General features: G+C 43.1%; 3 protein-coding genes across 7 annotated transcripts; 2 read left to right on the top strand and 1 right to left on the bottom strand.

Moving 5' to 3' along the window:
• Nucleotides 1-9,861: 9,861 nt before the first annotated feature.
• On the bottom strand, nt 9,862-24,394 carry ATP5F1A (ATP synthase F1 subunit alpha). Its single transcript, XM_070938966.1, has 12 exons — nt 24,236-24,394; nt 21,778-21,856; nt 19,719-19,888; nt 18,253-18,426; nt 18,002-18,168; nt 17,359-17,507; nt 16,806-16,957; nt 16,489-16,713; nt 14,031-14,138; nt 12,463-12,607; nt 10,373-10,523; nt 9,862-10,175 (listed from the first exon to the last, which is right to left on the bottom strand). The coding sequence occupies exons 1-12, from the start codon at nt 24,293-24,295 to the stop codon at nt 10,094-10,096; spliced, it is 1,662 nt and encodes a 553-aa protein (XP_070795067.1). The 5' UTR covers nt 24,296-24,394; the 3' UTR covers nt 9,862-10,093.
• Nucleotides 24,395-33,919: 9,525 nt separating this feature from the next.
• On the top strand, nt 33,920-49,563 carry HAUS1 (HAUS augmin like complex subunit 1). Its single transcript, XM_070936003.1, has 9 exons — nt 33,920-33,981; nt 35,836-36,010; nt 37,526-37,661; nt 38,817-38,951; nt 39,648-39,771; nt 44,368-44,433; nt 45,821-45,892; nt 47,070-47,117; nt 49,296-49,563. The coding sequence occupies exons 1-9, from the start codon at nt 33,961-33,963 to the stop codon at nt 49,377-49,379; spliced, it is 861 nt and encodes a 286-aa protein (XP_070792104.1). The 5' UTR covers nt 33,920-33,960; the 3' UTR covers nt 49,380-49,563.
• Nucleotides 49,564-52,061: 2,498 nt separating this feature from the next.
• ARK2N (arkadia (RNF111) N-terminal like PKA signaling regulator 2N) lies at nt 52,062-118,409 on the top strand. 5 transcript variants are annotated; one of them, XM_070938961.1, is made up of 8 exons: nt 52,062-52,311; nt 73,288-73,371; nt 78,086-78,900; nt 81,916-81,969; nt 106,193-106,375; nt 109,003-109,129; nt 111,390-111,521; nt 116,096-118,409. In XM_070938961.1, exons 3-8 carry the CDS (start codon nt 78,177-78,179, stop codon nt 116,280-116,282), a joined length of 1,407 nt encoding a protein of 468 aa, XP_070795062.1. In that variant the 5' UTR covers nt 52,062-52,311; nt 73,288-73,371; nt 78,086-78,176; the 3' UTR covers nt 116,283-118,409. The 5 variants fall into 5 exon arrangements, with proteins under 5 accessions (XP_070795062.1, XP_070795063.1, XP_070795064.1 ...); XM_070938962.1 differs by lacking the exon at nt 81,916-81,969; XM_070938963.1 differs by lacking the exon at nt 111,390-111,521 and having other exon boundaries at nt 116,096-118,408.
• The last annotated feature ends 25,450 nt before the right edge of the window (nt 118,410-143,859 follow it).

Here is a 143,859-nt window from a genome sequence, read left to right as displayed (position 1 = left end):
CGGGCAGGTAGTCCTCGACTTATGACCGCAATTGAGCCCAGAATTTCTGTGGCTGAGCGAGACAGTTCTTAAGTGAGTTTTGCCTTATTTCAAGTCCTTTTTTGCCACCGTTGTTCGGAGAATCACTTGTCAAGTTAGTAACATGGGCATTAAGTGAATCTGGCTTCCCCATGGCTTGTCGGAAGGTCGCAAGAGGTGATGACATGACCCCAGGACACTGTAACCGTCGTAAATATGAGTCAGTGGCTAAGCATCTGAATTTCGATCACGTGACCACCGGGATGCTGCATCCATTGTATGAAAAACGGTCATAAGTCAATACAGGTAGTCCTCGACTAATGACCACAATGGTATAGGTTTTCCTGCTTCAGCAAGGGGTTCGACTAGAAGATCTCCAAGGTCCATTCCATTATTCTGTTATTCTAGGATAACACACTATGGACAAAATTCTGCCCTGCAGTAGTGGCCAAAATTGTGGAAACCTTTTGGGAAAAGTGTATTTTTGAGGTATGATGGCTAATAACACCGCTTTTCTTTGGAGTTTGAAGATAATCCTATTCCACTGCTGGAATGGCCTGGGAATAGCTGAGACCTTACCCCAATTGAAAATCTATGGAGCCAAGTAAAGAAACCTGTTAGTCAGAAGCGACCCAGCAATCAAACCCAGTTAATAGAAGCCATCATTCAATCTTGGTTTCACATGATAACAGCTGCAGAACTCAAAGACTTGGTTCACTCCATGGGAAGACATTGTAAGGCCGTCATTCATGCTAAAGGTTACCCAACTAAGTATTAACTAACATGGGGATCATTTTTATATATCTCGTTTTTTCTATGGTGAGAATTTTTGTATATCTCGTTTTTTCTAGGTGTTTCACTTTTCTTCTTTATACTGTAACTGCTATTCTAATAGCAAACCCTTCATAAAAGTGATTGCATTACATTCCTGATTCAATTATCTTTCCATTGATATATAATTTTATGGTACTGCTCCCCCCCAAAAAAGTGGTGTTATTAGCTAGGTTTAGAAAATACACTTTTCCCAAAAAGGTTTCCACAATTTTGGCCGCTGCTGTAGAATGTGTGATGTTTGCTGCTCCTAACACAGAAGCCATAAACTGAGAAAAGGAGGCAGTGCAATTGTAATTAAACACACAAACACACCATATCCGTGTGGCTGCAATAGGCAGGCACGTCTGCATTGTACTTTGTAAGATCTGGAAAAGGGCAGGTCACAATTAGCCAACCGCACTCATTAGCATAGAATGGAAACTCTACCTGTCCTTCCTGTAACAAGGATTAGCAGCGTTACTAAAAATACAGCTGAACAACGCGGAAGGTCACCCAGGAGAATTTTGGTTCCATGTTAAAGAGTCATGAGGAAAAGCTCCCTCGTGCCTCTGGTTGCTGAGCATGGAAAACAGAATATTAGAATGTTCTGAATAGGAAAACAAAGGGAGCTTGGAGAAGAGTCGGCAAGCAGAGGAATACAATCAAGACAGAGGTGAATTTCAGCAGGTTCTGACCAGTTCTGGAGAACCGGTAGCGGAAATTTTGAGTAGTTCGGAGAACCGGTAGTAAAAATTCTGACTGGCCCTGTCCCCATCTATTCTCTGCCTCCCGAGTCCCAGCTGATTAGGAGGAAATTGGGATATTGCAGTAACCTTCCCCTGGAGTGGGGAGGGAATGGAGATTTTACAGTATCCTTCCCCTTGAGTGGGGAGGGAATGGAGATTTTACAGTATCCTTCCCCTGCCATGCCCACCAAGCCACACCCACCAAGCCATGCCACGCCCTCCAAGCCACACCCACAGAACCGGTAGTAAAAAATTTTGAAATCCATCACTGAATCAAGATCAAGGGAGGTATTAATACCACTCTATAAAACAGGGGTCAGCAACCTTAAACACTCAAAAGAGTCATTTGGACCTCTTTCCCACAGAAAAGAAAACACCGGGAGCCACAAAACCCTTCCTGGGCCTGACTATTTCTTGAGCGGCTACAAAACTAGCATATGTAGTTGAATTAAACATTCTGTTTTCTTCTGAAACTTTTCTTTTCTTGGATTTATCCATGGTTGGCCTACTGGGGATCGAAAAGCTCAATAAATCATGTCCCGGGGGGGGGGGGTGTCGCACATTGGCGGTTGTGACGCCTATTTTGAGCAACGGAGCCACAGAAGAGGGATGAAAGAGCCACATGCGGCTCCAGAGCCACAGGTTGCTGACCCCTGCTATAAAGCCTTAGTAAGATCACATCTAGAATATTGTATTCAGTTGAGACTCTAGAAAGAGTGCAGAGAAGAGCAACCAGGATGATTAGGGCAGGGGTGAAATGCTCCCGGTTCGGACCGGATCGCCCGATCCGGTAGCGATGGAGGCGGGTGGTTCGGAAAACCGGTAGCAAAAATCCCTGCCCACCCCCATTGCCCAGCTGAGCCGCGCAATCATCAGAGGCTTTTTTAAAATTATTTTTAAAAGTATTTTTTTCTAAAACCTCTTTGGCTGAAAAAATGCTTTTAAAAGTAAAAAAAAAAAAGCCTCTGATGATCCCGCAGCTCAGCTGGGATCGTCAGAGGCTTCAAAAAAAAAAAAAAGAAAGAAAGAAAGAAAGCCTCTGCCGATCAGGCAAGTCAGCTGGGATCGTCAGAGGCTTTTAAAAAAAAGAAAGCTTCTGCCAATCAGGCAACTCAACTGGGATCATCAGAGGCTTTTAAAAGCATTTTTAAATGCCGAAGAGGTTGTAGAAAAAATGGTTTTAAAAGTAAAAAAAAAAAAAAAAGTTGGCCACGCTCACTCAGTCATATTACCCCACACACACACCAAGCCATGCCCACAGAACCAGTAGTTACAAATTTTACATTTCACCACTGGATTAGGGGACTGGAGGCTAAAAAGATACGATGAACGGTTGCCGGAACCATCCAGGTCATGGTTGTCCCATAGGTGCTTTTTTTCAAGAGATAAACTGGACTTTCTGGTTTTTCTTTGAAGACGTTTCACTTCGCATCGAAGAAGCTTCTTCAGCTCTCACAGTTAAATTATCCCGGGTGTTTGCAAGAGGTGGAAAAATTAAGTCAAGATCATGGGCACCATGAGGCAATGGGCGTTCCACCCGTTTTTAATTTCTTTTTTTAATGTCCTTCAAGGACCTTCTGTGGTTCAGGAAGGACTGGATCTTGGGTTACCATCTGACTTCTAATGATCTTCTAGCAGTGTTTCTCAGCCTCAGGAATGAAGATTTGTGGACTTCAACTCCCAGAATTCCCCAGCCAGCTGGGAAAGAAGGCTGGGGAATTCTGGGAATTGAAGTCCACCCATCTCAAAGTTATTGAGAAATCTTCATTGAAAGCCTCCATTCTAAGCAGGAACTCTCCAAAGAACTAGGAAAGGTAACACTTAAAAATTTACCTTGAAATATATGATTTATATAGGGTGTCTAAAGCACCCTGTTATTAAGACAAGCTGCCTGCAATTACTGCAGGTTCGGAATCTCGCCAGGCTCAAGGCTGACTCAGCCTTCCATCCTTTCTAAGGTAGGTAAATTGAGGACCCAGTTTGTGGGGGCAATAAGCTGACTGTATAAATATACAAAAAGTATGAAGGCTATTGCTGAGCACATTGTAAGCCGCCCTGAGTCTCCGGAGAAGGGCGGCATATAAATCAATTTTTTTTTAAAAAAATGATCCACTTAATACCATGTTTCCCCGAAAATAAGCCCTCCCCAGAAAATAAGCCCTCCCCAAAAATATTCAAACATATGCGCAGCCTGTCTCCGCCATTTCCTCTGGTTAGGGTTAGGGAGACAGAGCTGGAAATCAGGTAAGATGACAAGAGGAGCCCCGTCTAGCTCCACGCACCCCAAAATAATAAGACCTCCCCGAAAATAAGGCCAAGCGCTTATTTCGGGGTTCAAAAAAATCATAAAACAGGGTCTTATTTTCGGGGAAACACGGTAATCATCCTATCTGTAGGGATGGTTAGCTGGGTCAGAATTAGCCTTTCGTTTTAACCTTTGTGGACCACAGGTAGTCCTTGACTTACAACAGTTCATTTAGTGAGAACCAGCACTGAAAAAAGGATCTTAGGATCATTTTTCACACTGAACAATCACGGCAGCATCGCTATGCCAACGTGATCAAAATTCAGATGCTTGGCAACTGACCCACATTTATGACGGTTGCAGTGTCCTGGGGTCATTTTTGCGGCTTTCTGATGAGCAAAATCAATGGGTAAACCAGATTAATTTAACAACTGGGTTACTAACAGCAATTTACTTAACAAATATGGCATGAAATGTCATAAAATGGGGCAAAACTCATGGTCGTAAGTCGAGGACAACCTTTATGTTGTAGAAATCTCTTGCTGGGGAAAAAGTAGGAGATGGATGAAGCTGAACCCCCATTTCAGAGGTGGTTATGTGCTTGCTTTAAATCATAATCTTGAACTCTGGCTTCAATTTCTTCCCCCTTAAATATTTCTCAAGGTTGACTCAGCCTTCCATCCTTCCGAGGTAGGTAAAATAAGGACCCGGATTGTGGAGGCAATAAAGTGACCTTGTATAAAAAAGAACACCGCTTAGGGAGGGCCGAAAGCCCTACTAAGCAGGTATATACAAAAGTATGAAGGCTATTGCTTAATGCATTGTAAGCCGCCCTGAGTCTCCGGAGAAGGGCGGCATATAAATCGAACCAATAAATAAATAATAAATAATTTCTCAATTTGAGATTCATTTGCTTTCCTCTTACCAAGGTTTTCGGCCTGTCGTGTATCTGCCGTTGCAGATTTCTTCCTGTAAAGGATATTTGGGGTGTTGTTTCACTAGAACTCAAGCCTATCACCTGCTTTGCACAGGTTGTGGGTGTCCTAGACAAGCCCAGACAGAGACGCATGGCTCAAAATTAAATTCTTCATCCAAGACCAATTGTAGCTGTTCCTTACCTCCTTCGGTAAAGCTGTTTCCTTTGAGAACGTCCTTCCCGTGACAGAAAATGTATTCCAGAGTAACTCCATGCTTCCTTTGCTGTCTTCTCTCCCTCCTGCAGTTGAGACGTTGCGGTGGGACATCAGCAACGGGTGTGTGCTTGGGCTCAAGGTGATTTATCCACCGGTAAAATACGACAGCCACCTCCAACGTTGTCTATGGAGCAAGATCGGAGATAGGGAAAACCCAAACACACTCCCTGCTTATAATTTCCTGCAACCTCTTTGATAATCCAAAAAAAAAAAACCTTCGTCACAGAGAAATAGGAAGGAGAGGCACATCCCAACCGAAACTGTTGGCAATCGTACAAACGGGAGGGACATTTAAAAGGGGCATTCCCCAGCCCATGATATGCTCAATGGAGAAAATGCCATGTGCAGGTGTGATGACAACGTCATGGAAATGCATCCTGTGTATAAAAAAAATGGGGGTTTTGACGGCGTGGCTCTGGCCACCATCTTGGATATTCCGACTCTTCCCTCGCTCATATTATCGGGAAAAAATAGAAAGAAGGAGTGCTGGCAATGGTGAAATCTAAAATTTGTTACTACTGGTTCTGTGGGCGTGGCTTGGTGGGGAGGGGTAATGTGACTGGGTGGGCGTGGCCAACTTTTTTTAAAAAAAGTTTTAAAAGCATTTTTTCTACAACCTCCTCGGCCGAAGAGGTTGTAAAAAAATGCTTTTAAAAGCCTCTGATGATCCCAGCTGAGCCGCGCGATCATCAGAGCCTTTTTTTTTTTACTTTTAAAAGCATTTTTTCAGCCGAAGAGGTTGTTGAAAAAAGGCTTTTAAAAGCCTCTGACGATCCCAGCTGAGCCGCACGATCATCAGAGCCTTTTTTTTTTTTTACTTTTAAAAGCATTTTTTCGGCTGAAGAGGTTGTAGAAAAAATGCTTTTAAAAATAATAAAAAAACAGCCTCTGATGATCGCGCGGCTCAGCTGGGCATGGGGGGGGGCAGGGATTTTTGCTACCGGTTCTCCGAACCATCTGCCTGCATCGCTACTGGATCGGGCGAACTGCTCCGAAACGGGAGCATTTCACCCCGAGTGCTGGGTATAATGGTTGGAGCTCCTGTGTGAACCAAGGTGTCTGTTTTTATCTTGGTTGGTTTTTCTTCTTCTTTTTTATTTGATTTATATGCCGCCCTTCTCCGGAGACTCAGGGCGGCTTACAATGCGTTAAGCAATAGCCTTCATACTTTTTTATATTTATACAAAGTCAGCTTATTGCCCCCACAAACTGGGTCCTCAATTTACCTACCTTAGAAAGGATGGAAGGCTGAGTCGACCTTGAGCTTGGCGGGATTCGATCTTACTTTAATTGCAGACAGCTGGTGTTAAATTACAGAGCTCTATCTGTTGAGCTATCCAGGCTCAACAGGTTATGTGTTTGTGTGGGTTTTCAGCACCAATGAATGACCGTGGCTTAGCGGATGCTGTTTAATAGTATTGAAGATATCATTGCAGGATGTAAATTGTTCCAAATCAAGCTATCTTTTGCACTTATGACCGGTTGCAGCATCCCCCGTGGGTGAACTTGATCAAAATTCAGATGCTTGGCAACTGACTCGTATTTATGACGGTTGCCATGTCCCGGGGTCATGTCATCCCCTTTTGCAACCTTCTGACAAAGCACCGTCAATGGGGGAGCCAGATTCACTTTTGTTGTGGTCCGCCAGCAACCTGCGGAGCTGGCAGCAGAGTCGGACAGCGATGAGGCTGAGGAAGAACATGGGCCAGTCCTGGAGGCTGGGGAAGGCCCAGATGAGGGCTCTGCGTTGGAGGCAGAGATGGGGCCAGTGATGCGTGGACTTCGAAGCCTCTAGAGGCTGACAGCAGAGAGGCAGAGGAACAGGAGAAGCCTGTTCCTAGTGCACGCATGAGAAGAGCTGCCAGAAGGCAGGAGCAGCTAAAGCAGAGAGGACGACTCAGGAGTAAGGCCAAGAGATGATTGGTCCCTCCCATAAGGCTTAAAAGACCAGCAGTGGCTCTTGGCCTCTTTGCCAGAAAACAACCGTTGAGAGATTTGCTTCATGTTTGGGTGTATTTCTTTCTTGTCAGCATCTTCTGTTCCTGAACTGTTGCCAAGAAAAGCCTTTGGCAGTTTGCCTAATTATCCCAAGGTCAGAGATAAACTGAAGAATGGGGTTTTGAGAACTTTGCTTTCATTTAATTAGGACTACGCTGAGAATGAGTTAATTCTCAGCTGTTTTAATAAAATCTGTTTGTTTTTTGGAACTGTTTTGTATTTAATACTAACTACGTGGGCCTGGGTCACAACAACTTTGCAACCGTGTCACTAACTTAACAACTGCAGTGATTGACTTAACAACTGTGGCAAGTAGGTCGTAAAATGGGGCAAATTTCACTTAAAAACTGTCTCGTTTAGCAAGAGAAATTTTGGGCTCAATCGTGGATGTGACTGAAGGGCTACCTGTATCCGTAGCCAACCTACCACCATTTTACCACATGCCCAAAACATGGGATATATTTCTTTTCCTTCTTCTGTATAGTGATTTTGATTGCTTATTTACCGTGTTTCCCCGAAAATAAGACAGGGTGTTATATTAATTTTTGCTCCAAAAGACGCATTACAGCTTATTTTCTGGTTAAGTCTTATTTTGGAAGAAATACGGTACTAAGTGCACCCATCTGGCTGACAATCTTAACTGGGGTTTATTTTGGGAGTAGGGCTTATATTACAAGCAGCCTGAAAAATCATGCTAGGACTTATTTTCTGGCTGGGTCCTATTTTCGGGGAAACAGGGTAGTATGCTATGACTATCACTAAATGTTATATCTTATGATTCTTGATGAATGTATTTTTTATGTACACTGAGAGCTTACACACCAAAGCCAAATTCCTTGTGTGTTCAATCACACTTGGCCAATAAAGAATTCTAATTCTTCTACCTGGCTCCTTAAAAAGACAGCTGCACGTTTTGCCCAAATTGTACTAACTATGTGATAAAACCATGGAAAGATCTCTTTTTTTTTCAAAGAAACTTTATTAAGTTTAAAAACATAAATATATTAACATTTCCATTAATATCAGATGTGTAGTGGTTTTAACTATATACAAAGTATATTTCTGGTGTCATTTAAATTACTTTTTACTTTTATTTAACACACCTTTTTCTCTTCCTTTCATTTTATCATTCATCCATTCATACCACCTTCCCCACACGGTATAGTATTCTGAATTCTCATCATCGTTTATTTCATGGGTTAGTTTGGTCATCTCTGCGCACTCCAGTATTTTCCTAGTTATAAGCTCTTCTGGTGGCTGGATTTTCTCTTTCCAATATTGTGCGTAAGCCAATCTGGCAGCTGTAATTATGTGTATCATTAAATGAATCCTTTCCTTTCCATATGTCTTCTTTACTATTCCCAGGAGAAATATTTCCGGTGTTAATTCAATATCTTCCCCAATTATTTTTTGTAACCATCTCCTGATCTTACTCCAATATCCTTTCGCTTCCGGGCATGTCCACCACATGTGAAAGAAGGTGCCTTGACCATGGCCACATTTCCAACAATTGGGGTGTATATTGGGATATATTTTTGCTAGCCTAGCCGGGGCTAAATACCATCTGTGGAGCATCTTACCATGGAAAGATCTCTTACATAACTGAGCACGTAGCTGCCAAGGAAGGAAGGAAGCATGGGGAAAACTCACTTGCCAGCACATGGAACGTATCTCTCAATGCCTTTCAGGATGAGTCAATGACAAGATATTTTTTCCCCACTGCTGACTCTATTCACCTTTTGCGATTTCATGTGTCATGTGGTCATTTCTGAAGCACATGGGCTTTTGCTCATCAATGGACCCTATTGGAGATGATTTGAGTGGGAAGCTGTCCTGAATAAGTTGCTGTCAAGCAGGCCTAAATTTGCATCTGAAGTAAGACAGGATGAAGACTTCAGATCCTTAAACTCACGGCCTTCATTCTCACCAGGAGCTGAGTTATAGGTAGCTCTTGACTTACAATGTAGGAAGTTAGCACCCACCCTTCTCCTAGAAGAATGAAATATTAAAAAGGCAGAATATTATACCTCCCTGGATGAGAAAGGGAGAAACATGTTTTTTAGGTAGGAAGCAGACTAACTCTTAATAGCCCCTACATTCTCAATAACCCACAGCAGATGTCAGCACTTAAGCGATAAAGAGATGGCTAGGTCTATTCATAAGCAAATGCCCTCACCCAAGATCCAACAAAGGTAGGATTAGCCCTCTACCCATTCCAGTCCTGTAATCATTTTTGTTACTTCTTCTCTGCACTCTTTCTAGAGCAGGGCTGTTAAAACTCCAGGCCGGATGTGTCACATACCGGCCACACCCACGCCCGGTGTAATGAAGTGGGAAAAAGTCCTGCTATGTTACGTGATGCCAGGAGTGGGTTCTACTTACCTTTACTACCAGTTCGCAACGGGGCCACACGTGCGCGCTTGCTTCGCTCACACGTGCGTGTGCTCTTCTGTGTTCTGATGACGTTGGGGTCAGTGGGCGGAGCCTCCCGCCTATTTTACTACCGGTTCTATAGAACCGGTGTGAACCGGGGGCAACCCACCCCTCTGTGATGCCATGACGATGTGAGTTTGACGGCCCTGTTCCAGAGTCTCAACATCTGTTGTATATTGTGGCAACCAAAGCTGGATGCAATATTAGCCTTACCAGTGCAGTATAAAATGGTACTAACACTTCACATGATCTTGATTCTATCCCTCTGTTAATGCAGCCTAAGACTGCATTTCCCCCCCCCCCCGCCCAAAGAAAGCTACAAAGTTTTCTCCAGTACCCATACAAAACATAAAGAAAAATATTTTCACACATTTAAGTACTACAATACTCTAAAAAAAAAAAAATCAGAGCAGAGTTTCTATGGTTTGTAAGATTTTATTTGCCATGTGGTTTGTACACAATCCTGCCAGCGGTCAACTAGATCCCATCACGGTGAGGACGATGTCCTCGAGGGCTATAAATTCTCAGTGAGACCTGTACACTCAACTCACACACATATTTTTTTTGAAGTCTCTGGAAAAATAGAACTCGAGCAATACCAGCAGTCAGCGACAGAGGTATCCTGGTGCACAGAACTTCCTAAAAGTTTATGCTTCAAATGTAGACAGAAAATCTATGACAATTTCCTTCAACTTGGCTTCCGTTTGCTCAGAGATCTTCCCTTCGGTCCTGTCAAAGTAAAAGAAGAAATGAATTTCAACTCTCACCAAAACAAACTGGAATAGAGGCCTTGTTCAGCCCGTTTCCACTCCCACCATATTCTGCAACACTGAAGTCTTGCAATTGTCAAAATCGTAAATAACTGACGCAAACATCTTAAATTCTCACTCCCTTGTTAACCTTTTAGGGATCCATGTGGTCCTTACCTGATTGTGGTGAGCAGTGGCTGGTGGCTGCTTATAACATGAGCAAGGAAAGCCTGTTCAAACTTGGTGATCTTGCTAGGTTCCAACTTGTCCAGATGACCTCTGACCCCAGCATAGATAACAGCAACTTGTTCCTCAATGGCCATGGGAACTAAGAGAGAGGACATCAAAGTCCAGAGCAGCTCACTTGACCACAAAGCACAAAACTACATCTTTAAATGTGATTGGACGTAAAAGGTGATACATTGTAAGGCGCAAATAACCAGGAATATTTGTTGAATTCAAAGCACAGAGTTTATTGCTACCTATACCCAAGAATCTAGTCAATTAAGAGTCAAAGCTAAATTGGCATTAGGTAAGGGTCAATGTAATTCATAGGGGGGCTGGATTTCGGTCTCTTGTGGCAATGCAATAAGGGCCTGGTGGCTCAGCAGACTAATAGCATTGTGATTAACACCAGCTGTCTGCAATTACTGTAAGTTCGAATCTCACCAGGCTCAAGGTTGACTCAGCCTTCCATCCTTTCTAAGGTAGGTAAATTGAGGACCCAGTTTGTTGGGGGCAATAAGATGACTTTGTATAAATATACAAAAGTATGAAGGCTATTGCTTAACGCATTGTAAGCCGCCCTGAGTCTCCGGAGAAGGGCGGCATATAAATCAAATTAAAAAAAAAAAAAAGCAATGATTCCAAATTGATGACACGTTTAACTCTGCCTTCCAGCTCAGGCTGCTCTTCTCCTACGCACATAATGCTCACAAAAGTGATCAAGAGAATATCTTACTCTTCACTGACCTCAGTTTCTATGACTGATCCCTTTTGTCACACAGGTAACCAGAAACTGGCTTACATATTGTAGCCAGGCTGTGTCTTATTTATAATTGCACAGACCCACAATGATTTGGGGTCAGGCAACATACTAAGCCTGACATAATGGTAGAGAATGGCACAGAAAGGATAAGGATTGCATACGGGTAGTCTTTGACATAACGGAGCCCAACATTGCCATTGATAAGTGAAACAGTTACCGTATTTTTTGGAATATAAAACACACTGGAGTATAAGATGCACCTTAGTTTTTGGGGAGGAAAATAAGAAAAAAGCTGATTGGCAGGTGGATTGGCCTCCCGGAATACCCCCAATCAGCTGTTCCCAGAGGTGAATTTTAGCACCAGATTCCTTGGTTGTGAGCTCTGTGCCTTGCTTTTTTTTTGCTTTTTTATCTGCCTCTGAAAGCTTCCAAAACTGAGCTTTAGAAAAAAAGCCTCTGAAGCTCTGTTTGAGGGCTTCTTTTCTGAAGCTTTGTTTCTGATGCTTTTTTCAGCCTCTGAAACCTCCGTTTGAGGAGCTGGGTGGGGCTACATTCAGAGTATAAGACGCACTCAGATTTTCACCCTCTTTTTTGGGGGGAAAAGGCTCATCTTATACTCCAAGAAATACGGTAAATGACGTTTGCTCCATTTTATGACCTCTTTCCTTAGTTGCTAATAATTACTGCAGTTGTAAAGTTAATGACACAGTTGTTAAGTACATCTGGCTTCCCCCTTGACTTTGCTATAAGAAGAGGTCACAAAAAGTGTTCACATGGCCTTGGGACACTTCAACTACCATAAATACATGCCAGTTGCCGAGCGACCAAATTCTGGTCACGTGACCATGGGGAGGCTGCAACGGTTGCAGCAATAGCACTTAGAGTTATATACCGCTTCACAGTGCTTTTACAGCCCTCTCTAAGTGGTTTACAGAGTCAGCCTATTGCCCTCAACAATCTGGGTCCTCAGAAGGATGGAAGGCTGAGTCAACCTCGAGCCTGGTGAGATTTGAACTGCCAAATTGCAGTCAGCAGAAGTAGCCTGCAGTACTGCATTCTAACCACTGCACCACTGTGGCTCATAAAATTCTGTTTTTTTCAGTCAATAAGCTGACTGAACGGTCAATAAGCAAATGGTTCTAAGTTGAGGACTACCTGTAATCAGAGAAATGTCCTGGACATGTTTGTACACTTTCTGTTCTTAAGCATAAAAAAAAAAAAAGGAAATAATACTAGAATTCTGAACAGCAACTAGACACGGGTACCAAAGGGCTCTTACCGTATTGTCCTTGTTTAAGCAGCTCAGTCAAACGGACACCACGGTTGAGCAGCTGCTGAGTGGCAGCATCCAGATCGGATCCAAACTGAGCAAAAGCAGCAACTTCACGGTACTGGGCTAACTCGAGCTTCATGGTTCCGGCCACCTACACAATGGGATGATGCGCTTAGAGAGTTTCAGACCGAATTTTGCACGTGTGATCAGTTTTTAATAGCTGCGACTACCGTGTCTCCCCGAAAATATGACCTAATCAGAAAGTAAATCCTACCTTGATTTTTACGTGTGCGCCCAAATATACCTTATTTTTTGGACTATAAGACACACCTGTCTATAAGACACACCTAAATTTAAAAGAGGAAAACAACAAAAAAAAAAGTTTTTGGCTTCCCATTTTTGGGCCCTTTTCCTGCCTTTTTGGGGCCTGTTTTGGAGGCTTTTTCAACCTATTTTGAAGGCTTCTTTTAGTCCGTTTTTGGGGCTTTTTGGGCCCATTTTTGAGGTTTCTTCAGCCCGTTTTCGAGGCTTTTTTTGGCCTGTTTTGGGGGCCTTTTTTTGGCCCATTTTTCCAGAAAACGGGCTGCAACAAGCCTCGAAAATGGGCCGAAAAAAGGTCCGAAAACGGGACATGCGGAGGCCAAAAAACGGCCAGTGGGTGGGTGAGGCTTTGGCAATATTCAGTCTATAAGACGCACAGACATTTTCACCCCCTTTTGGGAGACAAAAAAGTGTGTCTTATAGTCCGAAAAATACAGCAAGCCCTACCCCCAAAATAAGCCCTAATTAAGACCCCGCCCACAACAGGGTGCACAGGTAAAAATTAAGCTAGGGTGGGGATGGAGGGGTGGGTGGAGCTGCCGTACTACTTACCTTCCGATAGTTGCATCCAGGCCTCGCAAACCTCGGCCCATTTCTTTTGCTGCAGCCAGCAAGGCTTTCCTGAAGACCTCTAGCCGATAACAGCTCTGGATCAATCTGGAGCTGTTATCTGCTGCAGAGGCCTTCAGGAAAGCCTTGCCGGATGAAGTTCCTGAAGACTTAACGAAAAAGAGACCGAGGGCGATGCGCACAAATGAGGTGAGTCCATGCTAGACATCCCCCACCCCCCGAAAATAAGACCTGGTGCCTTTTTTGGTGGCAAAAAATATAAGACAGGGTCTTATTCTCGGGGAAACATGGTACTCCTGAATTGCTAGCTGATTTAAGCTCCCATTCAGCCTTTCCTAACTTAAAAGCCTGTCCCTCTCGTTCTGGAATGATTACAAAAACATCCACCTTGCTCAAATTATTTTTCTGATCTGCCTAGAAGCGTCTTATACTTTTATGAAAGCAGCTGCTGTGATAAGGGGCATCGCTTGAAGTTTGTCAGAATGTGGATTGTTCTCTTCCTTTTGCTTAACTGTCTTTTATTGAGGAACCTTACCTGAAGTATAAATGGCTGACCCAAAATTATGCTTCACACCACAATTTTTATACTGCTCCAGTCATAAGTCCCTGTTTGGAATGCATGTGTTAGGTCCCAAACACATTAAGTGGTTGATGCCAGTTTTCTATGGTAGTTTTATACATACCTGCTTCATGGCTCTTGTCTGGGCAGCAGAACCAACACGAGACACAGACAAACCCACGTTAATGGCTGGACGGATACCTTTGTAAAACAGTTCTGTTTCCAGGAAGATCTGCCAGAAAAGAGGTTTGTTTATTAGTTCCCACCTTCTATGATTTTTATACAGCTGACGATGACAAACGTATCTAATACTTGGTCCTCCTATTCTCCCCACAACAACCCTCCGAGGCAGGTTGGGCCGAGAAGTGACTGGCCCAAAGTCACCCAATCAGCTTTCACACCTAAGCTGAGACTAGAACTCACCGTCTCCTGGGGAGTGGCCCAAAATCGCCCAGCTGGCTTTCATGCCTGAGGTGGGACTAAAACTTTAGTCTCCCAGTTGAACCAATTATAAGCAAACTGACCCATTTATTTAGCAATAGCAATAGCAATAGACTTATATACCGCTTCACGGTGCTTTCCAGCCCTCTAAGCTGTTTAAAGAGTCAGCCTATTGCCCCCAACAATTTGGGTCCTCATTTTACCCACCTCGGAAGGATGGAAGGCTGAGTCAACCTTGAGCCTGGTGAGATTCGATCTGCCAAACTGCTGGCAGCCGGTGATCATCAGAAGTAGCCTGCAGTACTGCACTCTAACCACTGTGCCACCACGGCTCTTTTAATCAGGTGTATCACATGTAACTCCTTAGTTTATGGAATGTAGACAACTGTTTAGCTTATCAAATGATCTCTAGATTAGAGCTCCAAACCTTGTACAAAACAAAGGGAGGATCCATGCAATAAAACTGGTCTTTGGATGCTGTTATGGCAGTGAACAAAGACTAGAATAACTGGACAAGAGTGTCTTTACCATTACATGGGATGCTGTATGCAGCCCTAAGCTAATCTGTATTTTCCCTACATGGGAAAGATCTGATTGATCCAAGCTATGATGCAATTACGGATTGCAACAATGATGGGCTTAGGTTGGTTTGAGATGCAAGTATACAAACCGAACTATCATTTTGGTTAACAATCATGGTGTTTCCTTAATGGCTGCCTCAAAAAGGGTAGTAAAATTGAGTCAATCTTCAGAGTGACCCGCTGAGCATCACAACTCACAACTGTAATGGGCAGGTTCCATTACGGTCATAAGATGAGAACTATCTGTGTACAAGAGTGTATGTTGATAGGATGGAAGAAGGTCAGCTGGTAAGGGCAGAAAAATGTGGAGTGGGGTTGCTTTTGATATGAACGAGATTTAACTATATTTTCTCTTTTTGAAAAACTAACTCTTTTAATTTAGGCCTTGCATCATACCAATTCTACTCCAAAAGAGAAGTAGAGCAGGTTTTCAAAATAACAACAGTGGACCCCAATCGCTCTTCTTACAGGTAAGCCTTGGTTTGCAAACATTTGTTTAGTTGCCATTTGAAGTTATAATGGCACAAAAAACTGATTTATAACTGTTTTTCATACTTATGACCATTGCAGCATCCTGGGGCCATATGACCTTGCCAAGCGAAGTCAATGGGGAAGCTGGATTCGCTTAACACCTTAATTCACTTAGCAACTGTGGCGAGAAAGGTTGTAAAATGGGGCCCAAACTCAGTAACTGTCTTGCTTAGCAACAGAAATTTTGGGCTCAATGGTGGTCATAAGTCAAAGACTAGCTGTATAAACTGGATTTAGCTATATTTCCTCTTTAAAAAAAAATAATGCTTTTAATTTCTTTGATTTACTATTTCTTACTCCCTTACTGTTGGCTTTGCATAACACTCTCTAGCCCTAAAGAGAAGTAGCGCAGGTGTTATGCCCCTGTCGGAGCCTGAATCTGTGCAGAAAGACGAAGGGGTGGCTTTGTTGGCTTGAGAGGAAAATGGGGAGGAGCAGGCCCAGTCAGGCCAGGGCCTTTCAGGATTGGAACAGCTTGTAGGCAAGAAGGGGGGCAGAATGACCAAGAGGCTAAGCAGTGAACATGAGAGACAAAGCTCAGGCGATGAGCAAGGACCACTCCCTCCTGATCCTCGAACACGGAGAGTGGAGAGAAGGCGAGAATAGTGTAGACTGATCCAACTACTCGGGAGGAGAGCACCTCTTCACAAGGCACACCTGGGGACTGAGACTTAAGGAGTTGCTGTGGGGAGGGACATTTGTCATGAATGAACACTAAATTCCTGGAGCATTGAGTGCCGACGTTTAAACTTTCCTGGATTCCTTGCATTCTTTCTGGATTTTTTGCTTTGCAGCCATGGTGCTCACAGCATTGCCTGGCCTATTTGCAGCCAGAGGCCCACTTTGCTCTGGGACTTGCCAGAAACGTGGGAGTTTGGGGAAATTTGGAACAATAAAGGGACGGTTTGAACTGCCAGCTGCCTGTGTTACCTCTGTGCTGTGCCCTGGGTAATCATAGCAGGTTTTAAAAATAACACCTCTGGGGCCAATCACCCATCTTAGAGGTTCCTGTTCCCCTTGGGATCCTACCTGCCCATCGGTGATGGAGATCACGTTCGTTGGAATGTAGGCTGACACATCACCAGCTTGAGTCTCAATGACTGGGAGAGCAGTTAGGGATCCCCCTCCAAATGCATCATTCATTTTGGCTGCTCTTTCCAGAAGACGAGAGTGCAGGTAGAAAACGTCGCCCGGGTACGCCTCGCGGCCAGGGGGACGCCGCAGCAAGAGAGACATCTGACGGTAGGCAACCGCCTGTTGATCAAGAGAGCACAGATGCTGTGTCTGTCTCAAGAGAGATCTGGCTCCCCGTCCCCTAAATTCAGAGGCCAGCCCGAGGTTCAAACCTGCTTAGATAAGTCGTCATAGATGATCAAGGCGTGTTTGCCGTTGTCTCTGAAATATTCGCCCATGGAACAGCCAGAATAAGGAGCCAAGTACTGGAGAGGGGCGGCATCGGAGGCTGTGGCAGAAACCACGATAGTGTACTTCATGGCATCTGAAACAGGGAGATGACCAAGGTCAATGAAGATGAAAGCAGCTTAGCCAGGAGAGAAATGCCTACATTTCCCCCCACTTTCTACATTTGATTCCTCCTAAGTCCTTGGGGTTAGCCAGTCTTTCGAACAACCGGTTTGGTGAACCAGATTAAAATTAACATCTGGTTGGCCCAAAGCGGTCTGAACCAGCTGGGTCAGAGGTTGGACACACCTGTCTTATGACAATCCAACCTGATAAAAAGTGAACTTTCTTTATAGAGATGTTTGAAGAGTAATGCCAAAGGCAGGTCAATATAGATATCTTTTATATTTAAGAAAAACTCAGGACATCAAGCATAAGGCTGCTCTGGACTATGCATTTTGGCAAGCACAAAGCTTTGGGTGAAAGGAATGCCAGTACCTGCATCAGTCAGCCTCTTCACCAGCTGAGCAACGGTTGATCTCTTCTGACCAATGGCAACGTAGATACAGTAGAGTTTCTTCTTCTCATCAGTTCCATCATTAAATCTTTTCTGGTTAATTATGGTATCAATAGCAATTGCAGTTTTGCTGCAAATTGAATACGTAACCGTCAATATCCTATTGCCCCCCAAATTAACTCAGAGGTCGACAAATTCGGTGTTGAGAAAAACTGGAAAAGTGAATAATCCCAGAGATTTTCCTATTGGTAATTTTGCATTAACAAGAGCCTCGGTTAAGAGTGCAGTACTGCAGGCTACTTCTGCTGACTACCGGCTGCCTGTAATTTGGCAGTTCAAATCTCACCAGGCTCAAGGCTGACTCAGCCTTCCATCCTTCCGAGGTCGGTAAAATGAGGACCCAGATTGTTGGGGGCAATAGGCTGACTCTGTAAACCGCTTAGAGAGGGCTGTAAAGCACTGTGAAGCGGTAAATAAATCTAAGTGCTATTGCTATTACTCTGTGGAGGTTTTTGAATCCAATGCCCTCAGGTGTATCCCCATGTAAAGATGATTCCAAAAGCTAAGAATTCATGGTTAGCCAGGATCACTTGGGGCAAGGAGAGGATCTCCCTTATTTCTTACCCTGTCTGCCTGTCTCCAATGATCAACTCCCGCTGCCCACGGCCAATGGGTACCAGGCTGTCTACTGCTTTGATCCCGGTTTGCATGGGCTCTCGGACAGAGATCCTGGGGATGATTCCAGGAGCCTTCAAGCCAACCCTCCTGCGGATTTTGGAAGTGATGGGACCCTGTAAAGGCAAAAGAATCATGCAGTCAGATTAACTCCTCACCAACAGCCCCACACGTAACAGCGGTCTGCTTTCCACACCTACCTTTCCATCGATGGGATTCCCCAGAGCATCGACCACACGCCCCAGCAGCTCCTCTCCAACGGGCACATCCACAATGGCCCCCGTTCTCTTCACAATGTCTCCTTCCTTAATCAATCTGTCGTTACCAAAGACTACCACACCAACATTGTCAGGCTCCAAGTTCAGAGACATACCCTAAGAAAAGAGAAAACCCATTTAGGGGTTTCCACTTGGGAAAACCCATATAATAGAGATGCGACAGGACATTCCCGACAAGCATAATTCATACAAATAACTACATAATAGGTGGTCTCCGACTTACGACCATAACTGAGCCCACGAATTTGGGTGCAAGTCATGAAACTTATAAAGCAAGTCACCATGTGACGGTGCCTTATTTTATGACTCTTTGTGGTGGTTGTTAAGCAAAACATTGTTCACTTCAGGGAATCCCCCACCCCCCCGAAAGTAGAGGTAACTGCAATTTCCAAAAATATAATCATAAATTGCAGTCATGTGACCATGGGACACTGAAAATGGCCATAATGGACAGCCATGTATGCTACAACTTCAAATCCAGGTCATAAGATTTTTTTTCAGGATCTGTTCTTACTTATAAGGGTCACTAAGCACCGATAAAGGAGAATATTTGTAGCTCAAGGTTGAAATGAGGGGTCCTTAATGCTCTGAGCTTGGTTGGTTTCTTGCAGGCGTTTTATTACTCCTAAACTCGGTAATATCATCAGTGCACTAAGCAACTGGCCATAAGTTAAGGACTACCTACATATTGTAAAATATAAGAGCACTGCCATGAGGATATAGTTCCGCAAATACTGTATTTTTCTGAGTATAAGACACACCTTCCCCGCCCTAAAAGGAGGTGAAAATTTAGGTGTGTCTTATACACCAAATGTAGCCCCGCCCATTCACTGGCCCCCACCCTTTGGCCTCTGCTTGGCAGCAGTTACCTCCTTGCAAACAAACAGCAAGAAAAAAACAGCTCCTTTCAGCTTCAGCACAGCCTAATTAGCACAAGTTAATTCGATCGGCCTCCCAACTCTCAGCTGATTTGCTCTGTTTTGTGCAGGGCTCTGCTGCTTGCTGCAAGGAGGTAAATTGCTGGAGCAGATTTTTTTTTCCTTGTGCTAATCAAGCTATGCTGAAAACGAACATGAAATTAAAGCAGGCTGTTTGCTGTAATGAGGCAAAATTGCTCAGAGGCAGATTTCTTTTTCTTCTTTTTCCTCACCAAAAAAGGTAGGTGTGTCTTATACTCCGAAAAATATGGTATATTCTGTATATATTGTCAAATGAAAATATGAATGGTTAGCAATCAGAGGTAACAGCTAACACCACCTGATTGATGTGTTGCTTTAAATGGCATTTCATACCCTGCAATATCCTTTCACATAGTAATACAATGGGCAGAGAAAAACCAAATCATGACAATTAAATTTTATTATGCAAATATGGATATGAAGACTGACCTTCAACCCAGACGAGAATTCCACCATTTCTTCTGCTTGAACATTTTTCAAGCCGTACACACGGGCGATGCCGTCACCGATGGAAAGCACGCGTCCAGTTTCCTGGAGCTCAGCAGATGTGTCGGCCCCCAGGATACGTTCCTCAAGAATAGAAGATACTTCGGCAGTGCCTGAAAGAACACAGATCGATATTGAGGCGGTCTTTTTAGATAGCCCTGGTTTAAATCTCATGTTCTGTCAGTCGAGCAACAGACAGTTCCATCCAACAAAGAAAACAAAATCAAAGACAGAAGCTGGAAAAGTTTCTATTGCAGACAAATTTGGAAGTTTCAGAGTGTGCCATGTTTGCTTTCAAGCAATTGTTCTAAAAAAAAAAAAAAATCAAAAATCGGAGAACTGGAGATTTTGTGGCTCTCAGTCCATGACATCAAATTATACAGCTTCAATACAGGTGCAGATTATGCACCTATATTAAAGCTACATATATCTACTAAAATGAATACGCTAATTGAGATAATTCTTGTTTACACACACACAAAATTCCAATTCGGTATTTTCAAGACATCCAAGTTCTCTGTACAAGATACCCAAATATACAATAAAAGTGAATGTAGGCAAACTGAATAGGGCAGTGGTCGGCAAACCATGGCTCGCGAGCCACATGCGGCTCTTTGGCCCCTTGAGTGTGGCTCTTCCACACTCGTGATGCCCTGGCCGGCTGTGGCTGAGCCGGGAGCATGCGCACGCGCAGGGAGACCCTCCTCAAGCGAGTGCCAAAGCTCAGGAAAGGTGTGCGCAGGGTGGGCAGCGGCTTGCTTAAGGAGGGTCTCACCAAGTGTGCGCATGCTCCCGGCTCAGCCACAGCCGGCCAGGGCATCACGAGAGTGGGAGGAGGAGAGTGCAGGAGAGAAGCTGCCCTGTACCAACCTTCGCGCCACATTTGCACGTAAGGCAGCCTTTGCTTCCTGCCACTTCAGGCTGGAGTTCGCACCCTCCGCACTCAGCCAAAGAGCTGCTGGGGTGGGGGATGAAACAGCAAGGCGATGGCCAGAGCATTAGTGCAGGAAAGAAGCCCCATCCTGTTAAGACCCTCCTAATCGAGCAGCTGCTCACCCCGCGGGTGCCTTTGCTTGCTTTGGTGCTCGTTTGGGGAGGGTCTCCCCGCCCATGCACACGCTCCTGGCTCAGCCACAGCTGTCCAGGACATCACAAGAGGAGGGGGAGGAGGAGGACGGTCACCCAAAGGGAGGGGGAGAGACACAGAGAGAGAGAAATGGGGGGAGAGAGAGACATAGAGACACATACAGAGTGATACACAGAGGGGTGAGAGAGGGGAAGAGAGGGAGAGATACAGAGGGAGAGACATGGGGGGAGAGAGGGGGAGACAGGAAGAGGGGGAGAGAGACAGAATGGTTTTGTGGTTGGGTAGGCGTGGCTGGTGGGTGTCATGTGACTGGGTGAATGAGTGACATCGAGTTGGCCATGCCCACCCAGGTTTTGTGGCTCTGGTGTTTTTTTCCCTGTGGGAAACAGGTCCAAGTGGCTCTTTGAGTGTTCAAGTTTGCCGACCCCTGGAATAGGGTATTTAAGATAATAAAATAGTTTTATCTCTTAATTCTACAAAGCTCACAAGTATCAGCAGTACTCAGGATGCATTACAGTATTTTTGCCTTGGTCAGCTTTAAGAACTGAAATAGTTCTATTCAAACCAGAAATTCAAATAAAGCACAGTTAGTTAAATTCCAGCAAACTATGGGATGGTGAACAACTAAGTAGTGAACACAGCATGGCAAATTCTGCTTTGCTTTGTTCATTTAAAAAATAATTTCACTTCACTCTTGCTGGGACTTGAATCCAAGTAGCACCTATAGTCTGCAACATGTCAAGGAAAGTCACTTGGTTGAATCGGGCAGCTACAGAAATCGAATGCATAAATGAATGAATGAATGAATGACTGGCAAAATGTCAAATAATTTAAAAGCTGTAAGAGAAACACATTTAATTTAGAGATAAAGCCAGGAGTATTTTATTATCAAAAGTGAGATTGCACACTGTTTACCAGTTTTCTGTAGAGTTGTTTTGGAGCCATGGAGGTTCCTTGTTGCTACAAATGATGCGCCCAAAACATTCCGTGACACCTAAGACAAAGAAAAACCACAAGGTCTCCTATCTGAAATTTAAATCTTATTTTTCTTGCAAAATTTTGAGTTAAAAGTCATCATTTATTACCAGAGCTCTTTACTGCAAGATATTATGTATGTACAAAATTGCATAGTAAGCACTGGATACTGTTTACTTAGGCATCAGCAACTAGCAATTCAGAAAATCAACCTGAATATTACTGCAAAAAAAATTGGATAAGGGAGCTCTGTAGGATACACACAAATATCACTCTCCAGCTCTTTAAAGCAGCTGTGTGTTTTATGAGGCTCATCTGCCTGCCCTCTGCCATGGATACCAGGGGGGGGAAAATGAGGCGATTTTAAATGAGTGGCATTCAGTTAGTTTCTCTCCAAAGCCCTTTTCAGGAACGAGAAGAGATGGAAGATGTATGATTTATTTTTTAAAAGCATTTAAGAGTTATCTGTTTCTGCACAAGCTTGGGATCAAAGCTTTAAGGTAAATTATTTCAAACCGCTGCTCACTCATAATCCTCATCCAGCGAAAGCTTATTCATAGCCCACATTCTCTGTATTAATCCTCAGGAAAAATCTTAGTAATGTCCAAACAGGAATCTTTAGCTGTGTCTAAAATCTAAAGTGTACCTGTGTTGTTTTTGCAGTGCTAGGCCACAGAAGGTTTCATTTAAAGTGCATTCCAAACATCTGCTGCCACTTTTAACAATTTCAGAAATAGTGTCTTTTTAGAGATGAGTCATCAATTCAATATACTATGTATTGGACTAGATCAGTGGTTGTCAACATGTGATCAGTGGATCCCTGAGAGGCCACAATGCCACCACATAAGGGGATCTGCAAAGGCTTGATGCAGTCTAGTGCTTTAAATCTTGAATTAAGTCTTGGTGGTCCATGACCACAAAAGGTACTTAAAGAGGGTATCTGGTGAAGAAATGGTTGAGAACCACTGAACTAGACAATACTGCAATAGATTCACTTAACAACCATGTTGCTAACTCTGCAATGCAATTGCAATGATTCACTTAAGTCCGGCAAGAAAGGGGAATGGGGCAAATCTCACTTAACAACAGAAATGTTGGGCTCTATTGTGGTCCTAAATTGAGGACTACTGTAAAACCCTACAAGAACTGACTCAATTGTAGCAGCAAAGTCATCGTTGCAGATGCTGCATTAGTCAAAACTGTACAAAAGGGTGCACCGAGTTGTTTTTTTTTAAAAAAAGGCTTATGTATAATTCTCTTCAATAAAGATTTAAGCCAAGGCTCCCCCACTTCCAGATTTTGAAACAAAAGGAGCAAATGCTAAGTAAGGCCTGCAAAACTGGCCTTTCAGGGCAGACAGCAAGAGAACAAGCCTGCAGTGCGGAAATGTCCCCAGAGTGCAAGCAAAAATAAAATCCTTTATTTTATTAGAAAATGTGGGTTACAGATAATCCATAGATATAGGTAGTCCTCGACTTACAATAGCTCATTTAGTGATGTTCAAAGTCACAACGGCACTGAAAAAAGGGATTTACGACCATTTTTCACGCCAATGACCTTTGCAGCATCCCCATGGTCACTTGATCCAAATTCAGATGGTTGTCACCTATTTCCTATTTATGATGGTCGCCGTGGGGGGGTATCACGTGATCCCCATTTGCGACCTTCTGACAAAGCCAAGTCAATGAGGAAACTGGATTCACTTAACAACCCTGTTGTACTAACATATGCAATGAATCAATTAACAACCGTGGAGAAGGAAAGTCGTAAAATGGGGAAGGGGGGGCAAACCTCACTTAACAAAATGTTTCAACTTGAGCAACATATCAATCTTGGGCTCCGCCGTGGTCGTAACTCGAGGACTACCTGTAATGAATGGCAGAGGCGGCAGCAGCAGGTTCTCTTGAGAGAAAAACCTCCTCAAGGTCATCCGGGCCTCCATCGAAGCAGCCGGGAACACATCACCCATCATCCACGCCCAGATATTAAAAGCCTGCCAGCCCCCCACCCCCACCGAAGATGACCTTCCTCTGACACGCCGCGTCTCCAACGCCGCAGTCCGCCCGACCCCACCGCATTAGAGGCACCGGGCTTTCAACGGTCCCGTCAAGCGGCTTTAGCCCTTCCCTTCCCCGGGAGGCGGCTGCAGAGAGGAGCCTGGAAGAGGGATGACCTTGCCGGGGTCACCGCCAGGCCGACCTAAAGGCCTCGGGCGGTGCAGCCGGGAGGCCGAAAAGCGGCGAAAACCCGCAGGAAAGGCCCGGAAGGGAAGGCCCTGAGAGGCTCCTGAGAGCAAAGGAGGCGGCCGCCGCCGAGTCAATGTCACCGCCAGGCCGGAGCCCAAGATGGCGGCGTCTTCTGCCGCATCAAGACCGGCCCTTCCCGTCCCACCGCTCACCAAGCCGGCCTGGCGGGGCAAGGCCCGGGCGAGCGCAGCGACTACGCGCACGGACAGCATGGTCGAGGCGAGCCGGGCGGAGGAAGAGACGACGCGCCTTCTGGGCTCTCGCTGCAACCCGCGGCTGCCTCAGGTTCGCGCTGAGGGAGGGAGGGAGAAAGCAAAATGGCCGCCGCTCCGCCCCTTTCGACGTAGGGGCGGGTATCGCCCCCAGGTCACGCCCCCCTCGAAGGTTACCGCGGTGACGACCCGGAAGCGCTTCTTTTCACCCGCCTCACGCGTCCTCTGACCTCGGGCTTCAAACGCCCGCGACGTGGTCTTCCCGTAAGAAGTTTACTTTCCGCTTTTTTGTTGTTGTTGTTGTTTCGAAGAGAGAGAAGGACGGGTTTTTAAAAAAAAAAAATTCGCTTTTTTAAAAAAATATAGAATAACGTTCCTTTTAAAAGGGCGCGAGCCGGCGAAGCGGAAAATTCGCGCGCACGCAAAGGGCGGTCATTGGGAGGGGGCGTGGCCCGAAGTACGTAAGGGCGGAGGGGCGTGGCCCGCGTCGTGGCCCCGCCCCTGACGCTAGGAAATAGACGGGAAGGAGCACGTGGCCCGCTCCTGTCAACCGGACCGCTCTGCTTTGAGCTGCAAGCCTGCGAAGAAGAGTGCCTCTGAGCATGCGCAGAGAGCGGCTTCTTCATCCTCTTTTCTCCAAAAATGAACTCTCTTATCCTTCAACTAAGTGTTGTATTTTTTTATTCTTGATGAATTTATTTTATTTTTTCTTCATGTACACAGAGAGCATATGCACCAAAGACAAATTCCTTGTGTGTCCAATCGCACTTGGCCAATAAAGAATTGAATTCTATTCTGTTCTGTTCTGTTCCGTTCCATATTTTCTATTCCATTCCATTCCTTCTGTTCTGTTCTGTTCTGTTCCGTTCCATTCTATTCCATATTTTCTATTCCATTCCATTCCATTCCATTCCATTCCATTCCATTCCATTCCATTCCATTCCATTCCATTCTATTCCATATTTTCTATTCCATTCCATTCCTTCTGTTCTGTTCTGTTCTGTTCCGTTCCATTCTATTCCATATTTTCTATTCCATTCCATTCCATTCCATTCCATTCCATTCCATTCCATTCCATTCCATTCTATTCCATATTTTCTATTCCATTCCATTCATTCTGTTCTGTTCTGTTCCGTTCCGTTCCATTCCATTCCATTTCATTCCATTCCATTCTATTCCATATTTTCCATTCCATTCCATTCCATTCCATTCCATTCTATTCCATATTTTCTATTCCATTCCATTCATTCTATTCTATTCTGTTCCGTTCTGTTCCGTTCCGTTCCATTCCATTCCATATTTTCTATTCCATTCCATTCCATTCCCTCTATTCTATTCTATTCTATTCTATTCTATTCTATTCTATTCTATTCCATTCCATTCCATTCCATTCCATTCCATTCCATTCCATTCCATATTTTCTATTCCATTCCATTCATTCTGTTCTGTTCCGTTCCGTTCCGTTCCGTTCTGTTCCATATTTTCTATTCCATTCCATTCGATTCCATTCCCTCTATTCTATTCTATTCTATTCTATTCCATTCCATTCCATTTCATTCCATTCCATATTTTCTATTCCATTCCATTCATTCTGTTCTGTTCTGTTCTGTTCTGTTCCGTTCTATTCCATATTTTCTATTCCATTCCATTCCATTCCCTCTATTCTATTCTATTCTATTCCATTCTATTCCATTCCATTCCATTCCATTCTATTTCTGACAGCATATGCACCAAAGACAAATTCCTTGTGTATCCAATCGCACTTGGCCAATAAAGAATTCTATTTTATTCTATTCTATCTGGGTTCAGTTCCAAGCTGGGAGAAAAGACACTGGAAACATGGAGGCTGATTGAAAGAATGGTTTAATGTGGAAGCAGAACCAGCAAGCACATGAGTGATTCTGGGCAGCTGACCCAGCTGGTTTGATGGAGCACATGGATTTTTTACACAGTTTGTTCTATAGCGTTTTGTGATTTAGAGGCTTCTTTTTTGTGTGTATTTTGTTATTTGATTTCAATTCCTTTGCCTCGCAGAAGGCCGGCAATGAGTTGAGTTTTTTAAAATCATGTTTAATAAATGTAATTAATCCTAGTGGCTGGCTTCCTTGGAGGGGGTTAATCTTGTCTTGAATGTGGATTACCAAATCTGCATTTTTAAAAGTTTGGCCCCTTAGTTTCTACTTGGGGGCAGAGAGTTGAGTCTCTGAGGTTCTGTCTTTTAGAAACATGTTTCTCCTTTAGGGAAAATGGAAAGTTCTGCCTTTTTAATATGTCCTAAAACAGTTCATTCTTCTAAGGGGGGGGGGAGGTTGTAGGAAGTTAGCACCCTTAGCACCCACCCCTCTCCTAGGAAAATGAGATATTTTAGGAAATATTAAACAGGGCAGAATATTTCCCCTAAAAGGGAGGCAGAAACTCAGCCCCCCTCCCCCCACCTTTGTCAATGGGCCATTAAGGCCTGGGCCAGTCTATTCTACATAACAAAGATCTACCTCCTTCAGGCAGAGCCATAGTAGGAATTGCCCAAAGCCCCTTTCATGACATCATCACCCAGCAAGACTCAACCAAGTCCAGGACATAGACAACCTACAAAGTTACCCCTGCATGACCCCATGGGAGTGTGACAACCAATCAGACTACAAGCTCAAATTCAAAAGCCCAACAGAGGCACTCTCGGCATCCCCTCCCTTTCCCCACCACAACCTCAAACCATGTGATCCTGTCCACCATTAAAAACCATCTTTCCAAGCAGTCTCCATGTTTCCAGTGTCTTTCTTCCCACTTGGAACTGAATCCAGATGAACATTTCTTCCATCAGGTGGGTGCTGACTTTCTACACTATGCTGTAATGCTTTTATTTAAATTCCAGTCTGGATATCCCTGTGGGTCTGCTGGCAACCTTTTGGAGGGCTTATCTGTAAGAATGTCACACTTCCGCACAGCATGAGCACCTCCCGACCCTCAGCTGTTTCAGGCTGCAGGGATTGCCATTGCCTATTGCCACACAGACCTTTGCTGTTTGCTGCAAGGAGGCAAATTGCTGGGAGGCAGATTTTTTTTTCTTGTGCTAATCAGGCTGTGATGAAAATGAAACTAAAGTAGGCTGTTTACTGCAAGGAGGCAAATTGCTGGGAGGCAGTTTTTTTTCTTGTGCTAATCAGGCTGTGATGAAAATGAAACTAAAGTAGGCTGTTTGCTGCAAGGAGGCAAATTGCTGGGAGGCAGAGGCAGATTTTTTTTTCTTGTTTTCCTCCCCAAATAAGGTAGATTTGTCTTATAGTCCGGAACGTCTTATATTCTGAAAATTACAGTAATAGTGTTACCTATTTTTGATATAGGGATAGATTTGTATTGGGTGCTTCACTTATTTATTTTTTTTAATTTTGTGTTTTTGTAGACTCCAAGTCTTGGAACAGCCAAAAATGAGTGCAGCCAAAAAAGCAAAAACAGATAGTGGAAGTTCATTCCAAGAGGCCTGGACAGAGTCATTTGGAGTGATTGAACACTATGGGAAAGCGTTATGTATTCTGTGTCATGAAAGTGTTATCAAGTGTCACACATCAAGTGTCAAATGGCACTTCGACACCTACCACAAAAGTGTTGCTAAACTTGATGAAACGGAAAGAACAAATCTGACAGCTGCCAGTTTTCACATGTCACTGTGCGTAGCAAAACATGGTAAGTCCCTTTCTGATGGGGATATTATCAAAGCGGCCATGTTGTCTGGGAGTAATTCCCTTTTTCATGATTTCCCAAACAAGGACAAAATTATTCGACGCATCTTTGAGGTGCCACTTAGCAGAAATACTATTAAAGATCGAGTCCTGCGCATGGCAAGTGACGTTAGCCAGCAGCTCACCACTGACTTACAAAAGGCAGCCTGTTACTCCATGTGCCTGGATGAAAGCACAGATATAAATAATCACGCACGACTAGCAGTAATTGTGCGTTATGCTCTTGGTGACATCATGAGAGAAGAGCTGGTGAAACTGGTGTCCTTGCCTGAAAGAACACGAGGAATAGATATCTACAATGCTGTGATGGAGGCTTTTTCGTCACAGGACATAAGACCAGAAAAAGTGGTTTCAGTTACTAGTAATGGGGCACCTTCTATGGTGGAGGCAACATCTGGTTTCATACAGTTCTTTGTTAAAAAAACAAAACATCAAGTCATTCCGTTCCATTGCATTATACATCAAGAAGCTTTTTGTGCCAAGGAAAGCAGCAAAAAATTTGACGATGTCCTCAAAGATGTCACAAAAATGGTGAATTACATTATGGCTCATGCTCTGAATTTTCCACAGTTTCAAGCACTTCTTGAGGAAGTTCAGGCACAGAATAATTGTTTACATATGAACAATAATGTCCGGTGGCTGAGCAGAGGACGAGTCCTGGAGAGATTTGTAGCCTGCTTGGATGAAATTAGGCTGTTTATGAATGAAAAAGGGCAGGAATATTCACAGCTCACTGATATGGCCTGGCTTACCAACCTCATGTTTTTTACAGATTTTACACTACACTTCAATGTACTAAACAAACAACTGCAAGGTGTAGGAAAAATAGCAGAAAGGATGTTTTGTGATATCAAAACGTTTGAGAGAAAACTGCAGGTTTTTGAAAGAGACCTTGAAAGTGGGCAGCTGAAATATTTTCCAAATCTAAAAAGGCATTTAGAAAAGTCTACAACATTTGCAGACAATCCTACAAGCCGTCAGGAAATCTACAAGGAGTTTTCTAGCATTGTAGCAGCTGCAAAGGTGAATTTTAGTAACAGGTTTTCACAGTTCCGTAAGATGGAGACAACCCTGTGTTTTCTTACTTCCCCGGAAAAAGCCAAATTTGAAGAACTTGATCTTTCCTGCTTACAGTGGTTAGATTTAGGAAATCTAGAAATGGAGCTAGTGGAATTTCAAGAAAGCTCCCTGTGGAAAAATAAATTCTGTGACCTGCGTGAAACACTTGAGAAGATAGAAGGGATGACAAAGGACAGCACAGTTAGTTCTGAAAATGAAATCCTTAAAGTGTGGAATTATCTGCCAAATAAGTTTAAGTCACTGAAAGCACTTGGGATCGCTTTCCTTACTTTGTTTGGATCATCTTATGCTTGTGAGCAGTTGTTTTCAGCTTTGAATGATATCAATTCTGACACCGGAAACAGACTAACAGATGACCTGAGGGCTGCATGCGTTGCTCTCAAACTTACAAAGTATGCGCCAAGGTTAGACAAATTATCAGCATGCGTACGGCAGCAAAAATCACAGTAATTGTTCAAAAGCGTGCCAAATGCAAACTGTTACCTTCCAATAAAAAGTTGTTTGTATCATTGAAAGCTCCGTCGTTGTGTTTTTTGAGCAAGACAAAAGATGTTAATCACGTACGAGTTGTTTTTTTCTAAACGAAAACCTCGGTATTCAGGTTAAGTTGCCGTGTTGGCACTTTGTGATAAATATTTATTTTTATTTTTTTTATTTTATATCAAATTTATATCCCACCCTTCTCCCTGAGGACTCAGGGTGGTGCACAGCCAAATAAAAACATAAACTACAAACATTAAAATACTATTAAAAAGATATATATAAATTTGGCCCCGTAATTAAAAAACAATGACAAACCAATTAAAAACATTTAAAAGTGTTAAGCCAGCCCGGCTTGCTGAAAAAAGAAAGTTTTAAGGGCACGGCGGAAGATACCGATGTCTTGGATTCTCCTTATCTCTGGGGGCAGTTGGTTCCAGAGGGTAGGTGCCCCCACAGAGAAGGCCCTCCTCCTGGGGGTCACCAGCCTACATTGTTTGGCTGATGGCACCCCGAGGAGGCCCTCTTTGTGGGAGCACACAGGTCGATGGGAGGCCGTCGGTAGCAGCAGGCGGTCTCAAAGATATCTAGGTCCTATGCCATGGAGCGCTTTAAAGGTGATAATCAACACCTTGAAGGGCACCCGGAAGACCACCGGGAGCCAGTGCAGCTCACGCAGGAGAGGTGTTGTATGGGAGCGCCATGCAGCTCCCGTAACTACCCACGCAGCCACATTCTGGACCAGTTGGAGCCTCTGGGTGCCCCTCAAGGGGAGCCCCATGTAGTGAGCGTTGCAGTAGTCCAGGCGAGAGGTGACGAGGGCATGAGTGACTGTGCGCAGGGAATCCCAATCAAGAAAGGGCCGCAACTGGCGTATCAGGTGAACCTGACAAAAGGTCCCCCTGGCTACAGCCGTCAGATGTTCCTCCAAGGACAGCTGCGTATCCAGAAGGACTCCCAGATTGCGAGCCCTCTCCGAGGGGGCCAAAAACTTGCTCCCATTAGTCAGAGATGGAGTCATCTGACTATATTGGGATGCCGGGAACCACAGCCACTCAGTCTTGGAAGGGTTGAGTTTGAGCCGGTTTCTCCCCATCCAGATCCGCACAGCCTCCAGGCACCGGGACATTACTTCAAGAGCATCGTTGGGATGGTCAGGGGTGGAGATGTACAGCTGGGTGTCATCAGCGTACTGGTGGTACTTCACCCCAAAGCCACGGATGATCTCAAATAAGTGGGTTTTGGGTTGCAGTTTGGGCACTCGGCCTCTAAATGGTTCAGAAATGGTGTAGGGTCTCCTGCTTGGATGGGGGGTTAGACTAGACCAAGGATCTGCAACCTTAAAACACTCAAAGAGCCATTTGGACCCGTTTCCCACAGAAAGGAAAACACCGGGAGCCACAAAACCTGGGTGGGCGTGGCCAATTCTACATCACTCACTTCCACCAGTCACATGACCCACCTAGCCACGCCTACCCAGTCAGTCATTAGGGCAGAGAACCAGTTGTTAAAAAAACACCAGGAACCACAAAATCCTTTTGACATATCTCTCTCTCTGCCCTGGCTGCTTCTCCATCCCCCGCTGTCAACCTTACTTTCTCAGGCCAGGCAAGGAGTGACTGCGAGAGGGAGCGGAGAGGCCAGCCAGGATTCAACAGGATCACCCGACAGGGAGCCACAGCAGAGGGCCCAAAGAGCCGCATGTGGCTCTGGAGCCGCAGGTTGCTGACACCCAGACTAGACAACCTAACAAGGTCCCTTCCAACTCTTACTAATCTTAAAAATCTATTAAACTGTTCTCACTGACAGACAAGAAATTTCTTCTTTATTCTAGGTTGGATCTCTCTTTAATGATCTTCCACCAGTTGCTTTTTAATCCTGCCTTCAGATGCTTGTTACCTTTTTATCTGTGAGAGCCCCTCAATTATTGGAAGACTGTTATAACGTCACCCTTTGTCCTACTCTTTGTTAGACTAGACCAGGGGTGGGCAAATGTGGCTCTTTTACAACCTGTGGACTTCAACTCCCAGAATTCCTGAGACAGCCAAGCAGCATTCATGTTTGATGGGTGGTTTTCAGATTCAGCAAAATCAGGTGTGCACATGCTGGTAATAAACCATGATTTACAAGCAGTGTTACCTCCTAGCAATGGCTGTGTGAATCATAATTCAATTGGTTTGACCTGGTTTCCACGTTACAGTAACGTGATACAATACACTGACCGAACCATCAATGAACCTTCTGTGTTAATTTCTACAAGAACCCCAAAATCTAACTATGGCTAATTTCTGATTTGGCATCTGGTTATTCAATCCATAACCTCCTCTTACCGGTGTAGGAAGTTAGCACCTACCCCTCTCCTAGAAGAATGAAATATTCCAATATTCCTCTAATGGAGGCATATTAAAAAGGCAGAATATTATATATCCCTGGATGAGAAATGGGGTTACATGTTTTTTAGGCAGGAAGCAGACTCACTCTTAATAGCCCCCACACTCTCAAAAGCCCACAGCAGATGTCAGCACTTAAGAGATAAAGAGATAGCTAGGTCTATTCATAAGCAAATGCCCTCACTCAAGATCCAACAAAGTAGTCCTCAGCCATAATAATAGGAATTGCCCCAAACCCTCTTCCTTACATCATCACCCAGCAAGGTTCAACCAGGCCTGGGACTCAAAAGACAACCTACAAAGTTACCCCTGCATGGCCGCATGGGAGTCTGACAACCAATCAGAATACAAGCTCAAATTCAAAGCCCAACAGAGGGTATAAATCTCTCTCACCCATGTGCTTTTTCACCCAGGACCTCAAAACCATGTGGTCCTGTCCACCATTAAACCATCTTTTCAAGCAGTCTCTGTGTTTCCAGTGTGTTTCTTCCCACTTGGAACTGAACCACTTGGAATGGATTTCTAGAGGGAAAAATTGCAGACTACAGAAACCAGGAGCCACCACTCAGGTGACCCTGAGGACACAGATAAACCTCCAAGGGCTTCAATGACCCTCTAAAGGATGCAAATGACCAGCTGTCTGCAAGGAGTATAAATCCTTCTATTCCCCACCATCCTGTCAAAGCTGAAGAAACTTCTTGGATGAGAAGTGAAACGTCTTCAAAGAAAAACCAAGAAAGTCCACTTGTCTAAGGACCTTAGGGGAAAGCACTCAGTGTAGATGCAAAGCATCATCATCATCATCATGCCAATAAAAGGGTGAGTAAAGATAATAAGGATAAATAATAATAAATTTAACTCAAGGGCAGTGGGAGGCATCCACCTGGCTCAAACGTGTTTTAAAGCAGTTATCCCACTCAGTTTTAATGTGAATGATGTAGGAATAGTACAGGGTCAGCTATATGAACACTGAAGGACTCTCTTTATTCACATTATTATAAGAAAGAAATGTGCTTGTTTAGAGATTACACTAAATCAGCTAAATTCCATTCTTGGTAATATATATCTTCTGAGGGGCCTAGTTGTCAAGAATGCAAAGACATCCATATGAAACAAAAGTTACTTATTATCCAAAGCAGCCATGAATCTACACATCAGCAATCACAATTGAGGAAGGTTGTTTAGCTAAAATAATCTTATGAACTAGAAAACAATGTAGGAATTTAGAAAGTATCAATTATCATGTAACAAATGTATGTTAATCATATATGGAAAACTGCTGTGCTCACAAAATCCTTTGTCTTGGATATGTATAAAAGCAATTGAATCAGAGCTCTTCTTGGTTCAGAATTGCAGATACAAATCTGATTCTGAAACTGCGCAATAAACTGTCTCTGGCTGACCAGGAATGTTGTTTGGTCTCATCATTCCATAACATTTCTACTATATAGTAAGACAATATTAGATAGATAGATGGGATCAGGACAAAGATTAAAAGGATACAGACAGTCCTCGTTTAGTGACCATTCAGAGTTATGACCGACATCCCTCCAAAGGGTATTTATATGACCTGGTTCTGGAGTTCTGACAGCAACTGGAGGTTTTCAAGAAGAGATTAGACAACCATTTAACTGGGATGGTATCCGATCTCCTGCCTTGGGAAGAGGGATGGACTAGAAGACCTCCAAGGTCCCTTCCAGCCCTTTGATTCTATGATACTAAGGTTATTTTATTTATTTACTTCCCCCCTCCCCCTTCTACCTTCTATTCCGAATCAGACCTTTGAACCTAAAAGGACAAAAAGAAGACACGCCCTTTCTTTTTCCTTGCAAGGGGTTATTTGAGGCTATTGCAAGGGGAAAAGCAGCACCGACCGCCGGCCTACAATTCCCAGGAGCCCCTTCTTTCCGATGACGTCATTGGCCAGCGACCGAGAAAGGGGAAGCGGGAAGTTTGCACCGCAGGGCGAAGCGAAAGCAGAATGGAGGAAAAGGTATCGAAGGTGAGCGAGGCTGAGACCATTCGGGGATATTATTATTATTATTATTCTTTTTTTTTTTAAGAAAGAATAAAAAATTACAAGGATCGGAAAGATTTTCCTGAAAAGACACGTTTCCCTGTGCTCTGTGTTTCCTGGTTTGGGCTAATTCTTTCCAACTATTTGATTCTGCAGCTCCAGTATAACAATATTTAGCAAATAATATCCTGCCAGGCTCAAAGCTTTTGTATACGATTTGTGAGCTTCTAGAAAAAAGATTGATATTTGTTAGAGGAGCAATTTCCATGTTCTCTTCTTCCTTATTACGGCTGGGTGACTTTGGGCTAATCAACCAGGAGACAGTGAGTTCTGGTCCTGCTTATGTATGAAAACTAACTAGGTGACTGTGGGCCAATCACTAGGAGACAGTGAATTTTAGTCCTGCTTATGTATGAAAACCAGCTGGGTGACTTTGGGCCAATCAACCAGGAGACAGTGAGTTCTAGTCCTGTTTATGTATGAAAACTAATTGGGTGACTGTGGGCCAATCACCAGGAGACAGTGAGTTCTAGTCCTGCTTATGTATGAAAACTAATTGGGTGACTTTGGGCCAATCACCAGGAGACAGTAAGTTCTAGTCCTGCTTATGTATGAAAACCAGCTGGGTAACTTTGGGCCAGTCAACCAGGAGACAGTGAGTTCTAGTCCTGTTTATGTATGAAAACTAATTGGGTGACTGTGGGCCAATCACCAGGAGACAGTGAGTTCTAGTCCTGCTTATGTATGAAAACTAATTGGGTGACTTTGGGCCAATCACCAGGAGACAGTAAGTTCTAGTCCTGCTTATGTATGAAAACCAGCTGGGTGACTTTGGGCCAATCAACCAGGAGACAGTGAGTTCTAGTCCTGTTTATGTATGAAAACTAATTGGGTGACTGTGGGCCAATCACCAGGAGACAGTGAGTTCTAGTCCTGCTTATGTATGAAAACTAATTGGGTGACTTTGGGCCAATCACCAGGAGACAGTAAGTTCTAGTCCTGCTTATGTATGAAAACCAGCTGGGTAACTTTGGGCCAGTCAACCAGGAGACAGTGAGTTCTAGTCCTGTTTATGTATGAAAACTAATTGGGTGACTGTGGGCCAATCACCAGGAGACAGTGAGTTCTAGTCCTGCTTATGTATGAAAACTAATTGGGTGACTTTGGGCCAATCACCAGGAGACAGTAAGTTCTAGTCCTGCTTATGTATGAAAACCAGCTGGGTAACTTTGGGCCAGTCAACCAGGAGACAGTGAGTTCTAGTCCTGTTTATGTATGAAAACTAATTGGGTGACTTTGGGCCAATCAACCAGGAGACAGTGAGTTCTAGTCCTGTTTATGTATGAAAACTAATTGGGTGACTTTGGGCCAATCACCAGGAGACAGTGAGTTCTAGTCCTGCTTATGCATGAAAACCAACTGGGTGACTTTGGGCCAATCAACCAGGAGACAGTGAGTTCTAGTCCCACCTTAGGCATGAAAGCCGGCTAGGTGACTGTGGGTCAATCACCAGGAGACTGTGAGTTCTAATCCCATTTTAGACATGAAAACCAGCTGGGTGACTTTAGGTCAGTTACTTTCTATCTGCTCAATCCACCCTCACAAAGTTGTTATTGTGGGGGAAAAGAGAAGTAAGAGGGAATATTATGTATGTTTGGCACCTTGAATTGTTTATAAAAAAATAAATAAAGGCGGGATATAAATAAATACATTAATAAAAATTCTAAGTTTCCATGACACTGAAATATTACAGTTACGCCTACTCACCTTTTGAAATGTGTTTGTATCCCGGAAGCAAAATGGAGGAGAAAAACCGTCATTCTTTTCTTTCTGTAACAGGTCACTTCATGGTTGAAGGATGTTTTTGGGGAGCAGCCGATTCCTCTTTTCGAAGTGAACACACGGACAGTGGATATTTTGTATGAGCTGGCCGAATGCAATGAGTCCAGAGATGGGGACGTCCACTTATTAATTGAAGATATGAAGCAGAAAGCCTTGGAGTATGAGTCAGATGGTGAGATTAATTTATTCCCTGCCTTTATTGTTTTGATAAGTAGCAATATTTATTGAAAGGGAGGACGTGCCTAACATTCCTTCCGCATCCTATTTCCCCCACAACAACTTTCCTGTGAGGTAGTTATCTAGCCAGCTTTCATGCCTAAGGTGGGACTAGAAGTCACAGTCGCCTGGTTTCTAGCCTAGTGCTTTAACTACAGGTAGTCCTTGACTTACAACCATTCATTCAATGACCGTTCGAAGTTACAACCACAGTGAGAAAAAAAAGTGACATGACCATTTTTCACACTTACGACCATTTGCAGCATCCCCATGGTCACATGATCAAAATTTGAGTGCCTGGCAACTGACTCATTTTTATGACAGCTACAATGTCCCGGGGTCATTTGATCACTTTTTGCGACCTTCTTGGGCCATATCTGTCATCGGACGTTGGCGATCATGTTGGCGATCCTATTTTTATCAACAGCTGCACGAAAAAGTGCTGCTGAGTTTTGTCCAAACCAGTCCCTTAGATTTTGAAGCCATGATGTTCTTCTTCTGCCTGGACCTCGTTTGCCTTCAATCTTTCCTTGGAGGATTAAGTGAAAGATGGCGTATTTGCGACCTGCTGACAAGCAAAATCAATGGGCAAGCCAGATTCACTTAACCATGTTACTAACTTAACAACTGCAATGATTCACTTAACAACTGTGGCAAGAAAGGTCATAAAATGGGGCAGAAAATTCACATAACCACTGTCTTGCTTAGCCACAGAAATTTTGGGCTCCATTACAGTTGTGGCCAAAATTGTGGGAAACCTTTTGGGGAAAGTGTATTTTCTAAAACTAGCTAACAACATCACTTTTTTTTTGGAGTAATACCATAAAATTATATATCAATGGAAAGATAATTGAATCAAGAATGTAATGCAGTAACTTTTATGAAGGATTTGCTGTTAGAATAGCAGTTATAATACAAAGAAGAAAAGTGAAACGTGTAGAAAAAACGAGATATACAAAAATGATCCCCATGTCAGTTAATATTTAGTTGGGTAACCTTTAACATGAATGATGGCCTTACAACGTCTTCCCATGGAGTGAACTAAGTCTTTTAGTTCTGCAGCTGTTATCATGTGAAACCAAGATTGAATGATTGCTTCTATTAACTGGGTTTTATTGCTGGGTTGCTTCTGACTAACAAGTTTGTTTAGTCGGCTCCATAGATTTTCAATGGGGTTAAGATCTGGGCTATTCCCAAGCCATTCCAGCAGTGGAATAGGATTATCTTGAAACTCCAAAAAAAAAAAAAAGTGGTTAGCGGTTATTAGCCATCAAACCTCAAAAATACACTTTTCTTCCCAAAAGGTTTCCACAATTTTGGCCACTATTGTATGGCTGTAAACCCGGACTACCTGTCCTACATCAAACTGGCTCTCTAATTAAATTAGAGGAATTGTGTCAGCCTCAGGCCAAGCATACTTAAGCCCTGAGGTTTCCTTAAAACACATGCTGTCTTATCTTTGTTTCCCCAGGCCTCTTCCTGCAGGAACTTTTAATGGAGAGTCTGAATCTTTCCCTTAACAGCCTATCTAAAGCCAGTACGAGCTACCTAAATAACCTAGTGGATATTGCCTTGGCTCTGGAGACAAAGGACACATCTCTTGCAAGGTGCTGGAACTCCCTTCCGAAAATGTTTCTGAATGCTGCAGTGCCAACTATGTGGGAGGAATTGCAGGCACTTCATGATCATTAATATTTTTTCAGAGAGAAAAGTTGGGGAAAATTTAAACAGTCCTTCCTTTTTCTTTCTTTCTTTCTTTCTTTCTTTCTTTCTTTCTTTCTTTCTTTCTTTCTTTCTTTCTTTCTTTCTTCCCTCCCTCCCTCCCTCCATCGATCAATCATGACTGTCTATCTATCTACAGTATCTATCTATCTATCTATCTATCTATCTATCTATCTATCTATCCATCTACCTACCTACCTACCTACCTACCTACCTACCTACCTTTCGTCTATCTTATCCATATCTATTTATCTATCTACGGTATCTATCACTCTATCATGTCTATCTATCTATCTAATCTATCTAATCTACCTATCATCTTTCCATCTATCTACCTATCTATCTATCTATCTATCTATCTATCTATCTATCTATCTATCTATCTTATCTATCTACGGTATCTATCACTATCTATATCTTGCTACCTACCTACCTATCTATCATCTATCTATCTATGGTATCTATCACTATCTATTTATCTATATCTATCTATCATATCATCCATCATCCATCCATCCATCCATCTCTATAGAACAGTGTCTTTTCTACATTAGTTTGTAGAGCACCTGAAAATCTACAATTCTTGCTTTAAAACATGATTGAAATTTAGATAACCTCTGTCACAGCATTTGTTTATTATTTCAACTTGGAGGTTGAAATAACTTTGGTAGGAATCTAGTACAGATTTATTGATTTATTCATCTGTTCCCATTTAGAGGCTCTCCTCAAAATGGTGGCCTATACTTTAAGAAATAAAGAACAATAGAGGAAAAGAATCATGTTCAACTTTATCACATTTTTTTTTTGTGGGGTACATATTAGTCGTTTAAATGCTTCTTGCTAAGCTCACAAATGAGATGAGAATATCCAAGTTTGCAATAAAATTCCAAATTTCTATCTGTTTATTTATTTATTAGACTTGTATGCTGCCCTTCTCACCTAAACTCCCTCATCTAATAGTGACCAGTTGCTAAATACTATAACAGCTGATGTAAAAAAAAACAAAAAACAAATCATGATTAACTGGGCTTTTTCTTTAGTTTTATTCCTGCCATCAACGACTTGACTTCTGATCTGTCCAGAGCACAATCCAAAAGCAAAGAACTCGAACTCGAACTCAATACCTTGAGAAGAAAACTCACATCAGCGCTTGTGCTGGAAAAACGCCTTCAGGAGTAAGTGCTTTGACTTTCCTCGCCTTTCTTTCCCTTCTTTGCTCCCAATTTTGTTTTTGTTTTTTTGCAGAGTTTCAGCTAGCCAGCTGGCTTAACTTAACACGCTTTTTAAATATATAGACACACATTGACCTGAAACTGTCATAATTAAATGGCATGCTGTCTCTTTTGATTTCCAAATGTATGCCAAGTATGCATTCTGGGTCCTAGTGATTCAGATGGCATTGCAGAACCAAACAGAGGAGATAATACGGTAGCAGTTCAGGAAACAGACGGAGGATACTGGTTTTTGAAAGCACCCAGCACAGGTTGCTAGTGATACAATCTGGGTGAGGTTACCTAGTTGGGAATGAAACATCTGTAAGAAAACAACCAAGCTCAGAGGACCTCACAGTCCTCCTCCTCCTCTTCCTCTTCCCCCTCCCTGTGAACCTCACTCCCTTCTAACACTGATGATATCACCTAGTTGGGTAAGGGAATGTCTTCAAGAAAACAAGCTCAGAGGGCACCAAGGATCCTACAGTCCTTATTCTTCTTCTCCTCCTCCTCCTCACAAACCCCACTCATTTCGGTAGCACTGACGTTGTTACTTAGTTGGGTAATGAAACATCTATCAAGAAAACTATCAAGCTCAGAGAGGGCCCAACACTTCAACCCTTAGCTATAAATAGTCTCTCTTCTGTTGCTACTTTGCAGTGATGTCCTGAAAACTGAAAAATTTCTGATAGAGGAAAGAAAAACAGCTGATCACCGAATGAAGAATATGGAGTTCCTAATGAAAAAATCGGAAGATATCAAATGCGAAATCAGATCCGCCAAGGTAAGTCGGATGGGACTGTTCAGATTTCTGAGGAATGAAATTGGTATTTTCGGGGACTCAAAAAAAAAGAAAGAAGGATTTTTGTTTTCCTTTAAAAAGTATGGTTTAAGTTCCTGCAGGTCCCCAATCCCGCCATCTGAAATCTGGGAACGTCTGTTTAAAGGGGATCCCAAAAGAGGAGACAAGGAGAACAAATGATGCTATAGCTCCATGGTGGTTACCTGAATCTCCGTGGCACAGGGAGCCATCTCTGCAGCAGGGGCGGGTTTCAAAACCTGTCGGTACCGGTTTCCTCGTGGGCATGCTTATGCGCGTGACTTCTGGGCATGCGCAGAAGCGTCTGGGTGGGTGGGTACAGCTGCCCACCGCCGCTACCGGTTTGCTCGATCCGGGGTGAACCAGTAGCAACCCACCACTGCTCTGCAGGCACACGAGCTGTCGCCCTAGGTCAGCCCCACCGTGCATGCTTGTTCGCTTCCTGCTGGCAAGCTGATTTTCAGGTCTGCCGTGTATGCGGGAAAAGGGCGGGGGCGTGCAGTGCGCCACCCCGCATTCCGCTTTTGGTTTGGCTTCAGGGAGGCCTGCTAGGCCCAAAACGGGGCGTTGTTGTGGCTCCGTTACCTGAGCCTGTGTTATCGGAGGGAGAAGGCTCCGAACATAAAGGAGAGGAGTTGGCCAGGCCTCCCTCTCCAGGGCCCTCCTCTCTGGCAATGCCTCAGGTGTCTCCTGAAGGAGAAGAGATTGGCCAGGAGCCAGGTATCTCGCAGTCGGACAGTGACGGAGATAAGTCATGGCTGGATCCACGCCAGCGTCAGAGAGACAGGCGCACAGAGCAGAAGAGGAGGCGTGCCAGAGATTAGGCTGAGTCACTGGACCACACTCCACAAGGGATAAAAGGGAGTGAGGTGGCCATTCAGACTCTGACAGACAAAACTAACTACTAGCGAGTCACATTGTATCTTTGAAACAACGTTATCTGCCTTGGATTTAATACGGACTGGACTTGACAATTCTTGAACTGTGTGTATCTTGTTTGGGTTTATCTGACGGAGGAACAACCCCTCCCTCTATGAGTAAAGTTCTTGGCAAGCAGCTACTGGGTTGCTGCCAATTCTCTTATCGGAAGAAGTTGTTGTCTGCCAGTTTTATTTAACCTCTGGCTATCTGGTTGTGTGCGTGTGTGAGACGGGGACAGAACAGGCGTGAGGGGGTGCACTCCCCCCCACCCCCGCAGCCCATTTTTGGTCCCAGGGGCCTTCAGGGAGGTCTGCTAGACCCAAAATGGGGCGTGGGGGGGCACACTCCCCCCCCCTGCAGTCCATTTTTGGTCCCAGGGGGCTTCAGGGAGGCCTGCTAGGCCCAAAACGAGGCATGGGGGGGGGCATGCTTCCCCCCCCCCCCCCGCAGTCCATTTTTGGTACCAGGGGGCTTCAGGGAGGCCTGCTAGGCCCAAAATGAGGTGGGGGGGGGTCATGCAAGCATGCGTGGGGGGGGGCATGGCACGCAGGGGATGGCATTGCATTATGGATGTGGGCACGCACACTTTCGGCACCTGAGGGAAAAAAGGTTAGCCATCACTGCTATAGCTCACGCTTGGATTTTGAAGGAAAAAAGCAGAAGCTTACAGTAAAAAAAAATACTTTTTAGGCCGTACTGCCTTAGGCTTCACTTGCTAGAGGTTCATCTGCAAAGGAAAATCTTCATGTTGGAAAGAACATGTTTTGCCATTAGAAAGGTTAGCCTCAATTCCTATTCATGCAGCCAGGATTTTTTTTGGGGGGGGGGGTCGTGGTGGAGGGGGGGGGCAAGTTTATGGAAATGGTGACGTCCCAGCCAACTGCTATCCACATCGGATTCTTTTTAGCTTTCAAAGTTAGAAAACCGATAAGAGAAAATATTTGTACTTTGGGGTTGAATTTTTGGGATCCTTTCTTTCTTTCTTTCTTTCTTTCTTTCTTTCTTTCTTTCTTTCTTTCTTTCTTTCTTTCTTTCTTTCTTTTTTCTTTCTTTCTTTCTCTTCCTTCCCTCCTTCCCCCCTCCCTTCTTTTTCTTTCTTTCCTCCCTCCTTCCCCTCCCTCCCTTCTCTCTCCTTCCTTCCTTTTTCTTTCTCTTTCTTTCCTCTCTCTCTTTCTCCTTCCTTCCCTCTCCTTCTACTTTCTTTCTTTCTTTCTTTTTCTTTCTTTTCTTTCCTCCCTCACTTTTCCTTCCTTCCCCCCTCCTCCCTCCCTTCCTCCCAGACTTTCCCTTCCTTCCTTTTCTTTCCTCCCTCCCTCTTTCTTCCTTCCCTCCTCCTCCTTCCTTCATTCCTTCCTCCCAGCCTTTCTCTTCCTTCCTTCCTTTTTCTTTCTCTTTCTTTCTTTTCTCTCTCTCTCTTTCTCTCTTTCTCTTTCTCCTTCCTTCCCCTTCCCCCTCCTCCTTTCTTTCTCTCTTTCTTTCTGTTTCTCTCTCTCTCTCTCTCTCTTTCCCTCCCTCCCTTCCTTTCTTCCCTATAAAGCCATAATTAAATGAGGGGATTTCCTGTCCAAGATGTGATGATGGCCACCAAATTGGACAGAAGAAGGTAAGGAGAACTGATGTACATGGACTATTAATGCCCACCAGTCACAAAAACCGAGATGATCCCCATAACTCCCAGTTTCTGCTTTAAGGCTCACCCTATTTGACCAAGGAAGGAAACAGATTCATAGGTCAGTTCGCTTAGTGACCTTTTGAAGTTATAACAGCGCTGAAAAAAGTGTCTTATGGCCATTTTTCACACTTATGTCCATTGCAAGCATCCACCCTGGTCATGTGATTTACATTCAGATGCTTGACAACTGACTCACATTTACGACGGTTGCAGTGTCCCGGGGTCATGTGATCCCCTTTTGCGACCTTCTGACAAGAAAACTCAGTAGGGAAGCCAGAATCTTCTAACAATCGTGTCACTAATGTAAGAACAGCAGTGATTCACTTAACAGATGCAGCGAGAAAAGTTGTAAAATGGGGCAAAACTCACTGAATTGATTTCTCACTTATTGTTCTGCCCCAGAGAACGCAGCACACACAAAGTCCGTTCAAACCTTGGTTTACTAAATAAATCAGTCTTTTACAACAACGGCTATTAATTAACTGCATTAACAGCTGCCAAGAATTCAAAGAATAATAACTGAAAACTTACTGTGGTTGGCAGAATGCCCAGAAGCAATTTGCAGGAAGCTGATAAGACAAGAAACAAAGGTACCTGAACGAAGTTGTTCCCTGCAAATTGCTTCAGTCTTCCTTAAATAGGCTAAGGGAATGGCCAATTAGCCCCAAGCCTTACTCTCGAGGAGACCTCCTCCTGAGGAGCCACTCCTGCCTTTTGGCAGCTCTGCGTGCCCGTGCATTGAGAAGAGGCTCCTCCACTTCGTCATCTTCACTTAAAGGAGCTTCTGGAGGTTCTGAAGACCCTGGCTGAATCCCCGCCTCTGGCACCACATCTTCTCCAGCCTCCTCATTGTCTGACTCGAGTGCCAGCTGCACAGGCACACCAGCCTCCTCGCTGTCTGAACCAGCTACTAGCTGCACAGGCCACGTACGGGCCACAACACTTAGCAACATAAACGTTGGGCTCAATACTGGTCGTAAATCGGGGATTACCTGTATCGTAAATCTTTAGTCGGTTGAGAAGCATCTGAATTTTGATCATGTGACCCTGGGGAGACTGCAATGGTTATATGTGTGAAAAACCGCACTAGGTTTTTCAGTGCTGTTGTAACTTTGGACAGATGGTCACTAAATGAACTGTTGTAAGTCAAAGACTACCTGTGTTTCTATAGCCAGCTCTTTGATTTCATCAAAAGTAGCTTCCTACAGTAGTGGTCAAAATTGTGAAAACCTTTTGGGAAAAGTGTGTTTTTGAGGTTTGATGGCTAATAACACCACTTTATTTATTTATTTTTTTGGAATTTGAAGATAATCCTATTCCACTGCTGGAATGGCCTGGGAATAGCCCAGACCTTAACCCAATTGAAAATCTGACTGAAAAGCCGACTGAAGAAACTTGTTAGTCAGAAGGGATCCAGCAATAAAACCCAGTTAATAGAAGCAATCATTCAATCTTGGTTTCACATGATAACAGCTGCAGAACGAAAAGACTTGGTTCACTCCATAGGAAGACGTTGTAAGGCTGTAATTCATGCTCAAAGTTACCCAATGAAGTATTAATTGACAGGGTGATCATTTTTGTATTTCTCGTTTTTTCTAGGTGTTTCCCTTTTCTTCTTTATACTGTAACTGTTATTCTAATAGTAAATCCTTCATAAAAGTGATTGCATTACATTCTTGATTCAATTATCTTTCCATTGATATATAATTTTACAGTACTACTCCAAAATATATATATATAGTGGTGTTATTAACTAGTTTTAGAAAATACACTTTTCCCAAAAGGTTTCCACAATTGTGGCCACTACTGTACTTTGCTGCTTTTTCCGGTTCTTATTAGCAAATGGTGGAAGGGGCTTTGCTTACATCTCTGTGTCCGTTTCCTATGAGTAATTCTGGGTGCTTTCGGTCTAGTTCCGCCCCCCCTCCTCGCTCCCTCTTGCTAATCTGTCTCTTCTCCCCCTGCAGGAGCAGCTGTCTGCGAGTGGGCTGGATGCTTCCCTGACACATGAATCACTGGTGACCCTTTCAGAGGTGGGTGGGATGCCACCGATGTTACAGTACGAGACATGAGCTGGCTGGTATTTAATTAACCTGGGCAGCTGGAGGAAATGATAATTCAGCGACGTGGAGCCGGGATTTGAGACTGCTGTGATTAAGCTCTTAAATGCCTCTCTAAAAATGTTCAGGATTCCAGCATCTGAGCTCCAAAGGCCTGCAGTGAAAAGAGATGCTGAGAGAGAGGTGGAGGGTGGGAGGGAGAGAGGGAGGAAGGAAGAGAGAGAGAGAGAGAGAAAGAGAGAGAGAAAGAAAGACACAGAAAGAAAGAGACAAGGAGAGAGGTGAGGAGAGGGGAAGGGAGGGAGAGAAAGAATCAGTGAGGAGGAGGGTGGGAGAGGGAGGGAGAGAGAAAAAACAAACAGAAAGAGGAAAGGGAGGGAGAGGGAGGGAGGGAGAGACAGAAAGAAACACACAAGAAACACAGAAAGAGGAGAGAGGTAAGGAGAGAGGAAGGGAGGGAGAGAAAGAATCAAGGAGGGTGGGAGAGGGAGGGAGAGAAAAAAACACAGAAAAAGAGAAAGAGAGAAAAGGAGGGAGGGAGAGGGAGGGAGGGAGAGACAAAGAAACACAAGAAACAGACGAGAGAAGTAAGGAGAGAGAAAGGGAGGGAGAGAAAGAATCAGTGAGAAGGAGGGTGGGAGAGGGAGGGAGAGAGAAAAAACAAAGAAAGAGAAAAGGAGGGAGGGAGAGGGAGGGAGGGAGAGATAGAAAGAAACACACAGAAACACAAAGAAAGAGATGAGAGAGGTAAGGAGAGAGGAAGGGAGGGAGAGAAAGAATCAGTGAGAAGGAGGGTGGGAGAGGGAGGGAGAGAAAAAACAGAAATAGAAAGAAAGAGACAGAAAAAGAGGGAGGGAGGGAGAAAGAAACACAGAAACAGACAAAAGGAGAGGGAGGGAGGGAGGGAAAGAATCAGAGAGAAAGGATGATGGGAGGGAGAGAGAAGGAGGGAGAGAAAGAGAAACAGAAAAGGAAGGAAGGAGGCAGAGAAAAAAGGGGAGAGAGCGCGAGGGGGGAGAGAGAGAAACAGAGAGAGAGAGAGAGAATAATTCGATGGAAAAATTAAAAACAAAAAAAGCCAAACAGAATGCAGAGGTTTTCAGTTCGTAACAGCAGTCGCGTTGATCCCCTTTTGCGACCTTCTGACAAGCAGTAGCTTAAGAACGGCAGCAATTCGCTGAACAAAGGTGTTCAAGAAAAGTCGTAAAATGAGGCAAAGCCCACTTAACACATTTGTTCACTTATCAATAAAAGCTTTGGGTTCCATCGCGGTCGTAAGTTGGGGTCTGCCTGTCCTACAAACGAAATGAAACAAAACAGGAAAAAACCCCAAAATAAAATAAAAGTATTATTTCCACAGAAACTGGCAGATTTGAAGAACCAGTCAGTTCCTTTAAAGAAGAAAATAAAGTCTTATCTGGATCTCACACCGGTAATTCTCTCCCTTCCTCGTTCCCCTGCTCCCTTAGCTTGTCTTTTGGAGACAGGTGTCCTGCACCCATTTTATGGACACTAAAAACTGAGGCCAGAATAGAAAACGAGATGAAGATGGACTAAGGTAACCCCTCCCGCAAACTTTTAGGCACCAGGGACCAGTTCCATGGAGAGGACCGGAGGGGCCGTGGTTTCATGTGCTGACTGAATCCCACGGATGAGGCTTCGCTTGTTTGTGCGGCCCGGTTTCTGGCATGCCTCGGCCTGGTTCCGGTCCACGGACCAGGAGTAAAAACCCCCTCCCTGCCCTGCACTAGGGGAACTGGGTTTAAGGAGAGTGGGAACACAGAAGCAGAAAAAGGAGGGAAGGCAATATTTTTAGTAGGAAAGGAATGGCCGTATTATGAATTCTGCCCCATACACCTGCCTAAGGAATTCTGGGAATTGAAGTCCACGTATCTTAAAGTTGATAAACAGTGTGCCAGAATGTTGGGTATTTATACAATGCAGCGAAGCTCTCTTATGGAATATTTGGGAGGGATGCCCTACCTGTGGCATGTTGGATGTCGAGGGAATCCTGCGTGCGGCATTACAACTATGGAATGAGCCACGGTGGCGCAGTGGTTAGAGTGCAGTACTGCAGGCTACTTCTGCTGCCTGCCGGCTGCCTGCAATTTGGCAGATCAAATCTCACCAGGCTCAAGGTTGAACTCAGCCTTCCGTCTGAGGTTGGTAAAATGAGGACCCAAATTATTGGGGGCAATAGGCTGACTCTGTAAACCGCTTAGAGAGGGCTGTAAAGCACTATGAAGCGGTATATAAGTCTAAGGGCTATTGCTATTGCCCTTCCTTCCTTCCTTCCTTCCTTCCCTCCCTCCCTCCCTCCCTCCCTCCCTCCTTCCTTCCTTCCTTCCTTCCTTCCTTCCTTCCTTCCTTCCTTCCTTCCTTGCCGTGTTGGTGCAGTGGTGCAGGCCAACTCTGACCACTGTCTGGAGTTCAATCCTGACTACCTCAAGGCTGACTTAGCCTTCCATCCTTCCGAGGTGGGTAAAATGAGGACCCAGATTGTTGGGGGCAATAGGCTGACTCTGTAAAGTACTTAGAGAGGGGTGTAAAGCACTGCAAAGCAGTATATAAGTCTAAATGCTATTGTTATATCTTCCTCTTCTTTCCAGAGTCCTTCTCTAGCTCGAGTGAAGATTGAAGAAGCCAAAAGGGAGCTGGTAGGTTTTTTCCCTTGGCATTAATTTGAAATGTGTCTCAGGGCTAACATGGATGGCTAATTCCAGTCTAGCAGAAGGGATACATAGAAGGGCATTGAAGAAATCAGGCATGTTTTAGTCCAAGTCAGTACAGGTAATCCTCGATTTAACAACAGTTCATCGTCAGGGTCCCAAGTAACACATCCATAGCAATCAAAACGCCGAGGCAGGTGGATTCCTCGAAGAATAGATTTATTGCACATGTCATATTGGCACGGCCTGGTGAAAACCGACTCTAAATGTTCCCACGGTTCTCATCTAGTTCAGAGGTCAGCAACCCGTGGCTCTGGAACCGCATGTGGCTCTTTCATCCCTCTGCTGAGGCTCCCTGTCGCCAGTCGGCTCCACAATTGATAGGGCTTTTGATTAGGACAGGCAGAGGAAAAAGGATGCCGTGTTAGGAGGAGACTCTATGGTGGGGGAACCAGACTTCCGGTCGGCAGAGGAAAAAGGATGCCGTGTTAGGAGGAGACTCTATGGTGGGGCAACCGGACTTCCGGTTGGCTCCAGAATTGAAGGGGGGGGGGGCTTCCGGTTAGGACCTTGGTGGCTCTTTGAGTGTTTAAGATTGCCGACCCCTGATTTAGTTCTTTCTTTCTTTCTTTCTTTCTTTCTTTCTTTCTTTCTTTCTTTCTTTCTTTCTTTCTTTCTTTCTTTCTTTCTTTCTTTCTTTCTTATCAAATTTCTATACCGCCCTACTCCCGAAGGACTCAGGGCGGTGAACAGCCAAGATAAAATACAGATAATACAAATATTAAAAAAATCCCTTAAGATTATTAAATATTTTGGCCGAAACACAGATTAAAACACCCAATTTATAAAATCACACGAATTAAAAAATTTAAAAGAGGAGAGTTAGGCCAGGCCAGCCTGCTGAAATAAAAAAGTTTTGAGAGCACGACGAAACGTGCGCAGGTCCGGGATCCTCCGTATCTCTGGGGGGAGCTCATTCCAGATGGTAGGTGCCCCCACAGAGAAGGCTCTCCCCCTGGGGGCCACCAGTCGACACTGTTTGGCCGACGGCACCCTGAGAAGCCCCTCTCAATGGGAGCGTACTGGTCAGTGAGAGGCTATTGGTAGCAGAAGGCGGTCTCGTAAATACCCCGGTCCGATGCCCTGGAGCGCTCTAAAGGTGGTAACCAAAACCTTGAAGCGCACCCGGAAGACCACCGGGAGCTGCACCACCAGTGCAGCTCGCGCAGGAGGGGGGTCACATGGGAGCGCCACGTCGCTCCCATAACCCCCCGCGCGGCTGCATTTTCTCCAAACAATCACATAGTCCAATCAGGAGACAGTCCAGTTGCTAGATCACCAGTCCCCTTCCTTCTAGACACCTAGTGGGAATGTCCTTGGTTTCCAAGAGAAAGTATTTTGTTTTGGCTACAGCACCCCAGCTGTCTCTACTCCCCCTCCCTTTCCCACAGCTCCGGTTCTGGCAGCACTGAAGCCCCAAAATGGCCACAAGCCAGGGTTGACATTCATTTAGTGACCGTTCAAAATTACAACGGCACTGAAAAATGTGACTTTTTCACAGTTAACAACCATTGCAGCATCCTCATGGTCATGTGACTAGGTTGCTCAGTGGCTAAGACACTGAGCTTGTCGATCAGAAAGGTCAGCAGATCGAATCCCTAGTACAGGTCTCCTGCGTTTTTAAGAATATGTTGGATAACCACTTGTCTGAAGTGGTGTAGAGTTTCCTGCCTAAGCAGGGGGTTGGACTAGAAGATCTCCAAAAGGTCCCTTCCAACTCTGTTCCTGTTAACTGATCAAAATTCGGGTGCTTAGCCACTCCCTGAATTAGAGAACCGTGAAAAGTTCCTGAATTAGAGACGTATTTATGACGGTTTGCAGTGTCCCTGGATCATGTGATCTTCTGACCAGCAACGTCAATGGGGAAGCCAGATTCACTTAACAACCATGTCAGTAACTTAACAAACTGCAGTGATTCACTTAACGGTGGCAAGAAAGGTCGTAAAATGGGGCAAAACTCATTTAACGACAATCTGGCTTAGCGACGGAAATCTGGAGCTCCGATAAGGTTGTAAATCGAGGACTACCTGTAATTCTTCGTTTTGAAGAAAGAGCTGTTTTCCTTTAATACAAATCTTACAGGATACTATTTTTTCCCCTTTGCAGGAAGCCCTGGAGGCCAAATTTTCAACAAAGCTGGATATGACTGCACTTTCAGTAACTTTGCCTACCAAACGACCATTTGTGTAATCATTCTGGTGCGCGGAGAAAAATGGGAACAATTGTGGGTGTTGTGCCACAATACCATATTGTATATAAATTTATTTTTCTTCCTGGGTATTCAGTCTTGCTGAATAAAATTTTTAAATGTATGGATTTATACAAGCCATTGGGTTACCCGACTGTGTGCTGTAAAATGTTATTGCATCTAACTCGTTCACAGAAGAATAACTGTAAGCATCTCATTACTGACAATAAAGTGTTATTTATTTATAAAATTTATTAGCCGCCCATCTTACCCCTCGGTAACTCTGAACGGCTTAGATCCGTGATGGCAAACCTATGGTGCGCGTGTCGTAGGTGGTACGCGGAACCATATTTGTGGGCACGTGAGCGTTGCCCTAGCTGAGCTCCAGTGCGCATGCGCACGCTGGCCAGCTGCTTTTTGGGCCTTCCGGTCCCACCGGAAGTTGGGAAACGGGCCATTTCCGGCTTCCCGGGGCGCCTCCTGGGCGGGTGGGAGAGGCCGTTTTCGCCCTCCCCAGGCTCCTAGAAAGGCTCTGGAGACTGGGGAGGCCGAAAAACGGGCCCACTGGGCCATCGCGTGCCAAAAGGTTTTGAGTGTGGTCAGTTCCAGATTGTTCCAGTCGCACCACAAGGCTAGTTGTTCAACCTCCCGTCGGTATGTGGATTCATCATTGTCTCGAATGAGACTGATCACTGTTGTGTCACCTGCAAAGTTCAGTAGTTTAACAGATGGATTGTTAGAGATGCAGTCATTGGTATAGAGAGAAGTGGGGAGAGCACACAGCCTTGGGAGGGGGGCTGTCCTAATTGAACAGGTATCTGATGTGATTCTGCTTAGCTTCACCGGCTGCTTCCTGTCTGTTAGGAAGCTTATGATCCACTTACAACTGCGTTCGGGTACCTATAGCTGGTTTAGCTTAGTTATCAGAACGTCTGGAATGATGGTATTGAATGCTGAACTAAAGCCTACAAAGAGGACCTTTGCATAGGTCTTTGGAGATTCAAGATGTTGTAGGATGTAGTGCAGAGCCATATTAACAGCATCATCTGTCGATCTATTTGCTCAGTATGCAAATTGCAGGGGGTCTAACAGCGGATCCGTGATGGTTTTCAAGTGGGAGAGCACTAGCCTTTCAAAGGTTTTCATGACTACAGATGTTAGAGCAACTGGTCTGAAGTCATTCAGTTCCTTGATGGTGGGCTTCTTTGGGACTGGGATGATAGTAGAGTGTTTGAAGCAAGAAGGAACATAGCACATCTCTAGCGATTTATTGAAGATACAGGTGAAGATGGGGGCCAATTGGTCAGCACAGACTTATAAGCAAGAAGGAGTTATCTTGTCTGGGCCTGGAGCTTTTCCTGGCTTTTGTCTGTGAAATAGGTCTTGCACTTCCTTTTCTGTGATCACCAGGGATTGTGAATCCAATGGGATGGGATCAGTTGTAGGAGGCTTGGCTGTTGTTGGTGTGTCTGAGATGGGGGTTGTGGAGATAGGTGGCTGTAGTTTCCTTTCAATGCATGGGTAAGGCTGCCATCTTGACATTTTGAACCCCATCAGGAAGTGATTCTCACGCAAGATTTTGCTTCTTTAGGAAATGCTGGGAGCTCTCCACCTGCTGCTATTCAGGTGTCTCAAGCTGCAACTCCCATTGCATCTTGGGTAGGCTGGCTCCAAGGTGTGTGGGAATTATAGGGCTGCTGTGTTGAATGGTTCTGGGTGCAAGGGAATAGTAGTGCTGCCATGTAGACTGGCCCTAGGTGTGTGGGAATTGAAGTGCTGCCATGTTGACCAGTCCTGGGTGCATGGGAATTGTAGTGCTGCCATGTTGACCGGTCCTGGGTGCATGGGAATTGTAGTGCTGCCATGTTGACCAGTCCTGGGTGCATGGGAATTGTAGTGCTGCCATGTTGACCGGTCCTGGGTGCATGGGAATTGTAGTGCTGCCATGTTGACCAGTCCTGGGTGCATGGGAATTGTAGTGCTGCCATGTTGACCAGTCCTGGGTGCATGGGAATTGTAGTGCTGCCATGTTGACCGGTCCTGGGTGCATGGGAATTGTAGTGCTGCCATGTTGACCAGTCCTGGGTGCATGGGAATTGTAGTGCTGCCATGTTGACCGGTCCTGGGTGCGTGGGAATTGTAGGGCTACCATGTTGACTGGTTCCAAGCAATAGGAAAAATACAAAAGCTGACCAATATCTTGTATTGGTCCTGCATGCAAGATTTTTCCCCATCTAATAGTAGTAAACTACTTTTTTGTGGTAAACCCTTTTTGTTTTTTGCAAAGTGGTCGCAGGCTAACAGCTTTGTTCACATAACCCCTAAATCCGGGTCAAGTAAAAAAAAACAGGCTAGGAAAGAAGGGGTTAATCCTGACAGGCCGGCTGGCCTGCCTGCCTTCCGCGCACGCGCAGTCGGTCGATGCCTGAAGAGTCCGCGCGCCGCCTTTCGAACTCCGCGACCGTTGGAAGCCTATAGCAAAGATGCCGCCCCTTTTCCCTCGCTTTTCCCGCCCAATTGCCTTCCGCCGTTGCAGGAGCGTCCGGGAGCCGCAAGGTGGCGCTGTCCAGGACGCCGCGTCACGCCCCATAGCCGTTCTTTCCGGGCCGCGCACCGCTTTCCTCCCCGGCGTACTTCCTGTGTCAGGAATGCGCCGCTGTTGCTGCCGGAAGTGACGTCGGAAGGCTCGAGCTGAGGCGATCCCAGCGGCCTCCCTTCTGAGGTGACATTTTTTTTTCTCCCCCTTCCTCCGGCTTCTTCTTTTCGTCCCTCCTGCCCGGGCCGAAGAAGCGGCACCGGCCACGCCAGAGGAGGAACGGAGAGGAGGGCGGGGGGAAAAGGAGGAGCCCCGGCCCCTCATGCTCGAGCTGGCCTTTCCCGCGGGGCCTCAGGCCGGGAAGAGCCTCAGAGGCCGCGGCGGCGGCAACAACTCTGGTGAGTGACCCCCTCCTCCTCCCGGAGCTTCTCGGCCTAACGAAAGCCGAGCCCTCAAACCTCTCTCCGGGTATTCTGAGGGGACTGAGAGGCCGCTTCCCTTTGGTCGCCTCGCTCGGCCACCCTCGAGTCAGGCAGAGCCGGGCCTGCTGAAAGAGACCCCCTCACCCTCCCTTCCCCGGACTTTCCTTGCTGTTCTCCCTCCCTCGAAGCCCTTCATTCGGACCGCACCATCTTAGGCCGCGAGAGGAACTCGGCCTGCCCGTCGGGCCGACCGGAAAACGGGGATAAGGGCCTTAAACCGTGGTTTAAATTTAAGAAGTGGAGGGTAAGCGTGTCGTGCGAAGGAAGGGCTCGTGTGGTCCAGTTAGGGTTAGTATGAGACATCCCCTCCCCCCGATTTGGAAGTGGGGGGGAGAGTGAGATTGAACCCCACACCACCAAACCCGAAGCTGCATTAGATCTCGTTATTCCCCTCAGTGTATTTTTATTACGAATCAGAATAGAGTTGGAAGGGACCTTGGAGGTCATCTTGTCCAGCCCCCCTTCCCCCCCCCCCCTTGCTCAAGCAGGAGATCCAGTACCATTTCAAATATAATAAAATAGGTCGAACCTGCAGGAACAATTCCTTCCCTCTTCCTTTTACAAGGAACAAGGAAAGACTTAACTGGCTGTCATCTTTCATTCCAGAGGCAAGGATGTATTCTGGCTTTTTTTTTTTTTTAATATTTACCATCTCATGCTCGGTATTTTTTTTTTTAATTACAGTTTTGAGATGAACTCCTTCTAGATGTTTTCTGTGAATCTCCAGGAGATTATGGTCCTTACAAGGCTGTCCCAAAAGTGTTTTTTTCCCCCAAGAGGCAACTGGGCTTTCTTTGCCTCCTGGGGGTGGGGGGGGGAAGCACCTTTGGGACAACTATGACCTGGATGTCTGAGAATCTCCATAGACTCCTTACAAGGCTGTTGCAATCCAATCCAGCGGTGAAGATTTAAGATTGGGGAGAAGTAGCATTTTTCCTAAATCATACCTGATTAACAGCTGTGGTTGCTGTGTTTCATCCTTCCTGGTTTTGTTGAAAATTACACTAGATTGGTTTTAATTATATCCCACAACGCTATATGCTGATCTTTTTTTTTTTCTTCCTAAAAGGGTTGGGAATATACTAGACGTTGTATTTTTGTGTTGTATTTTTATCTCCATGTCATGCTTTGAATATTCTATCTATTCCTGCTAGAAGCAAAGGTGAAAATAAGCCAGAGATGTAACTGAAATTCAACTTTAAGTAAAGAATTCCGTGGCTGTATTAATGATAGCTTTATCAAATTTAATACAAGTGGAAGCCTGCTGTGGAAATTTTTAAAATCTCTTTTATATGCATGTTGATCGAATGGAATATGATTGTAATTATTCATCCAATTTCTAGGCCTCCCAATTTCCTAAAAATCTATAAGCAGCTCTACAAAATTAAAAACAAAAAAATGACTAATATAATATTTAAAAAGCATAGTCACCCTGCATTAGAGGACATTACTTAGTTGATAGGATCTAAAGTATGCTAACTCTGATTGTAAATACTATAAGAGACAGTCAGTCTGTCAGATACACCATGTAGGGCTTTATAGATATTAGCTAGCTCCTTGAATTGTTTCCGAAAGCTTATTAGCAACCAGTGCAGCTCACAAAACGTGTTTCATGGGCACAGCTAGACTTGCCTGTTGCTACCTGTGTTGCTTCATTCTGGGCCAGTTATGGCTTTTGAATAGTCTTCAGGAACGGTGTAGACCCCATTGCAGTGGTTCACTCATAAGGGGATCAATGCATGAGTAACCGCAAGGAAGGTCTCACACTCCAGGCATGATTGGTGCACAAGTGGAGTTTGTGCAACAGCTTTCCTGGGCACAAGCTGTTTCACAAACGCCTTTCCCTCAAGCAGGTGCTAAGAGTTTAGGAAGACCACCAGATTGCACATTAGACCTGAAGAGGAAATGCAGCCCATTTAAGGATGAAGATCCCAAACACAAGAGTTTGAAGTAGCCCTAGCCACTCAATTTTCCTAGGGTTGAGTTTGAATCTGTGTCCTTACCCAGACTTCAACAGGCCCCAAACAGTGAGACAAGTCCTTTGCTAGCCAGATAACTGGGTGTAATCCACGTATGATAATACTTGACTTCAGACTGAAAAATTACTTCCCCAAGTGACTTTACGTAGGTATTAAACAGGAGGGATGAAAATGTTGACTCCTATAGCCCTTGACAAAGCAAGGACTTTAGACCCAACAGTAACTTGAATCAGTCACAGTTATTCCTATCAATCCTATTTCCCCCCAGCTGGTCCAGAATAATACTATGACGAAGCTGCTGAAAGATCAAGGAGAGCCAGGGGAATGTGTCAGCTCCATCTTGGCTCCACCATGGGTCATTAACTATGCTGTATTGAGTACTGTATGTGCAAGCAATGCTATCTCAGTACTGTATTGACTATTGTAATCAGCCTGAAACTCAACTGAAAAAGGTCTAGCTCTAGCAAATACACCATGTAGGGCTTTACCAGGATGGTCTTGTAAAAATTTCAACTTTAATTTTTAATTTAATTATGGTACAGGACATAACCTTGAGAATATGAACAGGGCCATGTATAAACAAAAAAACCCCCTACATATTGGTGATACATATGGGTAGATTTTGCTTACTAGTTTCAGCTCTTTTTATTGCATCCAGTGCAATAAATCAATGGTTTAGAAATTGATGTTTTGGGAAGTTAGAGAATTGCAGCCAAACTTACAGCAATGTAGACAACAAAGGCAAACTCCCTGGACTTTACGTTTTTCTTGTTTAGGATTGACAACCATAAGCAATTTGTATTAATGAGAGTCAGAGTGTTAAAGTGGTAAAAGTACTAGATTAGGACAACCCAGATTCAAGTTTAGCGTTCAAAGAAACTCAGTGGGTGATCACGATCTCAGCCTGACATTGCACAGAATAAAACTTGGAGAAGGTTGCACATTGTACAGAACAGAATGTTTTGCCTTGAAATCCTAGAGTAAAAGGTATTTAAATTTAATAACTTCTCTATTGCTAGATTTTGCTGCTTATTCAGTGTTTGAATGATTATTCAGGCATATAATTTTGCTCTGGATTTTTTGAGACATACTTTTGAATTATTCATTCAATATTAAAGAAATTATTTCTATAAAATTTAAATTTTAGTAATAGTTTGGTTTGAACAAACACTGCTATTCTGCACAGTCAGAGTCCATTGGAGTGAGCAGCTATAAGAAACCAAATAAAATTATTGAAGTTGTTTTATTTATAGTTATTATTTTAAGTTGTTTCAGTTATACTCTAGCCTACATTCAGATATTTCCAGTTGCATATCTTCAATTGTGTGGTACGTTTTAGTGTCCATGGCATAGCATTAATAGTTTTATGTCTCAGAAAGAAAATCTCAGTAGATTTTTTTCATGAATGACTGAGAAATAAACTTGAGCAATATTTCCATGGATGGAGATCTTTTGATGATGACTGTGTGTAAAAGCTCTCTAGATATGAAATCTGTGTGAAAAACATACATGCAGAGCTGAATTGGCATCTGTGACCTTTCTTAATGATTATGTTTTTAATATAAGAATGGATTATAATATTTTTGGTATTTTATTCAAATTAGTTGTATAATTTGGACATAGAACAATAGATACATACTTTTCTAGCTACTGAAGTGGACAAATATTAAAATTTAGGAAAATTTAGAAGATAAGGAAAGTTTAGGACCTTATTAACATGTGGATAGCAAATAATACTTTATTTTTTGAAATTTAACTATTTTGCCATCTAAATAATTTAAACACCTACCTCTTGATTCTAATCCTGATTTTTTGTCTGCTTGTTTGTTTAGCAAATACACTACCCACCTTTCTAAATGATTCTAGGCAGATTAGGACCATAAAACCATATAATAAGAGATACAGTTAAAACAGAGCTAAAAACAAAAAGGTGGAAAGAGCTCTCTCAAGCCACCAACCACCCCCAGGGTCATGTGATCACCTTTTGTAAACTTCTGACAAGCAAAGTCAGATTCACTTAGCAACTGTGGCAAGAAAGGTCGTAAAATCCACTTAAAAATGTCTCTCTTAGAAACAGAAATTTGGGGCTCAATTGTGGGTCATAAGTTGAGAACTACCTGTATTGTATAATTACAGTATGTTAATCTGAAGCCCTCAAATGCTTTTTAACATGGATGAGGGCCTAATATGACGTCATTCACAGGTGAAATCACATAATATAGGATTCAGTCAGAGGAAAATGATTCTGTTATACTTAAGAGGAAATAAACATAAGCTTTTGCTCAGTTGCTTACTGCGTAAGGAGTATGACTAAGATCAAGGTTTAAAACATTGAACAGAGTCCAAACAACACTTTTCTTATGGAAGGTTCTTTTTTCCAGTGAGTTTGGAGTAATCGCTTAGCAGCATGACCAAGCCCATAGGGAGAAAGGTTGAAAGTCACAAGCCTCTTTTCACAGAAATTCTAAAATTCTAAGCAACGGTGCTCTTCTGGCAGACTAAAAAGAAAAGAGAATGAAAATGGTAGAAATTCTACCTCCTGGCACTATAGTTGTTGGGAGTGTTGAGGTGCCCAGCTAGGGATACTAGCTCTTCTTTTTCTCCTCTTTGGGAGACTGACCGGTCTTATAATAAGAGGTAAACAAAATAAAAGGAAATGAAATAATGTATTTTAACTCTAGGTTGTCATATTTATTTTATTATTTGTTTCCATTTCTATACCGAAAATATTCAGCACTGGCGGAATAAAAAGAACTGTTCAAATCACAGATTGTAATTTAAAAATACTTTCCATAGGAAAACATGGCGTTATTCAGTTTGTACAGAAAAAATAAATAATTATCAGAGACAAAATAATAGATTTAGGCACACACAGCAACTGAAATTAAATTTAACACATAATTCCCAGCTAGGCTTCTTTGTTATTTCTTAGAATAAAGTGCTACTTGAATGTTCCCTGCTAGCTTTCTTGTTTCTCAACTATTTTGATAGCATCAGTTCTAGCTTGACCCCTGTGTATCATATTATATTCTCATTTTTTCATTTGTTTCCGAATTATTAGAATGTTAGTTTTCAGTATGTGTTAAGTAAACATTTGGTGCAGACATCATAAGTAGTTGGAGATAATTTCAAAAGTTAAATTTAGGAGACCAAAATTGTGTGAAATTGTGAAAAGACCTTTAAAACGTAGGCCAGTTTGACACACCATTTAGAGGCAAAAGAGATGTACGTAGTTGGTGCAGAATTTTACATGTATTCTTGTAGCTGTGTGTTTGTAGACATCCAGTTCATTCTCTTAACTGAACTTTGAAAAGGCTTTCTGGCATTTTATGGTAGATTAGGCAGTTAGTTCCATGTTGGTTGAGAAATTATGTCATTCCTCTTAGCTAGCATTCATCATTTGATATGGTTTGAATCTTTCGTTCAGTGTTTGATATAGTGTTATCCAAGGAAATATGAAAAAAAAACCCTATACCTAAGGAGCATAGTTCATCTTTGATGAGTTGTGTTTGAAATAACAATAGCACTTAGACTTATATACTGCTTCACGGTGCTTTACAACCCTCTCTCAGTAGTTTACAAAATCAGTGTATTGCCCCCAACAATCTGGGCCCTCGTTTATTGACCCAGAAGGATGGAAGGCTGAGTCAACCTTGAGCCGGCCAGGATCAAAAGAAACTCCTGGCAATGTGAGCAGAATTAGCTTGCAATACTGCATTGTAACCATGGCTCTGTGGTTTTATTATTATGTGATGTGGTAGCTTTATTATTAAGTTAATTAAGAAACATGCACACGTATACATCCTGCCTGAAATTAATGAAATTAGATCCTAATTCATTAAGCATAAGTGCTAAAAATATAGTCAGGAAGAGAGCCTTCTTATGTTTGCATTATTTACAAAAAGATTCCCGCAGCCAAGAAAACAGCCAAGAGTGCCTTCTTTGAGGGTGTTTTTTAATTTCTCGATAAAGTGTATAGCCCTGAAATGATAATATTTCCCAGAAGAGTTTATGGTGGTAATGGAAATATTGGCAGCCTATAAAATAGTTAATACAGGTAATGTAATTAAAATGCAAAGCTTTATAGTTTAAAACATAAACAAAAAGCTGAGTTGTTACTGAGTAATCTCCAAGTTGTTATTCAGTAATTTGAACTTTTGTGATGCAATTTGGAAGGCTAAAATGCTGTTTTAGTGAGTTTTGAAATGCTTCCCTTTTTCCTATTTTTCCCTTTTATTAGGGTTATAAACCATGATATATTATATTAATACAAATATAATAACATCTGTACAGTATAAAAAATACTTCCCTTCTGATATTCCAGTCAGTCGTAAGGGCGGGTGAATTGCCAAGTGGCCAAATTTTGTCATAATTTCAGTCGATGTAAGTCAAGGACTACTTATATTGGCAGCTCACATTAAATAACTGAATGTTGTACTCTTTTTGTGAGCTGTGAAGCCCTCAACATTTCTCTGTTGCTCAACTGATTATATCCATTGTCAGGCAGCAGTAACATATTAGTTTTCAACTGCTAGTAGCAATGGAAAAACTGATAAAAGGAAAACAGATACTGGCTATGATCATTGGAAGGGGACAGGCAAAAATGGATCTTCTAAATCAGGGTTTCTCATCCCTTATTTTGATCATAGCCCCCTTTCAAGCCTCATTTAACTTATGATTTTTCTCCAAAAACATGAGATTTTTTGGGGGGAAAGTGACTAAGAATTATATTCGTTAAATACGAATACGTTAAATACGGGACTCATTAAATACGGTCACTCATGCCCTCGTCACTTCCCGCCTGGATACTGCAATGCTCTCTACATGGGGCTCCCCTTGAGGAGCACCCGGAGGCTCCAGCTGGTCCAGAATGCGGCCGCGCGGGTGGTTATGGGAGCGATGTGGCGCTCCCATGTGACCCCCCCTCCTGCGCGAGCTGCACTGGCTCCCGGTGGTCTTCCGGGTGCGCTTCAAGGTTTTGGTTACCACCTTTAGAGCACTCCATGGCCTAGGACTGGGGTATCTACGAGACCGCCTTCTGCCACCAGTAGCCTCTCACCGACCAGTACGCTCCCATTGAGAGGGGCTTCTTAGGGTGTCGTCGGTCAAACAGTGTTGACTGGCGGCCCCCAGGGGGAGAGCCTTCTCTGTGGGAGCACCTGCCATCTGGAATGAGCTCCCTCCGGAGATACGGAGGATCACTGATCTGCGTGCTTTCCGCCGTGTCCTTAAAACATTCCTATTCCAGCAGGCTGGCCTGGCCTGACCTCTTTTTTAAATTGTTTTTAAATTTTTTAAATTTTAAATTTGTCTTATAATTGGGGGTTTTTAAATTTTATTTTCTGGGCCAAATTATTTAATTGTATTTTAATGATTTTTTTTAACATTTTTATTATATATATTTTATCTTTTGGCTGTTCACTGCCCTGAGTCCTTCAGGAGTAGGGCGGTGTGTGTCTATATATATATATATATATATATATATATATATATATATATATATATATATATATATATATATATATATATATATATATATATAATAAATAAATAAAAAATAAATAATAAATTAAAACTAATATGATAGAAATCCTGATAGAAAAATATATTAAAAGAAAAAATAGTGACAAGTGTAGAAAAAGTCCTCCACCCTGCAAAAGGAAGTAGTAAAAAAAAATAAACTTCTCCCTTCATCTCTAGCAAATATATTTAACATTAATAATTTATCACTGTCTCTTAAAATACAGCTGTCAGACTCAAAACCAAGAATGACACATGGAAATTCTTCCAAGCTGAGTTTTTCTTTGTTTCATACTATAGAGAAAATGTTACCAGACTAACCTGCATCTGCAATATACTTTATGAACTATTAGGAAGGGGTTGTCTTCACCCTCTTTCTCTCACACATAATATTTGGGCTGAGTTGCCTCTTTACTTCTCTGGAATGTGTCCTCTGATTCCCAGGATCCATCTCCTCCTTAACATTCCACACAACAACTGAATATATCTTCATTCCTCCCCCCCCCAATAATTTTATTAAGAATTATATCAAACATATAAAAGATGCACAAAAACCACAAACTTAATACAAAAATGCATTAAAAGTATAAAAAATGCAACCTTCCCCCCCCCCCCAAGAAAATAAAAAATAGGAAAAAGAAAAATACGTGTCTCCAAGACTGTAAGATTTTCTTTTTTTGTAATACAGTATACACAGCAAAGGGAACTATAGTGTTGCTTTAGCTTGTAAATACTAAGAATATGGATGAAACTGATTTATAGAAAGATGTGCAAGTCAACTAAAAATATCCTATCTGGTGGGAAAGAGTGTCTGTGTTTATAAATTACTGAGAAGAAGGCTTTGAAGGCTGGCTACCCATTAGAAAATGCCAGATGGCCTTGTTAAAGAAAATTTACAACCAATGGACTCAAGAACAGTGTGAATTAGTTAACTCTATGTTGCAACCAAAAATGTTGAAGAGAATGAAGATGTATTTGGGTATATTTTAAGAGATGTGATAAATTATGGTTGAATATACTTGTTGAAGAATGTTTCTTTCTCTTAAAACAGATTAACTCACCCAGCAAATACCCATCTGACAATTTTTCAAAGCCTTTCAATCTTGAAGAGGTAGTAAAAAGAAGATTAAACTCCAAGGTCATTTAAAAAGTGAATCTAGGACAAACTTTGTCTATATTAATGGCTCAGAGCATGATGGAACTCGTGATTTCCAGATGAACATAAGTAGCTGTAAAAATCTGTTTCTACTGTGGACTCACAACACCCCCCCCCCACCCCCGCTGTTTAGAACAGGGGTCTCCAAACCTGACTGAGGAATTCTGAGAGTTGTAATCGCCAAGTCTTAAAGTTGCCTGGTTTGGGGACCCCTGGTTTAGGGGGTGATCTCAGGATCTCTCTTTCCCCCAGAGAGAATTATCTGTTGCCTGGATTCCACACCCAAGCGACTTTTTGGCCACAATTATCCTCTACAAAATGCAGAGCCTCTTTTTCCCCACTTTACTTGAATTATTCCAATGCATTTTCATTCTGTACCTTACCCCATTTTGTATAAACTAACCTCTCAATCTTCAGCTCTCCTTATTAATCATCAAAGGTCCAATAAAAATTAATAGGAATACCTAACAACATAAGCATATAATCCCCTTTCCATTTAATTTAATATAAACTCCTCTCATTCCCCTCTTTAATAATGAAGTCTAATTCCATTTAACAATTAAACAACGGGAAAAAATAATTAAAAATCACAGGAAATAGTAATCCCTTATTTACATGCTAAAAGTACTGTAGATAATGCAAAGTAATCCATTAAGCCAATTAAACATTTCCATAAAACAAACAAACAAACAAAAAACCAAAACTATCCAGTCAAGATGACCATTAAGCTTCAGACATAGCAATTCATTATTTAACCATAATCAAATAAACTAAAATTAAGTGAATTTTGCTCCATTTTACAACCTTTCTTGCCACAGTTGTTAAGTGAATCACTGCAGTTATTAAATTAGCAACACGGGTGTTAAATGAATCTGGCTTTCTCATTGCCCTTGCTTGTCAGAAGGTTGCAAAATTTGATCACATGACCCTGGGACACTGACTCATATTTATGAGTCAGTTGTCGAGCATCTGAACTCTGATCACATGACCATGGGGATGCTACAGCAGTCATACATGTGAAAAATGGTCATAAGTCACTTTTTTCAGTGCTGTTGTAACTTTGAACGGTCACTAAATGAACCGTTGTAAGTCGAGGACTACCTGTATTACCAATACTTTAAAAAGGGTTGACCATTTACAGTAATATCTAGTAGTGTGACATTCCTGAACTGCAGGTTGTCTTCACACTAATGCCACACTTGAATTTTGCTAGTAGAAACAGATTTGTTTTTAATTGCAGTATGCATAGCAAAGATAATTGGAAATGGCTGGGAGTAGAGGAAGAGATTATACTGAAAAAGCAGATAACTCCTACTCCTGCTGTGTCATCGTCTATAAATGTTTCTCTGTGTCAGAATTAGACATTCTGTATTTGCCAATTGGGTTCCACTATCAGATATTGATTTTTTTAAAAAAATAATGCTTGTTCCCAAAGATGTCAGCTGTATAATACAGGTAGTTCTTGACTTATGACCACAATTGAACCCAGAATTTATGTAGCTAAGTGAGAAGTTTCTTAAGTGAGTTTTGCCCCATTTTACGACTTTTCTTGCCACATTTGTCAAGTGAATCACTGCAGTTGTTAAATTAGTAACGGAGTTATTAAGTGAATCTGTCTTCCCCATTGACTTTGCTTTTCCGAAGGTCGCAAAAGGTGATCACATGACCCGAGACCGTCATAAATGTGAACCAGTTGCCAAGTGTCTGAATGTAAACCACATCATGGCCATGGTGATGCTGCAGCAGTCATGACTATGAAGAACGGTCATAAGTCACTTTTTTCAGTGTCTGTTGTAACTTCGAACAGTCACTAAATGAACTGTTGTAAATCAAGAACTACCTGTAGATAGTTCATTTCATCAAAATTTGAATGTTCATCTTCTTGTCATATGATTTTTTTTTCAGTTTTAAATAAACATCTCTCATCTAGCCTTTTAATGGAACACAACAGTTTGAATGTTGCTTCCCAGCCTAAGACTAATGCAACTAAACAGCAGAGTTGCTGATTTTCCTGTGCGCTGCTCCCACTATCCATGCATGGGGTTAATCCTTCAGTGCTTGGCAAACAACTGAGTGAACACAAAAGATTTTTCCTCCCTTTCCGGCTCCCAAGCCACGCCTCTGTTCCCATGATTCCCCAGTCTTCACTCAGTTGCTGGCAAACACTGTAGTGATTTTGGGAGCTCCACAGTTTTCCAGGAAGGTAGAGTACTTCTGTGGGGATTGTTCTCCCTTTTTCTTTCTCTTTTTCTTTTAGTTTTAATCTTCCCTTTCCTTAGGGCATCTAGGCTTTTGGTTAATTTTGAATAGTTTGTTTTTCGCGGCTCCTTTTACTGACCAGCTACAGCACGTGCATCAGAGGAAAGGGGGGGGGAGCGGAGCTAAGCTGCCCACGCCGCCAGAAAGCCGACCTTAAAGTCAGCTGGATCACTTTAAAAGGAAGCTCCGTTCCCGCCTTGCTGCCGCCGCTCTAGTTCGCGCTCCCCAGCTGATCGGCAGGCTCACCCCTTCGCTCAGCGCGCCGCGCTCAAGCGGTTTCTGCGCTAATCAGCTGGGCGTCGGGACCGGAGCCTCAGTCCACGTGGCGCGGACCGCAGCGCTACCTTGGGAGCCGCGCTTCGCCGCAAGGGCAGCCGATAGAAGCGCGAAGAGGAGGAGCCCCCATAAGCAAGCAGCCTGCCCCTGCACTACAGAAAAGGCTTGCAAGGGGAAACGCGCGGCGTTTGGCGGACCCTCGGGCCGCCATTGTGAGTCCGGCGCTGAAGTCTGGCACAGCGGGTGATCGCACCACATGCCAGCGCCATTTTGACGGACCCTCGGGCCGCCATTTTGGCAGGAGCCTTTGGCCTACGCCTCCCTCCACCACCAGGGAGCCGGCTACAAACCCCTCTTCCGCCATCACTCCTCGTCTAAAGGGAGTTCTCTCAGGGGATAAGGCTCAGCGCAGCTCCAGGCGGCCCTCAGACGTTGAAGCAGCAATGTCTCGCTCCCCCCCATCTTCGGATATGGAGCTGGAGCTCACCCCCCCACGCAAAACCTCAAAGGGGGGGAAAAAGAGATCCAAGAAGAGACACGGGAGTGCAACCAGCAGGGCTGCATCAGAAGGCTCCCTACCCATCCGGGACAGGGACGCCTTAAGGAGGCACAACGCACTCGAGCGGCAGTGGGAGAAAGCGCACAAGGCGACTTCAGGAGCCCCAGCCAGAGAGGCTGGGCCCTCGGGACCAGCACAGGCCCCCCCAGGGGACATAGAGCTGGGACTTACTTCAGTGGCTGACATCATAGTCACGCCAAGAACTCCAGATGTGGCCAGACTGGGACACACGACCCCCCGTCTTGAGACAGGCCCAGGGACCGGACCAGAGAGCACAATGACTCCTTCTCCAGCCCATCTTCTTCGGGCCAGGGAGGCAACCCCCACCCCGTCTAGGGCAGACCAGTTGGCCCAAGGGGGGGCAGTAATGACAGCCCCAATGGATTTCCAGGCCATGTTCTCGGCCTTTTCGTCATTCCTCACAGCGGGCATGCAGCAGGCTTCCCAGGCACAGGTACAAGCCGCACCAGCCCAGGCACGGCAGCATCACCCGCAACCCCGTCCTCACCCAGATCGAGGGCAGGACTCGTCGTCTGAAGAATCAGACCAAGCGGAGGAGGGGCCTGAGGAGATGGAGCTATCGGAGGACGAGGGCCTGGCGCCGGACACCCCGGCATTCACAGGCCTCTTTCGTCCGGCGCTATTCAAGTCCCTACTCCACAAGGCACGGCTCACAACCAATCTCGGAGTTCCAGGGGACGTCGCAACTACCACCCCGCAGGCAGCAGGTCCTCACGACGCACTTTTCCAATCGTCAAAGCCACAAAAGGACTTCATCCCTTGCCCTCAGCTATTTACGGAGGTCATTCAGAACCCTTGGGCGCAGCCGGCCTCCCTGGCAACGCCCAGCAGCCTGGAGAGGAAGCTCTACTGCTCAGCCCCGGAATTGGAGGACCTTCTGGCGCTGCCTTCAGTAGACCAGCCGGTGGCATCACTGTCCTCTAACTCCTTGGTTTCCACCGACCCGCTAGACACTCTCAAAGCCGAGGAGAAGAGAATGGAGGGGGCTTTCCGCAAGGCACATCAGGCAGCGGCCTGGGCAATCAGATCCGCGACTGCATCGTCGTTCTTCAACAGAGCGTCCCTCATTTGGCTCCGGCACCTCCAGGACAGACTCCCGCCTGAGGACACTAGGCTGCACCAAGATCTTAACAAAATAATAGCTGCCACTGAATACACAGCCGACAGCTCTCTGAACTCAGCCAAGTTCGCTTCTAGGGCTCTGGCCTCAACCCTTACCGCTAGGAGGCTGTTCTGGCTCAGGCCTTGGAAGGCCGACTTTAAAGCCAAATGGAAGCTGACCACTTCCCCATACAAAGCACCAGAGCTGTTCGGAGCAGCGCTGGAACCCCTACTGGTCGAGGGGAAAGACAAGAGGAAGATCCTTCCCTCAACATACCGGCGCCAGGAACGCAGATATACCCCCTACCCGCTCCAGCAGCCCTTTCGTGCCAGCGCTGGATCCAGGGGGTCCTTCTCTCATCGCTCCCAATACCAGGGAGGAGACAGATTTCACGACAGGCAGCAGTTCCGAGACCGAGGTCGACAGCAGCAGCCTAAGCGCAACTTCCGTGGAGCCGCCCCAAAGCCCGCCAGAAGGGGGAAATGACTCCGGGCCCACGGGACCCATAGGGGGCAGGCTCATCCTCTTCCAGCCACAATGGGCCAGCTCGACTTCAGACTCCTGGGTAAGGCGTACAATTTCTTCAGGATTATCCATCGAATTTTCCGGTCAGCCGCCCCACCGATTTGTCCGTTGCCCAGCCCCTCGATCATCGGAGCTTCAGGACTTAATGTCACAGGAGATCGCCCACCTCTTGGAGGTCGAAGCCATAGAGCCGGTCCCGCACAGCCAGCGGGGCTCAGGCTTCTACTCAACCCTCTTTTTGGTACCCAAGAACTCCGGGGGTTGGAGGGCCATACTCAATCTAAAGCGCCTGAACCTGTCTGTTCAATACCGCAGGTTCAAGATGCACTCCCTCAAGTCCATCCTAGCGGGGGTAAGACAGGGCGACTTCCTTCAGTCGGTCGACCTCAAGGAGGCTTATCTCCATGTGCCCATCCATCCGCATCACCGTCGGTACTTGAGGTTCGAGTATGCGGGACGCCATTACCAATATCGGGCGATGCCATTCGGACTCTCGTCGGCCCCCCGCACCTTTACCAAGCTGGTAGCAGTGGTGGCGGCCAGGCTCCGAGCCGTCCCGATCCGGGTGCTCTGTTACCTGGACGACATTCTGGTCCTGTCATCCTCGCCCGAGCAGGCCTCCAGAGACATGAAGATGGTGATGAAGACCTTCCAAGATCACGGTTTCACCATAAACCTTGCAAAGAGTCAGCTTCAGCCCACCACCAGGCTTCTCCACCTAGGGGCAGTGATAGACTCATCCAGCGGCCAAGTGTTCCTATCACCGGACAGAATCCAGAGCATCCGAACTCAGATCCTGCAGACCCTGTCGGGGAGGAGAACTGCCCTGTTCCTCCTCTCAAGCCTCCTCGGCAAGATGGTATCCTGCTTCGGCATCGTACCGTGGGCACGCAGACATTCGAGACCCTTGCAGTGGTTTCTCCTCCCCTTCCAGCGAGCGGGAAGGGCCAACTCCAAAAAGCAGGTTCGTCTCACTCCCCAGGTCCACCGGTCTCTCAGGTGGTGGACTTCGTCATCGCTCCTCAAGGGGTCCAGCTTCCTAGAGCCAGACCGCCTGATACTCACCACCGACGCCAGCCTTCGGGGGTGGGGAGCCCATCTCCACAACCTAGTCACGCAAGGGCAGTGGTCGCTTCAAGAACGACAATGCAGCATCAATCTCCTAGAACTTCGGGCGATCAAACTAGCACTGCGCAACTTCCAGCCGACGGTGCAGGGACATCACATCCTAGTCCTGACCGACAACATCTCGGCCAAAGCGCACGTCAACAGGGAGGGGGGCACGAGGTCTCGTACCCTGATGCGGGAGGCCGCAGAGTTGTTCAGCTGGGCAGAGAGACACCTACTCTCGATCAGAGCAGACCACATCTCGGGCGCATCCAATGTGAGGGCGGACTGGCTCAGCCGCGAAACAATAGATCAAGCGGAATGGCAGCTCCACCCTCAGCTGTTTCAGGAACTCTCCTCGCGCTTCGGAAACCCGGCAGTAGACCTCTTCGCAACTCCGGCCAACGCTCAACTTCCCCGCTTCATATCTCGCTATCCGACACCACAGGCGGAGGACCACGATGCGCTACGCTGCAGGTGGCCCAAGGGTCTCCTGTACGCATTCCCACCAGTCCCGCTGCTCCCGCGCCTCATTCGAAAGCTGCTGGCAGAAAGAGCAGACCTACTCCTGGTAGCCCCGAACTGGCCCCGGAGACCATGGTTCGCCGATCTCGTGGCACTGTCCGTGGAACAGCCATGGGTGATCCCGCCACAGCAGCTAGTTCTGTGTCAAGGAGCAGTCACGCACCCAGAGCCCCAGTGGCTGCAATTAGCCGTTTGGCATTTGAACGGGTTGTCCTGAAGAAGGAGAACCTGCCAGACGAGGTAGTTGCCACTATTCAGGCGGCCAGACGTCCGTCTACGACCCGCATCTACGAGTCATCATGGCAGGCGTTCTGTCGCTGGAGTGCCCGCCAGCATACTGACCCCACGTCTGCGACTATTCGGGACATTTTACGGTTCCTACAAGCTGGCCTAGAGAAAGGCCTGGCCCCTGCAACCCTACGAAGACAGACAGCGGCGTTGTCTACAGTCGTCACATGCCCGCCGTTCCAATCCCTCGCGCACCACCCGCGCATCAAGGAGTTCCTGCATGGGGCCACCAACCTGCGACCCCCCACAGTACACCGTTATCCTTCTTGGGATTTACCTCTGGTGTTGCGGGCGCTGACTGGGCCCCCATTCGAGCCCCTAGACTCAAGTTCTCTTAAGTACCTGTCACTTAAGGTGACCTTCCTGCTGGCGATCACCTCGGCGAGGAGGGTCTCAGAGCTAGCAGCTCTCTCAGTCCGCAAGGATTTATGTATCTTCCACGACTCAACCGTGACGCTACGCCTGGATCCCGCCTTTATCCCGAAGGTCAACTCGTGGTTCCACCGAGCCCAGGAGCTCATACTGCCAGATTTCTGCCCGTCACCTCGTGACCCCAGAGAAAAGAGGTGGCACACTCTAGACGTCCGACGCGCCGTCCGCATTTACATTCGACGGACCGCTCCCTTCCGTCGTACGGAGGGTCTCCTGGTCTCCTTCAACCCGAAGTCCATGGGTCAGAAGATATCAGCAGCCACGGTCAGCAGATGGATCAAGGCCTGCATCGCCCTGGCATATGATCTGACCTCTAAACCGGGCCCCGGCAAGATCCTACCGCATTCGACTCGCAGCGCAGCCACCACGGCGGCCTGGGCCACCCAGGCATCTGTTGTGGACATCTGCAGAGCTGCGACGTGGTCGTCCCTCACACCCTTCATCCGCCACTACAAGATCGATGTGTTCAACTCGGCTGAGGCATCGTTTGGGCGTAGAGTACTCCAGAAAGTGTTGACGGAGGAGGACTCGGGAGGCAGTCAGCTCCCCACCCAGGGAGTTTAGGCTTGGGTATATCCCATGCATGGATAGTGGGAGCAGCGCACAGGAAAATGGACGTTGTCTTACCTGAACGTCCCTTTTCTGGGCGCTGCGTACACTATCCATATCCCACCCGTTAGGGCTGCCTGCTCCCTGTTTATGACTGAGACTAGTTCCTTTCCATTACGTTAATTTGAGTTAATAAAGTTGAGTTATAAGTTACTCATAGTGTGGATTCTTGTCTGCTGCGCCTTCGTTCAGACTGGGGAATCATGGGAACAGAGGCGTGGCTTGGGAGCCGGAAAGGGAGGAAAAATCTTTTGTGTTCACTCAGTTGTTTGCCAAGCACTGAAGGATTAACCCCATGCATGGATAGTGTACGCAGCGCCCAGAAAAGGGACGTTCAGGTAAGACAACGTCCATTTCCATGTGTCTCATTGTTACGAAATATAATCCTCTGTTTATTTATAGCATGTTTTCAAAAATAGACTAACAAATCAAATGAAATAAGTTTACCCAACATACTGGTAGCTATTTATTTCTTCTAATAAAAATTACAAAACCATTGAAATGATTATATAGGGTTACAAATATTGCACAGTATCTTGACAAAGTATCTTGGTAAGAAGTATTTGTATGCAATTGATCTGGGATTAATTAGTAAGGTGATCTTCTGTACTAGCACAAAAGCAAACCACTGTATTAGCCTTAAATTACAGAGTACAGATAATTTATAGCTTTAGAATTTTTTTTCTTGGTTACTCCAGATACTGAATTATATCAACATTTGCCCTGGTGATTTGCACACTATACAGCAAAGGAAGTTAACCTGGTTTAGAGTTCTGAAGTTTTGAGCTTTATATTCCACAACTTTTGTTCTCAGGTGTATTTTCTAAGAGCGCTATATTGTTTTCCTTTTTGAGAGGAAGTAGTCAACTTGGGTGAATCTCCCTGTATTTTCAGCTGCAGTCATTTTTATTGGCTGTCTTTCAGATGATTGCTGCAGCCTGTGTATTAGTTGAAATAAGAAACTTTGATTGATTCTGTACTGTCCGTAAACTATTCAGATTCACTGAATGCTGTCTCTGATTGGTAAAGTTCCATGCTGCTGTAAAAATTTGCCTACTTTTCATCCTTATAGATGATTATGCACAGTTACGTTACCTAATTTCATCCTTTATGAAATAAAGATTCATAGTCGATGCTGATTCAAAAATATGTATTTCATTGTATTAGCTCAGCCAGCCACAATTGGACTATCGCACTTTTGGAAATGCTGTCTTTTAAAAAAATTGAGACAGTTGGTTATCAATTTGGCAGACACCTAAACTCCAGGAGTTTCACTAATTCATGAAGCTACATTGGGCTTTCTCTTGCAAAACTACAGCAGTCACTCACGTTACCTTCTGAACCTTACACTTCTATACTGCGGGAAGCTACAACCAATATTTATTATGGTTAAAATGTTCTACATAAATGCGGGGCATCTGAATTGATTCATCCTGATGAACTTGGATAGTATAGAAAAGTTTAAGTGGGCAAAACAAGAGATTATTTATGACTACTTGGACATGAAGACAGGCAACCAAAGCTTTGTTGTAAATGGCCTGTAGTAAATCCAGATGAGAGGCAAGTGGTATTTCACCTACTCCAACAACATGATTCTAATGTTGCCTTTTCCAGTCATGTCCATAACTTTCTCTTCTTTTGATTGTGGAGTGGATCAGTAAAAGGATAGTATAATAATAGCCCTCACATATTGGGCAATCAATTATAGCAACATTTGGTCTCCAGCAGTCAAACAGATCCTTCTAGGCAGCCAATAAGGTTTCCCCTGTCCAGTTATATCTGACACCAGGACACGGTGCTCATCTCTGTTTCTTGGCCAAGAGAGAGCCAGCATTGTCCGAAGATGCTGGCCATGGTCATGCAGCCAACATGGCTATATGCAGTAGGTGCACAAATGCTGTTACCTTCCCATCAAAGTGATACCTATTAATCTACTAGCATTTGCATGCTTTCAAACTGCTAGGTTGGCAGGAACTGGGACAAGTAATGGGAGCTAACCCGTTGCATGGCACATGGGGTCTCGAACCCTGGGCTGTCAGTTTTCCAGTTGACAAACTCAGCATCTTTAACTGCTGAGCCATCGTGGTCCCCAATGCTGCTATATCTAATTTAATAGATATTTCACTGGGAAGCATGAGGTGGCGAGAGAGAGACAGAGACAAACCTAATCACCTCTATTTAATTTTTTCCAATAATCTATTGGATTGGAAATAATAAAAAGACCTGAATATTTTGATGCTTCTTCCTAAGAAGTATCAAAATCCTCATTTCATATTTTCTAATTCCATGCTGTCATTTTTGGGATGGGATAACCAGAACTTTGAGTGATGGGGTAACCTCAGTTATGATACAGAGTGATACTATTGGATGATTGGAATCAAAGAAGACCAAAAAAATCCTTTGTTAAAGTTGAAAGAGATTATGAAAACCAATCTGTTGCTCAGAGTTTTTTTTTTTTTAAACCCTCAGATTACGTAAACAGGCAAAGCTAGCCCAGTGAAAATACGGAAGACAGAAAGGAAACTGAATAAATCTAGCCTTCCTGAATTACAAAATTCACATGGATGGTGACTGTGGCAATAAAATAAAGAGAAATCCATTACTTAAGAGAAGTGCTATGATGAAGCTGAATGAAATATTGAAGTCAAAAGACATCACAATTGCAACAAAAATTACACATTTTCAATAATAATGTTTTCCCACTTTACCATGTGGTTGTCAAAGCTGGAGCATCAGAAAGCCCAAACAAAAAAAAATTGATTCCTTTCAATTTGAGATGCTGGAGGAAATAGTTGAGAATACTGTGAAGAACAAATAATTCAATATAAGATGAAGTAAACTTGAGTATTAACTCAAGTATTCACTGGAAGAACTAAACTAAAATGAAACTGAAGCTGAAATAACTTGGATGCCTAATGTGAAGGCAAAAATCATAGGAAAAGACCCTAATAATTGGAAATAATCAAAAGCAATTAGAAAAGAGGCAAGCAAAAGACAAAATAGTTAGATACAATCATGGATGGCATAAATGTGAACTGATAGAATTCAAAGAAGCAGTTATTGACCAAAAATGTTTTCCTTTGGATAACCAAGAATTGGAAGCTACAGAAGGACTTGAACATCAAAAACAGCAAAGCTGTTTCCGAAGATCACTATTATTCTATACACCATTATATGTACTTCAGTTTTATAAAGCACCCTGAAAAGGATATAGGTTTTAAAAACAGATTTTGACTGTAGTACCGTGTTTCCCCGAAAATAAGACCCTGTCTTATATTTTTTTGAATCCCAAAATAAGCGCTTGGCCTTATTTTCAGGGAGGTCTTATTATTTTGGGGCGCATGGAGCAAGATGGGTCTCCTCTTGCCATCTTACCTGATTTCCAGCTCTGCATTTAAATATTTTTGGGGAGGGCTTATTTTCCGGGGGGGGGGAGTATTTTAGCACATGCGCTCAAAAGCCCGATTGGGCTTATTATCAGGGGATGTCTTATTTTTGGAGAAACGGGGTATATACATTTTTAAATTTCAAAAAAATATTTTCAGTCCATTAACTAGAATAGTAACATGATCTAGTAATAACAGATCCCACCTCCACTGCACCCCATCCCTGCCCACCCCACATGTCATTAGATTTTAATGTTTAGTTTTAATTTATGTTTTAATGTACTGTATAAATGCGGTACATGTTTATGGCTGTAAGCCACCCAGAGTTACCCTGAGGCAAGAGGAGCGGCCAATAAATTTTATGAATGAATGAATGGATGAATGAGCAAGCATGAATTTACTTTTCTTCTCCCCAGTTCAGATCTTCTTTACCCCTATACTCTGCTTTTTTTTCACATTATATAAATCTTTACCCTGTGTATTGTGCTGTCTACTGGTACCATAATATGATTCTTTTCATGTTGCCATCCCTCTGTGTGTGTGGGCGCATGTGTGCACATCACTTCCTTATACATTTTCTTTACTATATTCTTATTCTTTTTTTCTTCTTCTCTGTACCTTTTATTTTTGGTTCTTTTTTGTGTACTAGTTTTTATTGTAATTTTAAAAAATATAGATAAGCATTATGTACAGCTCTTTTTTGTTTGTGAAACACAGCATTTACTGTTGGGGAGGTTTTTGTTTTTGCTTTCATTACTGAAAAGAAGTAATGTGCATGTCTGCTTAATGTAACGGTATTGGGATTGAAATGCATGAAATCTTTTGTAGGTTGCAACACTGTTTATTCTTACCTTACAATAGCATTATTTAAATTGAATTTATTGTAACTTTGAACAAGACATTGTACAGTACAGAGTTGACTTACTAGGAAGAGAAATTAATTTGTGCTGCGTTCTGCATACAAGCAATACAAAGGACAGAACATTTAGAACTACCTATATCTTTTTTTTTTCTTCGCAAATTTTATTTTCTCTATATAAAATAGGAAAAACGTGAACTACACTCATAAGCATTAGCTAAATCTTCCATGTGTATTTCTTTTTAAAGCATTTTTCTAAGTTAATTTATGTGTGTGTTTGTTTGTTTAGAGAATTTGGTGGGAAACAGCCAGAATGACAACTTTGGATTCTCAGGTCTTCTGTCTGCAGAGCAGTGACAGCAGAGGCTGAAAGGTAAGGAATTAATTCAACAATATATTCTTATTTAAAGACATGCAAAATTTTACTTGCAAAAGTTTTTATTGGTTTACAGTTAATTTAAGGCAATGCATATGTACATGCATTTGCCAGGAGTCACTAATTAAGTAATTACTTATCAAATTTAGGTACTGCCCATCTCACTCTCAGAGTTACTCTGGCCAGTTCATAGCTAAAAGCATAAAACTCAGATAAAATAAAATACGTCACTCAAATGGGAGCTGGGTAAAAAAAAAAAAATTGAATAAGTTAAAAGTTTAAAAAGACGGGGGGATGGGGGTGGGGGCACCTTCAAGGTACTTACCACAACCCCAAGTGTTACATGCCACTCTGTGAGCCCCACATGAGTTGGCAGAGCAAATGATTCAGTTAACCAGTTGTTCCTCACCTACATGTGCCAGCCATTCTCTCTCACAGAGAACGAAGAACATATATACATACATACAGGTAGTCCTCAACTTATGACCACAATTGAACCAAAAATTTATGTTGCTAAGTGAAACATTTGTTAATCTAAGGGAGGCCACATGGTTAATGAGGTTGAGAGGCAAAAGTGAAGATAGACTAGTGAATGAGAACAAGGTAGTCCTTGATTTATGACTACAATTGAGCCCAAAATTTCCATTGCTAAGTGACACAGTTGTTAAGTGAGTTTTGCCCCTTTTGATGACTTCTCTTGCCAAAGTTGTTAAGTGAATCATTGCAGTTGTTAAGTTAGTAACACAGATGTTAAGTGAATCTAGCTTCCCCATTGACTTTGCTTGTCAGAAGGTCGCAAAAGGGGATCACATGACCACGAGACAGTCACAAATACATGCCAGTTGCCATGTGTCCAGATTTGGATCATGTAACCTTGGGGATGCTGCAGCAGTTGCAAGCATGAAAAATGATGATAGGTCACTTTTTCCAGTGCCATTATAACTTTAGTCACTAAATGGATGGTTATAGGTCAAGGACTACCTGTATCCATTCAGCATATTATTTTCCTTCTTTCTGCCAAACAGTGAAGAGAGATATTATTCCTTACCAGAAATCTAATTTGTTGCAGAGGAACTTTGAAATTAAACTTAAACCTGCTTTTGGCATTCAGAGAATACTACAGGTTGAGCCTCTCTAAATGTTACCAAGGAATCCTGATTAGCAATATTGGTCAAAACAAGTGTAGAAATTATTATTAATTTAATACTTTTGATGAGTGGGTAGTTAATTGGAAGAACAATGTTTTAGATTTTTTTGGCAAGTAGAGGAAAAGCCTACTTACGTAATTATTTTTATTTGGTTGTCTCACGTCTACACATTTCTTAAACTTTTTCTGCATGTGATATTATAACAATTGTTTCTGGATATGTTGCTTGAAAATAATTGTAACTGATGAACAAGGAATGGTTGCAATTGGCAGAGAAGACAAAGGCTCCCCTGGCCACTTGCTCTTGTAGCAGGAGCTGTGAGTCTAAGAGGAATCCTGAACTGTGCACCAGACCTGTATGGTGGTGTGTTATCTAGCCCAGAGTCTGAGTATGTTAATTCTCCTGACCTCAAGGGCCCCAAAACTAGAACCACTCCATCTTGCTAGGGTTGAGTTGCAGCTGGTTTAGCACTGAGCCAGCACCCAAATGGCATAAATTGGCTTAACATGGGGTAGAGATGTGTAATTGGGTATCATCAGCATATGGATGACACCAAACCCCATGCCATCAAATAACCTCTCCCAACAGCTTCTTGTAGATGTTAAATAGAGGAGAAATAACCAAGCCCTAAGGCACCCTGGTCTTGGGGTCTTGACCTTGCCTTCCCCTTCAGCACTGACTGATAATGGCCACGGAGAAAGGAGAACCACTGTAAAACAGTGCCCCCCACTTCCAGTTCCTGGAGCTGGTGCACCAAGGTACCATGGTCAATAGTATCAAAAGCTACTGAGAAATCAAAATATTCCAATTTATCTCTGGCTTTTTTGTTCTCCCAACCCATGATTTTCTGCACCCACAGAGTAATTACATTGGACTCCTTTTTCATGATATCATCATAAGATTCTTCTGTTTTTACAAATCTTGGGTTCTCTCAGCTTAAAAATACCTCTCTGTTGTTTGTCTGTAGCTCCATTTTAACTACATTACCACTGTGACCAGATACCTGAAGTTAGATTTTGGGACTATTTACTAACTCAATTCAAGTTGCAGTTGTAGCTTTATTATTGGCTTTAATTCTTCCATTCCACTTGCTTTATACAACTGAGTTGAGACTTTTACAGCTCTTTTTTCTTTTGAAGGTGCTTCAGAAGACTTGACTGAATATAGAGCAACTACATCCACTTTATATTTTTATGTCCTTTTTTTATGTTGGGCAAAATGGTATGCAAATATTCCCAGATTGAAATCATGGCATTTTAAAGCAAAGATAAAAAAACAACTCTGCCTGAAGTTTGGAATCTTTTTGCCAGTGACAATAAAGTTCCTTAATAAAGTTTGTTGTGGTTAGTTTGACAATATAATCCAGGAATAGCTTAGACAGGAACATGTTGCACTGAAGACAAACAAAAAACAAAAAAAAACCCAAAAAAACCCCAAAAACCCAAATGTCTATGCTCTTGTCTATGTAAATGAAGATTTTCTTCTCAATACAACATGCTGGCATTGCTAGCAATAAACAGAATGTCACGCCTTTTTCCACACAACAAAACAAGATTGTCTTTACATTTTTAGGATGTACTGTGATAGCTTAACATCAACTACAGAATGAAGTTAAATAACCAATAATTTTTACACTAGTAATTAACAACCTGTGAATAGTTAAAATAAAAAGAAATCTAAAAACCTTAATAACGTTAGTAATATTTATGTAATTCATATAGTTCATTTTCTCACAACCCTCCCCCCCCCCGATACATATCTTTGCATACAATCTATAGCACAAGTGTCAAACTAGATTTCATTGAGGGGCGTATCAGGGCTGTGTTTGACGTCGAGGGGCCGGAGTGGACGTGGCCAGTTCAACATCACTTGTGTCATGGGGCACCAGAGAAAACGGTCTCCTGAGCTCCATTTTCAGCTGCAATTGCTTCCTGCAATCCTCTACCAGCAAAAACGGAGCTTCAGAGGGCTGCAGGCACCACGGGCCAGTTCTTCACTATTTCCAGGGTGGCCCCGCGGACCAGATAGAAGCACTCCGCAGGCAGGATCCGGCCCCCGGGCCTTGAGTTTGACACCCCTGACCTATAGCTACCAGTCGATAGGAGAAAATATTGTGTTGAAAGTACTATGTTGAAAACAGCGCAACCTGTGTTGTCTAGCATTACCTTGTACACCATACAATTCTGCTTTGGGGACCAATCAAAACAGCTTACAAAATATAGAATGTAAGAAAGTAAATTAAGAATATTTTAAAATTTTAATATTTTAAAAATACTAAAATGCTAGCAAACTTTTTTAAAAGCAGCAAGCTTACCTATATGGCAGACAAGCACGTTATAAAAACATGCTATCTTATATCCACTTTAACCCTGGTGGCATTCATAATTCTCATGCACTGTCTACATCATTATTTTAGACAGACGTGTGAATTTTATTGCATTGATTGTCACACTTTGAAAAGACCGTATGCTCAGTTTTAAGATTTTGAGGCCTCTGTGTGGTTTTGAACCATTCTGTTGCTGTGTTTTCAACAGGTATACGGAATAACTTTGTTACCGACAGATTGATGATGGGGTGGGGTTGGATGAGGCATTTATTGATTTGTTATCCCATGATCTGGAAAGAAGAGTCCCTTTCTGTGAAACAGATAGGTGGTTTAAAAATGTAATAAAAAATAAATAAAAATACTTGGATCAATTTCCAGTTTTTATATCAGATGAGAGTTGTGTATCAATCCAAATTATTTAATGGGTGGTTGTAGCTTCCATTGTTCACTTCTCTTTCTTCTAAAAGACCAAGGTTTTCTCCTATTTTTTCCCCTATTCTGCTTCCCCAATGCTCCTGGCAAGAGAATCTAGGCTACAATTAATTTCTGCTTACAAATTGCCAAAACGAGAAGCTATGAAAATAGGGAAATGAATAAATTAGTATTTCTTCAAATGAATATCTGACAAACTCATGGGTCCAGGAGGGAGGGACTTTTTCTTCTGGTTGTAGGTTTCCAGTCCTCATGCGGTTAGCTCCCAAGGAAACTGAATGGAATAGGTGATAGTACTGTAGAACTTTTTAATGGTTACACATGAATATGGAATAGATTCATCTGATGAAATTACAAAAACAATGTATTTCTTGACTTTTAAGCACCACTCCACCCCATTGTAAAAATAGAGGTAAGTGGGGAGAGTCAATATTCAAATTATAAAGTGTAGAAACATGTCAGCAATGATCAAGAGAATGGGGAGGTTTTCTTTTTCTTTTTGATAAATTTAGAGACATTTCGAAAATTCTGTTTTCACTTGTCATTATGGGGCACAGAGTGTAGATTAATGAGGAAAAAAGATGAATTTCAACAGCTGTAGAATCAGGCTGCAGCATAACAAAATGGACAAAAGTGAAGGGGGTCTGAATACTTTCTAAATGCACTGTACATCCTCCTAGATTTGCCCTGCTCTGTGGCATAATAGGCAGGCTGCTTCTGAACTTTACAAAGCTCTTCATGAAATATTATCCAAAAATGTCCCCATTACCAGCTCACTCATGTGCTTTATATGTTTTTCCCTTAGGTTGCTTTCCTGCTGAAGCCCTAGGTGAGTTTGCACTTCCACAAAGCTCTGGGTCCATCCTCTGAGACCAGGAGAGACTTAAAATTCTGAAATGAAGATGGAGGCAGCAGACAGAACAGAAGAACTCATTGACCCAGAAGTCCCACCCAAACTGTCAGAGAAACAGGAGCCTGTTCTGGGTGAAGAGGGATCTATAGAACTGGATATGCCTGCTCAGAAAGAGAACCGAGCACTGGGGGAGGATTCAGCAGTCCTCGCCTCGATGCCCTGCTTGCTGATGGAACTGAGACGGGACTCCTCCGAATCTCAGCTGGCCTCGACGGAAAGCGACAAGCCGACGGCCGGTCGCATTTATGAGAGTGACTCTTCCAACCATTGCATGCTGTCCCCTTCATCCAGCGGCCATTTGGCTGATTCCGACACGCTCTCCTCCGCAGAAGAGAACGCTCCCGGCCAACCTGAGACGGCGGTCGAGGGAGACTCTTCCACCGTGTCTGTGTCGACCGTGGGGAGGAAATCGAGGCGGTCTAGATCGGAGAGCGAAACCTCGACAATGGCTGCAAAGAAAAACCGGCAATCGAGTGACAAGCAGAACGGCCGCGTCGCTAAGGTCAAAGGTCACCGGAGCCAAAAGCACAAAGAGCGCATCCGGCTACTGAGGCAGAAGCGGGAGGCCGCCGCCCGCAAGAAGTATAACCTGCTGCAGGACAGCAGTACCAGCGATAGTGACCTAACCTGTGACTCGAGCACGAGCTCGTCGGACGACGACGACGAAGTTTCAGGGAGCAGCAAGACAATCACTGCGGAGATACCAGGTAGAGGATGTTTTTTAAACTGAACTGGCAAAAAAAAAAAAAAAAAAAGCTCCTGCCATCGTTTCTCAGCTGTCGGGCTAAATTTAGAAAGGAAGGAGCAAAAAAAAAAAAGTAAATAATTCGCTAGGAGAACCAGAGCTCTGTATAAATACGAGGGGCTGCAATGTATTTTAAAACGTGACATGTTTTCAAGGCGGGTAAGGAGGGTTTCTCAGTGCTCTTATTTGCACGATAGTTCACCTTAAATAATAATAATCCAGACAAATCGTGATACTGTTGAGTTGTCCATTATTCCCCCCTCCCCCCTTTCTCCTGCCAGTTGGCATTAGTGCACCTTAGATTGTAATCTTTAAAAACAGTCTACTTTGCTGCTATTTCATTCTGAATGGGCTGTTGTTTTAAAGTGCTGCAGCTGCTCCTCTCTCTGCATCTGAAATTTCAGGAGGCATCTTACTGCTTCTACGACAAGCCCTCCTCCCTTGTTAATGTTGCACTTTCTAGCTCCGTTTCAATGCATGATAAGCTGGTTCAGCTTTGCTGCAAAGTTTTCCAATAACAGGCAACTCGGTTATTTCAGAACCCTTGTAAGGAACACTCTGCACACAGGTTGCAAATGGGTGTCTCCCCCATGCTATCCCACAGTTTCAGAAGAGAGCTAACATGCTCCACTGTGTGGATTGCACAATTATCAATACTATTTCCCCCAGCCCCACCGCCCCGCTGCATCTAAATTGAGAAGAAAAATATTTTGGCTGCTCTCATAAAATAACAGAAGGTGTGTTATTTAAAAAAAAAAATTAAAAAAAAGACTGTTAAGGCCTACATTATTCCTCTAGCTGAAATAGCATGATCAGGAATATATGTATCAAACTACTCGGCATATGGTATTCAAACATAATTGCATTTATAGCAACCTTAAAATAAAATACTGTTTAAAAATCCTTTGGTTTGCTAATCTTTTATGGGTGAACACACATCTCTTTTACACAAAAGGAAGTGAGTTTTGTAATTGCAGTTGGTGTTCTAAGTAAATCTGCTTCTATGCTGTGCAGGATGGCTTGGAAGGCTACAATGCTGAGCTCAGAACACGGCCCTTCAGGGTTCTTTCTAGCACGTGTGATGGATTCTGCCTTTGCACAATACATGGAGGTTTGCATTTGTGCTCAGGTTGCGTATTGCAGACACTGTAGCCCTCCAATCTCTTATTTTAATTTGAATCTCATGAAGGCTCTCCAAAGCATTTGAAATTAATGAAAGTTGTCACAGCTGTGTGAAGTGGATGCTTTGGACATCACATTTATTTTAAAACAATACTTAATCCTGCAGGTTTCTTTTGAAATGGTTATTTATTTGATGACAGGCTATACACAAGTATTTACTGTTGTCTTGATTAGATCAGACTAGCAAAAGCTACACATAGTGTATCTCTTGCTGGGCTTTACTATTTCAGATTGTAAATTATGTGCTTCTCCACATAAACTGTTGGTAATGCAACCAGTGGGGTACAGTCTCAGATGTTACATCCCCATCACAAATTTATTTTATTTTATTTTATTTCGAATTTATATACCGCACCTTCTCCCGAGGGACTCAGGGCGGTGTACAGCCAGCTAAATAAAATTCAATATGACTTTTGCTGGACTGATTTTGTTTGAACATAATTCAGTGCAGCCTTCATTCAAATTGCAGGTCAGGCTAGCTAATTTTCTTTTTGGCTATGTGCAAATGTTGGCTATGGGAAAATAAATTATGTGCATCAGAAAATTATGAATAGGAACAGATAAATTTTTTGCCACTGAATAAGGGATTCTATTCGAACCTGTTTATAAGACAAAATCTGTATTCATTTGTTCATTTTTAGTAAGTGTATGAACCAGACATCCAAACCTCTTCAGAGTAATATTCTGATATATAAAACTACATATAATTCTGTACTATTTATCTTAGTTGATTGAACCTTAGCAAACCTACTTAGTGTAGATTTTCCTCATTGGCAGATCCAGAAATAGTCCCCTTGGCATTTAAAAAAAAAATTCTTATGCATGAAAATTACAGGTGTAGCTATGATGTTCTTAGAAGTGTAAATCTATTATGGGGAATTTTTTTGCTATACAACAAATAGGGTTAGGTTAAAATAGGAGATTGTAAAGCTAAACAAATGTTAGTGAGCAGGCAATTGGAAGAAACATGTCGCTGCATCTTAATTCTATATTTTACATACTATATTTTTAGCATATGAAGAGATTTCACTTCACTTGATTGAGCAGGCTGCTGCCAGTGAGGGAAATGAAATTGGAAAAATAAAGTGCAAAAGTACATAATCTATACCTATTCGTTTACATTTTTGCCTATAAATAGGAAAAAAATCCCCTCCTAAAGTAATCCTGATTAGACTACATTTGAAAAAATATATAAAACATTTATGATGCTAATATTTTATCTTCTGTTGAGGTATGTATATATAATAACACATATTTTTAAGGATAAATAAGTTTGAGTTTTGACAGTTAAAACATGCACAACAGTGTTAATAAGAATTAGTATGAATTGCTTTCATTGTGCAGTGTTTATCAGTTGGTAGGAATTAGGATTGATAGCTTATACTGCCATTGGTACAAATAGAGAAATGAGTCTACAACAATTCAGTTTTAAATAAAATTACATTTTAAATGATAGAAGCGTTTAGCAACCAGAAATGGCCAGAATTCAATGCTGTCGTTTGGAAGTACCACAGCCTTGCTCAGAAACATGGACATCTGCCAAGAGGATGCTAGGTGTGTGTGCATAATGACAACATATGCTTCTTTTACCGTTGTATAAATGCCACAGTGTTTGTCATCTGATGCCAGTACCGATTGTGGCATTTGAGTGATGACTTCATTGCACTCACATAATCATTTTGGCATCATCTCAATTTGTGTCATAGCTCAGGAGGGTTGATAGACCTGGACTTGATCTGTAGTGCAGGGAAGATGGTAACAGTATTGACAAGTTGCATAATGTTTACCTTTCTAGGTCCAAGTGACAGGGAGCAACCTTCCACCATCTTTGCTGTCAATTGGAATACAGGTAGTCCTTGACTTACAACATTTATTTACAGTAGCACCCGCTCGAAATTACAACAGCACTGAAAAAGGGGACTTATGACCATTTTTCCCACTTATGACTGTTGTAGCATCCCCATGATCATGCAATCAAAATTCGGAAGCTTGGCAACTGACTCATATTGTGTCCCAGGGTCATATGATCCCTTTTTGCGATCTTCTGACAAGCGAAGTCAATGGGGAAGCCAGATTCACTTAACAACCAGGTTATTAACTTAATAACTGCAGTGATTCACTTAACCGTGGCAAAAAGGTTGTAAGATGGGGCAAAACTCACTTAACTGTCTCGCTTAGCAATAGAAATTTTGGACTTAATTGTGGTTGTAAGTTGAGGACTACCTGTAATAGCAAGCTGACCAGAAGATGGACTTCAGGCTTCTGTCTCCGACTTTAAGATGAGAAGATAAGAGGAAGCAGGGAGCATTTTTTTTTTTTTTGTACATGCTAGCAGAACTGAGGGATTAGCGCCGTGGCAGACAATGAAATAAGGAAATTCTGCATATTTCTTTTATCTTGAATGAAGAAAGGAGAGGAGGTAGAGGCTTATACCTGAGATGTAGTTAGAACTTGCTGACTGATGGACATCAGTCATGCCTTCGCTGTCCTTTGATGGCTCTCAACAGGAAAGGGAGGTCGGAGGCAGGTGCTAAAACATTGCTTTTTCAGTGGGGGCAAAGAGATTGTTTTGTTTTCTACAAATTTTTTCTTGATGACCTAAGTCATACAAAAGTGTTACATTATCTTTTTAAGAAGTGTTCCTTTTGTAGACTGAAGTCTTGTAGTTTTGCGGTTGGGATAAATGTAGAATTTCCTTAGCTGTGTCTTTGCAGAGAAATTCAGTGTTGATGTTTTTGTAGTTTCTATTGCCTGAATACAGCAGTAAGGCTGTGCTTTTGAATTCAGAACAGAATATGATTTTATTTTTATTTTATTTCAAATTTATATACCGCACCTTCTCCCAAAGGACTCAGGGCGGTGTACAGCCAGATAAAAACATACAATACAAACATTAAGAACAATTAAAAGAATATATATTAATTTGGCCCCAGTTTAAAATGACAAACCAATTAAAAATTTAAAAATTTAAAAATATGTTAAGCCAGCCCGGCTTGATGAAAAAAGAAAGTTTTAAGGGCACGGCGGAAGGCACCGAGGTCTTAGATTCTCCTTATTTCAGGGGGCAGTTGGTTCCATAGGGTAGGTGCCCCCACAGAGAAGGCCCTCCCCCTGGGGGTCACCAGCCTACATTGTTTGGCTGATGGCACCCTGAGGAGGCCCTCTCTGTGGGAGCGCACGGGTCGATGGGAGGTTGTCAGTAGCAGCAGGCGGTCTTGAAGATAACTAGGTCCTATGCCATGGAGTGCTTTAAAGGAGGTAACCAACACCTTGAAGTGCAACCGGAAGATCACTGGGAGCCAGTGCAGCTCGCGTAGGAGCAGTGTTATGTGGGAGCGCCATGCAGCTCCCGTAATTACCCGCGCGGCCTCATTCTGGACCAGTTGGAGCGTCCAGGTGCTCTTCAAGGGGAGCCCCATGTAGAGAGCGTTGCAGTAGTCCAGGCGAGAGGTGACGAAGGCATGAGTGACTGTGCACATGGAATCCTGATCAAGAAAGGGTCGCAACTGGCGAATCAGGCGAGCCTGACAAAAGGTCCCCCTGGCTACAGCCGTCAGATGTTCCTCCAAGGACAGCTGCGTATCCAGGAGGACTCCCAGATTGCGCGCCCTCTCCGAGGGGGCCAAAGACTCGTCCCCAATAGTCAGCGATGGAGTCAGCTGACTATATCGGGATGCCGGGAACCACAGCCACTCAGTCTTGGAAAGGTTGAGCTTGAGCCTGTTCCTCCCCATCCAGATGGGGATTGATCCAGATGGGGATGATCTGGATTGTTCATAATTTTCTCTGAAATATGTATCATGGTTTCAGGAGCCATCTGAAAAGTTTACCAGATGCTCCTGGTTATTCTTAGTTCCCCATGCATCCTGGTTCATGATCAGTTTTCCAGATATGGTTGGACTATAGTTTCATTAACGGTAAATAATAGTTTGCTAGTTTGTCTTTGGGGAGTTATATAAAAACCCGTGGGGGGCTATAGATTACAAAATACAAAAAACCTTGGAGGTCTTCAGGTCCAACCCCCTGCTCAGGCAAGAAAGCCTATACCAGTGGCTCCCAGTCTTTTGGGCATCAAGAACTGGTTCTCTGGAGAGAGGTTTTTCCGTGGATCGGAGGGGGCATGGTTTCATGTGCTGTGTGCATGCCGCAGATGGGACTTTACGTGGCTGGCCCGGTTTCTGGCATGCACGGACCAGGGGTTGGGGACCCCATTCCATTTCAAAAAATGGTTGTCCAATGACTTATTAAAAACTCCACTGATGGAGCACCCACAACTTCTGAAGGCAAGCTGTTCCACTGATTAATTGTTCTAACTGTCAGGAAATTTCTCCTTAGTTCTAGATTGGCTCTCTCCAATCTAGGTTAAGGGACATTAGTCTGAATTTGTGCAAAAATAACATTTTCTTTAACATCTCAACTCTTGTCTGATTTCCTAGCTGCTTTCATGAAATTTTTTATTGGTAACAGTAGAAAAATGATTTGTCATTGCCTTTTACCAAGTTATTTTTTATTTTCCAATCTATTCTACATCCTGGGATTTCTCCGTAGTCTCCTATTATTAATTTTTCATTGTTATTAGTGAAGTCTTTGGCTTTTGTTTGACAAGACCAAAGTTGACTAGATGCTGTATTTGGTATGACTTTAGTCCTACATAGGCATATCTTTACAACTGTACACTGCATTAATTTATTCTTGCCTTCCATTATGCTTTTTTGACTCCTACTTTAGCCTACTACCCTATATTTTCAGGTTGCCTTCCATCCAAGTCCGGATTATGCCCTGTTTAGCTTCTGAGTCAGACAAGTCAGCCAAATACAGTTATTTGCTGATTACCTGGATGCTAAATCTGTATGCCTATATCTTGCCCATTTATTTGATAAAGTTCCCTTTATATTAAATGATATATTGCTATTTGGAGAAAAAAAAACCACCAAAAAGTTAATCTAAAGAATCCAATTCTTCAGTCTCTGTGATTTTCTGGTACATTCCCATAGGCATCAGTTTAATAGACCAGTGTACTATATATTTGCTTTAACATCTGCAGAAGGCTGTAGCAAACTCAACTGTAGATTTATGTGGAAAAACACATTCCTCTGCCTTCACTATCATGGTTTTATTTTATAATAGGGAAGATTAGATTTTTAATGTCTCTAAAACAAAAATGTTAGCTGTTACCATCTCAGATAAAATATGCAGATGGTATGCATATGAAGCCCACACCAAAAGAATCCTGGAAAATAATTTATAATCACTGGAAATAATTAGTGTATTTCCATTTTTTCTTCATTGTTCACTGTCTGTGTTCCTCCTAATTTTTTTCTATACCCATGTTTATCTACTCTGTCCTTAGTCATTTTATTCCCTGACAAAATACCACAAATTTTGGCAATGCTCTAAATATTACCAGAATACAAATTGAAAATTAAATTTGTTTACATTTCTATGAGTATGATATTAGAAAGTTGCATCAGACTTAGTTTTATTTAAAATCTTGATTTCAGTGTGCATATTCTAATTGTGCCTTAAGTCTGGACTTTTCCAAAGTGTTTCTTTGGGAATATCTAGAATTGCGTAATTGTTAATTTGTGTGACAGAATAGTAACTGCCCATAGGAGCAGGGGTTTTTTTGCAATAAAGTCCACAGAGTAGGTCTCCAAGGTTTGGGATTTAAATTTGTTTTCCCAGCAGAGTGGTGATGGCTACCAAATTAGAAGTTTTTAAAAGGTAATTAAACAATTTAACAGACGATATCAAAGGCTACTAGTCATGATGACATACTTGCTGGGAAACATAATTGAAAGGATAATTTCATGTCTTCATCATAAGTTGTGAAGGGATATCTGAGAGCATTGTTGGGAACAGAATGCAGGACTGGATGGGTTTTTGGTCTGATTGTCTTATTTTCTTTTTAAAGCAGTGTAATTAAAGTTGGTTTGACATAATTAGTTGTGTACTGCTTCCCCCGATGGATAGCTAAGCCTCTTTTAAATGTTAGAGGCCTAGAGAATGACAGTAACCATAAGACGAACAGAACTGTCATGTTTATGGGTAATACGTTGAGGTACAACCCGGAATGGCTTGTCACCTTCAAGTCTTACTAACTCCCAAAGATACTCACCAATGGATTAATGGAAGTGAAATGCTGAACTGCTCTGATCTGCTTTGGGAGGGCTACTTTATGTTAAGAATAACATGCGTACAGCCTAGATTTGAGGTTGTTTTTTAATTTTAATTTTATTTTTTTTTTTTGCTTTCTGCAACGGCTTAAACTGCATATGGGAATTGTGTTAATTTTACTTTCTGAAAATAATTTCAAAAAGTCAAAAAGGTTCTCCTTAATTTGCGGGTGGTTTATGAACGCAGACACGGTGCTCCTCCGGGACGGTGTCTCTCGGTCAGTTAGAGCAAGCGTGTAGCTCGTTCGTCCCATACTCGCATGCCTTAAATGTGTGGATGTGATTATCTTCCTTTAATGATATCTGATGCCATGGCCTCAATGTCTTTCAAGCTGGCTTCAGTCGTGCTGGGGGATCTGGAGGAGCGACCAGGGAAATTCCAGGATTGCTTGACAGGGGCACCGTGTGGGATAGGAACTGCATAGGCAGTGTCCTAGAAGAGGCCATGAACTGCTTTGCCGAGATGCAGAGGCAGACAGAGGAGAAGTTTCGCATGTGGATAGAAAAACTCACTCGCCTGGACACCGATGAAGAAAGCAAGCAGCAACTGGAGTCCAGGGAACCTAAAGTCCCCTTAGATGGCCAAAGAATCTCCTCAACTCCTCAGGCAGGGATTTTTATGCAGGTGCCGCCGGATAGCCAAGTCCTTCCGCAGCAGCAGCCCTTTAACTCTTACGCCGGCTGTCAAAATACCGATATGGCTTTAGAGGTTCCAGAGACTTTGAATAACAATTTCCCAGCTCTCTTCCCTGAAAACGGGAATATCATGGAATCCAGCTTGAACCCATCACAAACTTAACAAGATCCTCAAGCGGCTATGGTTAACCCAGATCTTGACTGGAAAATCTGACCGTCGTAAAAACAAATAACACATTTTGGTTCCTCCTTTTAGGCTTTTTAAACAACGTTTGTTTTTCTTGTCACCTTCTTGAGAAAAGAGATGTCATTTGGTTTTGCCATTGAGATGCTCTTCCTGGCTTTCCATCAACAGAGCTTACCAGTTAGCAGGCTTATTTTGTGGATCTTACTTGTAGGACCAATCAATGTATTCCTTAACTGCTCCTTTTGCATGCCAGAATTGTTTATTTGTATATAGATATATAGATATATATAAAAAGATTTGAAATTGAAAGACTCATGCCAAATCAGTATGTCCTGTAAATATTTTCTTAAAACAAATGCTAGCATCTATATTGTGCATCTTAAACAGAATTCTAATACTGCTTGCCATGTTTATTTCCTCCATCACTTAGGGCAGAAATTGGCTGATTTGTGAATTGGAAAGTTTTCGATAAACCATTCATCTTCTCATTCGCTTTCATGCAAGTTTTTGCATTCACAGTATTTATATTTAGAGGAATCTTTCGTTTTGTAAAAACGTACTAATCCTAACGGCCAGAGGAATTTGAGAGAGAAAAATAATAGATCTATCTCTCCAAGGGTTAAATTAATTTGGGAACATTGAACGAGATTAAGTGAACATTTAGAAGCATGCATAAGAATTTATACCACCTGTCAAAACAGTAATTGTCGGTGTGGGTGTGTTTCATACAATCAAATTGTAATGTTGTGCTATCAATTCTGGACTATATTGTGAAATAATAGTGGGATTAAGTCTTGAAATTTGGCCATTTGTAAATTACAAATTGAAAGATGTTGTCATTTGCAGCCCATAAAATGCTATCAGGCACTCATGAAAGAATTCATAGCACGATCATTTTGATTGCTCTTCTTTTAGTCAGCATCTCTTGTGCTGCATATAAGTTCTTTCCCTGCTTTTCTAACCTTGATGCCAAATGACAGTTGTAAAGATTCAAGCATTAACAAATATTCTCCTCCTCCTTCTATTGTCTGGTTTATGATTGACACCCTTGTTTTCCTGATACCTGCATTGGGTTCCTTGTTGGTTCAGATAATGGCAAAAACTTGGACTCTTAAAACCCACTTAGGCTAAATTTTGAGGGACACTTCTATCTATACATTTAAGGCAGGGGTCTCCAAACTTGGCAGCTTTAAGACTTGTGGACTTCAACTCCCAGAATTCCCCAGCCAGCATGGCTGACTGACTGGGGAATTCTAGAAGTTGAAGCCTACAAGCTGCTAAGTTTGGACACCCCTGATTTAAGGGATGAAAACTCTTCTGTGCCCTGAGGCATCCCTGCTTCCAGAAGATGTACCTCTGAAAGTATATGGTAAGATTTTGTTTCGTTTTCCAAAAATTCGTTCAGAGTTCGTTTTCAGTATATTCTTTCTTTCTTATCCCATCTCCTTGACCCTAAAAAGAAAAATCCACGTTTTCCTGAACATTACAAGTAAATGTGGAAATGGTGTGTATGGACACATAATAAGATCTTGAGTAAGTGGGTTTTGCTGCATGGCTTTCTGGATTGCTGCTCTTTTTTCCATGTCTTTATTTTTTATTTTTAGGAACATTTTTCTAAGCTCTTGTTCACTAAACATTCTTCCTAGCGGTGTTGGTTGGGAATACCCATTCAGTGTTCAGTTATTGTAATTCTTTTCAGTTTAAAATTTTCTTCATGCCTGGGATAGGCTATTGAGTAAACATCCCTTACAAGTTAGATTTGGTCCCAAAGAAGTCAAAAGTTCTGATGGTTCCTATTTGGGTTTTCGCTAAAAATTAAAAATGTGTGTAGCCCAATCTGGTTAAATTTATGCCTGACTGATTCCTCACTCCACAGTTAATGAGATCTTGAATATGTTTACTCAGAAGTAAATCCCACACAGGTCACTGCAGCTTTTTCTTGGTTTAGGATTGCAACCTAAATTTTCAATTGTAAAAATTGATGGGGAATTAACAAATTGTTTGTTTGAGTATGAGGATGCTGTGTGTTTTTCTTGAGGCTGCTCCTACCACATGGAAAGCAGTCTGTGAAAGGGAAAAAGCCCTTTGAATGTAGTTTGTGAAAAGGCATGCAGTGAAATGATAAGCATTCAAAAACTCAAAAAGATCTATCAAGATCGTGATATTTAAAGCAATACCTTGGATGCCTGTACTTTATAGATATCTTCAGCTATTGCTCGTTGATCCATCTTGTTAATTTTATCTGTGAATGTTTTTTAAAGAAAAGGGATTTTTTTTTAAAAAAAAATTAAAAATATGAAAACCGGTTTCCTACCCTCTCCTCCACATAATTTATCTTAGGAGAAATAAAGCAGCTTTTTAAAAGCTACATTGTTCAGGGTATCTGTTCAAAAGGCTATGCAGGAAATAATATGTAAAACAAATGTGAATGGTTTCTAAAATAAGTTTGGTGTTAATAGTTTTCCATGTATCATATTGATATGGATGTGAATTTGATACCTTCCTAAACCTTAAAAATGTGTACATTTAACTGGTTTTAAACAGTAGGGAATCTCTTTAGTATCTTGACAAGTTGGTTTTGGTTTTTGTTTTGCCTTGAATAAAGCATAAATTTGCCATTCTTTTACAAATTAAGAATGTGTAGTGTTTATTGTATTGTAGTTACTTTGTTTTGCTCTTGAGATAACAGGTAAGAATTTAGGATTATGTTCCGAGGAGGCTGCCAGCTTTATAAGTCTTCCCAAGCACTCAGAGACCTTGGTTTAATACCATTTTCTTGCTTTAGTCATGTTCTGAAACAATTACAGGAGTAGAAGAAATCAGATATGGTTTATTGTTAGATTTTTCCCAATATATTATTTGTGGATTAGATTCTAAACTAACATATGAAACAGCTCTTGACATAATCATTGCAAAAAATAAACTTAGAATGTAAAGGTGTTTTAAAGGTCATATTTGTTTTCCACAAAATCTCTGTAGCATTCCTGTTGGTGCCAGTGAACTGGATTTTGTTAAAATGCTGCTATACAAAGACACAAGTAGTCCTCGACATACAACTGTTCATTTAGTGACCGTTCAAAGTTAGCACTGAAAAAAGTGACTTATGACCATTTTTTCATACTTATGGCCACTGCAGCCTCCTCATGGTCATGTGATCAAAATTCAGATGCTTGGCAACTGACTCATATTTAGGATGGTTGCAGTGTCCCCGGGTCATGTGATCATCTTTTGAGACCTTCTGACAAGCAAAGTCAATGGTGAAACCAGACTTACTTCACAACCATGTTACTAATTTAACAATGGCATTGATTCACTTAACAACTGTGGCAAGAAAGATCGTAACATGGGGGCAAAACTCACTTAACAAATGTCTTGCTTAGCAACATAAATTTTGGGCTCAATTGTGGTCATACATAGGGGACTACCTATGTAGCCTGACAGTCAAGAGTAAGGATATTGTTACTGTTTAAATCATGGTTTAGCAAAGGTCAGCTATGAAAAAGTGGAAGTGTCACTTCCATTAATCTCAGTTATGGGTAGTGACTTCAGGTTTCAGTACAATAAGAGCCATGATTACAACTAACTGTATTTGAAGTCATAACAGCCATGGTTATAACCAACCATATTTGAAGCAAAGTGCTCGGGTTGAGGGTAGAGAAGTTGAAGACACCAATAAACTATATCTTGATTTCAGCTAATTGCATTAGCTATCTAAAATTTGATTCAGATGCAGATTAGTACATGAAACTACCATTTGCTATCAGCAAGTAATTCTTTTTATCGGTCCCTTCATGTGTTTGTCTCTAAGATTTTATGAACATAAAAAATACAATAATTAATGGAGTGCAGAAGGAGGAACCTACCCAGGTGATGAATTAGAAACAAACAAGTAGCTGGCAAGTTTGGCTCCAAATAACTTGAAATCTTATTTCTAAAGGAGTGTATATTTTCTTTACAGTCATTTCCCCCCCTACTTTCAGAACTTTTGCTTATTTTCACCAATTTTCACCAATTGTTAGTGAATCTGATACCTTATATGCTCAGACTCTCCTTATATGCTTTAGCTCTGGCTAAATGCGGAAAATGTCAAATTGCAAATGATGAGGTGTCAAAGATTTTGGGTTCATATTGGAGATACCCAAATAGTATTGCAGTTACTAGTAATACTATTTGCTGTCACCGCAGTATTCCTTCAGTATCGCAGTGCCAATTTACCCAACTCTTAAATTTACTCTTCTTCCCCTTTATCTCCTCCTGCAAATTCCTCTGTGTGCTTTTTTTGTGGGAGTTGTTTTGTATCTTTCCCTTGAGCAGCCTCAGAAGATCAAGATCATGAATGAAGACCTGGAAACCATCCCCCTCCCCATATGATAAAATGGAGCCCCATCCAGAGTTTTCTTCCTGTTGTCTGTCACTACCAAATAGTTTTTACATTCCTCCGCTTTTACAATGAAATTGAATTCAGTAGCGGCTTACTTCTGAGTAAGTATAAGGTTGCCCTGTAAGCCACAAGTCAAGAACAACATGGAGATGCTATTCAGGTTACATATCCTACTTGGTTTGTAGTAACCCAGGAAGATTTATTTCATTGAGTTGGGTTTGTAGACAATGTATTGTCTCTGTCATTATTGTTTTGTGTGAATCCAGCCAGAGGGGACTTAAGTAACTGGAAGAGAGCATCCTGCATGGTTCATTCCATTACCACTTGCCCGGTCCTGTCAGAGGTAGGACTTTTCTAGGAAGCAAGTCCGGTTTATGATGATTAATTGGAAGTGTCAGTAGCCCAGTAAGAAATGCAATCCCAAAAAAGAATTGGAACCCAGGTCTTATCCTATTGAGAAGTGTTTTTCCTATTGCCTTGGCTCCCATACTTAACTATTAATTGCTTTAACTTTGATTTGCTAGTGAGTTATAGTGACTGATCACACGTCACACAAAGCTGCAATTCAGAGTAATTTTGGCTTTGTATCATTGCCGCGGTGGCGCAATGGTTAGAATGCAGTATTGCAGGCTTCTTCTGCTGACTGCCGGCTGCCAGCAATTTGGCAGATCGAATCTCACCAGGCTCAAGGTTGACTCAGCCTTCCATCCTTCCAAGGTGGGAAAAATGAGGACCCAGATTGTTGAGGGCAATAGGCTGACTCTGTAAACTGCTTAGAGAGGGCTGTAAAGCATTGTGAAACGGTATAAGTGCTGTTGCATGAAACTTGACATAATTTGTAAGCTATGGCTTAGCGCAATGTATGAACGAATCCAACTGTCCTCCTCAGGAAACTATCATACAGTTTATGTACTAAGTTTATGTACATCACACTAAGCCATTTCATGCAAGGGACACGGTGGCTCATTGGCTAAGGTACTGAGCTTGTCGATCGAAAGGTCAGCAGTTCAGCGGTTCGAATCCCTAGTGCCGCTAGGGGTGAGCTCCTGTTACTTGTCTCAGCTTCTGCCAACCTAGCAGTTTGAAAGCACGTAAAAAATGCAAGTAGAAAAATAGGGACCATCTTTGGTGGGAAGGTAACAGTGTTCTGTGCGCCTTTGGCATTTAGTCATGCCGGCCACATGACCATGGAGACGTCTTCGGACAGCGCTGACTCTTCAGCTTTGAAACAGAGATGAGCACCGCCCCCTAGTGTCGGGAACGACTAGCACATATGTGCGAGGGGGACCTTTACCTTTACCTAAATTACAGTAGCTGGGATGAACAGATTTCTGTGGTCCCCAAAGAAGTTAAACTATGGTTTATTTTAAATATGCTTGGTTACTTAAAGCAAGCTTTGTTGAAGTAATACGATATGGTAAACCATAAATCACAGTTTATTAAAGACGGTGTAAGCTACTGTACTAAATTTAAAGGGGGGGAAATCACATAGTTTAGTTCAGGTCTCAGATTTAGCTACTGGCTTATTGTCCTCTCCTGACACTTTTCTGCTTTTGCGTGCTGAGTATAGTTCACAGCAAAATACCTTTTTGAGGTGATGGGTCAAAGTCCCATGGTCCCCAGCTACTTAAGGTCAAAACTTGCCTATTTATTATGGCTCCATAATTTTGACATTCAGCATTATTAAAAACATAGACCACTGATGGCAGAAAAAAGACCTAGTGTTCCATCAAGTCTGTCCTTTGAGGGTTTTTTTTTCCCACTTTTAATTTTTTTAGTTTTATTTACTGTTTTTATATTTTATATTTATTTTATTTTAAATTTTGGCCAGGTGATGGACATGTGTTTATCTCAAGCTTGTTTAAACCCAGTTACTGATTATTGGTCCACTACCTCCTTTGGAAGTTGGTACCAAGCTTATTTCTGTCAATGCTAACGTGAAATAGTTGGGGTGTTGTTTTGAAAATGTTTCTGAAAAGTAGCATTACCCTCATATTGGTTAGAATTATCGTACATCCATTTTAAATATTTGGATTGAAATCATAAAATTGACAGACTTATTTCTTCTGAATGACAGGTTAATAAACATAAATGTATGTGAGCCCTTCAGGAAAAATGTATTGTTTCTGCTTGTCTCAATTATGTCATCCTAATAATTTTTATTTGTCGTTTAAAAAAAAAAATCTGAACAAATGTGAACATGAAGAGTTGTGAAATCTCGAGTTCTATCTGACAGAGGCCTCCAGATAAAATATTTCCCAGTTTCTAATCATGTTATGCGAGGTGCCCACTTCAGACTCAGAGGCCCCCTTTCCTCCCATCACTGTCTTTTCCCAATATTTAATATTTTTCTCAATATTTAATATTTCTCAAAACTCAATATTTTATATTTTTCATGGATTTGTGTTACCAGTGTGCCAAAGGTAAGGCTAATGATAACTGCAATTTCAAAGCAAATATAACAGCTAACCATAATTTAAGTTTAATGCAGTGCAAAGTTTCCTTCAAAAAAATAGGAAGTAGTGGAGAGCACAGATTTCCGGAAGCATCAACCTGGAATCTAATATCCGAAATAAACACAACCCTCAAGGTTACCCATTGTCTCTCTCTCAAATATCAAGACATTACGTGCACAGTGAAATAGGCAGCAAATGCATTTAACAAATAAATAATAAATTACTGTTTTAAAAAACCTGGTAATTTATGAAAATGCATTTTTATTTTAACCTTCACTAGGCAGCTGTCTTGTAACTTTTAATTCGAATCATCATTGCTTTCATTGGTTGTTCACAAAGGTGGTTACGAAAGCAAGCGGTCATTTCCATTAAGTTTCCATGTCGGTGGTGTGCGACTGTGGGGCGCGCTGCTCATCTCCGTTTCTTGGCGGAGAGAGCCAGCATTGTCTGAAGAAAATTTCTGTAGTCATGTGGCCAGCATGTAGTGCTGTGTATAGAGGACTATACACGTAGTCCTCAATTTACGACCACAATTGAGGCCAAAATTTTAGAATAGAATAACAGAGTTGGAAGGGACCTTGGAGCAGGGGTGAAATGCTACCGGTTCAGGCCGGTTCGCCTGAACTGGTACTAACAAATGTGACTGGTTCGCTAAACCGGTAATAAAAATGCTTTAAAAAGTTTAAAAAAAAAGTTCTGACAGTGACACGGCACAGCTGACTGACTGAACTTTTTTAAAACTTCAGGCAATAGGTAGTAAAAAAATGCTTTAAAAAGTAAAAAAAAAAAGTTCCAACAATCAGCTGTGACAATCAGCTGTGCCACGCAATCCTCGAAACTTTTTTTTTTACTTTTTAAAGTATTTTTACTATCTATTGGGGGAAGTCCGTTTTTGCTCCCAGGAGGCTTCCTTGAGGCCAAAAACGGAGTGGGGGGGGGTGAGGGGGTGCTGCGAAAGAAAGAAAGAAAAAGGGAGGGAAGAAAAAAAGAGAACGAGAGAAAGAAAGGGAGGGAGGGAGGGAGGGAGGGAGGGAGGAAAAAAGGAGAGGAAGGAAGGATCACAAACCTGGCACTAGACGCAGCTTCAGAGGATACCTTGAAAAAGCACAGCAATCAATCCAGGGCTGGAAGGGACCTGGAGGCCATCTAGTCCAACCCCCTGCTCCAGCAGGACATTGTTAAAGTGAGTTTCTGTCTTTTGAACCCCCCCGTCACATGACTACATAGCCACGCCCACCCAGTCATATGACCCCCCCAAGCCACGCCCACAGAACCGGTAGGAAAAGTTTTTAGATTTCACCACTGCCTTGGAGGTCTTCTAATCCAACCCCTTGCTTAGGCAGGAAACCCTATACTAGTGATGGCGAACTTTTTTGGCACAGAGTACCCAAACTGAAACACGGGTGTGCGCCGGAGTCCTGGAAACCTGAAGACCAGCTGGCTAGCGCGCCAGCGCACATGCGGAAACCTGAAGAGCCGCTGGTGACAGCAGATGTGCCCAACAGAGAGGGCTCTGCATGCCAGCTTTGGCGCCATCACGGCCCTATACCATTTCAGACGAACGGTTATCCAGTCTCTTCTTTAAAAACTTCCAGTGTTGGAGCATTTTACAGCATTTATGCTGCTAAGTGAGACATTCGTTAAGTGAGTTTTGCCCAGTTTTATGACTCTTCTTGCCACATTTGTTAAGCGAATCCCTGCAGTCGTTAAGTTAGTAACCTGGTTGTTAAGTGAATCTGGCTTTCCTATTGACTTTTGCTTGTCAGAAAGTTGCAAAAGGGGATGGTATGACCCCGGGACCCTGCAACCGTCATAAATATCAGTCAGTCGCCCAATGTCTGAATTTTGAGCACATGACTATGGGGATGCTGCAACAGTCATAAGTGTGAAAAATGGTCTTAAGTCACTTTTTTCAATGAACTGTTGTAAGTCGAGGACTACCTGTATGCCAATGGTGTATGGAAGGCTGTTACCTTCCCACCAAAGTGGTACCTATTAATCTACTCTCATTTGCATGCTTTCAAACTACTAGGTGGGCTGGAACTGAGACAAGTAACGGGTTCTAAATCCATCGCGCCAAGCTCGGATCTCAAACCCAGGCTGTCGACTGTCCAGCTGACAAACTCAGCGTCTTTAACCACTGAGCCATCGTGCCCCCTGATGACTGACTATCCCACTATACATCCCTATGTACTATCTCAGCAGGTATACCTCCACCCACCAATCCGATTTATGCTAAAAAAAAATAAAATAAAAATCTCCCTCCTTTCTATCACTGTATGTAAACGGCAAATGGGTTGAGATACCTGGTGCCCCACGAAGTGCATTGCATGAAAATGCTTGTTTGCCTCCGATGATCTTTTGCTAGGATTGGTGAGCGTCAGCAGCCCAACAGCTGGGGGGGGCTGCAGCCCTCCTTTGTAGCTTTGTTCTTGATTGACAGCCCACTTCAGCTGACCCAAGGCAGATAAAGCCACAATAGTGGGTAAGGTTAGGACTTCTTTGTAAAAGTGTTGGAAATGGTATGGACATCACACAGCTTTTAATTCGGCATCTGCTGAGAAGACCCAGTTATAGTATCCTTATTTCCAGGGTAGCCAACAATTGTTAAATACAGATAAAGTATAAAATCTGGGGTTGACTCAGCCTTCCATCCTTCCGAGGTAGGTAAAATGAGGACCCGGATTGTGGGGGCAATAAGCTGACTTTGTATAAAATAGAACACCGCGGGGGGGGGGGGGGAGAAAGCCCTACTAAGCAGGTATATACAAAAGTATGAAGGCTATTGCTTAACGCATTCTAAGCCGCCCTGAGTCTCCGGAGAAGGGCGGCATATAAATCGAACCAATAAATAAGTAAATAAATAAAATGATGAATGCAGATAGCAATAGTGCTTAGACATATACTGCTTCATAGTGCTTTTACAGCCCTCTCTAAGCAGTTTTACGGAGTCAGCCTATTGACCCCAACAATCTGGGTCCTCATTTTACCCACCTCGGAAGGACGGAAGGCTGAGTCAACCTTGAGCTGGTTGGATTTGAACTGCCAATGTGCAGTCAGTCAGCAGAAGTAGCTAGACCTCAACTTACGACCACAGTTGAGCCCAAAATTTCTGTTAACTAAGCAAAACGGTTGTTAAGTGAATTTTGCTCCATTTTACGACTTTTCTTGCCCCAGTTGTTCAGTGAACCAATGCAGTTATTAAGTTAGAAATTAAGTTCAGAGAATCTGGATTCCCTATTGGTTTTGTTTGCTGATTCTATGATCAGCATGATTGAATCATTGATTCTATGATTGCATGATCTATAGGGACACTAAAATGCTTATCCGTTGCCGAGCATCTGAGTTTCGATCATGTGACCAAGGGGATGCTGCAAAGGTTGTAAGTGTGAAAAACGGTTGTAAGTCACCATTTTTTTTCCAGTGTCGTGATTTCAAACCATCACTTAAACAAATGGTTGTAAGTCGAGGACAATCTGTAAAACAAATGAGTAAAAAATAAGAGGATCCATGACTGAAGTTCCCTTTTGGTACAGGTAGTCCTCGACTTACGACCACAATTGAGCCCAATATTTCTGTGGTTAAGCGAGTGAGTTTTGCCCCATTTTACGACCTTCCTTTCCTCAGTTAAGTGGCTCACTACAGTTGATATGTCAGTAACATAGTTGTTGAATCTGGCTTCCCCATTGACTTTGTTTGTCAGAAGGTCGCGGAAGGGGGGTGTCACATGACCGTGGGACACTGCAACCGTCATAAATATGAACCAGTTGCCAAGCAACTGAATGCAAATCATACGAGCATGGGGAGCAACTGGAGAAAAATCATATGAGCATGGTGAGCAACTGGGGAAAACAGTCATAAGTCCCATTTTTTGGTGCCGTTGTAACTTTAAACCGTCACTAAATGAACTCTTGTGAGCTGAAGACTACCTGTATTTAGGGGTCGTTATTTTTCACCAAACGGAAGCATCTGTTTGGTCATGGATGGTTTTCTCTTTAGATGGAGGAAAATAATATCAGTTGGAATCTGCAACCCCAAGCTGTAAAGATGCTTTTTTCAAGAGGCAACTGGACTCTCTGGTTTTTCTTTGAAGATGTTTCGCTTCTCATCCAGGAAGCTTCTTCAGCTCTGACTGGATGGTGGGGGAATGGAATCTTCAAAGAAAAAACAGGAAGTCCAGTTGCCTCTTGGAAAAAAAGCATCTTTGAGACAACCATGACCTGGATGACTGAGCCACTCCAGAGACACCCAAGCTGTAAAATCTTAAATAAGGAATGAAATTACAGCCTTCAACCAGGTAGAAAGCCATATCTCCTTGGGGGTGATCATGAGGGATTTGGCCTCCAGCAAACTCCCCCCATCTTTTTAAAGTTTTCCCTTTTGTTGTTACTGTGTTGGTTTCCCCTCTTCTCAGATTGTCAAAGTCGCAACACATCCTTTGATTTTTCCCTCTTATGATTGGGGATGAAATAAGCCTCGGAGGATTGATTGATTGATTGATTGATTGACTTATTTATTTATTTATTTATTTATAAAATGTATAGGCCGCCTGTCTTACCTCACAGTAACTCTGGACAGCATACCCAAGTCTTGCTCACATCTTCCTTCCTTCCTTCCTTCCTTCCTTCCTTCCTTCCTTCCTTCCTTCCTTCCTTCCTTCCTTCCTTTTTTTTTTTTTTTAAAATTTGATTTATATGCCGCCCTTCTCCGGAGACTCAGGGCGGCTTACAATGCGCTAAGCAATAGCCTTCATACTTTTGTATATTTATACAAAGTCAGCTTATTGCTCCCACAAACTGGGTCCTCAATTTACCTACCTTAGAAAGGATGGAAGGCTGAGTCAACCTTGAGCCTGGCGAGATTCGAACCTGCAGTAATTGCAGGCAGCTGGTCTTAATAACAGGGTGCTTTAGACCTTCCTTTCCTTCTCATCACGGCTATATCAGAAAATTTTTTGTCTAGTTTCTTTTTAAAGGCCTTTGGCTCTCTTATTAATCTTTTGTTGTCTGGGAAAAGTGAGCGCTTCCATCATCGGAGGAAATAAGAGGCGAAGATTCAGTCTCCCTTTTAAAGGAGATTAGATATCTTTGAAGGGAATCCGGCTGTAAGGCGTGAAAGTTATCCAGGTAGTCCTCAACTTTGTTTTAATGACCTTTCAAACCGAGAAAAAAAGTGACTTAACGACCGTTTTTCACATTTAAGACCAGAGATCTTATGCTAGCTGGAGAATTCTGGGAGTTGGAAGTCCACAAGTCTTAAGTTTGACTTGCCAAGTTTGAAGACCTCTGTTTAAGACCGTTTCAGCATCCCCCGTGATCATGGGATCAAAATTCAGAAGCTTGGCAACTGGCACGTATTTATGACGGTTGTCATGTCCCAGGTCATGGGATCACTTTTGGCAATTTGCGACAAAAGTCAGTGGGGAAGCCACATTCACTTAACAACTGTCTTACTCAGCAGTGCTTAGCAGTGGATATTTTGGGTTTAATGGTGGTCAGAAGTTGAGGATTACTTGTATGAAACCTCCATTTTCAGGGGCGATATATCCACACAGCATTTTTACTCTGGAAATCAGCAACTGTGGAATGTTACTGCTTTTATGCCTTGTTTATGTATCTCCAGGAAGGTAGCTTAGATGGTTTCTGGATAGTACCCTTATTTTCCACCCATAAATCTGCTTTTATTTTACCCGCCCCTCCTCTTCCTTACTGTGTTTATATTGAGCTTTAATCTCACGCTTGAATCAGAATCAATCAGAATAGAGATGGAAGGGACCTTGGAGGTCTTCTAGTCCAGCCCCCTGCTCAAGCAGGAGACCCTATACCATTTCAGACAAGGGGCTGTCCAGTCTCTTCTTAAAAACCTCCAGTGATGAAAGACCTACAACTTCTGGAGGCAAGCTGTTCCACTGGTTAATTGTTCTCGATAGAAGGAAGTTTCTCCTTAATTCCAGGTTGCTTCTCTCCTTGATCAGTTTCCATCCACTGCTTCCTGTCCTGCCCTCTGGTGCTTTGGAGAATAATTTGATCCCCTCTTTTTTTTTGTGGCAGCCCCTCAAATACTGGAATATTGCTATCATGGCACCCCTAGTCTTTCTTTTCTCTAGACTGGCCATACCCAGTTCCTGCAACCATTCTTCATGTTTTCATATGTCCTCTCCAGTGGTGGGTTTCAAATTTTTTTTACTACCGGTTCTGTGGCTGTGGCTTGATGGGCGTGGCTTAGCTTGGTGGGTGTGGCTTGGTGGGCGTGGCAGGGGAAGGATACTGCAAAATCCCCATTTCTTCCCAATCAGCTGGGATTTGGGAGGCAGAGAATAGATGGGGGCGGGGCCAGTCAGAATTTTTACTACCGGTTCTCCGAACTATTCAAAATTTCCGCTACCGGTTCTCCAGAATTGGTCAGAACCTGCTGAAACCCACCTCTGGTCCTCTCTCTTTGCATTTTGTATTCATAAATTTTAAATTACAGAGACCCGATCCCAGGGCCTTATTTTCTCTTTTTGATGAAGTGGTAGTTTCCTTTTATTTTTCTCAGGAAGAATGGTTTCCTCCAGCAAAGTGACTGGGGAATTTTCATCACATGGTGCTTTTATTGGAAATGCAGGCCCGAGAGCTATAGTTCAGCAGGAAGAGAGTTGGGGAAAGGCTTGTGTAGGCTTCCTGAATAATTTTATGGGCACCATAAAGCTCAACTTATAAACATGTGGAAGACTAATCAGCTTCCTTTGGCATCTTCATGGATTTTTATTTTTATTTTTCAATTCTCTTGACAATTTTTCAGAGGTGCCCTTCAAAAGGCCACTGGACTTTCTTGTTTGTTTGTTTGTTTGTTTTTCCTTGCAAAGATTTAGCTTCTCATTCAAGAAGCTTCTTCGCTTCATTTCATTACATTCATTTCAGCTTTCTATCCTGCACGAATTCGCCTGAATTATTCTGTGCGGTAATTAAAACATATTAAAGGAGGCAACGTATTAGCTACTTTCAAAATGAGAGAAAACGGCAAATCTGAAAAAAAGTTGGTTTGTGGTGGGGCTGAGGGATTACCGGTTTGAGAAAGTGCTCATCCAATACATTTCAGGATCACAGGATCCAGTCCAATGCTTTGTTTATTCAAAATAGGAATAACCCCTAATTAACCACAGTATTTATGGAAGAAGTACACATAGCATGGTAGCCTTGAAACTGAATATCACAAAAGGACCATTCACATGTACCGTATTTTTTGGAGTATAAGACACACCTTTCCCCCCCAAAAAAGTGGGTGAAAATCTGGGTGCGTCTTATACTCCGAATGTAGCCCCGCCCAGTCTGAAAAAAGCCTCCAAACAGAGCTTCAGAAAAATTGCCTCTGAAATGGAAGGAAAAAAAGCTTCTGAAACAGGTTTCAGAGGCTGAAAAAAAAGCAAGGCGCAGAGCTCACAACCAAGGAACCTGTTGCTAAAATACACCTCTGGGAACAGCTGATTGGGGGTATTCCGGGAGGCCGATCCACCTGCCAATCAGCTTTTTTCTTATTTTCCTCCCCCAAAACTAAGGTGCGTCTTATACTCCTGTGCGTCTTATAGTCTGAAAAATACGGTATATACGATTCCCTGTAAACGGGGGCTTATTGGTAAGTTCCCTGCCCAAGTTTCATTGAATCCTGTTTTTTTGTAACTGTAGGAACGTTGATGCAGAAAAATCTTGTGCCAAATATTCCAACCTTGTGTTCCTCTCGGCTTGCCTGTTTTCAGCTTATTTGCCTCCTGCCAGGAGGACCTAAGATTTGCTCGTATTTTCATCTTACTCGAGAGTCAGAATTTTTTAAAAAGCAATATTTTTGTTCCATTCACAGAGCGAAAGCATGCATTTTGATTTCTTTTCTTGTCAATGAAAACTTGGAAAAAAAGCAGTTGATAATATTTTCTTAATTGATCAGTCTTATTGTTCAAGCATGTATGTTGTCACTGTCTCATGTATGCTAAATTTAAGCTAAGCTATAAGGTTTGCTGTTTGGAAGTGTGGAAGATACCAGAGTTGGCGCTACAGATAGCAAGTTTATGCTTGTATTTCCTACTGATGAAGACTTTCACCCAAGTTATTCTCTGGGTAGGTGATCAGAATATCACTCTGCATGTATATGCATTTTATTCTACATTTTTGCATGATTATACATGTTGGAGTGGTACAATTTTGACTTGGTTCTTCTTGTTAACTAAGCATAATTTGACCTCCATAAACCTGTTTGATTCTACTTTGGACAAAACCAGTGCTGATAATTAAAGGCAATCCGTTGAGAAATTGACTAATTAAAGGAATTACGAACAGCACCGACATTGGTTAGGTAATAAACAGTCAATATTGTACTTAACCCTCGTATCTTCTGCACTTAAAACCTTTTTTTTTTAAATCGATCATGCAATGTCCATTAAAGCCCAGTTGCACTGAACTCTGATGACTCGTCAAAGGGAGAAATAGCTTTCATTTTTCATGTTACTCAAACCTGCAAACCCCCCTCTCCAACCTCAAGTATTAACTTCGATATCGCTGCATGCAACTTTTAGACGGTGAATATTGAAATTTCGATTTGTTACGGCTTCTCCACCACTTTACAGTCATCAGCGTTTATTGCAAAAATCATCATTTTCCATCATCACCAACCCCCATGCCTTCTCATATTTAACCATTTCTCCTTTTAAGTAAAGTGCTGTCATTTTTGAACTGCAAATTTTCAGAAAACAACATTTGGGAGAAGTTAAGATTTGACTCCTTTCGTGTACCTTTCTTTAGTACAAATTGCAAAACTGATTTCAGATGTTCTATGCATAACTTGCCTCAGAGTCTTACCTGCCAAACATTTTAAAAGGGAAGGGCAAACTGTGGATTAAAATTTTGATTCTTTTTTTTTTTCTAATTCGTCAACTAGATGGAACATCAATGTTTAGAGGATCCATGTCCAAATATCCTTTTTCTTGAAGGAAGGCTCTTTGGGGAAGTATAGTAGTCCTCGACTTACAACAGTTCATTTAGTGACCATTCAAAGTTATGACAGCACTGAAAAAAGTGATTTATGACTGTTTTTCGCAGTTACAGCCTTTACAGCATCCCCATGGTCAGGTGATCAAAATAAAAAAATAAATAAATAAAATTCAGACCCTTGGCAACTGACTCATATTTATGGTTGCACGTCATATGGTTGCGACCTTCTGACAAGCAATGGAGGAAGCCGAATTCACTTAACAACTGCATTACTAACTTAGCAAACTGCAGTGATTCACTTAACAAATGTGGCAAGAAGGGCCATAAAGCGGGGCAAAATTCACTCAACAACTGTCTCGCTTAGCAACAGAAATTGTGATAGTAAATCGAGGACTACATGTTCTGAATCTATTTGAACCCAACACGGTGCGCCTTAACACGTAGCGAATTCCCTAAAATGTTTGGCAGAGGCAATTCCCAGCTTTGCGCTGGGAGCTGTTTTATGCGAGGACACCAAGGAAACTGAGCAAATGTTTATTACTACCGTCTCCAAATTCCTTTAAGCGACAACTAAGGGCGTGTTCTCTCGACAGCAAGGGACTTCCTCTTTCATTATCTACAAAACAGTTTTATTAAGTCCTCAGAAGGGTAAGGGTTATACGGTTGAGACAGCTGCTGGTTTCAAATAGGCATTTAAAGAGGCAGGAGATGAATTTATGGAAGTGATTATAAACCATTGTTTTGGATGATGATTCATTGCCAGTTGCTGGAGAGCAACAGCGGAGGAGGGCCACGAGCTCTTATCCTGCCTGCCTGCTTCCAAAAATGAACTTGATCGTGGTGGAAAGCAAAGATGCTGGACTTCCAAGAGTTCTTATATTCCTTTCTAGTCAAGTGATCCATTGGATTAACTGGTGTGCCCATAAATCAGGAGCAGGGTGGATAAAAATCAATGATTTTTTTTTAAAAATCAAAAAAAAATCAGATTTTTTTAAATTTAAATCGGATTTTTTTGATTTAAATCGGATTTTTTTGATTTTTATCGAATTTATTTTAATAAAAAACTTTGGGGGTAAATATCTATCATAAGATAGTTTTCTATTTAAGATACATAAATAATTTAGTTGATTCAGCATGAAATGGAGCTGAGTTATGTAGCACGAGGCTGTATATTCTGCAACACTGGGACTATCGGTGAGTCAACAGTGGATCAAAGGAGTAGCAGAGATGACAGTTGCTCTTTAAAAATTATGATTTAAATCGAGTTGATTTAAATCAAGCCTTTTTACTAGTGGTTTAAATCATGATTTAAATTGTGATTTAAATCAACTCGATTTAAATCAAATCCACCCTGATCAGGAGTATCCAGCTTTTGGCGACTTTACGATTTGTTTACAAATCGTAAAGTCGCCAAGGTTGGAGATCCCTGCTTTTAAATGCTTCAGAACTCTTAACAATACACATATCCCTATAACATATAATGCCTTATGCTTCAGATCGAGGAAAACGTGTAATAATGGGACTTGGAGTAAATGAAATAAACAGAAAATGTCCACATTCCTTTTGGGGAGTCTCCTAAACTGAGCACTGATTCCCCAAATCGGTTAATGAAACCTCAAAGTGATTGATGGCCTCTCCTGATGTGATGGTTAGGAAGTCTCAAGTTCACATTAAGTGACATTGGGAATAAAAATATTAAAGGTTTCCCCTGTCCAGTCGTATCTGACTCTAGGGGACCTTGCTCATCTCCATTTCTTAGCTGAGGGAGCCAGCATTGTCCGAAAACACTTCCGCGGTCACATGGCTGGCATGACTATACGCCGAGGTGCACGAAACGCTGTTCACTTCCCACCAAAGTGGTACCTATTTATCTACTCGCATTTGCATGTTTTTCAAATTGCTAGGTTGGCAGGAGCTGAGGTAGGAATGGGAGCTCATCCCGTTGCATGGCACTCGGGTCTCGAACTTGGTCTGTCAGCTTTCTAGCTGACAAGTTCAGCGTCGTCAACCGCTGAGCCATTGCAACTCTTGAGATTAAAAATCATCCCTCAGCCTAATTTCCTTTATAAGATTGTTCTGAAAATAAAACTGGAGAAAAATATATACTATATTCCATTGGGAATTCCTGGAGAATAATGTGCCTCCAAACAGACATAATTTTGGATTTGGTTCAGATACGATTGATATAATTTGGCAATCCAGACTCTCTCCATGTTTGCAATGTTCACTTCCTTCCTTCACTTCCTGATACACTTAGATAGCCCTTGGTGAGCCAATAGCAATGGCTTCCAAATGAGCAAACTGTGATATTTTTTTTTGTGCAAACTGTAGTTCTAAGCCCATTTCAAACGGAAGTTTCCAGTTCCAATTCTGAAATAAACTATGACAAATGGGAACACAAGATATGCCTCATTTGGACAGGAAGGCAGTTTTCTGGGCAAATTCCCAGAAACTAAAAGATGCAGAAGAGAAGAATACACGATCTTAGAACATATTTCTGACAGCGAATTTGGCCTTATCTGAATTGGGCCATTGACTTTGTGTCACAAAACCAGTGCCTTTTTATTTAATTTCTCTCCCTCTTTTGTATTAATAGATAATTGTTACCAGCGCGGCTAGTTTGGGAATAGGCCTGTTATGTGTTCTGCTTCAAAATTTCATCTGCAATTTTGTTTTATAGTCCTTCCATGCTAAATAACAAATAACTGCAACTTGAAAAAAAAAAGGGATCAAATTCTTTTTGATCTAAGGGGGCGTAGATGAATGACCTGAAAAATGATGATTTGCCCATTCTTTGTCTTTTAAGACTGTAAGATGTCAGATCGACCATATGAAGTGTTTAATATCAGAGTTCTATTTTTCTAAACGGAACACTCTAAAACCAAAATAGCATGCAGTATAGTCAGCGGATCAGAATACATTCAGTATAGACATATATTTGAAATGCATTAGATTTAACCAGCCATTTTCCACACAGATATGCCTACACCCTCTTTAAAAAAAAAAAAAAAAAAGAAATCATCTTATCTAATTCCCGTGACAGAATTCGGGATCTATGATTTGATGGGAAGGACAGCTGCCTGTTTCATGTATTCATTTCCTAAGTTTTTACATTAAGCATTTTATTCATGTGTATCATTGCAACAGTTCATATTGACGTGCCGTTTATTTTGAAATGCTCACATGTTGGGTTCACAGCCAATGCCGTCGATCTTTTTCTGCTTGTATCTCATGCGGTGTCGTCACTGAGCTCTCTAGGTTTCCTTTCCTTTCCAGACGGACCTCCCGTCGTGCCCCATTACGATATCTCGGACACAAACTCTGACCCAGAAGTGGTGAACGTGGACAATCTTTTGGCAGCCGCAGCCGTTCAAGAGCACAACAGCACCGTCGCTAACCAGAACGCTGAGCCTACCTGGCGGACGAGAGGGCTGCTGGAAGAGCTGAATGCTGAGACAAGTGGGTAGAACACATTTCATTGGTCTTGCTAGGACCTGGTGCTTCCTCTTGAGGTTTACCGTATTTTTCGGAGTATAAGGCGCTCTGGACTTATAAGACGCACCTACCTTTTTTGGTGAGGAAAACAAGAAAAAGAAATCTGCCTCTGCCCCCCCCCCCAGCAATTTTGCCTCATTGCAGCAAACAGCCTGCTTTACTTTCATTTTCGTTTTCAGCATAGCTTGATTAGCACAAGAAAAAAAAAATCTGCTCCCAGCAATTTACCTCCTTGCAGCAAGCAGCAGAGGCCCAAACAAAACAGCTGAGAGTCGGGAGGCCAATCCAATCAACTTGTGCTAATTAGGCTGTGCTGAAGCTGAAAGGAGCTGTTGCTGCTTGCTGCAAGGAGGTAAACTGCTGGGAAGCAGAGGCCAAAGGGTGGGGGCCAGTGGCTGGGCAGGGCTACATTCGGTGTATAAGACGCACCTAAATTTTCACCCCCTTTTAAGGGGGGGGGAAAGGTGTGTTTTATACTCCGAAAAATACAGTACTTCTCTTTCTATGTGGAATCACACGATCCCGACCTAGATCCTCTACTAATACCTGCACAGAAAGACATCTGCCTACCTGCAGTACAGGTGTTCCTGGACCACAACTGAGTCCCAAATTTCTACTGCAAAACGAGACAGTTGTTAAGTGAATTTTGACACATTTTACGACCTGTCTTGCCACAGTTGTTAAGTGAATCTCTGCAGTTGTTAATGTCAAACGTCATGGAAATTGGGGATTTCAAATGAATACCGGTAGTCCTCGACTAACTTTATAATAAGCATTGAAGCTTATTTCTTATTTCTGCCACGTGTCATCCTGCTTTGTTTCCGGGGCTTAAGGAGACTCATTAGTGTAGCTAATGAGAAGAAAACTATAGTTTCAGGAGACAGTTTGTTTTTAAATTGATATTTCAGTGGATCGGTTGAATTTTATATTTGTAAGCCACAATACGTACAAAGTAGAAAAAAAAAAAAGACAGGCTGGGAATTTATTTAAATTAATGCGGAGGCTACTGCTGCTCTGAGCTGTATTTTTGGATGACTCCCATCAGCGGAAGAGAAATGCAATAAATGTCTCTTCTTTTCAAAATGTAATACAATCCGACAATGTTCAATTTGCACTGAATGCAGAAATATGGTTAAAACGCCATTCTACTTTGTAGCAAATTCTTTTTAAGAATTGCTGGCAGTACATAAATGTATTTACCACCTGATGTTTGTCCGCTGCCATGTTTTTTAGACAGCCCCATCAATCTGCTCTGTTCTCTATTGTCTGGAGACTCCAATATAGAAGAAGAAACAACACGGTTCTAGGCTGCATAAACAGAGGGATAGACTCAAGATCACGTGAAGTGTTAATACCACTTTATAGTGCCTTAGTAAGCCACACTTGGAATGCTGCATTCACTTTTGGTCGCCATGATGTAAAAAAGATGTAGAGACTCTAGAAAGCGTGCAGAGAAGAGCAACAAAGGAGGCCTGGGGTCATGGCCAGCTCGATGTCACTCATCGAGATTCCGTTTTCGACGGCGACAGCCTCCTGCATCCCTCTGCCAGCGAAAACAGAGCTCGGGGAGGCTGTGCGTGGCCCGCCCAGGCTCCGTTTTCATTGGACGAGGCACTGCGGGCCGGTCCTTCACTGTTTCCAGGATGGACCAGTTTTAAGCACCCCAGCCTTGAGTTTGGCACCCCTGGTCTGGACAGTCACTTATCTGAAATGGCATCTGTTCTCCTGCTTGAGCAGGGGGTTGGACTAGAAGACCTCCAAGGTTCCCTCCAGATTCCATTCCATTCCATTCTATTCTATGCAGAATTTGTGTTCTGTCCCCCTTCCTCACACAGGCAATGTAATACCAAGCACGCCTGCCAATATTTTATTAGGTAAACAGATTAGAATTCTTGGCAGACCAAGGTTTTGGCAGCAAACAGCCGAATGCCTGCCAAGACCGTTTTCACTCCCATAAAGCAGAAGAGGACTTATCTTCAGTCCGTTCCAGGAGCAACAAATTATCCACGAGACAAGAGTTTAGTCAATGTTCAGTCCAAAATATATCCAAGCCGAATTTCAGAGATCACGATGTGACTTTCAGGGTTTAACTTTGTCCGTCACAAAGCCTGAAGAGCAATCCCACCCACTTTTATTCCTGGTGGGGCGTGGCTCCGTGACTCAGCTCAATCTCTGGCCCTCCCACGCCTCTTCCGTTGCTGCGCACGCTTCTCCCTCCGACGCTGCCTGGGATCAAGCCAGGATTCATCCTCCTCGCTCCCTATCAATTGGTGCTCCGATATGCCTTCCTCCTGGCACATCCCAGGCTGTTCCTCCTGGCCTTCGGATGGAACCTGAGGCATTGCCAGAGAGGAGGGTCCTGGAGAGGGAGGCCTTGTCAGTTCCTCCCCATCACCTTCTGAGTCCTCTTCCTCTGTTAGGACAGGCTCAGGAGTCGGGGTCACAACAATTTGCTTTGCATTGTTTTAAAAGTAGCCCTGCGGTTTGCAGCCGTGCTGTATTGAGTAGGATCTTTGATTTATCTGATCAGTGAAGCTTTTCCAGCTGCTGAGTCTTTAGTTGGCTGATTCCTGTTGGTTTCTTTCCCATAGATCATCTGGATGCTGAGTTCCTGGCAAGCAACAAACTTCCCACCAGCCACTCCCAGGTCAATGAAGAAATTAACGTTGCCTCCTCTGATAGCGAAGTGGAAATTGTAGGAGTTCAAGAGCATGCAAGGTGCTTATTAGTTTTTTTTCCCCCTTTTGCTTCTGGTTTTTCACTCTGACTATCATTAAAAAGCTGGAATAAGTTTTCAAAACGAAGAAAGTTCGGCTTTGGGGGTTACGTTTTCGTTGCCTGCAGATAGCTTTTTTCAAAAGGCAGCTGGACTTGCTGTGTTTTTATTTATTTATTTATTATTTATTATTTAAATTTGTATACCACCCTTCTCCCGAAGGACTCAGGGCGGTGAACAGCCAAAATTAAAATACATACAATATAAAATTTAAAATAATTTAAAAACAGAATTAAATCGAATTGGCTTCCCAAAAATTAAACCCCATTACCCTAAAATAACCCATTAAAATTTTAAGCCAGCCCAGTTTGCTGAAATACGAAAGTCTTCAAAGCTTGACGGAAGGTCCGGAGGTCCAGGATCAGTCGTATTCCTGGGGGTAGCTCGTTCCAGAGGGCGGGTGCCCCCACAGAGAAGGCTCTCCCCCTGGGGGTCGTCAGTCGACATTGCTTGACCGACGTCACCCTGAAGAGGCCCTCTCTGTGGGAGTGAATTGGCCAGTGGGAGGTTATCGGTGGCAGAAGGTGGTCTTGTAAATAACCGGGCCCTAAGCCATGGAGGGTTTCCTTGAAGACGTCTCGCTTCTCATCTAAGAAGCTTCTTCAGTTCTTTTTTAAAAAGTTTTTTATTTTTTTTACAAATCAGTGCGTGGACAGTGTGGCATATATTCTAATACAAATAAAACTAGTAAAATTAATCATAGTTATTACCTTCAATCAACTTATATATTTCTAATAATGATACACAATTATAATAAGTTGCAATCTGTCATTATTCAATTATTCCATGTTTTCGCTTACTGTTACTTATATTATATAAAAGTGTCTACACTAACATTCCCCCTTCTCTTATTTCTATCACTTATTCTAACTATAATCATATCACCTTTTACTAAAAAATGAAGTCACAACTGAAGAAGCTTCTTGGATGAGAAGCGAAATGTTTTCAAGGAAAAGAGCCTTGGTGGCGTAGCAGACTAAAGTGCTGTTAAGTAGCACCAGCTGCCTGCAATTACTGCAAGTTCAAATCCCACCAGGCTCAAGGTTGACTCAGACTTCCATCCTTCCGAGGTAGGTAAAATGAGGACCCGGATTGTGGGGGCAATAAGCTGACTTTGTATAAAAAAGAACACCGCTTGGGGCCCCCCAAAAGCCCTACTAAGCAGGTATATACAAAAGTATGAAGGTTATTGCTTAACGCATTGTAAGCCGCCCTGAGTCTCCGGATAAGGGCGGTATATAAATCGAACCAATAAATAAATAAATAAATAAATAAATAAATAAATAAATAAATAAATAAATAAATAAATAAATAAAAATAGATAATAAATAATAAATAAAAACAAACGAAGTCCAGTTGCCTCTTGAAAAAATTCAGAACTGAAGAAGCTTCTCATCCACGAAGTTTCTTCCGTTCTGAAGAGTCAGAACTAAAGAAGCTTCGTGGATGAGAAGCGAAATGTTTTCAAGGAAAAACAAAGGAAGTCCAGTTGCCTCTTGAAAAATTCAGAACTGAAGCAGCTTCTTAGATGAGAAGCGAGACGTCTTCAAGGAAGACAGAGCCTTCTCTGTGGCAGCACCTGCCCTCTGGAATGACCTACCCCCTGAGATACGCACGATATCAGACCTCCGGACTTTTCGTCGGGCCCTGAAAACACACCTATTCCATCTAGCTGGGCTGGCTTGATCCCATCCTCTCAGTTTTAATTGAATTTGGTTTTAATTGGGTTGTTTTTAATATCTTGGGCCGAAATTATTTAATTGTTTTTTAAATTGTTTTTAAATTTTATATGCAATGTTTTATCCTGGCTGTACACCGCCCTGAGTCCCGCAGGAGAAGGGCGGTATAGAAATAAAATTATAATAATAATAATAATAATAATAAAAGGAAAAACTAAGAAAATCCAGTTGCCTCTTGAAAAAGCACCTTCAGGGGCCACCATGACCTGGATGATTGAGAATCTCCGTAGACACGCCAGATGGCTTGTTCCTTTTCAGATTAATTTCAGATGTAGAAGCAGCATTTATCTAGCAGTTTAAAAAAAACAAAAAAAACACATGGAATGCCAGGCTTATGAGAGTACATAAAAGCACATGGCAGCTGTGACAAAACTGCTTAAAACCTTAAACCATCCAGTCAGAGCAGAGTCACCCTAACAGGAGAGAAGTGCAAGAAGTATAAAGAGATCTTTTTTTGAAACAGGAACGAAGCCTCTCAAGGAGCAGGGGGACAGAGAATCCCAGACATAGGGAGAAGTGAGATGAAGGCAGAGAAAACCATTGAGCTGCCAAAAGGAAAGGCGAGCAGCAAGAGTGAAGAACTCTATGAGCACAGGTGCCAAAACAAGCTATTTCCTCCGTTTTTCGGTTGAAGCCAAACTTGCAGAATCGTGTTCATTCTCCCACGTAGCGCAGAGGTCTCCAAACTTGACAACTTGAAGAGGCCACACTTGGAATCCTGCATCCAGTTTTGGTCGCCACGATGTAAAAAAGATGTGGAGACTCTAGAAAGAGTGCAGAGAAGAGCAACCAAGAGGATTAGGGGACTGGAGGCTAAAACATACGAAGAACAGTTGCAGGAACTGGATATGTCTAGTTTAATGAAAAGAAGGACTAGGGGAGACATGATAGCAGTGTTCCGATATCTCAGGGGCTGCTCCAAAGAAGAGGGAGTCAAGCTATTCTCCAAAGCACCTGAGAGTATAACAAGAAGCAATGGGTAGAAAGGAATCAAGGAGAGAAGCAACTTAGAACTAAGGAGGAATTTCCTGACAGTTAGAACAATTAATCAGTGGAACAACTTGCCTCCAGAAGTTGTAAATGCTCCAACACTGGAAGTTTTTAAGAAGAGATTAGATAACCATTTGTCTGAAGTGGTGTAGGGGTTCCTGCCTAAGGGGGTTGGACTAGAAGACCTCCAAGGTCCCTTCCAGCTCTGTTATTCTATTCTATTCTATTCTATTCTATTCTAAGACTTGTGGACTTCAATTCTCAGAATTCCCTGGCTGACTGGCTGGAGAATTCTGGGAGTTGAAGCCCACAAGTTTTAAAGTTACCAAGTTTGGAGATCTCTGCCATAACAGGTCTTAACTATTAAAGGTTAAGCTTTGAGTTAGGTTAACTAATTAACTAAGGTTAGCCTTTTGGGGTTATGTTTTTGTTGCCTGCAGAAGATGCTTTTTCCCAAAGATGCTTTTTTCAAGACTTTCTGGTTTTTCTTTGAAGACGTTTCGCTTCTCATCCATGAAGCTTCTTTGGCTCTGACTGGATGGTGGGGAATGGAAGGATTTATCCTCCTTGCAGACAGCTGGTCATTTGCACCTTTTCAGAGGGTCGTTGACTACAGGAACCAGAACAGTGGTGGGTTCCTCCTGGTTCAGTCCGGTTCGGCCGAGCCGGTAGCGGTGATGATATGACGTCACCGAACCGGTTCTCCCCCCCCACTCCCCCCAATGTTATTCTTACCTTTTATTTGGTCCCACCCCCAATCTATTGCTGCCTCCTGAGTCCCAGCTGCTGGCTAGAGGGAAAAAAACTGTTTAAACTCTTGCCGCGGAGCTTCAAAGGGCTGCCCAACAGCTGATCAGTGTTAAAAGCAAACAAATGAGTCGGGTCGTAAGTGCGAGGACTGGTCGTAAGTGTGAGGACCTTCCAGAAATGACTCTGACCAGGTAGCCACGCCCACCTAGTCACATGACCTCCAAGCCACACCCACAAAATAAGCCACGCCCACAGAACCGGTGGTAAAAAAATTTAAAACCCACCCCTGAACCAGAAGCCCTGCTCAGGTGACCCTAAGGACACAGAAAAACCTCCAAGTGCTTCAAGGACCCTCAAAATGGATGCAAATGACCAGCTGTCTGCAAGGAATATAAATCCTTCCATACCCCACCATCCGGCCAGAGCTGAAGAAGCTTCTTGGATGAGAAGCGAAACGTCTTCAAAGAAAAAGCCAGAAAGTCCAGTTGCCTCTTGAAAAAGCACCTTTGGGACAACCATGACCTGGAGGACTGAGAATCTCCTGAGACATTAACCATTAAAGGTTCACACAAAAAGATCTTTCCCCTTTAGGTGTTCCCTTCCTTGGGAGGAGAGATCTGAATCAAATTAAATGTTCAGCCTAGAAAGGCAGCCTTTCAGTTCCCCTGAAGGTTATTTATAGGGTGCAGTGAATTCTAGTTGAACCTCCTGCCAATAATATTAAGATTTAAACTTAAAGGGCTCCTGGGGAGTGAAGAAATGGAAAAATTTTTCTTCCCCCGAGCTGTTGAAACAAGCCTCCAAAGCTAACAGAAAGGGACAGGCAATCCTCAACTTACAACCACAACCAGAACCGAACCTTCCATCACTAAGCGATATGGTTGTTAAGCAAGTTGCACTCAATTTAATCACCTTTTCCCCTGCCGGTGTGAATCGATTCACAAGATTGTTATATTAATGTGCCCCACCCCCACCCCCCATTGATTCTGTCAGAAGTCCCCTTTAATAAGATCACAAATAATGATCATGTGATCCCAGGGCTCTGCGACCATCATAAACCTCTGCCTGCATTTTGTATCACATGACACACACACACACACACACACACACACACAGGACACTGACAGTCAAAAATGCATGAGTCACTTTTTTCAGCCCTGTCGTAAAGAGAGTCACTGTTGCAGTGAGAAGGGCAGTGTATAGATTTCATTCAGCAATTAATTCAGTGGTCGTGAAATGAATGGTTGTAAGATAAGGATAATCCATACTGCAAAAATGAAGAGGCTCAGAGAATGAATGCATGAATGAATGAATGAATGAATGAATGAATGAATGAATGAATGAAAATATATATATTCTGGGAGTTGAAGTCCACAGCTGGTAAAGGGGCCATAGTTGCCCACCACTGCTTATTGGCTCTTATCATTTTCATATTTGCCTCCCATATGGTTTGACCTTCCCATCCCACTTGGTACCTTCCAGGGGTGAAATGCTCCCGGTTCGGATCAGATCACCCAATCTGGTAGCGATGGAGGCAGGTGGTTCGGAGAACCAGTAGCAAAAATCCCTGCCCCCCCCCCCCATGCCCAGCTGAGCCGCACAATCATCAGAGGCTTTTTTTCTTTTTTTTTTTTACTTTTAAAAGCATTTTTTCTACAACCCCTTCGGCGGAAAAAATGCTTTTAAAAGTAAAAAAAAAAAGAGCCTCTGATGATCGCGCGGCTCAGCTGGGATCGTCAAAGGCTTTTTAAAAGAAAAAAACCCTTTTTTTCTTTTAAAAGCCTCTGACGATCCAAACTGAGTTGCCTGATCGTCAGAGGCTTTTTTGATCAGGCAACTCAGCTTGGATCGTCAGAGGCATTTAAAAGAAAAAAAGGGTTTTTTTCTTTTAAATGCCTCTGACGATCCCAGCTGAGTTTTTTTAAAAAGCCTCTGCCGATCAGGCAACTCAGCTGGGATCGTCAGAGCCTTTTGAAAGCATTTTTTTACAAGCTCTTCGCCGAAGAGCTTGTAGAAAAAATGGTTTGAAAAGTTAAAAAAAAAAAAAAGGCCACGCCCACCCAGTCACATTACCCCCCCCCCACCAAGCCACGCCCACAGAACCGGTAGTAACAAATTTTAGATTTCACCACTGGTGCCTTCCCTTCTTGTCTGCCAGCAGGCAAGACATTCGGAAGTGACAAGTGTCACCCCAAAACATAATGGAGGTTGGTTGACCAATTTGATCTGTCCCCGTCCACACACACACACAAACACAGCCAGCCGAGGGTTAAGGAAACACTTTGGCACACACCCAGGTCTTATCTCCAACTTGGCAGCGATTTACACACCGTCTGCCAAGTGCATTTATTTCCACAAAACAGAAAGATAAGATACTTAGCGTACAAAAAGTCCAATCAGAATAATATTTCTCTCAGCAGTTCCGGACGAGGCTTTAGTGACTATCCAAGGTTAGTTTTGTTCGTCACAGGGATCACTGGCCACCACCCTCTATTATATAGTCTCTGGGGTGTGGTCCAGTGCCTCAGTTCTAATCCCTAGCACGCCTCCTGAGCTGCTGCAATCGTTTATCACGCCTTCGGAGGCGTGCGTCCAGGAATGATGTTTCTCCTCTGCTCTCATCCGAGCCACCTGTCTCCCGGCTAATCTCCTCTCCCTCGGCCGGCTCCTGAGACAGTGCCAGAGGGGAGGGGCCTGGAGAGGGAGGCCTGGCTGACTCCTCTTCCTCATGCTCGGAGCTTTCTTCCTCCGATGGGACAGGTTCAGAGGGCGGGGCCACAACACAATTTAACCAAAATGAACCTTTGATGTTTCTCAATTTAGCCAGCTTAAACCATTCGCCACCTGCTTGTATTTACAGGCAGACCTCGACTTACGACCACAACTGAGCCCAAAATCTCTGTTGTGAAGTGAGGCATTCTTTAAGTGAGTTTTGCCCCCTTGTACGACCTTCCTTGCCACCGTTGTTAAGTGAATCACTGCGGTCGATAAGTTACTAACCCGGTTGTTTTAAGTGAACCTGGTTTCCCCGTTGACTTTGCTTGTCCAAAGGTCGCAAAAGGGGACCTTGGGACACAGCAACGGTCATAAGTACGAACCAGTTGCCGAGCGTCCGAATTTTGATCCCGTGACCAATAGGGATGCTGCAAAGCTCATCACTGAAAAAAACGGTCATCAGTCACTGTTGTAACGTTGAACTAAATGAACTGTTGTTAAATCGAGGATTTGTTTAGTAGATTTTAGTAGGTTTTAAACCCACCAAATAAAATCGATTTATTTAGGATTTAATTTAGTAGGTTTTAAAACCACCCGTCTCTCTCCCAGCGGGACTTGGGGCAGCCATGCCTATGATCGAGGCATATTCCGCGTTCACCCAAGGAAGCTCACCAGGCATATTCAAGACCGTGTCTCCCTTTGCTTTGATCCCAGATACGTCCATCCTCGCGGAGGCGTGATTCAGACGGTGTCTTCCCGGAAACACGGCTCAGGTCTGCAGTGTCCCCGGCAATCAGAAACATGGACAGGTGTGGCTCCTCCTCCGCAGAATTGGTCTTCGCCCCCCGAAGTGGTAGATCTGACGCTGGACGAGGACAGCCGACGGAAATACTTACTGTAATGCAGTAATTTTTTCACTGTGGTTTTTCTTTTTCATTTTTCTTTTCCTTTTTTTTTTTTTTTTTTAGTTATTTAGTCCTTTCCCTTTTTGTGGCACAGACGTTTCTGGATATCGCCTTGGTGTCCAAAGCATCTGCTCCAAGAGGTGATTTTTTTTGGGGGAGAAGTCTTTAGACTCCCTTGGGGGGAGATTCCTCCTCTGACTCTGCCCCCCCGCCCCCCTTTTCCTCCTGCCTTTAGAACTGCAAGGTCACTCAGACCTTTCTTTGAACGAAGAACGACACTTTTGCTTAAAACGAAAGGGAGCTTCCCGTCGGCGGAAAGCATAGCACACTGAACTTCAGAGACAAGCTTCCATGGTTTGGTTGTTTTTTTTTTTTTTGTTTGTTGTTGTTGTTAAACTCTTGTGTCTTTCTGTCGGAGTGCTGGTGGATGGGAGCCACGATACCTTCTCGGTCCCACCCTGTTAGAGAGAGCTATGCCAGTTGCTTTAAATTCACCACGAAAGCAAGAATGTTGCCGGTTTCCTTTCCTTCATCTCTGGCAGTGTTCGAAGCATTAAAAGACACTGCTGGCCCAACAGGCTCCCGGTTCTGAGTATCCTCATTGTAGCGTAATTGGGAGGGCGGGGGGGAAAGCTTAACAAGCAGCGAGTCAGGACCAGGGGCCTCCAGCTGGCCAACGGATTCAGTCTCGTAGAAGGACCAAGGCTCGGTCCCAAAAGACCGACGGCCTCCAATTTGGTTTCAAATTCAGGAGTGAATTTTCAGCTGCACTCAGATTTGAGTTTTAGAGTAGTAGTGCATTTTCTTATTATTCCCCCACCCCCCTTTATACTACTGTATTCCTATTGGTCACTTGGCTTGGCTTGTTACATCCTCTCTTTTTTTTTTTTGGTGTCTTTCTTTTTGAAAAGGATGAGCACAAGGAACAAAGCAGTTTCTTCTTTCTGATCATCTGTATTTTACAGAGGTGGCTTGAGGGTTGTAGCTCTAATCCCATATCTGTGGGGTTATAGATACATGATTGTAGGGCAGGAGTCTCCAAACTTGGCAAGTTATAAGACTCGTGGACTTCAACTCCCAGAATTCCCCAGCCAGCGTGGTTAGCTGAAGAATTCTGGGAGTTGAAGTCCACATGTCTTAAACTTGCCACATTTGTAGACCCTTGTTTTGGGGGGGGTTGAGAACTAGAGGCTACCTTCACGCAAAAAGGTTGAAACAAGCCATTAAAAAGTCAACCCACTTCAAATTCTGCTCGTTGCTGAGAAACCTTAGAGGGATTTGGGGGATGCTGAGCACAAGATGCCATTTTTGGAAATTTTTTCTCTTCCATATGACCGGAAGAGGCTCAGCTCTGTTCCTTCTCAGGGTAGCTCTCTGTAAATTGGGAACCGAGGAGAAAAACAGGGAAGACTCCGATCTCTGCACATCGGAATAAAATCAACGTGTGCATTGGTATGGCACCCAGGCAGGAACAGGCTGTTTTGCCCGAATTAATTTAAATGTTTTCTCAGAAACGTTTTGCTGTTAACCCAGATAGATAACCAGAGGAAGGTCGGGAGTCTTCATTTCAACCCCTTTTCAGCTTATTTGTGTACGTTTGCTTTTTATAAAGCGTTAACACGAAAACCGGCGCTTTAATTTTACTCCAGTCTCTTTCGACTCTCGGATCTTCTTCGGAGTTTTTGGTTTTAAACTGAGCTGGATTTTGCCGCCGGATTAAGAACGATGCTGCTGCTTGCTTGTAAGAAGGTCTCCTGGGCCTTAGGCTAAGTTGTCTTCTTAGATAAGAAGGGGATAATGGAGGCACTTATTCTGTACCTAAGGGCTGATGTCGTTGAGCAAACTGGCCTCAAACACTCCCAAAAAGTGTCAGGAAACAATAGTTACAGGCGTATCACCTCCTTGAATTCTCCTGGTCGCTTTGCACACATGAGCAAGAGATTTCATGGCATGATTCCACTCGAACGTGAAGTGTCCTCAGAAACTGGCCTTCTCTGTGGGGAGCAAATGGCGGTCAGTGGACCAAACCTTTGCATATACTGGGAATAGTAATTTAAAGCAGGGGTCTCCAACCTTGGCAACTTTTAAGACTTGTGGACTTCAACTCCCAGAATTCCTCAGCCAGCAACTGGCTGAGGAATTCTGGGAGTTGAAGTCCACAAGTCTTAAAAGTTGCCAAGGTTGGAGACCCCTGCTTTAAAGGAAGCTTTCTCTCTTCCTGCACCCACCCCTTTAGAAAGGCGAGGCTCACAAATCAGGAAGAATTTCCCTGCAAGCTTAGTTGGGTTAAAAAAAAAAATTGTGAGAGAAACAACCCTACATTTGGTCAGGGTTTTTTTAAAAAAAATAAAAGACCCTGGAACCATCCTGTCCTTCGCTGCATTCAGAAGCATGAGCTAAAACACGCACCCCCCACCCCCCACCCCCCAGGTCACGAGCCCATTCAGTTAACAAAAATCCTGTTGGCTTGTGTTAGACTCGGTGGAGCCAAACGGGTGGGTTGAAAGCTGTCGGATGTCGAAATTCGGAGGGGTTCATCCATCCTTAAAAAGGACAAATGAACCAACAACCCCTTTACAGAATGGCGAGATTTTTAACAGCTAGGGGTGGCTAGGGAACGTTTAACCAGGGAAGAAACAGGTTGCAGGGTTGCTTGGGAGCCTATTCGAATGGCCCGGAATTTTGATCTGGAATTGGCACCTTTGTGCCTCAACAACCTTGATGGAGCGAGGCCATTATATCAGGTGTCAACGGAAGCGGCGTTCCTCGGAATGCACCTGCTGTGGTAACCATACCCAAGCACAGGTAGGCACACTCAGAAAGGCCCAGCTCCTTGTGGGACACCCCCTCCCCTCTTGACACTAGAACCCCACTCCCCTAAAGTTGATTTCAGGATGTGAAATTACCGTATTTTTCGGAGTATAAGACGCACCTTCACCCACCCACCCCCACTAAAAGTGGGTGAAAATTTACCCTGTTTCCCTGAAAATAAGACATCCCCTGATAATAAGCCCAATCGGGCTTTTGAGCGCATGCGTTAAAATAAGCCTTCCCCCCCCCCCAAAATAAGCCCTCCTCGAAAATATTTAAACACATACGCAGCCGGTCCCCGACATTTCCTCTAGTTAGGGTTAGGGAGACAGAGCTGGAAATCAGGTAAGACGGCAAGAGGAGCCCCATCTTGCTTCACGCGCCCCAAAATAATAAGACCTCCCCGAAAATAAGGCCAAGCGCTTATTTCGGGGTTCAAAAAAATATAAGACAGGAACTTATTTTCGGGGAAACATGGTAGCAGTACTAACACTTCACATGAACTTGATTCCATACTAACGTATGTGTCTTATAGCCCTCCGTGCGTTGCATTTTCGCCCTCCCAGGCCCCCAGAAGCATTCCACAGGCCAAAAATGGGTGCGTTTTTGGCAAAAACGGGCCCGTTTTTGGCAAAAATGAGCCATGCAGAGTGCTTCTGGGGCCTGGGAGGGCGAAAATCCGACATGTGGAGGCCAAAAACTTTTTTTTTCTTGTTTTCCTCCTATAAATTTAGGTGCGTCTTATAGTCTGAAAACTACCATAAATCCTAACCGATTTGGGGAAGAATTGCAACCCTGCATCTCTTGACCTAAGGAAGGTTCTCTTCTTTCCCTTAAGTGACACCTTGTGAAACGTGAGTCTTATTTCCTACCAGGCAGGAGGGGGGTATTTACGTCCCCCCCCCCTTCCCTAGTCAAAAGAGAGACCGGCCTAGGGATGACAGCACGCACCTGTCCAGATGTTGCCCAAATGCATAACCCGCACGAATAGCACAACGTCCGAAAGCCTCATCGTTGCTCATCCCCATCCTTCCATCTTGTGGTTCTTAAGGATCCGGTGTGTCCAGATCAGGTTCTTCCAAGCCAGGAGACCATCCCATAATTTCCACATGGGAACATCATCAGACCGAGGTCATTGGTCGCTTCCCTAGCTTGGGCGCTACCCCATAACGTGCGAGGCGTGCATAAAGTCGCGATGGGCCATAACACAGTGCTGGGTTCCTCCCCCCCCTCATAGCCGAAGGGAAGTCCACCTCCGAGAGGGAAGGTCCACAGAATTGCAGTTGTGTCCCCTTGCGCACTTTCAATTTTCCCACTCAAACGGTGACACCATGAAGCGACACTTAGGGGAAGCAGATCCGATGGGAGTGTCTGAAGACTAGGAGCAGGTGAAATCTGGCCTTTGGCGCAGCTTTGTGCTACTTTCCCCCCAAATCCAGAAAAAGTGGAGGATTTTATTCGGTTTTCTCTCTCTTTTTTTCTTTTCTTTTTTCTAGTAAGGAAAGCTATAGCTCTAACTGATCTACTGATTGAATAAATCCAGTATTTAGTCTCTTCGTGTTGTTGGCCAGTATCAGAAGCATCTGGAGGAGCATACTGGTGGATTACCCTTTAAAATGAAGAGGAGGGTAGGGGATGGGGAAAGCTATTTTTTAGTTTGTATTTGCTGTGACTTCCATGTATATATATAAAAAAAACTGACTGCATTCTAACCAAACTGCTTCCAATTGTGCACTGTGTTTGTTCTAAAGGAATCATGAGGTTTTTAGCTTGGTAACCCGTTTTTTTTTTTTTCCCCTCTCGTTTTTGTTTTTTTAAATTAAAAACACTACATTTTTCCTCTCTCTCGAAGGACTTTACAAAGTAATTTTTTTTTTAAAGGACGAGGAAGAAAAAAAAATACAATCACTGGATAGCATAAAGGATTTGGAGTTTGTTGTTGGGTTTTTTTTGTTTTTTGGGGTTTTTTTGTATTTTATTTTGGCAGAGCGACAAAACCTGTCTCGATTTGTCTTTTGCTCTATTGAAAAGTGAGATTGTAGCCATTGTATGGTTAAGAATCGATGCACTTGATTATTATTATTATTTTTTTTAGCACAGTGCCCACTTTGTGTTGGCCGTCATACTGAACCTTCAGTAAAGTTGGCATTTTCGGCTGCAAAAAAATAAATAAATAAAAAGTTCCTGATTTAGCTACAAGCATTTGGCATGCTGCAGCACCAGGCGCTCGGGCTTCTAATTTTCTTGACAGATCTGGTTTTAACAGCTTTGTTCACATCTTCCACAAGGATTTTTTTTTTTTTTTTGGGTGGGAGAGGGAGGGAAAGTTAGAATTTGTTTGTGTAACTGCTGAGTTTAAAAAGTAAAAAAAAAAAAAACACACAAAAAAAGTTCTTTTTAACACACATTCTTCTCTCCATGTAATATTTAATGGTCTGGAGGGGGGAAAAATAGAGTGATGCTGAATGACTATATATATATATATATATATATATATATATATATATATATATATATATATATATTATATGGATATATGTGTGATATTTGCATATATATATATATGTATATATATATGTGCAAGATGAAACTTTCTGGGTTTTTCGTTTTTTTGTTTTTTTTGAAACAAGTCTGTAGCATAAAGTTTAAACTATTTTAAAGGAAAATAATAAAATAGAGTGAATTATTTAAACAATACCTTGCTTTGTAGCCTGTGAGGCTTTTTTGTGGCGACGTTTTCTTGGGGGGAAAATCTTCCTGAGATGGTTTCCATAAAACAGGGGTGGGGGAAACGATGGCCCTCTCATGACTTGTGGACTTCAACTCCCAGAATTCCCGAGCCAGCTCTCAGAATTCTGGGAGTTGAAGTCCACACAAGTCATAAAAGGGGCCATCGTTCCCCACCTCTGCCATAAAGGTCGCTGGCCACAGCCATTTCCAAGCTGTCGCCAATACATTCGGCTTCGGTGAAGATCCCAGATCTATCTGCTTCCCTCGTCCGTCCAATGGAACTGGAGCTCCATCGATCAAACTCTACAAAAATCAGATTTGCCTTGGGGACCACTATTGGAATCCACCCTCTTTGCAAACTTGATCATAACATTTCTCCAGCTCTCTGCCGAAAAGGGAACTGTGGGGTCCTTGGTGCTCTCCAAGCTTGGTTGTTTTCTTGCAGATGTTTCCTTACCCCTATGCACTGATGATGTTACCTACTTGGGTAATGCAACGTCTGCAAGAAACAACCCAGCTCAGCACCAAGGACCCCAGAGTTCAACCCCGAGCTACAGATAATCTCTTATATTGCTAATAGGTAGCTTCCAAATTTACGGATAACCCCGTCAGTGTAAAACGGAATCCGTTTCCGATCCATCTCTCGCTGTTAAGTTTGCAGTTCAACCACAACCAGGGTGCTTCCTGAGCTCGGCTTTCCTTAATGGACAGAACGCATCCCGTTACCTATTGTTGTGACCGAAGGAAGGATTGCAAAGCATTTCTCGTACATCATCATCTCGGCTGTATTACAGTCAAGTCGCCTAGATCAATATTCTGCCCGCATTCATGATGGAATCGGAGGAAAAGCAGCTCCTTCAATCATCTAGATCCGTGATGGCGAACCTATGGCACGCGTGCCACAGGTGGCACACGGAGCAATGTTGGTGGGCACACGACCAATGCCCTAATTTAGCTCCAGTGCACATGCGCGTGCCAGCCAGCTAATTTTCAAACCTTCTGGGCCCACCGGAAGTCGGGAAACAGGCTGTTTCTGGCCTCCGGAGGGCTTTTGGTGAGGGGTGGGGGAAAAGCCGTTTTTGCCCTCCCCAGGCTCCTAGAAAGCCTCTGGACCCTGGGGAGAGGGAAAAACGGGCCTTCCAGTCCCACCGGAAGTCAGGAAACGAGCCGTTTCCGGCCTCCGGAGGGCCTTCAGGGGGGTGGGGAAGACCGTTCCAAGAAAGCTTCTGGAGCCTGGGGAGGGCAAAAAACAGGCCTACCGTGCCATTGTGTGCCAAAAGCGGGGGGAGTGCGGGGGTGGGGGTCATGCACACATGCGCGGGGGGCAGGGCACATTGAATTATGGGTGTGGGCACACGTGCGTGCGACCCCCCCACGCTCCCCACACTTTTGGCACACGATGGCAAAAAGGTTAGCCATCAACTAATCTAGATTGAAAGACCTCCTGGCAGAAGGGACTTGACTCACCATTCCGGCTTTGCCCACCGTGCTCTCTCACTAAGGGCTACGTGGCCAAAATGCTTTGTAAAGGCCTTTGTAAAAAAAAAAAATGGCCTTTTGAAATCCCAGCTGTGGCCTGGAATTGAATCCAAAGTTTTTTGATCCCCAAACGAGGCACGTTGAATCTCATTCGATCAAACACGTTCTTGAAGGGAGAACGATAAAAGAATATGAAACCACCTTAAAAAGGCCTGATGCGTTTCAAAGGTGACAAAAACACCCGCGGTCCGAGAGAACCGGATGGTGGAAGTGGAATGGAGTCTCCTAGAAAAGGGTATGCGTGAAAGCCAAGCAGAAACCTTCCCCGTGGCCCTGCGCTATGCAATTTACGTTCATCATAACTTAATACAGGTAGTCCTCGGCTTACGGATGCAACATTTCTAGTTATTGAGCGCGACAGTTTTTAAGGGAGCTTTGCCCCATTTTACGACTTTTCTTGCCGCGGCTGTTAAGCGGATCACTGCAGTTGTGAAGTGAATCCAGCTTCCCCCATTGATGCCTCTGGTCAGAAAGTAGGAAAAGGGGTCCCCGGGACACTGCGACCGTCATAAATACGAGCCAGTCGCCAAGCAATTTTGAATTTTGGTCACGTGACCCTGAGGGAAATGCTGCAACGGCTGTCCGTGTGAACAGTGGTCATAAAGTCACTTTTTTTCCCAGTGCCGTTGTAACTTCAGTCAGTAAACGAACTGTTGTAAATCGAGGACTAGCTGTTGTAAAGGATTTCATAAAGTTGTGTGGTGAATGCATCTCAGGGTGGACAGAATAACCTGTCAAAGGTGAGGAATTATGGCCCCCTTTATGACCTGTGGACTTCAACTCCCAGAATTCCTGAGCCAGCCATGCATGGCTGGCTCAGGAATTCTGGGAGTTGAAGTCCACAGGTCATAAAGGGGGCCATAATTCCTCATCCCTAACCTATCTCATTTTGGAGAGCAAAAACAGCCTTTCCTAAGTAAAATGTGGTTCTAACAGGACATCTCTGGGAAAATTAGAGAGAAATTGGTCTTTTTTTTACTTCTATTCCCATTCTTTAGATAGCAACTCATCCTTGGGGGCATTTCACACAACCAAGTAGCCAAGGAGCTTTTAAAGTAAACCCTGGAAATGCGGGATCCCTGCGTGAAGAAAATGTTTTTTGATGTCTTGACTGGACAGGAAAAAAGGCCCCAAACTAATAAAAAAAGGACAAATGTCAAAAACAAAAACCTCTGAGCCAAGTTGGTGGGAGTTCAAGAAATATGAAATGTGAAGAATTCTGAGAAATATGGAGTAATTTTAAAGCGATTTAAAAAGACGAACGATCTGGACACTGCATGTAAGAAGCTGGTTACAAAAGCAATGGGGTGGATTGGATAACAACCAGCTATAAAGAATTTGAAATAATTTGAATGAGTTATTTCTTATCTGTCATCTCACCACATGCAGATCAGGTACATGAGCCTGAATTGAGATATTCAGCAAGGGAAATCTGGTTCAATGATGAAATTTAGGCCCAGCTGCAGAACTCACAAAATACAGAAATATGTTCGTAAGATGGGTTTCTCTAAGGGAGGACTGAACGTTTGAAATTTAATTAAAAAAAATAGTAACCAGGAAACTATGGGATATATCAGTGGAAAGTTCTTAAAAAGAGAATTATTATATCTCAAGTGGAGGATTCTCTTGCTAAAGAATGAATATTGCACAAAGGATTTGGTTTTTTAAGAGTCATCAAAAACACAAGTGCAGGGGGTTAATAGTGTTTATTACTTTTGTATAATAAAGACTTGATTTTGATAATGCAGACTTAACTTTGGAAAAAAAGCCTCTCGCCGACAACATCTGAAAAAGCTCATCGCTCAAAATGGATGCGCTCACAACTCAAGAGTTGCTTCATACTGACCAAAGCTAAACGATCTGGAATTTCAAAAAAAAAGATATCGGTTTGTATTGGATAACTTGGAGCCCCAAAAAGATCTTTCTAAACTGAGAAATTAAATATTAAAATCTAAATATTATTGTTTGGGTTACCAGCAGAGGTGGGTTTCAGCAGGTTCTGACCAGTTCTGGAGAACCGGTAGTGGACATTTTGAGTAGTTCGGAGAACCGGTAGTAAAAATTCTAACTGGCCCTGACCCCATCTATTCTCTGCCTCCCAAATCCCAGCTGATCGGGAGGAAATGGGGATTATGCAGTATCCTTCCCCTGGAGTGGGTTGAGAATGGAGATTTTACAGTATCCTTCCTCTACCATGCCCACCAAGCCACACCCACAGAACCGGTAATAAAAAATTTTGAAACCCACCACTGGTTAGCAGGTGTGAAGTAATTCACAAGGAGAGACGAAACTTAGAACTAAGGAGAAATTTCCTGACAGAACAATTCATCTTGCCTCCAGAAGTTGTGAATGCTCCAACACTGGAAATTTTTAAGAAGATGTTGGATAACCATTTGTCTAAAGTGGTGTAAAATTTCCTGCCTAAGTAGGGGGTTGGACTAGAAGACCTCCAAGGTCCCTTCCAACTCTGTTATTCTATTCTGTTCTGTACCTTTGGACAAAGTGGGGTATTGTTCTTTTTGCCATTCTTAGATTTTTAGGATTATGGTAAGTATGTAGGTAGAAAATTACCAAACCATCTGCTGGGAGAAAAAAAAAATGAGAACAAGAAAGGAACGAAAAATCTAAAAATTCATCATACTGTCTCCTCAAAAAAAAAAAAATCATAACCAAACCAACATTGCTCCCCTCCTAATCTACAGTGCAGGGCATCACACCTCAAATAATATGTTTGCAACACAGAGCGGCGAAAGGGATATGGTAGAATTGGTGTAACTTCCCTGGCAGTAAAAGTCTACAATGTTTGTGGCTTAGAATAAGATCAATAACAGAATGGAGAAGGTAAATTTAAAATAATTCTTTTTGGGACACTGAAAATGTGCGGTTGTCCCTTCAAATCGGAGAGGGGGGAATGGGTTGCCAAGTGCCCAGATCACCATCGTGTAATCATGGGGATGCTGAGACGGTTGTAACCAGAGGATCAGTCCAGGGGTAGGCTTCAAAAATTTTAGCAAGAGGTTCTCTGCCCAGTTGCTGGGTGGGCGTGGCCTAGTCGATCTTCACCACTGTTGGGGGAGCATTTTTGCCCTCCCCGGACTCCGGAGGCTGAAAATGACCTCCCCAGGCTCCGGAGGCCCTCTGGAGGCCATAAACGTGCCCCTTTCTGGCCTTCCCGAACTTCCGGTAGGCCTGTTTTTCACCCTCCCCGAGCCTCCGCGCGTGTCCTACATTTACCTGCATCCAAAACGGGCCGCATGGAGACTCTTGGGAGGGGTAGGGTGGGGCCGGTGGGACCAGACAGGAGTGGGATTTGGGGGTTCTCCGAACTGCACAGAATCTTAGCTAGAGATTCTCCCAAACCCCTGCAGCCCACCCTTGGACCAGTCAAAATCACAATTCGTTCAGCACTCTCAGAATTTTGTATAACAACCTTGTACCTTCCCTGACCTGTATGGCACCTCTCCTGCACCCTTCCCGACAGTATCGCTTTCATACTCCCACGTATCCCCCTTGAATTTCCCCCCCCTTTGCACCCTTCACCTCCCACCCCCACCCCCCACCCCGCAAACCTGGCAGCAGCCACTGACCAGTCTACTCACCTGGGATTTGTGACATCCTTCTAGATTCCCCTTGGACTTTAATTAGAGTACACATTCCTATTTTATTTTTTCCCCAATGTGCAGGTTTTTTGCATGCATTAAAATATACTTTGAGAACTTTTGCCCAATATATGCAATTTAGTTGCAAGTGACTTTACAATATTTGCACTAAATCAGGGGTGAAATGCTCCTGGTTCGGACCGGATTGCCTGATCCGGTAGCGATGGAGGCAGGTGGTTCGGAGAATCGGTAGCAAAAATCCCTGCCCCCCGCCCCCCATGCCCAGCTCAGCCGCACAATCATCAGAGGGTTTTTTTTTTACTTTTAAAAGCATTTTTTCTACAACCTCTTCGGCCGAAAAAATGCTTTTAGAAGTAAAAAAAAAAGCCTCTGATGATTGCGCGGCTCAGCTGGGATCGTCAAAGGCTTTTAAAAGCATTTTTTTCTACAACCTCTTTAGAGGTTGTAGAAAAAATGCTTTCAAAAGGCTCTGACGATCCCAGCTGAGTTGCCTGATCTGCAGAGGCTTTTTTTCTTTTAAATGCCTCTGCTGATCAGGCAACTCAGCTTGGATCATCAGAGCCTTTTGAAAGCATTTTTTTACAACCTCTAAAGAGGTTGTAGAAAAAATGGTTTTAAAAGTAAAAAAAAAATGGCCACGCCCACCCAGTCACATTACCCCCACCACCAGCAAGCCACGCCCACAGAACCGGTAGTAACAAATTTTAGATTTCACCACTGCACTAAATATGTATGCCTTTTATAGATGGTATATGGCAGAGAGAGTGAGTTAAGTGAATCATTAAGCAAATTAATTAAGCAGATGATACTAAACTGGCAGGAATAGCCAACACTCCAAACGATAGGCTCAAGATCCAGATGGATCTTGACAGACTTGAACACTGGGCCCTATCTAACAAAATGAAATTCAATATAGAGAAAAGCCAAGTCTTACACTTAGGCAAGAAAACCCAAAAGTACACATATAGACTGGGGGAAACCAGGCTTAATAGCAGTGACTGTGAGAGGGATCTTGGAGTCTTAGTGGACAACCAGTTCAATATGAGCCAGCAGTGTGTGGCGGCAGCCAAAAAAGCCAATGCAATCTTAAAATGCATTAACAGAGGGATACAATCAAGATCAATGATTGGTAGATCAGGAGAGGTACTAATACTCTATAAAACTTTAGTAAGACCATACCTAGAACACTGCATCCAGTTTTGGTCACCATACTATAAAAAAGATGTTGAGACACTAGAAAGAGTGCAGAGAAGAGCAACCAAGATGATGAGGGGACTGGAGGGTAAAACATACGATGAACGGTTGCAGGAACTGGGCATGGCTGGTCTAGTGAAGAGAAGGACCAGGGGAGACCTGATAGTAGTGTTCCGATATTTGAGGGGCTGCCACAGAGAGGAGGGGGTCAACCTATTTTCCAAAGCACCTGAAGGCCAGACAAGGAATAATGGATGGAAACTGAACAAGGAGATGAGGAGAAATTTTCTGAGAGAACAATCAACCCATGGAACAGAAGTTGCCTTCAGAAGTTGTGGGAGCTTCATCACCGAAGGCTTTCAAGAAGAGATCTGTCAGAAATGGTGTAGGGTCTCTTGCTTGGGTGGGGGGGGGGTTGGACTAGATGACCTACAAGGTCCCTTCTAACTTTGTTAATCTATCAAATCTGGCTTCCCCCATTGACTTTGCTGGGAAGGTTATAAATGGTGATTACAGATCCCCCGGACAGTACAACGCTCATAAATTTTGATCGTGTGACCGAGAGGATGCTGCAACCCTCCTGTGAAAAACGTATTTTAAGCCACTTTTTTTTTCAACGCCATAACTTCAAATGGTTGTTAAAAGAATTTACAAGCCAATGGCTTCTTGTTTGAGTTCATTCGGTGGCGCCAAAATTGGCTTAAAGGTTTGGAATATCTGAAACGCTGCTGTGTACGAATGAGTTTCTGCGTATTTTTTGGGGGGAAAAAGAGCTTTGCCTCCTAGACGGTCATTCATGGAAAGAACTTGAGGCTGGTTCTCGTTACAGGACAAGAGTTGTTATAGGAGACGAATTGCAGCCCTGGGCTAGATCAGGTGTCTGGCAGGCAGAAAACAGAAGGTTTAAACCAGGCCAAGATAGTGGTGGAGTTGCTAGCTAGGGATGAAGCTTCTAATCCAGGCTGAATGATTATATGTAGCTCTTTAATGAAAAGCAAGATATTAATCTGATAAATCTAACACAGGTAGTCCTTGATTTACAACTATAATTAGGACCAGGGCTTTTGTTGCTAAGCAGGGCAGTTGTTAAGGGAGTCACTACAGTCGTTGGATGAAATCATGTGGTTGTTAAGCAAATCCAGCTACCCCTCTACACTTTGCTTGTTGGGAGCCAGCTGGCTCAGGAATTCTGGGAGTTGAAGTCCACAAGTATAAAAGGGCCATAGTCTCCACTCCTCCCATGCTGGCTCAGGAATTCTGGGAGTTGAAGTCCACAAGTATAAAAGGGCCATAGTCTCCACTCCTCCCATGCTGGCTCAGGAATTCTGGGAGTTGAAGTCCACAAGTATAAAAGGGCCATAGTCTCCACTCCTCCCATGCTGGCTCAGGAATTCTGGGAGTTGAAGTCCACAAGTATAAAAGGGCCATAGTCTCCACTCCTCCCATGCTGGCTCAGGAATTCTGGGAGTTGAAGTCCACAAGTATAAAAGGGCCATAGTCTCCACTCCTCCCATGCTGGCTCAGGAATTCTGGGAGTTGAAGTCCACAAGTGGTATAAGCACCATCATTCCCCACCCCTGCCCTAAATGGAGCACAAAAAACCCAACCACTAGATGGTGATAGAGATACAAAAATCTCTCTCCATGTCCTCCAGTGGTTTGCCATTTATTTAATGAACAGTTTGGTACCTGCTAGGGAAGTGGTTAAAGCAGTGGTGGATTTCATAAATTTTACTACCAGTTCTGTGGGTGTAGCTTGGTGGGCGTGGCTTGGTGGGCGTGGCAGGGGAAGGTTGTTGCAAAATCCCCATTTCCTCCCAATCAGCTGGGACTCGGGAGGCAGAGAATAGATGGGGGTGGGGCCAGCCAGAATTTTTACTATCGGTTCTCCGAACGACTCAAATTTTCCGCTACCGGTTCTCCAGAACTGGTCAGAACCTGCTGAAACCCACCTCTGAAGGGAGGGGGAGGAAGAAGGATGGGAGAGAGGGAGGAAGGGAGGAATGGGAAGGAACAAGGAACAGAGGAAGGAAGGAAAGAAGAAGAAGAAGGATGAGAGTGAGGGAGAGGGGAGGAAGGAGGATAGGAGAGAGAGAGGAAGGGATGGAAGCAGAGGTGGTATTCAGCCGGTTCGGATCAGTTTGGGCGAACCGGTAGTGGCAACTGAGGGCGGGCCCAGGCCTGCCCACCCACCCCTATTTAGCCATGTTTTTGAGGCCGAGCGCATGCACAGAAGGCTAGGTGCATATGTGGAAGATGTGCATGCGGCCAACCGGTGGTAAGAATATGTCTTACTGCTGGATGGAAGAGACGGAGCGAGGGACGTAGCAAGGAAGAAGGATGGAAAGGAGGGAGAGAGGGAGGAAGAAGGATGGGAGGGAGGGAGGGAGGAATCCTAGTCAATCATGCAGACCAAACAGTCAAAACTGAATTGGCAAAACCAACTCTGGATTCACACGCTATGTCCAAGGACAAATAATTCCTCTAATTGTTCTTTCCCCCTGATAGAAATGTTCAGGAAGACAGTGATGTCCATTTCCCAAGGCTCCTGAGAAGGGTACCTGGGGATGTAATCAGTGGCAGGATCAAATAATTTAACAACCGGTTCTCGGCCCTAATGATTTCTTCCAACAACCAGTTCACCAAACTGCTCAGAATTTCCGCTACCGGTTCTCCAGAACTGGTCACAACCTGCTGAAACCCACCTCTGGGTTAAAGCATCTGATTAAAAATCTGGAGACTGTGAGTTCTAGTTCCACCTTAGTCACCAAGCCAGCTGGGTGACCTTGGGCCAGCCCCTCACTCTCAGCCCTAGGAAGGAAGCAATGGCAAATCACTTCTGAAAACTTTTGCCAAGAAAAATGCAGGGACATTTTCTGAGAATTGGACACGATTGAATGGAAGAAGAAGAAAAAATCTCCACTTTTGGATTTCTTACGGAAGAAAGAAAGAAAGGAAGGAAGGAAGGAAGGAAGGAAGGAAGGAAGGAAGGAAGGAAGGAAAGAGAAAGAAAGAAAGAAAGAAAGAAAGAAAAAGAAAGAAAGAAAGAAAGAAAGAAAGAAAGAAAGAAAGAAAGAAAGAAAGAAAGAAAGAAAGAAAGAACTATCTAAACAGTGTACAGGTAGTCCTTGACTTATAACCACTCATTTACTTTCTGTTTGAAATTACCACAGCACTGAAAACAGTGATTTAGGATTGTTTTCCATACTTTGGTGATCCCTTTTTGTGACCTTCTGACACGCAGAGTCAATGGGAGAGCCAGATTCGCTTAACAACCGTGTTTCTAACTGAACACCTGCCGTGATTCCCTTAACAAATGGGGCAAGGCGAGTCGCAAAATGGGCCAAAGCTCACTTAACAACAGGCTTGCTTAGCATCAGAAATTCTGGCCTCAATCGTGGTCGTAATTCGAGGACTAGCTGTGAGATAGGATTGCTGGTATCTCTTGAGCCGGTGAAATGTGAATTCCCAAGTTACTTTCCAGATGAATTCCTCTATTTCACATCCTGCCTTAAATAGAGCAGTGTTAATGTTCTGGGATAAAGCTGGACTTGGGCTGTGTTTGTGGCACACTGCTCAAATTGTGCTGCATTTGTCTGGACTACATGGTGTAGGAGCAAGCTAGAAACCTAGATTTATCCTTTTCCTTTCTTACTAAAAAAGTATTGTGTGAAACACTCAGGTGAGCCAAGCCAGGGTGAAATGCTCCCGGTTCGGACCAGATCACCCGATCTGGTAGCGACGGAGGCGGGTGGTTCAGAGAACCAGTAGCAAAAATCCCTGCCCCCTCCCATGCCCAGCTGAGCCGTGTGATCATCAGAGGCTGGTTTTTTTTTTACTTTTAAAAGCATTTTTTCTACAACCTCTTCGGCTGAAAAAATGCTTTCAAAAGTAAAAAAAAAAAAAAGCCTCTGATGATCGCGCAGTTCAGCTGGGATCGTCAAGAGGCTTTTAAAAGCATTTTTTCTGCAACCTCTTTGAAGAGGTTGTAGAAAAAATGCTTTTAAAAGTTAAAAAAAAAAGTTGGCCACGCCCACCCAGTCACATTACCCCCCCCCAGCAAGCCACACCCACAGAACCGGTAGTAACAAATTTTACATTTCACCACTGAGCCAAGCTATACTAGATGATGAAAGGACGTAGCAATGGATCCAACCTGAAGATGGCCATGATTCTAAGGCGGAACTAGAATACTAGTTTCCTTGTGATTGGTCCAAAGTCACCCTGCCAGGCGGATGACCTTGGGCCAATTATTCTCTCTCAGTCCAACCCACCTCACAGGGTTGTTGTGGGGAAAATAGGAGGAGTAGGAGTATTAGGTATGTTCACTGCCTGGAGTTACTTATACAAATAATAAAGGCAGGATACCAATCAATAAATAGAGTAGGAGGAAGAAGGATGCAATAAATCTGAATGATATTGTGGCGTGGATGAATATATGCAGAATGAAACGAAGGTGTGCATTTAATTTTAAACAAAAAAAGTTGAAATAGATGAATTGGTTCATCCAAATTATTTGAGGTATTTATGAAAGCAGGCACTCATAGATTAATAATAGACGCATTTACATCCCGCGAATGTTAATAATGAAAGAGCCATAGGTAAGTTTCTTTAGGGAAAAAAAAGTGCAATATTCTTAATGAATGCAGTCCAGACAGGGGAAATATTTATATATTTATTTATTGAATTATGAAATATGAATGCATGAATGGATGCTTGGGAAAATGGCAACAAAATACAAAAAAAAAAGAAAAAGGATGTTCGGGGCATCTAACAATTCAAGAATAAATGAGAATGGTGACGGTCAGAAGCATCTGCTTAGAAAAAGAGGCAATATGTTTGATTCAAAAATAAGATGCGAGGTGGGTTGGACTGAGATGTGGACCAGAAGTGGGTTTCAGCAGGTTCTGACCACTTCTGGAGAACCGGTAGCAGAAATTTTGAGTAGTTCGGAGAACCAGTAAATACCACCTTTGACTGGCCCTGCCCCCACCTATTCTCTGCCTCCCGAGTCCCAGCTGATCGGGAGGAAATGGGGATTTTGCAGTATCCTTCCCCCGGAGTGGGGAGGGAATGGATATTTTACAGTATCCTTTCCCCTGGAGTGGGGAGGGAATGGAGATTTTACAGCATCCTTTCCCCTGGAATGGGGAGGGAATGGAGATTTTACAGTATCCTTCCCCTGCCACGCCCACCAAGCCACGCCCACCAAGCCATGCCACGCCCACCAAGCCACACCCACAGAACCGGTAGTAAAAAATTTTGAAGCCCACCACTGATGTAGACGATATGCCTGGAGAAATGTTAAAATATCAATGTATTTGTTTAGAGAGTGTTGAAGACAGCTAATTCCAGCAGAAAGTCAAAACACGGACTTGAAAACTTGTAAACATGTGTGACTTTTTTTTAAAAAAAAAATTCTATTGTTGCTTTTAAAGCAATGACAGGGAATCAGAAAAACAAAACCCAAAGATAAAAATGCTTGCATTGTCAAATGCATAGAAAATATTTTTCTTAATTGGAAAAATACAATAAAAGAGAAAAAGGTCTGTGCCATTTCAGCTGTTGTTACCAATCTATATATAGTTATTTCATGTAGCTACCCTGTTTCCCCGAAAATAAGAAATCCCCTGATAATAAGTCCAATCGGGCTTTTGAGTTCATGTGCTAAAATAAGAGCCCCCCCAAAATAAACCCTCCCCGAAAATATTTAAATGCATGTGCGGCCGGTCCCCGCCATTTCCTCTGCTTTCTTCCACGCTCCCCAAAATAATAAGACGTCCCTGAAAATAAGACCACACGCTTCTTTCGGGGTTCAAAAAAATATAAGACAGGGTCTTATTTTCGGGGAAACACGATATTATTCGTGAAGATATCTATTGCTGATCCATATGCATTCTCTTTCTCTTTTTTTACATAACTATTTTTTAAAAACGAGTTATAGAAATTTAATAAAATAAATAAATTTCTATAACTCGTTTTTAAAAAACAGTTATGTAAAAAAAGAGAGAGAGAGAATGCATATGGGAAGGCTGCAAATGTTGCCCTTTCAATAACATTTCAGGAAAAATACCAAAATTGGAAGATTCCAGAGGATTAATTTCTTAACCACGACTGAGCAGCTGTTTGGCAGAATTCTGACTGAAAAGGTGAAAGAGGTGAAAATCAGCAGAATCCATAAATATACTTTATGCCAGAAAAGGAAAGGAAAACAAAGATGAGATGTTTGTTTTTCAGCAATTCAGTTGAAAAATGTATGAACGCAAGAAGGAAAGGTTAGTATAGATTTGTTAATTTAGAGCATAGGTACAATAAAGATACTTAAAGGTACAATACTTTATTGTACCTGGAGGCTAAAACATATGAAGAACGGTTGCAGGAAATGGGTATGTCTAGTTTAATGAAAAGAAGGACTAGGGGAGACATGATAACAGTCTTCCAATATCTCAGGGGTTGCCACAAAGAAGAGGGAGTCAAGCTTTTCTCCAAAGCACCTGAGGGCAGGACAAGAAGCAACGGGTGGAAACTAATCAAGGAGAGAAGCAACTTAGAACTAAGGAGAAATTTCCTGACATTTGGAACAATTAACCAGTGGAACAACTGGCCTCCAGAAGTTGTGAATGCTCCAACACTGGAAGTTTTTAAGAAGAGATTGGACAGCCATTGGTCTGAAGTGGTGTAGGGTTTCCTGCCTGGGCAGGGGGTTGGACTAGAAGACCTCCAAGGTCCCTTCCAACTATTCTATTCTATTCTATTCTATTCTATTCTATTCTATTCTATTCTATTCTATTCTATTCAAAAGTAAATAAACTTAGGTTATGGAAGATTTTGCACAAATATGAGGAGCTCTTTGCTGGATATAATAAGAATATGATGAAAGTGACTGCAGTATGATGAAAGTAGAACTTGTAAGAACAATTGGAATCGTTAAATAAGTGAATAGTTAGTAAATCGAATAAAATACATCAGTGTGAGATATTTGCTTGGTTTTTTTTTTAGTATATTAATGGAAAAGTATATTAAGGCAAGCTTGGGATGAATTAGGGTTGTGCTCAATTCAAATTCAATTCAGTTCAAAGCCTTTATTGTCATTGTACATCATGTATACAACGAAATTAGTTTAGCCTCACTGCTGCTGGGACGTGGTGGCTCAGTGGCTAAGACACTGAGCTTGTCAATCAAAAGGTCGGCAGTTCAGCGGTTCGAATCCCTAGTGCCGTGTAATGGGGTGAGCTCCCGTGACTTGTCCCAGCTTCTGCCAACCTAGCAGTTCGAAAGCACATAAAAAATGTAAGTAGAAAAATAGGGACCACCTTTGGGAAGGAAACTGTTCTGTGCGCCTTTGGCATTTAGTCATAGCGGCCACATGACCACAGAGACGTCTTTGGACAGCGCTGGCTCTTCGGCTTTGGAACAGAGATGAGCACCATCGCCTAGAGCCGGGAATGACTAGCACATATGTGTGAGGGGAACCTTTACCTTTACCTTACTACTAGTGCAGTCCATACAAGAATACAAGACAATATGAATAATATAAGGAATAATCCTTATACAAGTAGTTAGGGAAAAAAACCCTAGCCAATCACCAGGAGATGGTGAGTTCTAGTCCCTTCTTAGCCATGAAAGCCAGCTGGGTGACTTTAGGCTAGTCCTTCTCTCTCTGCCCAACCCACCTCACAGAGTTGTTGTTGTAGGGAAAATAGGAATAGGAAGGTGTGTTGGATATGTTCTGCTGCCTTGAGTTTTTTTTGTAAAAATAATAAAAAGGCGGGATACAAATAAATTCATGAAAATAAAAGGAGCACAGTGGCTCGAGTTGTTAGGATGCTGGGTTGGAGATTAAAAACCCTGGGTTCAAGACACGCTGATTAATTGTTCTCACTGTCAGGACATTTCTCCTTAATTTGAGATTGGCTTTCCTCCTTCATTAGTTTCAAGGAGAAAAACCAAATCCTCTTCAGTAAACTGAGAGAGGGATCTTGGAGTCCTAGGGGACAATCACTTAAACATGAGCCAGCCGTGTGCAGCAGCTGCCAAAAAAGCCAACACAGTTCTGGGCTGCATTAACAGAGGGATAGAATCAAGATCATGTGAAGTGTTAATACCACCTTATAATGCCTTGGGAAGGCCACACTTGGAATATTGCAGTCAGTTTTGATCGCCACGATGTAAAAAAGATGTGGAGACTCTAGAAAAGAGTGAAGAGAAGAGCAACGAAGACAATTAGGGGACTAGAGGCTAAAACATATGAAGAACGGTTGCAGGAACTGGGTATGTCTAGTTTAATGAAAAGAAGGACTAAGGGAGACATGATAGCAGTCTTCCAATCTCTCAGGAGCTGCCACAGAGAAGAGGGAGTCAAGCGATTCTCCAGGACACCTGAGGGCAGGACAAGAAGCAATGGGTGGAAACTAATCAAGGAGAGAAGCAACCTAGAACTAAGGAGAGATTTCCTGACAGAACAATTCATCAGTGGAACAACTTGCCTCCAGAAGTTGTGAATGCTCCAATACTGAAAATTTTTAAGAAGAGATTGGACAACCATTTGTCTGAACTGTTACAAGGTTTCAGAGGTGGGTTCTAATTTTTTTTACTACCGGTTCTGTGGGTGTGGCTGATTTTGTGGGCGTGGTTTGATGGTCATGTGACAATTCTTTAGGATTTAGCAGAGGTACTGGTCTACCAGGCTTTTAACTGCTTGCAGAGCTGTACCGGTCTACCCATTTGTTCTTGGAGGCACCGGTCTACCCATTTGTTTTTGGAGCGCACTGGTCTACCACCACACTGCCTTTTAACACTGATCAGCTGTAGGGTGGCCCTTTGAAGCCCCGCGGCAAGAGTTTAAACATTTTTTTCCTTCAGTTGGGACTTGGGATGGGAGGCAGCGAATAGATTGGGGGTGGGGCCAAATAAAAGGTAAGAATAACATGGGGGGGGGGCGGGAGGACCCAGCTCCTGAACAAAGAGAACCGGTTCGGTGACATCATATCATCACTGCTACCAGCTCAGCCGAACCGGGCCGAACCGGGGGGAACTCACCACTGCAAGTTTTCCTGCCTAAGCAGGGGGTTGGACTAGAAGACCTCCAAGGTCCCTTCCAACTCTGTTATTCCATTCCATTCCATTCCATTCCATTCCATTCCATTCCATTCCATTCCACTCCACTCCACTCCACTCCATTCCATTCCATTCCATTCCATTCCATTCCATTCCATTCCATTCCATTCCATTCCATTCTATTCTATTCTATTCTATTCTATTCTATTCTAATTCTAATTCTAATTCTAATTCTGTTCTATTCTATTCCATTCCACTCCTTTCCATTCCATTCCATTCCATTCCATTCCATTCTATTCTATTCTATTCTATCCTACTGTATTCTGTTCCTATTCCTATCCCATCCCATTCCATTCCAGATATTAGACAGATGCTGGAATGTGTCTTTGTCCACGAAGATGTGCAAGCCACGGTATTCTCTGCGACACTCTGTAAGAAGCCAAAGTTGGACTCTGAAGAAGCAGGATGGGAAAACGACGGAGGCCTTTGAATTGTGTTGATTCGTGAGATAGTGTGCAAATTCTGCAGACAGACGTGGGTGCTCTTTTGGGTGTGTGTTTTTGTTGCGTTTGTCTGCGTGGGTGTTTCCCCCTGCCTCCCTCCCTTCTTCTCACTTTGATCGCCCAAGGAAAAGCACAATCTTTGCACCTTTTGTCCCTCTGTGGGTTTTTATGCAGCGGCAGGGCTGAACATGTTGATCACTCCTGGAGCATCCCTGCCGCTTGGTTTATCTCTCCGAGCTTGGCGCTGAATTGGCGGATAGCTTTTCCCACCCTTCAGTCCCTTCATCCTTTCCCCCTCTGCTCCTCAGCTGACTCAGCTCGGGCGCCTTGCTGAGAGAGAACCCCGTGGGAATGGGCCAGAGAAGGCCTGACTCTGCTCCCCACAGCACTTGGAAGTGTCAGACATAAACTCTTTAACTCCAGAAACTCTTCGTCTCTCATCGGGTTTTTTTTTTTTTTAATACGCAAAAAGACAACCGAAGAATTAAGAGCTCACCTACAGCTCAAAGCTATATATTGGATAACCATTTGTCTGAAGTGGTGTAGGGTTTCCTGCCTAAGCAGGGGGTTGGACTAGAAGATCTCTAAGGCCCCTTCCAACTTTGTTGTTCTGTTCTGTTCTGTTCTGTTCTGTTCTGTTCTGTTCTGTTCTGTTCTACTCTACTCTACTCTACTCTACTCTACTCTACTCTATTCCATATTCTATTCTATTCTATTCTATTCTATTCTATTCTATTCTATTCTATTCTATTCTATTCTATTCTATTCTACTCTACTCTATTCCGTATTCTATTCTATTCTATTCTATTCTATTCTATTCTATTCTATTCTATTCTATTCTATTCTATTCTATTCTATTCTATTCTACTCTACTCTACTCTACTCTACTCTATTCTATTCCGTATTCTATTCTATTCTATTCTGTTCTGTTCTGTTCTGTTCTGTTCTGTTCTATTCTATTCTACTCTACTCTACTCTACTCTACTCTACTCTACTCTACTCTACTCTACTCTATTCTACTCTATTCCCTACTCTACTCTACTCTACTCTATTCCGTATTCTATTCTATTCTATTCTATTCTATTCTATTCTATTCTATTCTATTCTATTCTATTCTATTCTATTCTATTCTATTCTATTCTACTCTACTCTACTCTACTCTACTCTACTCTACTCTATTCCGTATTCTATTCTATTCTATTCTATTCTATTCTATTCTATTCTATTCTATTCTATTCTATTCTATTCTATTCTATTCTATTCTATTCTATTCTATTTTATTCTATTCCGTATTCTATTCTATTCTACTCTACTCTACTCTACTCTACTCTACTCTACTCTACTCTACTCTACTCTATTCTGTACGGTTACTCCATTCCATTCCATTCCATTCCATTCGGTTCCGTTCCATATTCTATTCTATTCTATATTCTCTTCTATCCCATCCCAATTTCCCTCACAGGTTATTCATGCAACTGAATTGTTATTTAGTAACAGGAAACAAATCGAAAAGGTAGCAATGGATATCAACATTCCTGTATCTCTAAATACAGGGAGTCCTTGACTTACAGCCTTTCACTTAGTGACCATTCAAAGTTATAACGGCACTGAAAAAAAGTGACTTAAACAAACGGCTCGTTTGCCGGCAGAAATTCGGGCCTCACTTGCCATCGTGAGTCGAGGACTACCTGTACCCTTCTGATCATTTGAGGAGGAAGGCGTGCTGAATATGTTTGCCACCTTGAATTATTTGTAAAAATAATTCCGCGCCTCCACTGTTTTGCTTACCAGGGCTGCCTTAGAAGGTAAGCAGCTGAGCTTCAAATTGCTGTATTTTGAACGCTGTGCGCAAGCGCGTTAGGCATGCGCACAAAGCACGTGCTCACAGAACTGGTTATTAAACCGGTTGGAGTCCACCACTGTGTCAGCGTTCCAATTTATGATCTCTTCCAGCGCTGACAGGAATGAGAGAGGGAGAAGCTTTGCTTTAATGCTGAGATGAACTTTTACCTAGTTTCCTGCTCCTTAGTAGATAGCGTTACCTGGGAGATAGAGGGAGGGGGGAATTCCTGTGAATAGAAAGTGCCTGGGACGGAGAGATGGATCTGCACGATGGCCAATGAGACATTGGGGTTGAAGAACGGAAAGGGAGGGGTTTGGAAGGAGGTGCCAGTTTTGGCTGCACAAGAGTTCAGGGATGACGTTGTTTCTATTCTTAAATAAAGAAAAGATTCATTAGAGACTTTGCGTTTGAGAATGAAGTTTATTTAAGATAGCACCGAAACGTGATACACTGATTGTGACCCACCCAGAGTCCTTTGCTAAGATGAGCAGCTAAAGAAATCAATCAAACAAACAAACAAACAAGAAAGAGAAAAGAAGGACTAGATGTGACATGATAGCAGTATTCCAGTATTTGAGGGGCTGCCACAAAGAAGAGGGGGTCAACGTATTCTCCAAAGCACCAGAAGGCAGGACAAGAAGCAATGGATGGAAACTACCGTATTTTTCGGAGTATAAAACGCTCCGGATTATAAAACGCACCTACCTTTTTTGGGGAGGAAAACAAGAAAAAGAAATCTGCCTCTGCCTCCCAGCAATTTTGCCTCGTTGCAGCAAACAAACAGCCTGCTTTACTTTCATTTTCAGCATAGCTTGATTAGCACAAGAAAAAAAAAAAATCTGCTCCCAGCAATTTACCCTCATTGCAGCAAGCAGCAGAGGCCCCAGCAAAACAGCTGAGAGCAAAAACAGCTGAGAGTCGGGAGGCCGATCCAATCAACTTGTGCTAATTAGGCTGTGCTGAAGCTGAAATGGGCTGTTTCTGCTTGCTGCAAGGAGGTAAATTGCTGGGAGGCAGAGGCCAAAGGGTGGGGGCCAGTGGGTGGGTGGGGCTACTTTCGGTGAATAAAATGCACCCAAATTTTCACCCCCTTTTTTGGGGGGGGGGAAAGGTGCGTCTTATACTGTGAAATATACAGTAATCAAGGAGAGAAGCAACCTGGAATTAAGAAGAAACTTCCTGACAGAACAATTAAGCAGTGGAACACCTTGCCTTCAGAAGTTGCGAGTGCTCTATCACTGGAGATTTTTAAGTCTATACCATTAAGTCTGAAATGGTATAGGGTTTCCTGCGTGAGCAAGGAGTTGGACTAGAAGACGTCTGAGGTCTATTCAATCAGCTCTATTCTGATTGAAACAAATAAATTCAGCTTCTTTACATGATTTTTAAATTCTAGCATACCACTTCTGGAGGAAAGGTAGGGAAAAGAAAAGAAAAAGAAGCATTGACTTCTGAGTGCAACCTCTGTTGCAATAGAATAAGGCATTTGCATCAAATCACAGCTTTTTGCTTTTCCATAATACCATGAACAAGTCATTTTTATAATGATAGAATAGAATAGAATAACAGAGTTGGAAGGGACCTTGGAGGTCTTCTAGTCCAACCTCCTGCCCAGGCAGGAAACCCTATACCACTTCAGACAAATGGTTATCCAACATCTTAAAAATTTCCAGTGTTGGAGCATTGACAACTTCTGGAGGCACGTTATTCCACTGATTAATTGTTCTAACTGTCAGGAAATTTCTCCTTAGTTCTAAATTGCTTCTCTCCTTGATTAGTTTCCACCCATTGCTTCTTGTCCTGCCTTCAGGTGCTTTGAAGAATAGCTTGACTCCCTCTTCTTTGTGGCAGCCCCTGAGATATTGGAACACTGCTATCGTGTCTCCCCTAATCCTTCTTTTCATTAAACTAGACATACCCAGTTTCTGCAACCGTTCTTCATATGTTTTAGCCTCCAGTCCCCTAATCATCTTTGTTGCTCTTCTCTGCACTCTTTCAAGAGTCTCAACATCTTTTTTACATCATGGCGACCAAAACTGAATGCAATATTCCAAGTGTGGCGTTACCAAGGCCTTATAAAGTGGTATTAACACTTCACGTGATCTTGATTCTATCCCTCTGTTTATGAAGCCCAGAACTGTGTTGGCTTTTTTGGCAGCTGCTGCACACGGCTGGCTCTTATCTAAATGGTTGTCCACTAGGACTCCAAGATCCCTCTCACAGTTACTACTAATGAGCAAGGTACCACATATATGGTAGCCGTGCATTTTGTTTTTCTTCCCTAAATGTAGAACCTTGCTTTTTTCAGACTTTTTTCACTGTTGATTAGACTGATCTATCGGTCTAATCTGTAAAACCCAAAGTCAGAGTTGCATTCTTTTCCACATCAAGCAAGAAGCTCAGAAGTGGTTTCCACATGGAAACAAAAGTACTTATGTTCTTTTCTTTAATCAAAGTAGTCAATTTTGCCATTTCAGCCAACTCCATCAACTTCTGCAACCATTCGTCCATGCTAGGAATCGAAGTGTCCTTCCATTTTTGCGCAGACAATAGTCTTGCTGCAGTCAACTGCTTTTTTAAGCAGTCTACAAGCTTGTAAAAAAACCCACCCAAAAGCCCTTGTAATCTAGCATCCTGACTCACCCTAGGGATAAGCAACTGTCTTTGGGGAACACACAAGCACAGACAGAGCAACAATCCTGCTGTCGATGACTCAGAGATAATCAAAAGCGATCAAAATAGCTTAATCTCCAGCAAATACACCCAGATCTTTTAAAACTGCGTAAATAGGTTTCCCAACTCTGCTTTTACCCTTTCAATTCCAGACTTCAGCTGTGCACTTTGTTCTCCGTCACACTTAGAAAAGCTTAGAAATATGAAAAGTTATTCAAGTTCTAGCTTTGTGCAAACTCTTGGAAGACCCAGGAAGCTATCGGTTGGACACCAAAAAGGCAGGTCCAAAAGTGAGGGCCGTGGAAAGTTTTAAAACTCCTTTCAAGGTGCAGGAAATGCGATGGTCTTAGAGATGAAGTAAACTACAAAGAAGAGGAAGTCAATTTATTTTCCAAAGCACCAGAAGGCAAGGCAAGAAGAAATGGTTGGAAACTAGCCAAGGAGAGAAGCAACTTAGAACAAAGGAGAAAGATATGAAGAACAATTGGAGGAATTTGGTATGGCTAGTCTAATGAAAAGAAGGACTAGGGGGGGCATGATAGCAGTGTTCCAATATCTGAGGGGCTGCCAGAAAGAAGAGGAGGTCAACCAGAGGTGGGTTTCAGCAGGTTCTGACCAGTTCTGGAGAACCGGTAGTGGAAATTTTGAGTAGTTTGGAAAACCGATAGTAAAAATTCTGACTGGCCCCACCCCCATCTATTCTCTGCCTCCCGAGTCCCAGCTGATCAGGAGGGAATGGAGATTTTACAGTATCCTTCCCCTGGAGTGGGTGGGAATGGAGATTTTACAGAATCCTTCCTCTGCCACGCCCACCAAGCCACGCCACACCCACCAAGCCACGCCCACAAAACCAGTAGTAAAAAAATTTGAAACCCACCACTGAGGCCAACCTATTTGTTGTGGCCCACCAGCAGCCAGCAGAACTCGCAGCAGAGTCGGACAGTGAAGAGGATGGGAAGGAACATGGGCCAGTCCTGGAGTCTGGGGAAGGTTCGGACGAGGGCTCTGCGTCGAGGCAGAGAGGGGGCCAAGGCCTTCGGGCAGTTATCAGCTGCCTTCGGAGCTAGACAGCAGTGAGGCAGAGGAACAGCTGGAGCCTGTTCCCGGTGTGCGCATGCGCAGAGCTGCCAAGAAAGCTAAGAAATCAGGGTTGACTTGGGAATAAGGCCACAAGTGAATGATGAATGGCCCCTCCCAGAGGGAATAAAAGAGGAGCGAAAGGGGAGTGGGCTTTTGCAGGAAACAATTCAGTCGTTCGGTTCAGGAGTGTGAAAATCTGTCCGTGAATCTCAGAGACGCTGTGCCAAGTCTTTCCTTGCACAGCACTGCGTTTGGAAAATATTTACATGGCCTCTCTCCAAGGTAGATAAGGTCTGTGGTCATAAATTCACCTTTGAAAGACTGTTTGCCAGGTCTTTGGTGAAGGTGAATGAGAGGAATTCACATCCATTTAATAAAAGGGGTTTTATTGAGACCAGGATTCTGCTTCGTGCTTTTTTGGGGAAGCCTAGGTGAGAACACTATTCTCCAAAGCACCAGAAGGCAAGACAAGAAATAATAGATGGAAACTAACCAAGGAGAGAAGCAAACTAGATGTAAAGAGA

Source organism: Pituophis catenifer, unplaced genomic scaffold (assembly GCF_029215685.1).
Source record: "Pituophis catenifer annectens isolate HBS135680 unplaced genomic scaffold, rPitCat1.0.hap2 SCAF_2, whole genome shotgun sequence".
NCBI lineage: Eukaryota > Metazoa > Chordata > Lepidosauria > Squamata > Colubridae > Pituophis > Pituophis catenifer.
Note: the sequence above shows the minus strand (reverse complement) of the source record. Positions and strands in the feature narration are given on the sequence as shown.

What these genes read in the sequence shown, in the direction of transcription:
- ATP5F1A (XM_070938966.1), bottom strand. Translation starts at nt 24,295, where the DNA reads ATGCTGTCCGTGCGCGTAGTCGCTGCGCTCGCCCGGGCCTTGCCCCGC. An exon ending in TGCCCCGCCAGGCCGGCTTG is followed by an intron (nt 21,857 to 24,235) that starts GTGAGCGGTGGG and finishes TCTTTGTCTTAG; the next exon opens with GTGTCACGGAATGTTTTGGG. An exon ending in AATTCTCGTCTGGGTTGAAG is followed by an intron (nt 18,427 to 19,718) that starts GTCAGTCTTCAT and finishes CTCTTTTCTTAG; the next exon opens with GGTATGTCTCTGAACTTGGA.
- HAUS1 (XM_070936003.1), top strand. Translation starts at nt 33,961, where the DNA reads ATGGAGGAAAAGGTATCGAAG. An exon ending in GCGAAATCAGATCCGCCAAG is followed by an intron (nt 39,772 to 44,367) that starts GTAAGTCGGATG and finishes CTCCCCCTGCAG; the next exon opens with GAGCAGCTGTCTGCGAGTGG. An exon ending in AAGAAGCCAAAAGGGAGCTG is followed by an intron (nt 47,118 to 49,295) that starts GTAGGTTTTTTC and finishes TCCCCTTTGCAG; the next exon opens with GAAGCCCTGGAGGCCAAATT.
- ARK2N (XM_070938961.1), top strand. Translation starts at nt 78,177, where the DNA reads ATGAAGATGGAGGCAGCAGACAGAACAGAAGAACTCATTGACCCAGAA. An exon ending in AGAGCTGAATGCTGAGACAA is followed by an intron (nt 106,376 to 109,002) that starts GTGGGTAGAACA and finishes TCTTTCCCATAG; the next exon opens with ATCATCTGGATGCTGAGTTC. An exon ending in GAAGAACTCTATGAGCACAG is followed by an intron (nt 111,522 to 116,095) that starts GTGCCAAAACAA and finishes CTTTGATCCCAG; the next exon opens with ATACGTCCATCCTCGCGGAG.